The sequence below is a fragment of the Brachyistius frenatus genome, unplaced genomic scaffold, assembly GCF_029030835.1.
Source record: "Brachyistius frenatus isolate BFR_SWC_R1_liver_20210118 unplaced genomic scaffold, ASM2903083v1 Contig_138, whole genome shotgun sequence".
NCBI classification, from domain to species: Eukaryota; Metazoa; Chordata; class Actinopteri; family Embiotocidae; genus Brachyistius; species Brachyistius frenatus.
This window is the reverse complement of record NW_027210737.1, coordinates 74487-194401: the sequence shown is the minus strand read 5'-3', so window position 1 is coordinate 194401 and position 119915 is coordinate 74487. Positions and strand designations below refer to the sequence as shown.

Genomic DNA, 119915 nt, shown 5'->3' with positions numbered 1-119915 from the left:
GAGAGCGCGCATGGCGTTGTGTGGGCCAGCGGTTTGCTGCTAGCCTGGCTGCATCAAAGCTTGAGTTTTCTTCGTGGTGAATACAGTCTGGTAACTCAGCTTGTATTAGCGCTTGCACAGCCACTCCGAAGGGCGGACCAATCAGCGACCAGTATTGATGATTAACCATGTTTGTCCCGCCCCTCCTTTATTATGATTAGACAGCTGGCGACACTGACAAGTGCAGCGTTAATATTTTTCAACTCTTGTTTACCAGTAAAAAACGCTGAGCATTCAGGGTTCAGCCCAGAATAAACGCTCAGCACCTCGTCAAGCTGCTGGCATTCATTAAAACAATTTTTTAAATATGCTGTACTCAGGAAAAAAAACGTTTTGGTGGGCAAAGGTCGTAGGTAGTTGCAGCGGTGGCAGAGTGTGGGCTGGTTTCGGTGCATGCTGATTGATTTAAATTAACTCGAGGTGTACGCCAAGTAGGATGGAAAGACGGCAAACGATTATCTGTGAAGGATGTCCAGACCCATATGCACGGACTGAAATTGAGTCTGGTTCGCACCAGGCTAGTTTGCTGCATAAGCAATGGACAATGAACACAGGTATATTTTATTGATGGCAATTTGAATGCAGAGAATGCGCCACCACCCCCCACCCAAAGAAAAAATACATATCTGCAGCCATATGTGAAATTTGTTGCGTTCAAATGGAACTTGTGAGCTCGTTGTTCAAGTGGTTGCCATGATAACACAGTTGCTAGGCAACGGCAACATGGACAGTGCCAGCAGCCACAGCCAATGGTTTTCGTTAGAGTTCCTGAACCCATGCATTGATTTCAACTACAAATTAATGTCTGTTTTTAACGCCTTAAAACATGCCCCCCATCTTTAAATAAATGATAAAAATCAAACCATTGTAATGACCATTTATTTTTGGGGTTTCAATGTAACATTTGGTCTATAGCTGAATGCAAAAGCAAATGTTTAAAAATTGAATACAAACCAAACACTTTTCACTGGTTTCTGGTCTTTGGACTGAAACCTGGCACAGCTGAGTTTAAAGTGAGTGTCATTTCAATGAACTATGACACAGTTATAGACAATTATGTCACCCACATTTTCCTTCAGATCAGTTTTTCCCTGGGGATTTTCAGGGTCTTCCCTCATCCTCAGATTTAATTTCTCTACCATCCTTTTTAAACCTCAGCTTGTCCTTCCCAGTCACTGTGCAATTTTCCAGGGTTTTGTTTTCCAGTCATTGAGATGTTATACCACTACTGATTCAGTCTCCTCGCCTGCCAGTGTGCCACATGTTGTCATTGGCCTGCTTGCTTCTTCCGACCGCCGGCTCCTGACACCACAGTCCTTCATTAAACCTCCGACTCCAGACCTTCAGTCAACATCTCACAGAACCACAAATAACCAGACCGCATAGAAGAGGCAATTTCACCTTTTTTTCCCTTTTCTTCCTAGGATTAAGGTGTATGGCACCTAATTAATAGAACTAATTGCAATAGAACAAGCAGAAAATGTACTCAAATAGCTTGGAAAAGCAAAAGGAGCATCAGACGCTGACAGAGGAGACAGACTGACAGGCTAAATATAAGACTTTGGATGAAATGGAGACTTGTGGTGAGGCGCTTGCTGGTCCTGAAGGGGCTAAATAAAGCTGGAAAACAAAGTATGGGAAGTGAAGCAGAGCAGGTTGTTAACAGATGAACTTCCATTTTTGCCGTCCTCGGTCGTGAAGCAGACGCGAATCTATAAGAGAGCCAAATCACCAAATGGTTTTTGATTTAGAATACTGACGCAGTATCTGTTCTTCTTTTAAAACACATTTGAGAAATAAAGGTTTTTCATCTGTATCACCTCTCCCACCTTTAACATTAGAATACTGTGTTACTAATAATAATAATAATCAAATACAAACAGTGGCCATTCTGCTGCATAATGCTTTAATTATCTGACATCAAGGATATCATATGACAAATATGATTTTTACTCTTGCTTTTTGTTGTAATGGTTGTTTTCGCTGTGCAAACAATTCTTAGATAAAAGCAGGTGGAATCTTTTCTTCCCACTGAATTTATCTGACAAGTATTAACCTGTTAGTTTCCAGATATATTTTGCATTCTGTGTGGCTCACCATTGAACCATTTTGATGATACTTGTGTCTATATCCTGGTTTCTTTGGGGTTTTTTCTCCATACTCTGCCTTCCTCAGAATTTTCTCTTTTCCTTTCCATTTTATTCTATTGAGAGTGTCAGAGATGAAAATAGGGGATACACCTAGGTTGTATCTGTTGTGCTTGAAAATTGGAAAAGACATTTCAAACTTTATAAAAAAAAAAGGTGAATAAGGACATTCTGAGAAGAGAAATTAGAGTAACACACCAGCCATGCCAGTGGCAACCGATCCAAACGGCATCTACATCGGACATTTCACTGTATTAGCAGCTCGCTAACGAATGCAGGAAAGCTATAAGAAGTACAGTGTAGTCACCACATGATAGACGTCAACACTTAGGAGAGACAAGAGAGTCAGAGAACAGCCACAGAACTGCTGATCTGTACAAGTGGAGTCTGTGTGGAACATTCCAGCTCTTTTTTTCTTTTTTTTTTGGCTGAACAGTGTTGAGTTGCTGAACTTCCATCTCCAGCATCACTATCTTCTCACCGTTCATCATATTACACCTTCTTCATTGTCTTGATCCTCAAGAGACAAGTCGTTCACTTTTTCTTGCCATGCGTGGAAGTAAAAAAGTTCTGGTCATTAAATAGAGTTCAATAATCAAAGACCGAGTCTTATCATTTCTATGAAATGTACAGGCTGTTAATTTTGTAATCTAATTTTTTTTTTTTTCCAGTTGTTGTTGTAAAGACCCAAATAAAATTTTTTTAGATATGTACTATTATAAGTGAAAGAACCTGAGAAAGGTAATTGTCTTAATAACTGAGATTTATAAAATACTAAAACATAAACTGATTGTTGGTGGATTATTTACAGGATGATTAAGCAGTGTCACAGGGGCCAGTAATTATAAGGTTGGTGGTTAAATCCCAGGTTTCTCCTGCCCACATGTCAAAGTGAGCTTGGACATTTCTGTTTGTGTAAAGAACAAACTAATGAGATACACAGCATGTTCAGCAGTAAGATATAAAGCTGTTGATTGGAGCACCTCTTTAACTTTGTTCTCTGTCTCTAGTCTTTAAGCTAAGATAGACCAACCATGTCCAACAGCTCTTTACGTATTCCTAAAATGTATTCGTGTTTTTTAAACACTCTTAAATACCTCTGGACAGGAGCAACCAAGCACCTACTGTTGTGAAAAAACAAGGATATTGTTGACTTTTTCAACATATTTGGTCAAGCAGACACATGATCCTTTTAATACCAGAAATAAAGAAATAAAGTTTATATTTTTCACCACCACAAAAAAACTATGAATAGATGTAAAATCCTTCTGTGGAAAAATAGAAACAGCTTTGGCTTCAAAACCTAGAATTGCCCCTTCAGCAGAAATAACTTCTTGTAGGTGTTTTGAGTAATTGTTCACAAGTCTCTGACATCAGCTTTCTGAAACTTTTGAAACTTCTTTGATTCAAAATTACTTTATGAGCAACAGTGTTTTCTGGCATGCACTGCTTGTTTTTAAACCCCCCCCCCCTCCACAGCATTGCAATGGGATTCAAATCTGTTCTTTTTTTTTTCCCTTGAGTAGGCCATAGCCTTCTCTTTCTTCTTTTGAAACTATTCCTCAGTAGATGTGTGAGTGTGCTTTGGATTATTATCAAATGCATGTAATCGCTCTGTGATGGTAAACACTTTGGGCCTTATTTTTGTACCCAGCAGTGCAGATCCAGCAGCTCTGACATTTTCATGCAGCAAAAGGGGCTTTTTTTCTGTGCTTGCATCAAATTGCAATTTCTGTGGATCTCACTGGGGTTAAATGAACCATCACTGAGTTCGGCCCACAACACTTCAGGAAGGATCAACAGCAGTCCCGGCGTCCCAGAACTTCTCCTGTCATTACTCACGCCACCACCAGCTTTACAAGTTTTCTATCATTACATACTTGTGGCTTTGAGCAAAGATGACATTGCCAAAGTTCATACCTGCTACCCATGACCACTAATAGCATTCCTTCTCCACCAAATCCAGGACAACACTGTGTACAATATGTAGGCAAAAGTCACATTGGCAAAGTTATCTTTGCTCACATGCTATACAGTGCATCCAGAAACTATTCACAGCGCTTCACTTTTTCCACATTTTGTTGTTACAGCCTTATTCCAAAATGGATTAAATTAATTTTTTTTTCCCTCAAAATTCTACACACAATACCCCATAATGATAGTGTGAAAAAAGTTTTTGGGAAATTTTTGCAAATCTATTAAAAATAAAAAATGAAAAAATCACATGTACATAAGTATTCACAGCCTTTACCATGACACTCAAAATTGAGCTCAGGTGCATCCTGTTTCCACTGATCATCCTTGAGATGTTTCTACAACTTGATTGGAGTCCACCTGGTAAATTCCGTTGATTGTACATGATTTGGAAAGACACACCCCGTCTATATAAGGTCCCACAGTTGACATGTCAGAGCACAAACCAAGAAATGTCTGTAGACCTCCGAGACAGGATTGTATCGAGGTACAGATCTGGGATAGGGTACAGAAACATTTCTGCAGCATTGAAGGTCCCAATGAGCACAGTGGCCTCCATCATCCGTAAATGGAAGAAGTTTGGAACCACCAGGACTCTTCCTAGAGTCGGCCGCCCGGCCAAACTGAGCGATCGGGGGAGAAGGGCCTCAGTCAGGGAGGTGACCAAGAACCCGATGGTCACTCTGACAGAGCTCCAACGTTGCTCTGTGAAGAGAGGAGAACCTTCCAGAAGGACAACCATCTCTGCAGCACTCCACCAAGCAGGCCTGTATGGTAGAGTAGCCAGATGGAAGCCACTCCTCAGTAAAAGGCTCATGACAGCCCACCTGGAGTTTACCAAAAGGCACCTGAAGGAGTCTCAGACCACGAGAAACTAAATTATCTGGTCTGATGAAACAAATATTGAACTCTGTGGCCTGAATGCCAAGGGTCATGTCTGGAGGAAACCAGGCACCGCTCATCACCTGGCTAATACCATCCCTACAGTGAAGCATGGTGGTGGCAGCATCATGCTGTGGGGATGTTTTAATCCATTTTGGAATAAGGCTGTAACATAACAAAATGTGGAAAAAGTGAAGTGCTGTGAATACTTTCCAGATGCACTGTACATGACCATCAATATTAATAACAATTATTAATATTATTGGTATGAGAAGGAACTGATGGACTGAAGAAAACAAATGTGTTCCAACTACTTTCAAAATTCACACACACACACGCTCACTCACACACACACTCACAGCAGATGTAATATGGATTACATTTCTGAAACTTTTTCTTTTGTGACACACGTATGAAATTATCAATTTATGTTAATAATTATGCATAACTCTTAAACACGTCAGGAGTTGGCAAAGAAAAGCCCCAACAATATCTTGCTTCCGACAGCAGGGGGCAGCGTATGACTGCTGTTTCGGTCGGCCTGCCCGCTTAGAAGCATTTCTGTGTTAGACTTTAACATGCATGTTTTATATTCTGAAACAAAGTGCCATTTGTCCAATGTGTATGAAAATGGTGGCAATATATTCAGTGCCTTTGTAATAGAAAGATTTAAAGTCCCTGCACATTTATTTTGTGGGAACAATGACCAAATCAGCTTTGTGTGCATGTTGTCACAAACTGGCTTAACACTTGCGACAAAGAGGAGGCGAGACAAGACAGGTTGAAATGCCAATGTTCAGATTTATTGTAAAATCAACAAATTATAACCATAAAAGAAACATGAGGTGTGAAGATGAGTAGCATCAGTGGTGAATGCAATGCATGGATGGGTGAGAGATGGGTGAGAAATGGGTGCAAGTGTTAAAAGTAAAATCCCCCAAACCAAACTAGGAGATGTGGCGCCTCGGAGACAGAGACAATTGAAACCAGGCTGGTATTTGTAGCACTGACACATCACCTTAACGACCCTACCTGACTCAAGCTCAAGCAGGAAGAGGCCACTTGAGCCACAGCAAACAGAAAGGGAACAGAACAATGTTTGTGTTAATCTTCCTGTAATTTTTTTTTTTTTTTTTTTTTTTTTTTTAATGCATTTGTGGATGCAGGTCAAACCTCTACCATGCAAACAAGAAACCGGATGTAAACATGGTTCCGGAGCGCCGCCGCTTTCTCTGCACCCGAGCTCATTGAAGATGGACTGAGGTGAAGTAGAAAACTGTCCTGTGGTCTGATGAATACAAATTTGAGATTCTTTTTGAAAATCGGGGACGCATCATCCTCCAGGTTAAAGAGGAGAGGGACCATCCAGCTTGTTATCAGCGCTCAGTTAAAAAGCCAGCATCTGTGATGGTACAGGGATCCATTAGTGCACATGGCATGGGTAGCGTGAACATCTGGAAGGAAGCATTAATGTTGAATGATATATTCAGGTTTTGGAGCAACATATGCTGCCATCCAGACAACGTCTCTTTCAGGGAAGGTCTTGTTTATTTCAGCAGAACAACGTCCAACTACATTCTGCACGTATTCCAACAGCATGTCTCCATAGTAGAAGAGTCCGCTGATAAACTGACCTCCTGCAGTCCAGACCTGTCAATCATTGAAAACATCTGGAGCATCAGGACATGAAAAATACAACAAAGGAGACCCTGAACTGTTGAGCAGCTGAAATCCTATATCAAGTAAGAATGGGACCACATTTCACTTTCAAAACTCAAGCCGGTCTCCTGAGTTCCCAAATGTTCACAGGGTGTTGTTCTAAGAAGAGCTGATGAAACACAGTGGTAGACATGACTGTGTCCCAACTATGCACAAAAGTACATTGAAAATCCAATGATGGATAGGAAAAACCAAACCCAATGCTAGTCACAATGTTTTAATTAAAATATTATTAACTGGGACATTTCTCTGCCTCATTATTTGCTGTTGTGTTTGCAGAAAAACGGTTTATCTGTTGCTTCAGCATCAACCCATCCATGCCTGTAACATCTGCAGCACAAAAGCCTGCAGTCCTGTGAACACCAGAAATGCGGCCATTTTTCTGAGGATAGATAGAGTTTTATTTCATAGGAAATGATTAATTTACCCAGATTGGTGTCATTTATTTTCAGTCAAAGCCAGTTGCTGCTACATTCGGCTGCCTCTGACACAGACCTGGTGGTTTCCGTAGAACCCGCTCTCAATCATCCCATCTTTTTAAGGAGCACCACAAACTCTCTACAGCCCACCTCCACTGTTCACAGCAGCCACGCAAGTCAGTTACACCTGCACACCATGTAAATGTAAGCAAGCATATATGTGATCTATTTCCAGTGTTGGGAAATAACCAGTTACATGTGACTAGACCTCTTGACTGGAAATATATATATATATCTACATATACACACACTATGACATATCTATAGAATGTTATTGTTATCTACAATACATAAATAATAAATGCATTAAGTAAAAAATAAATAAAATGATAAAATTCCTGACAATAGAAATGGGCAGACAGCATCACCTTCTGGTGGGAGATTGGTTGTGAATGCTACAAGATACAAAAGCACCCTCTGAATATGTTTATTTAATGTTTTGTTAAATTTCTTTGTCATGGAAATTTGCAGTAAAGAAGGTAAGTCTGGATATTCCTCATTTTGATGAAAAGAAATAATAGCTCTGGTAATATATCTTGAAAATCCTCAAAGATGCAACTTTAAAATCTGTGTTTAAAAACAAACCATTAAACAAAACAAAAAACGCAGTATTCATATTCTAAACCACATCTATATACTGAATGGTCAATATATCCCCAAGATACAAGCGGAAAAAAGAGGACACTCGGTTGTATTGATGTTGTACTTCCCCAGCGGTTCAAGAGAAGATTTTCTCGGGTGAATTAGTGATATCACGATGACAATAATCACTTGCGCTGGTGCACTATGACTGGCAGCCAGCAGCCATTCCCCTCTTTTACCACTAGATGTCAGTTAGAGACTAGAAACCAAAATGTAGGTGAGTTTGGTGTTTGATTTGCTGATGGAAATAATACTTGTATAAAATGTTTTTTTAGGCATGAGAAGTAAAGTTAATATACTTCCAAAAAGGTGTTAAAAGTGTTTTCTTAATTTTTAGTATTTCATAAGTATGAAAACACAATCTGCATCAACCCAGTATTGGCTGTGAACACCCTTATTGTTATCTTTTTCATTGTCTTCATATAATCCCAGACTGACTCTAGTATGTTGAAATGAGTGGGCGCCACGCCATCTGCTGCCGGACTTCCTGTTCCTCTTGTTGAAGACAGTTCTTTATGACCCCTAGCTGAATGTTTGGGCTCATTTTTCTGCTGTAGAATGAATTTGAGATGATGGAAGATGTGATCTAAAACTTTTTCACAGCACAGAATAAGCAGATAAAAATTTTGGATATATTTACATTGTAGAATTAAACTGAAAGTGCGCTGCACTCTATTGACAATATATTAACCATGTTCATGAGGTGGAATGTCATAATGCATTTCAGACCATTGTGTTGAGCCAAGGTTGTGTTGGTGTACAGCAAATAGCTTACCTAAGTAAAGAAGAACAGCAGACCATCATTACTTTAATGATGAACATACATCTCAGCCAGTCCAGAAAATTCCAAGAACTTTGAAGGTTTCTTTAAGTGCAGTTGCTAAAGTCGCCCCATGAACCATCATCTGTTTTTCAACAGGTCAATGAGCCAATACACACCTCTAGGAAGAAGACATGACTCCACAATCCCACAACCTAAACACAACTGAGATGGTTTGGGATGAGGTGGACCGCAGAATGAAGGAAAGCAGCCAACCAGTGCGCAGCATACATGGGAACTCCTTCAACATGGCTGGAAAAGCTCCAGGTGACGAGTTCATGAAGCTGGAAGAAAGAATGAAGAGTGTTGCAAAGATGTTGTCAAAACAAAAGATGGCTCCGCTGAAGAATTTCAAATTTAAAACAGATTTCGGTTTAGTTATGTTTAATAGATTTAATTCTATTGATTTTTGTGTTTTTTCTATGCCGACATGTCGAAATGTCTATTGGTCAGCAGAGAAGTGTTCTTAACATGGATTAAACTAATTCAGGCTGCTGCTCTTCCATTTTACTGGTCGTAATCTGGTTCCAAGGAAAATGTATTTATGAATATTCACCACAAAAGCTCAATATTTACTCTTTGTAAAGCATTAGACCCCCATTAGCTTAACAGGGGTCTAATACTTTACAAAGTGCTTTCCAAATTGTCTTTACTGTCTGAAACCAATCTTTCAGCCATGTTCTCTATATGCAGTGAGTCATCAGGCTTCTTCTTGTTTGTAAGAGACTGTCTGATAAGGCAGTCAGAAATAATTCATGGTGTCCTGCCACTTTTTCTGTTCAAATATTTTTCAGTGAGAAACACTCAGGCTCTATAGAGTCCCTGTTTCACTATGCAATGTGAATCCCTTTTTTTTTCCGCTTGGTGCTAACATGTTGAATATTCTTAAATTATTTTGTGTTTAATCAATTTACCAAATGGCAGGATTTCAGTATATATAAAACTCAACACATTGCACAGAGAGTGGGAGGAACTGTGAGGTCATAGAGATTATGATAATTGGAGGCTAGTTTTCAAACCCAGGGGCCCAAGCATCTTAATTCAACAATGGGTTTATTTAGTTTGATCAGATCAGTGCAATCTAAACGGACAGTAAGTATTCAGTATTTATTTACTGTGGACTGATTTGCAATATAGCTACAAATAGCAGCAGACCCATGTGTATATATACCACGCATATATACCCACGCAGTCTAATAAAGAAGAATTTACAACTTTTAACAACTGACCACCATGGTCAATGTAAACTTGTGCTCTGCCCCACTTCTCATAGTACAAGCCACACAGAAAGTTTCTCATACTTCATTTTTCATTCATCTTCATTTATCATGATCAACAAGAGATACGTAACTGTACAGTTCCAGGGTGACAATCAACGTTATCTTTTTCACTACAATGTTCACATATGTTAACCATCATAAATATATTTTTTTCAAACTGTCACGAAAGCCCATTGTGGTTGTTCAGCTTTGAGAATGAAAATAATCCATCTGACCGCTGTAATTCTCGTCTCCAGTGAATCCTAAGAAAAGGGCCTCCACCCTGTAGGGTTAAATAAAGACGTTCCTCTACGCTCTGACACTCTGCTGCAGTCAGAACACCCTGCAGGCTCAGGTCGGGTTCACTTTGTGCTCTTCCATTTCTTTTATGTGTCCAAATGAAAAGAGGGCATTATGCTGGGCTTTTGCATTACCAAAATATAATAGGAAAATTCCTTTTGCTGTGAATGAAGAGATCATCCCGAGTCTGTTTATCCCTCATGTCTGGTAGTTTCACCTCAGGTGAGGACTGTGTGGAGCCAGTGTCAGAGGACAGGAAATGTCTGCAGAGCTCTGAGAGCTACACACACATCGCCAGAGGGAAAGAAGCCGGTCACAGGAAGACAACAAATCTGAGGACTGTTTTCTTTTGTTGCATGACTGTCCACTTCAAACACGCACCATATTCTTATAGCCGTCAATATGAAATTCATACATCTGCTCTGAAAACTACAAAATGCATGAACATGAGGTAAAGTTATTTTGCTTCAAGTTAATGGAACTTTTGAAATTAAATATTTGTTAAGTCGTCATGTTTTTTCTTACTTTCTCAAGGTCTAAAATCATATTACTACTGCAGAATAATGCTGATTGATACAATCATGCGTACAAAATAATATAAAATCAAATAAGCATTTTGAGCTGTCATATCAAAAAACAAATTCTATAAACAATGGCTCAGCTGCATCAACTGGCTCAGTAAGACCTAGTGTACCAGTAGCTAGCACAATACCAGAACCAAGGGACGGGCTCATCTAAATGGAATGCAGTTATTTTTAAAGATAAAAGTTGCGCCAGTACTTTTCCTTCTCTGATGTGCCAATTGTCTGATGACTAAAAAAGGGACTTGCTGACCATAATGGGGCCAAATAACTAATGATTCTCATCACTGTCCCCAATGTTTTAAACTCCACTCAAAACACAAGACTGAAAAGAAACTAGCAAAACAAAGTAGTACCAGTAACTGGGCAGACATTTTGACTGAAGTGTTAGATCAACAGAGGGTCTGACCCACAAACTGATGAGGAACACTATTACAGAAGCAAATCAACTATTTCTGGAATATGATTATAGCAGTGGAGGTAGAGAATTGCATTTGAGTTATTGTTTATATCTCTTGATAATCTCACAATAATAAACAACACAGGTAAAGCAGTGCTATTAATTTTGTTTTTACCTGCTGTGGATACACTTCTGTCTTTTTGCGAACCTTCTTGTCCAAGTCTTTGGCCTCCAGGATTACAGATAAAAACACAAACCAAGTGCTGCTCGGTTCAACATTGTGTGTTGTTTGAGAAATTGCCGGTGCTTGTTGCTACAACAGTGTTTGCTAATAAACTACTTGGTAGCCTGCAAGCACTGATGCCCAAAGTGAGAAGAAGTAACACTCCATTTGTTCGCCTCCAATGGGTCTTCACTTTAACAGTCCAAAAGTCTCCCTGCTCTGGTGTGACCAAGTGATGTCACCCTTTGCTGTTTTGATAGGTTTGGTCTGACTTTTTGTCTGTCACCATCTTGGTTTTTGAAGCCAGAAGTGACCATATTATGATGGTCTGAGGAGGAGCAAATGGTGGATCTGACTGAGAATCAGAGCTTGTTCTACCTGCAACAGGTACTGTATGTCAATCAAACACAATGCTATCATGCACCCCGAACATATCTCTCTTTAAAACCTAATATCTAATTAATTTGAGAGCTTCTCTCTCAAGCTCAATTTTGTATTATTCACAGTAGTATTTATTTTCATTATTTCCAACTCTTTACAACCAAGTGTGCAGTTATCTTCATTTGTATCATTGAAACTCAGGTTTGTCTGGATTGTTTTTCAAGAGTGAAAGAGAGTCTTAATGGAAGGTTGAAGAAAAAGGCTGTATGGTGGCATTTAAGCGTCAGGGATTTCCAGACATTTATCACGGTCTGAGTTACCTCTGTGAAAAAAACACCTTCACCTTTCATGTCAACCGTATCAAATTCCACATGTGTGTTTTGAATTCAAAGTGCGTGATTTATTATCAAAGAGGCATCACAATCCAACCAAGACAGAGGTGCATCAGGGAAGATGTGAGTTTGATTAAGATGAAAAAAGGAAACCTGAGCTCCCAGCATGCAATGCAGCAAGCAGGATCACCACTGTGATCAAGGATACCTGCTGTGGTGGCAACAGGACTGAGATCCTACGGTGTCCCAATGTAATTGGTAAACAGCACAATAGAAACAGAGCAGTTCAACCACTTTAATTCACTGCTGCTGGCTCTTCCTGCATTCATTATTGAATAAATCAAGCTAATACTTAAATGTTGAACAGAATAAGCAACAACAAAAAATGTTGCTCCTCTTACAGCTGTATGAGTAGTGGGGCAAAAGTGTAAACGTGCTGCGATGGTGGAGCTGGAGGAAAAAGTATGGACTGTCTAAAATAATATTGTTATTCTCTGGGGAGCAGGAATATCTTGACAATCTCACCATTAGATTTCAGTCTGTTTCTGCAGCTGCTGTTTCGCCTGTTACACACGTCTGATGTAACCACAGAACCATAGATAAAACATGCCAGCATAGATTATTTGAATTAAACTCTTATTTATCTATCTCCTTATTGTTTGATTGAAACTGTTAATTGGCCAATATATCCAGAGTGAAAACAGCTGGAAAACAGGTGGTGAGATAAAATGGCCTCTAACATATGAATGGTACACTCCACTGTAATTAAGATAGGAAGGGGGTTGAAAGTAGCACTCAAACTTCAAATTTTACTTATTTGTAGCATATAAATTGCCAAGAATATTTAGAGCTGCATGTGTACAATATAGACAGTACCAACTTTTTCACAGAGGACTGTGCTAAGAAGCAGGTTCAACATACACAGTTTCTGTTGTCTAGCTTAACTTAACCTAAAAAAGTAGTGTGCAGCATCTGACCAAATGAAAACATGGACAACAGCAGCAGAGTAACATATTTTTCAAATGAGGAGCAAATTATAATGTTCGACAAATATGAATAAATGAATCACATAATCCAGACTAATTTACTTAGACGTATTAGATATTTTTTTTGCAAGTTTTCATTTGACTTGGTGTAGTCGTGCAAAACAATCGAAAACTAAAAAGTAGGCTATCGGAGAAAAATAAGTGGTTGGAAAAAAAATAAACAACTCAAAAGATAAATGGTACACAAATAAAATGCCACTTCCAAAATAGAGTATGTAGCCTACTATAGTGAAAAAGTATACAATATAAGCAGCATTATGTGATGAGTTCACAGATGTGCTAACTCAGATGATAAAGTTTAATATGATGTGTATTCTTATGGCATGTTGTGTGACAGTTTTAGTGTTATTGTTTCAGCTGCAGCACCGGAAGTGTTCGGAGCAGGTTAGGTCTTCAGCAGAAGTTGTCATGGCGATGTATCACAGTACAAAGTGACCCATCTTCGAAAAAGGGAAATTTCAGAGTTTGACCTGAAGTTCCCTCGATAACAACAAATCCTGTTCAGTGACGGCCTCTCGGTCACTGAAGTCAGATTCTGCAGCTTGAAGATCAAGAATCGATTTCTCTGCTTTTCAGAGTTATACGAGTTATGCTGAAACAGTAGGCTGCTCATGGAGTTTAATTTGTGTTTGACTTGTAAAAGAACCACACGTCTGGAGTCATGCTTGTTGATTAACATTTAAGCATTATGCAGGTTCACTCAATGATATTTGTAAATGATAAGATGGTGAATAGGTTAAAAAAAGTTAAAAAAAAAAAAAAAAAAGGTGATTCTAGAGTCATAGGACACATGACAGACTTCACATGCGTCCCAATCAATCATAGCGTACCGTTTTTCAGGTCTTGTGGAATGTGATCAGGAAAGAGGTGTGAAGGATCAAGTACCACCAGCAAGAATGGAAACAACCAATGGTCTCCAAAGTTGTGAATGACACTACAGCTGTATCTGTCTTGTGTTTAGAAAATCCTAAAAAAGAACAAGCGACTGTGGACCTGCCATGGACTGCAGCAAGAGGACAGCACAGGCAGTCAGTCCTTCAGCCTGTCTTTACCTTTGACATGTCCTGTGTCTTTGGGCTCCCATTGGTCCAGGTCATGCACATATTGCAGAAGCCGTCATACAATGAGTGAGCATACAAAAAACATGTCCGACCTGCTAGTCATGTTATCAGGACATCTAAAGTACGGCTCAGTATCACTCAAAAATGTGTAATCCCGGTACAAATACCTTGACTTCCGGACGGGCAGACAGACGGACGGACGGACGGACGGACAGACAGGCAGACAGACAGGCAGACAGACAGACAGACAGACGGATAGATAATACTTTATTAATCCCACAGTGGGGAAATGTAGTCGTCACAGTAGCATAGAAACACAATTAGAAAAAAATTACAAATAGGTAAACAATAAAAATAAGATAGATAAAAAGAAAAAAAAAAACCAGTTCCTGAACAATAGTTTACTATACTATTTAACAGTAGTATCTTCTTAAAGTCCTCTTAATATGCATACATAACATGCCCTCAAAATCCCTTATGAATAAATACAAATGATAAACTCTACACTTACTGTGCCCATTAGGTCACAGTAAGTGCCCTAAGAGTAAGATATTAGAAGTAGGTTAACAGCAACACTTTTTAAAGTTTTAAATAGTTTATATCCATTTTACGTACCAACACATCCTCAATGAATTATTAAATGCTTTAAAGAATACTTTGAGGATGTGACTAGTCGAGTTGGTCTCATGAAGATAACGATTTGTTGGAAGAATTAAAAAACAGTTCACATCTGCTGAAGGTCAGGACCTCCTGTGCTCAACAGAAAACCACCAGGGTTGTTATTTATGCTTTCCTGAATGAGGCTGTGTGTCGGGCATCCTCCCAGGGGTCAGAGGTCAGGGCTTCTCCTAATGAGTCAGAGTCAGTGAAGGAGCAGAGAATCCAAGTTGGGTCTTAAATGGCTGCCAAGGGAGAAGCAGCGCTGCCAAACAGGAAGTGAAACAGCACAGTACCACAGATCTTGACGTAGGTGGTGTCGGTCTCATGCCAGAAGCCGCGCCAGCTCTCTGATTATTTGTTGTCCCCTGGAGACTTGACCTGATTCAAGGTCTTAGTGCCACTGCAGGAAAATCCTCAGTGAGATGAGATATGAGCTGCTTGGCACACTTCACCACATCAGACACGTTTAATGTGTTCTGTAACTTCTGATACCTCAGAGACAAGCAGTCATCACACAAACTGCCCCAATGTAAACTAAGTGAAAGATTAGATTATTAAAAGAACATTAATTTAAGACTAACTTAAAATTTTAAATTTGTATTAAAATGATAGTTGGTGGATTTGTTATCACATCATAAAACTACCTCTAACAAGTGGCAATGAGTTACTTATTTACAAATCTGGCAGGCGCAGAGCAACATTACCATTTATTTGGAGTCAAACACAGGTCCAATAAACTGTCTTCTTGTCGGTTTGCTTTGGACTTCTCTGACTCCTGAGAAAACTATTGTGCTCTCTTGCTGCTCTATCAGCCACTACGTTCACTAAGTCAGTCGTCTGTAACTGCTGTGGAGAAGGTAGTGTCGAGGGTTTGTTCAAGCTTTTTTTATCCACAATGCTTCCTGCTGCTGAAAGCGCTCAACCAGAAAAGTAACCAAAACAATGAGTTAAAAAAAGGCTAAGCAGTTCTGTAAATCTGAGAGTAACTGCAGTCTTGGGGGTATTTGTCTTTAGGTTTGCGGGTATAACTCAGCCCACTGTTAATCTGACATTATTGATTAGTGCAGCTCTGTTGACATCATTATTAATGAGCTGATTGGGCCCACAAATAGGAAACTATCTGTGTCATGCTAAAATAAAGGGACTATATTTGAGGCGGAAAACTGCCATTGGCTACCATTTGCTAAAATTAGCATCATAAGTTACCGGACTAAGACTTTACATTTCAATTTTGATCCACATACTGCACTGATGTCAGCTGATTACGCTGCAGCTGTAAAAGTGGTTCATCTAGTTAATCCGAGGACAGAGCGCTAAGAAATCCTCTTTGTGTCATTGTGCTTGACATCAGCTGGGCGAGTGAGAGCAGCTTTCATCTGGCATCTGCAAAAACATGTCATCAAAGCAGCCGTGGCCTTTTAGGGAGGTGGAGGCCGCTGATACTATATTGTGTTTGTGTGGGTGTCTGTACTTGAGCATAGACCTGCAGGACAAAGTGTTACATCATTTGGTGAATACAGGAGAGTGTACCCAGAGGTGGCACAAGAATGAATCCTAACCCACCATCGGGAGTTGTCATTGTTGTGTGTGTGCTGTTCATGCTGAGGGGACATGATGTAAATGTTTTAATTACACTGTGTAGACTTGGGTTGAGCAGTAATGGGCTGGCTGAGTCCCCAGGAAATGAATGTAAGTCAATATAATGTCCTCTGAAGTGTATGTGACATGCAGAAGTTGACAGGGCCACATTTACCTATTATGAGACTCCAGAAAAAGAACTTAATTGTTGGGCCCTCCTTATCGCACACATAAACCTCCCACACTCCTCATTAGGGTACCCGGTGTCCTCGGGCACTTTCAGACCAGACAGTTGTGGGTCCTACCTGACAGGCCTCCGACTACTGCACCATGAGAACTACGTAACCTGTAGGTGTTTTTTCTGTTTGCAGTCGCACCGCAAATAACAACATTGAAATGATTTAAGCTGGCTGGTGGTTGTTAACGTCTCTTCTGAACAACATACAACAACAACGGTCTATTTGTTCATGTTTTGTAAAAAAAAAAAATGTAAAGCCAACAATAAAGGTATATAGATAAATAGTTTATAAGCTATATAGTGTTGTGTTTAGGGTCAGTAACAAAATGTATTTTAGCAACCTAAAAAAGTCAACCCTAACAGATATCAAGATCTGTTTATGTGTACGCTAGTCGAGAATATGTTCAGTGATTTACCTCGTCAGACAGTCCTTAGCGATGGGGAACTGCATCGTTATATCTCTTTCTGTGAAGCCACCAGGCTTCCTTAATGAAAAACAGCAGTTTTACCTTGCAGAACAAGGGACTTGCTGGTCTACCACCGCCTAAATCGGTTTGTTTGCTAGTGTTGTGTGACTTTTGTGGCGCTTTAACACGTTAGTTTGGATCTGACCTGACATCAAAGTCACAATATCACGAACTAACCGAAGCAGTGGCAGACCTGCAACTCTCAGGTTCTGATAGGTGAAATGACTTTTTAATCAGGGGAGTCTGGTGGCTTTGAAGAGAACGACCTAATAACCTTTTTTGGTAAAGGGCTGTGTGACAGTGAGATGAAATGGTGAACCAATCACCATAAACTTGCATTACTGTACTTCCTCCCATGCTGGGAAAGAACCTACGCTGAAGTAGAACCGTGCTTAAAACTGAGAAACTTTCCTCCTGACTGAGAACGTCCTGTTATTCTGAGGCAGTTTGATTAGCCGGCTTCATTTAACCTCACCATACAGTAAACGTATGGTGAGCAGCAGGTTAGCAATTTTACATTAAAACCAAACTAATCAATGTCTTGTATCAATAAGCAAAAAGTGTGAAATGTGAAAGTGGTCACTGGCAGTGACTCACAAAGAATTATGACAAAATCTGGAATTAGCATTTTTGCACAATACACAGTTTGTGATCAGCTGGTGAACATGGTGGAGCATTTAGCTGCTAAAGAGACATATTCTTCACACAAGTTAGAGGAGACCAAACGGGGGTAAAGGAGGTAAGGACAAGTAACTGCTGCAACATCTTTTTCTTAAATAAACCTGAACGTGAACTTGTTTGTACAAGTTGTTCTTGCAGGCCTAACGTATTACTTTGATGGTCGGATTTTTGGAAGCCTGTTGCTGTTTTTAACAAAAACAAAATGGATTACATCTCCTAATAAGGTAATCATCAATGGTCAACATGTCAAAAACATTTATGATATCCTATCTTTAGCCCTGTTTTGCAGCGGTGACAGACTCTGTGCTGTCATTGCTATTAATAACAAGTAAGTCTTGTTGGCAAGTTTCCCTGCAGGGGTCATGTGACCTGCCAACAAGCTGCTGTTTTAAATCCAGTCACATTCTAACTTCTCCCAAGACATACTTACCACACACAGGCCATGCAGTAATAATATATTAAAGTCCCTCTGTAGATGTCTGACACACATTCTAACAACACCAGGACACTCACACTGAACACAGAGTTCATTAAAATATAACTGTTTATGGTGTAAACGGTGACATAACTGCCCTGCCGGCTGTAATAAAGTTCAGAGCATGTTTGAGCGGCTGTCAGTGTTAGAGGGCAGCGTTTTCATGAAAGCTGCTCACGCCCACTTTTCATGATATTTTGTATCTCTCTTATAGCCAAGTTGATTTTAAATAACAAACATCTTATAATGGTGTCTATGTTTGTTTTATTATCGTTGTTGTTTACATCTGAGCAGCATTAATGTGGTGATTTGTGTTGCTTATTTCAGATGACCGCTTCACTGAATAAGTTCTTTCCTGCCCACGTTTTCTGGAACATTCACTGAACCCATCCTCTGTTAAACTCAGTCGTCCTTCTGCCTTCACCAACCTGGTTGTTTCATGAGTTTTACAGACTTCATAGTGTAGTTGTAATACATTAATACTGCAGTATCAAGTAAAATTGTAGCTTTGTCCAAATGAATAGTTAATGATTTGAGAGTGATTTGATGAGAGTGATTTGATGAGTCATTTGATGAGTGATTTGATGAGAGTGATTTGATGAGTGATTTGATGAGTCATTTGATGAGACTGATTTGATGAGTGATTTGATGAGTGATTTGATGAGTCATTTGATGAGTGATTTGATGAGAGTGATTTGATGAGTGATTTGATGAGACTGATTTGATGAGTGATTTGATGAGACTGATTTGATGAGACTGATTTGATGAGAGTGATTTGATGAGTGATTTGATGAGTGATTTGATGAGTGATTTGATGAGACTGATTTGATGAGTGATTTGATGAGACTGATTTGATGAGACTGATTTGATGAGTGATTTGATGAGTCATTTGATGAGTGATTTGATGAGTGATTTGATGAGACTGATTTGATGAGTGATTTGATGAGTCATTTGATGAGTGATTTGACGAGTGATTTGATTAGAGTGATTTGATTAGAGTGATTTGATGAGAATGATTTGAAGAGTGATTTGATGAGAGTGATTTGATGAGAGTGATTTAATGAGCGATTTGATGAGAGTGATTTGATGAGACTGATTTGAGAGTGATTTTATGAGAGTGATTTTATGAGAGTGATTTGATGAGTGATTTGATGAGACTGATTTGATGAGTGATTTGATGAGTGATTTGATGAGTGATTTGATTAGAGTGATTTGATTAGAGTGATTTGATGAGAATGATTTGATGAGTGATTTGATGAGACTGATTTGATGAGAGTGATTTGATGAGTGATTTGATGAGACTGATTTGATGAGACTGATTTGATGAGTGATTTGATGAGTGATTTGATGAGTGATTTGATGAGTGATTTGATGAGTGATTTGATGAGTGATTTGATTAGAGTGATTTGATTAGAGTGATTTGATGAGAATGATTTGAAGAGTGATTTGATGAGAGTGATTTGATGAGAGTGATTTAATGAGCGATTTGATGAGAGTGATTTGATGAGTGATTTGATGAGTGATTTGATGAGACTGATTTGAGAGTGATTTTATGAGAGTGATTTCATGAGAGTGATTTGATGAGTGATTTGATGAGACTGATTTGATGAGTGATTTGATGAGACTGATTTGATGAGTGATTTGATGAGACTGATTTGATGAGTGATTTGATGAGTGATTTGATGAGACTGATTTGATGAGTGATTTGATGAGTGATTTGATGAGTGATTTGATTAGAGTGATTTGATTAGAGTGATTTGATGAGAATGATTTGATGAGAGTGATTTGATGAGTGATTTGATGAGAGTGATTTAATGAGCGATTTGATGAGAGTGATTTGATGAGAGTGATTTGATGAGTGATTTCATGAGAGTGATTTGATGAGAGTGATTTGATGAGTGATTTGATGAGTGATTTGATAACCCTAAACAGGGAGGTGTGACGATTGCTGCTCTGATTCTCTTAACGAGACCACATTTCCTCTGTTGTATTTGCATTAAGGAGGAAGCTGAAGCTAAAAAGATTGAAAGCAGGGATAAACTACTGGCTCTGAACAAAGTTTAAACATCCAGCTGCTAACATCTCTAAAGTTCACTAACGAGCACTTTGTATCTTTGTTTAAGTCAACAGTTCAATTCCTCAGCTCCTAGTATAATTATGTTGGTGTTATGGTACAAAACCTAAATATTGAAATTGCAATTTTACCTTACAGTATTATTATCTTGACAAAATCAGACATTTTAAGTCATGTGGACGAGAAAACATTTTGTGATTGTGATATAAAAAGATAATTAGTTCAACAATCTGCTCCTCTGGATCTCCGCAGAGAATGTTCAGTGTTTTGGTTCAGATTACCTCTAAGGCCGATACTGGCATCACATGTCAGTGCAGTAGCTGAAGGTTTACACACATCAGAGTGAAGCTGAACTCATCTCCCGCTGTCTGTTGCGTTCCAGCAGCCACATGCTCTCCTGCAGGCAGCGATCGGAGGGTCTGACCTGATTTACACTCCACTGGTGTCTTCTGCATGACCTTCACAGGCAGCTTCTGCTAACAGAGCGAGCCGTGCCGACTGCCATCACCACAGCCTGCTTGGGACCAGCAGGGGAGGCTGGTACGAGCTCAACCGTTCTGACAGCGGAGGATTTTTTAATTCTGCAGATCTCAGTGTTTCTTCTCACCTCCCTTAACCTTGTGCTACATTAACATGTTTGCTTCATGCTGACAACCTCTGTCTCTGGTTCCCTCTCCAGTGCAGACAAACACGCTGCAGTCTGCCTCTGGCAGTGGTATTTGGCTGCAGCTGTGCTTCAAACTGGATGGTTGTATAACAAACTCCCCCAGAGACTTTGTCTCGTTGTGTTGTGTCTGCTTTTGTCCCGGTTGAACAGGAAGGCAGCTGCTAATGCGATATTGAGACACATGTGGTAAACACAGGCTGAATAAACAGAAAGTAAAGATGTCAGCAGGCCAGTCATTGTTCTAAAAAAATAAAATCTATATAAAACGAATGAGACATGATGGAGATTTTCTGTTCAGTGTAGAATAACTAAGCAATTACATTGCCCTGAAATTCACTGTGAGTAATTACCATCTCCAGAGGATGTTTCCAAATAACTTCTCCTGTTGTGACACCATCCCGCTTGAAGGCCACAGTTTCACAATCACATGGCATTTTCATGAAAAGTTTCAGTTTATCACGCTGTTAGGCTGTAAATAGATGTCATCACAGTTTGGCTTAGCGTAGTGTGACTAAACCTGAATGACTAAAAGAGGAAATCCATATAATATTATAACGTGGACTTTCTCTTTAAATGTTCCCAAACATATTCAGAGCAGTTTCTTTAAACAGGTTTTGTGATGTTAATGTGACAGTATGTGAAGCTGTACCATCAGTTCCAGTCGGAAACACCCAGCTCAAACCTGTTGGTCCTCAGAGGAGCACAATGAAGACACAGATCAACTTGTTTCTGTTCCTCACAGCTCCACAGATATGTAAACTGTGGTGTAGAGCAACTTAAATTCTGTGGTCATATTATCTGTTCGATAAGCATTCTGACAGAATTGTGGGCGATATGAGTGAGTTTGGACATCTTATTACAGTATGAAAAGAATATTTGTTTGTTTTGCCCATACTCAGAGGATAACAAGATAACATGTGACATTGATATTATGCTACAGTTTTTCACATATATAAATGATTATAAATGCCAAGATGCTGCTGGTTGAACCAACTTCTATTCAGAAGAACTTTAAACCAAATGACAACCAATGCTTTATGTATTGTGACTAAAACATTGTAATTGTAAGCAATTTCTGAAGATACAGGTTATGTATGTATGTAAAAGGTGGAGGGATTGCAGTCTATGTGAACAAGAAGTGGTGCAATCCCGACCACGTGTGTGTGAAGGAACGTTTCTGTAGCCCGGACATTGAACTTCTAGCCGTGGGGATGCGTCCTTATTATTTGCCGAGGGAGTCCTCGTCCGCCATTGTTATCGCTGTGTATGTTCCTCCATCAGCTGACGTAGAGGCAGCAGTGGACACCATCCACTCCACTGTGTCTAAACTGCAGACTAAGCATCCCGGTGCATTTTTGTTAGTTACTGGAGACTTTAACCAGTCTGGATAAAGTACTGCCAACTTTGCACCAGTATGTTAACTGCCCCACCCGGAACAATAAAACTCTGGATCTACTGTATGCTAATGCCATGGATGCATACAGTACTACTGCCCTTCCCCCCCTCCCCACCTGGTAGGTCGGATCACAACCTGGTCCTGCTGACACCAAAGTATGTTCCTCTGGTACAGAGGCAGCCTGTAACCACCAGGACTGAGGAGGTGGACACAGGAGGCTAAAGACGCCCTGCAGGACTGCTTTGAGTCCACGGACTGGAATGTGCTGTGTGGACCACATGGGGAGGACATCAACAGCAGGACGGACTGTATCACAGAATACATCAAATTCTGTGAACACACCACCGTCCCATCCCGGACTGTACACTGCTTCCCCAACAACAAGCCGTGGATCACCAGGGACCTGAAGGTGCTTCTTAATCAGAAGAAAGCAGCTTTCAGGTCTGGGGACAGGGAGGAGCTCAGGAGAGTTCAGCACAACCTGAAGGAGAAGATGAGAGAGTGCAAGGACTCCTACAGGAGGAAGCTGGAGGCCAAACTCCAGCAGAACAACGTGAGGGAGGTGTGGACCAGTATGAAGGAGATTACTGGGTTCAAGGGGAGAGAGAGACAACCAGGGGGAACCTGGAGAAGAACAACCAGGGGGAACCTGGAGAGGAACAACCAGGGGGAACCTGGAGAGGAACAACCAGGGGGAATCTGGAGAAGAACAACCAGGGGGAACCTGGAGAGGAACAACCAGGCGGAAGCTGGAGAGGGCCAATGAGCTAAACTGTTTCTTCAACAGGTTTAGTTCACCACCCTCATCTGTCTCCTCCACACCTTACACCTCCCAAACACCTCTGCTGCCTTCCCCCCCCCTCCCCCCTCTGCCCCCTCCCCCCTTTGCCCCCCCTGGTGAGCTGCATAGAGCCCTCAACTCCAAAGGGCTCTTCCTCCATGGACACCTTGACCCCCCCACCCCCACCCCACCCCCCCCCCCCCCACACACACACACACACACACACCTCCTCCCTCTCTGTGACGACTGGCCAGGTTAGGAGACAGCTGGAGAGACTCCACCAGCACAAGGCTGCAGGACCTGACAGCATCAGCCCCGGGGTCCTGAAGACCTGCACCGTCCAGCTGGCTGAGGTCCTACAACACCTCTTCAACCTGAGCCTGAAGCAGGAGGAGGTCCCGGTGCTGTGGAAGACGTCCTGCCTGGTTCCAGTCCCTAAGAAGATGACTCCATCCGGCCTCAACGACTACCGTCCGGTTGCCCTCACATCTCATGTGATGAAGGTGCTGGAGAGGCTGGTCTTGGCCCACCTCAGGCCGCTGGTGAAATCTTCTCTGGACCCTCTGCAATTTGCGTACCAGCCTCATGTGGGAGTGGACGACGCCATCATCTACCTGCTGCAACGAGCTCAGTCTCACCTGGATGGAACCGGTGACTCTGTGAGAATCACTTTCTTTGATTTCTCCAGTACATTTAACACCATCCAACCACTGCTGCTGAGTGAGAAGCACTCGACTCGTCCACCGTCTCCTGGGTCACTGACTACCTGACAGGCAGACCACAGCTTGTCTGTCTGGGCAGTGTGCTGTCTGATATGGTGGTCAGTGGTACTGGAGCTCCTCAGGGAACTGTTCTGTCCCCCTTCCTGTTCACCTTCTACACCACTGACTTCCAGAACAACTCAGAGTCCTGCCATCTGCAGAAGTTCTCTGATGACTCTGCAGTGGTCGGGTGTATAAGGGATGGACGGGAGGATGAGTACAGGGCAGTAGTGGAGGACTTTGTGGAGTGGGCGGGAAGAAATCACCTGCTCCTGAACGTGGCCAAGACCAGAGAGGTGGTGGTCGACTTCAGGAGGAAGACGACGGCTCCACAACCGCTGAGAGTTCTGGGAGAGGAGGTGGACATGGTGGAGGAGAACAAGTACCTGGTGTCTCCATGACAACAGACTGAACTGGAAGACCAACATTAATGCTGTCTACAAGAAGGGGATGAGTCGACTCTTTTTCTTGAGGAAACTTCGATCCTTCAATGTGTGCAGCGAGATGTTGGAGATGTTCTACCATCTGTTGTGGCCAGTGAATTGTACTTCTAGTAGTCTGCTGGGGGAGCAGCATTGGAGCTGGAGACACCAACAGACTTAACAAACTGGTTAAGAAGGCCGGCTCCATCATTGCTTGCAAACTGGACAGCCTGGAAAAGGTGGTGGAGAGGAGGACGCTGAACAAACTATTGTCCATATTGGATAATCCTGACCACCCTCTCCACCACCTGCTGCAGGGACAGAGGAGGACGTTCTCCAAAAGACTCCTCCAGCTCCGCTGTCAGAAGGACATATACAGGAGATCATTCCTGATACAGGAGATCATTCCTGATACAGGAGATCATTCCAGATACAGGAGATCGTTCCTGATACAGGAGATCATTCCTGATACAGGAGATCATTCCTGATACAGGAGATCATTCCAGATACAGGAGATCGTTCCTGATACAGGAGATCGTTCCTGATACAGGAGATCATTCCAGATACAGGAGATCATTCCTGATACAGGAGATCATTCCTGATACAGGAGATCATTCCTGATACAGGAGATCATTCCAGATACAGGAGATCATTCCAGATACAGGAGATCATTCCTGATACAGGAGATCGTTCCAGATACAGGAGATCGTTCCTGATACAGGAGATCGTTCCTGATACAGGAGATCATTCCTGCCCACTGCCATACGACTGTACAATAACTCACCTCTGGCAAAATCCATCACACAACAATAACACCGTTGGTTGTCTGTTTTCTTGTTTGTTTAAATCTTTGCATTATTGTTTAGTTATTTTTAATTTAATTTAATTTAATTATTCTATTTTATTCTATTTTATTGTATATACTGTGCATTTTTATATTTAATATTTTACTGTTGTTTTATTGCTTTCCTGTACCTATAATGCTGCTGTAGCAAAAACATTTCCCCTTGTGGGATTAATAAAGTAACTACCTATCTATCTATCTATCTATCTATCTATCTATCTATCTATCTATCTATCTATCTATCTATCTATCTATCTATCTATCTATCTATCTATCTATCTATCTATCTATCTATCTATCTATCTATCTATCTATCTATCTATCTATCTATCTATCTATCTATCTATCTATCTATCTATCTATCTATCTATCTATGTTTGTTTTTAATACAGAAATAGGTTTTGGTTCATGATTATGACACTAAATTTCAAGAATGTCCTTGAAATGGTTGTGGTTTTGAGCAGGATAAAGCAGGACTTGAGATATTCACACAACTGAACGTGCTTCTGTTCCTCACTCCCCCACAGTTATCCAGGACTGTGTAACAACAGCTCTACTGGCCCAGCGACCCCGAGGCTTCATGCTGCTAACAGTTGCAGTGTGTTTGGTATCATTGTCATGTTGGAAAATTGATCTGCTGTCAAACTTGTCAAAACTGTGAGTCATCTTTTCATTCAGTCATTTAGGTACAAACTTGAAATCTTTTTTTCATCTATACAGTGGATCTCATCTCCTGTAAACCTTCTGTTGTCATGCAGCCACACATCAACACACTCCCAACTCCATGGATGCAGACACTGTTTTAATGCTGGCCAGGTCCACGCCAAACACACCAGAGGGACCCAAACAATCTTTATTTTGGTTTCTCATTTTGGTGCTGCCACTATCCACCGGACTTCTTTTCATGCTCTTCAATCTTTCATCTTGACATTTTTTTTGCCCTTTTGGAAGAAAAGGTTTTCTTCTCTGAGACGGTCCGTAGCGGTTGACTTCATGTCCCTCATAGTGTCTGAGCATCACTGATAGATACTGTAACTCGTATGTCAACTCAGAAGCACTAACAGTCTTTTCAATGCTACACTGCATAAATAGCAAATTGTACATTCTTCGAGGACGTCCACTGAATACGTTGTTATGTTAGTTTGGCTCTTTCTGGACTGTACACCCAAACCACTGCTGCAAAGTGTTTCATTGTATGTTTAGTTGCTGCTGATGCTCTCGTACTAAGTCTCACAGTCTGTCCCTCAGTTCTTACTTCTTCAGACAGTTCCTGACCACACGACACAACCGAGGACAAAATGGAGAAAACCATGATGCTCACGGGAACCCTGTTAATGCAGTTTGCCTTAATCGGTAACGACGTGTATGATCCTTTCTGTTGCACTCAATTTGTACTTGGAGGCCCATATTTTGTAAAAACAGCTTGTTTTTAATTATACATGAGATCAAATAACCTACACTTTCATTTTCATATAATACGCTGATGGCAGGATGATACTATTTTTAATTATTTAACATTTTAGTGATGTTTCACAGGACTGTGCCCAGTTGTATATCATAATTATCCAGCAGCATCAACACAGTTGAGTGTAACATGACCCCTGTGTCTCTGTGTAAAGAACAAGGACAGCATTTCAGTGTGTTTCCTCCAGACTGATTGGTTTCCTGTCTTTACAGCAGCCTTTCCTTTCATTCAAACTCTTTTATTGTTGGTGAGCAGCCAGGCCGTTATGTTCCTGTGTCCATCCGGTCAGCTCCTCTCGGACCAGCTGTGGAGACAAACAACAGGCCTTCTGCAGAAATTAAACTCAACAGATTAATAACAAGTAACTGAGGCCACATGGAGTTGTTTAGAAAGAGTGCAAAAGTGTGTATTCAATTTAAACTCCTCAAATCACTCAGTTTTTCTGCCCATTGAAACAGATCCTCAGACAAAATTTAGCGGACAGACAATGAGCTGCAGGAGGAGACAGTTTATTAAACTGTATAATAACTGGGCCACGATAAAAGATGTAGACACAAACACTAAACTACATCCACCATACCTTAGAGGGTCACCATGGTAACATTTGCTTATCAAAAAGGATTAAAGTTCAAAGGATAACCAAAGTTACTCCAGAACAGGGAAGAGAAACTTTTAACACGGAGCCTTTCCTCTAATACGGCAACGCATCACAATAATTACTTTTAGCCACACATTAGTATTCGTATTAGTATTATAATGCTACTGATATGTCAGAGCAATGTACTGCTAGATTAGAATCACAGCAGGAAACTTAAGAGTCTTTTCACTGAAAATTATTTTTAAAGGAATATACTTAACAAAAACATTCCAATTCTTGAACAACCTCCATATTCTGCAGACATTTCACCCATTGATCATGTTTGGATGCTCTGGACCGGCATATATGACAGCGTGTTTCAATTCCTGCTAATATCGCACAACGAAACAATGTAGACCGATACAAAGCAACAGGCCCAATCAAAGCACTCAGTAATAGATTCATGAGATTCCTGTGACAGACAAAACCTGTTTTCAGTCTTTCCACTAGCTGCACACACAGGTCGCTATTGAACACACAGATATGAGATTGAATGACTGAAACTTCTCAGTGTGTTTCCCAAAATTAGGAAATGTTGATTCTTTATTATCCAGAAATTATGTACAAATTTATCAAATACGTATTTGATGGTTTGACTTGAAGTTGGTCTTAAAATGACCATTTTCTGTTGTGTTTGGTATTTTTGTTGTTAAAGAGTGTCCAGGAGAAGTTGTGTAGTTTACCGACTCATTGCTGGTCATGTATTTATTATTTTTCAGATCTCACTTTGGCCTAATGATGGAGATACAGACACATGTTGTATTTATGGGTAAAAGTGACCTCTGAGGTCACCTTCTTCTCCGATTCAAAATATCAGCCCTGAACGAAAACAGACTTATGGAGAGAGACAAATGAATTGAAAATTATACTTCTGCTCAGAGCAAACGGTTGGCTCCCGCTGTGACTGTGACGTATCACGTGATCAGAAGTGGTAGGGCTCAGGTCCATCTGGATTCACTCAGGTACTGAATATACTGACCCGAGACCCAACCCGATCAGACAGTAGAATGTGGAGCCAGTCCTACCCAGGACCTGGGGGGGTTCTTCGTCTCAGGACCGAGTTGACCTGTGAAGTCCTTCAATGGCATCTCTCTCAGATGAAGACATGATCCCAGATCCCAGTCTTCATTAGAAATGTTGCTGACTCAGGTGTCATCCTGAGGTTTGGGCTGAACATGTCTGAGGGAGGAGCCACAGGCGACAGAGGTGATAGACCTGAAGAGAGGTCTGTCACAGGCTGGAGGGTTCAACTGTCATACTGGCTCTCATTTCAGCAGGACCTCCTCTCTCACACTCATTACACTCAGCTCCCAGGACAGAGTGCTCAGGGCCAGGGAGTAAAAATAACTCAGCCGTTGCATCTGTGAGCATGTGTTTGGGCAGAATATGTTCATCTGATTATTTCAGGGCTTTTGCATTCATTCTTTGAATAACTTGTAAGAGGATTTTCCCATCTCAAGTTGGGCATTTGATGTTGTAATACCAAGAAAACACGTTGTTTTACGTAACACGGGCACTAATCCTCTGCTGCCTGTTTCATCAGACATCACCTCAGAAATATCAGCCAGTCAGGAGACACAAGGCAGAGAAACAAGCAGGTTTTATTGCTGTGGCTAGACATGGCAGTTATGTCATTATGCCGTTTGTGGTGACGAGTGGAGTTGATTTAAGCACGCAAAGGTGATTTCACTTTGAGAACACTTGGCTGTAAAAACCTCCCTCAAACCCAGTTTCCCCTCAGCTGAGATATGATCCCTGTCATCACGATCATTCTGTCAATATGAGCAACAAAACACTAACAATTTAACTGTGACTTCAACTGAGTTAGCCTAATATATAACCACTACAGGGTCCAAAGCTTTATCAACACTGAAACCTTCTCCTCATAGTGAAAAGATGTGAGTCACACTGGACACAACACTCCTTCAACCAATGAACTAGATAACTTCTAGACATAAAACCAGAGTATATCTCTGACACATGTTGGACTCATACGTACATATTCTCTATAAATGATTCAGATTTAAGGTCTGATGTTGCCTAAAATCAAAATGTTGTCCTAGTTAAGCACTGACTCAGGGGAAACATTCATTATATCACAAAAGAATTGTCCGTAAGATGTTCAATCATTCAGTGCAGTTCAGAAAACAAAATAACATGTTGACATGGAACAGGAAGACTGTTATCACAGTTTAATGTTTGATGAGCACATCAGCAGATGTTTGTACTTTACAGTCACTGGAGAAAGTCTTGGAACATCCAGAGTTTGAAAAGCACACACCTTTCCACATAAAGGCCCATCAGGTCATGCTGCATGACAAAAAACAATTCAGAAGTCTTTGTAGACTTTGACAACACTGTGGTGAGACGTAGTTCAGGGTGAGGGTGAAAGATTGGACACAGACAAACACTCAACCTCCGCATGAACAAAACACATAACTATATATATACACTTATATTTATATAACATAACCAACCAACGGCAAAGCTTCAGAGTTTAGTTTTTTATAACTGACACTGTCTGTGATTTAAAAGACTTTCACTGGGGGATCGGTCTTTTAATTACAAATTGTTAATGAACTGACCCTGATCTCTGGCCCAGCTCACGAGATGATGGCTAACATTCGAAATTCAGGTTGTAGGTCATCGTTTATCACGACATTACTTACTGAGTACATGATAGAGTTTATCCTGGTTGAGGATTATTATGTTTGCGTGGATCATAAGTGAGTCGGTCTAATATGTATTCTTTTTAAAAAAAATAAGTAAAAGAAAAGTCAGAAAAGGGTTACACAATAAGGATCAGGCTGCTGTAGACTCCTCTGTGGTGGTTCGTGCAGTGTGACGGGTGTATCTGTGCTTCCCCATCTGGTGGTGCCCTCGGTGGCTTTGGCTCCTCATTATCTTTCCTTAACAGACAGTCAGAGACAGCAGGCCTCTCCACAAGTGTTTTAATTACCATATTCAGGCTACATATTAGTGTTCACATCGATGTCATTTTTCTGTAACATTCGAGGTGTGGAGCCTGTAGTTAATGGCGTGTTCATCAGAATGACAGAATTATGATGAAATTTAAAGAACAGGGATGAGAAAATGATTGGCTCAAAAGCACAGGCAGAGATATCATTGGGCAAATATGGTGACGACGGAATTATGAATGAGGGATTTGACAGCGTGGGAAACTCAATTCAATTCTATTCAATTCAATTTTATTTATATAGCGCCAAATCAGAAGTGACAGAGAAGATAGCAGGATTAATTCACAGAGGTGGAAATAAACCATGAAGCGAGGTTAGAGATCTTCCTTATGCACGTATAAACTTCATTTGACAACATATCAAATGATGAAACCATCTTTAAAATGTGTGTGGGTGGGGGGGGGGGGATTTACAGCTATATCAGTGTATTTAAGCACTTTAGAAAAACTAGGGGAATTCAGCTCTGAGCCTGTCAGTGTGTCAGTATTTGTTGCTGGTAGCTCCGCCCCTTCCCTCCACCCCCTCCAGTGCTAACAAAAGCAGCAGAGTCATTTTTTTCTCTATAGACTATATGAATAATTTCACTCTGCCTTAGTAGCTGCAGTATGACCGGCCGCGAGTTCAGAAATGTGTCAGCCACAGAGTGAAGTAAAAAGGCCATCTGTCCTAATTATCATGCCACACATCACTGTTGCTGAGCAGACTGGTGCTGGAGGACCAGCCAGTGGTACACGACAGGAACCACGCTGAAGATTAGAAAGCATTCGAAGCACAATGTCGTCTTCAACCTCTTATCTTTTGCTGAAATATTCAGGCCGGAGAAGGGACAGCGATAAATACAGATTATGTGAGGTTAGATGAAAACACATGAGGAGGATCTGCACCGTGGACAAAGATGGTGATGAATTCAGGCATGTGTGCAGAACATGGGGCCAAGTTATGTAACATTTTGGAAGGAGTGCAGATGCATTTACAGATGACAGCTGGAATTTTATTGGGCTTCTTCTAATTAGACTCTGCCTCAGTGACTGTGCTTTGAAATATAAGAGGTGGAGTGACATTCACCGAGCAGAGCAGTCAAATGAAAAAAGACAGCGTAGTGTGTCCACACCCAATGTATCAATGGAGGCTGTTCAACCTGGACTGCAAGATAACATGTTTGATTTCTTCAATAAGAAACAAACTAACAGTTACAGGATATTTACTCTATGATCTTCAAAATGCGTCCAGTGTTTTACAGCTCTGAAAGGCACTTCTACACACCTAAGATTGTAGTTTGACTCTTCTTGAGCAGACTGCTCCAGTTCTTTCAGGTCTAATGGGAAAAGGTTAAAATCTTTTCCCCCAGATGTTCAGCTGGACTAAAATCAGGAAACACAGCAGCTGCTTCAGGATGCTCCAATACTTTATTACCATCCATCTTTGGTGCTTTTAGGGTGTTTTCACACTTTAAACAAACCAAACTCAGCCCCCTGGCAGTCAGTGCTGCAATTGTTACGTGTTTGTTTTTCACAATGCAAGCCATGAGATATTTCTACAGCAAGCAGAGAAGGATAAAATACAATTACAAAAGGCAAAGCTAACCTGGAGCCCTTTGTGTTCACAGTACACAGGTGAACTGCAATGAGGACTGGAAAGTGATTTAAGAGTTTGGTTTGCTTCAGAGGGGTCAAAGTTCGGCTGGAGTGTTGACGTATGTGTAAAAAAGGCTGACTTATCAGTTTGTTTGTGAGGCTGAAAGGGTCACCGTGTGAAAACACCCCTAGATGTATGTTTTGAGTCATCATCCTGCTGGAGGAGCCCGGTCCTGTGACTCAGACCGGGCGCCTCTGATACGAGGCAGGATGTTTCACTCCAGAAGGCCTCACTGATAATCTGTTTTCATCACACAGAGTCAAGGCTGTACAGCAGCCCTCTAACACACCTTACAGCCAAGGAAGGACCCGAATGCATGGCAGGCTGGTTGAAGAAAACAAAGACTCACAATTACTCACTTTGTGCACACAACACAATGAAAAGGTTTACTGTCCTGGCGGATAAATACAGGAAAGGGGAAAAGTGCAAAGTCCATGCAGGAGATCAGAAACTCACAACATACACACTAAAAGCTCTAATCGGTCCTGATCCAAACACAAAGATTTACACGAAGTAAACTGCACTCATGCTCTTCTGTTTTTACACTCAAAGGTTCGGGGATTTCCTCCATGGAGTCAGTATCATTCAGAAAGGGACATGTAATAAGACCAAACACTTGGACCTTGATCTTGGAGGTCATCTGGTAGGAGTTCTTTTTCACTATTTGAACTTTCCATTTGTTCAATCTGCGCCAACTGTCGTCTTTGTCCATCGCGGTTGGCTTTGGTCCCGTGGACCTTAAACATCCTAATAATGAGCAGAGGGACGTCAGACTGTGTGGAGATGAGCTTGTAGCCTTGAACTTGACTGTGCATGGTGAATATTTTCTTCATTATCTCTTCAAACAACTCTTGTCTTTGCTGTCTCGTGTCCATGTTCAGAGTGGTCACACCACAATACAAACAGCACACTGAGAGTTCTTCTTCGTTTAAACAGGCGGAAATCTTGATTTGTAAAACTGAGGACGCCATTACCATCGCGTAAGGGTTGTCAATCCCTTTGTCCAGGCTCATTTAACATATCTTTGTAGAGTACACATTAATTAAGTGCTGTGCATGACAGAAGAACGTTTTTCAGGACCTGCTGCTCAGTTCTGTCTACAGAGTGTTTGTTAACTTAACGGGTGGAGAAGATGTGAGTTTCCGCTCCCAGCGCTCCTCTTTCACCTCACTGGATTAGGTTGTGTCTTCCACTGTCACATGATGTTTGGCTTCCTCAGAAAGGTTGAAACTCCACGAGAAAGTCATTCTTGATATTTATGTTCACTGTGTGTCTGTATCATCTGACTCACCAATGAGAGGCACTGAATAAAACTAAATAAACCACCTGATTGAATATAAGCGGAGCTCAGTTGGGAGTATTTTAAACGGCACACCATAAAATAGAAACTTGTTGATACACAAAAAATATGGTTTGACTTTGACAGTGTCTTTGACAAGCAGGACACGTGTAGGTAATTCTATGGAAGCTCACTCTGGCCAAGAAAATAAATAGAAGCAGATTCAGAGAAATAAAAATGGAAATGAAATGATATCCAGTCCCACCATTACAAAGCTAAGGAATGTTCTGCAGGAAACCTAAATCACAACCATATTCATGAACAATGGCTGTTAGTTGATTCGTCATAACAAGCCTCTGATGAGCAGATCAAATCATCTGAAAGCTGCTTCAATGGGAAGATGAAGCTCAGGGAAATCTGACCTTTTGTACAAAAGTGTTAACATGGTCAATGCCAATAATTTGCTTTGATTTGATTGCTTACATAAAAATAGTTTAGAATTGTAAATATTTCTTTCTCATTTTATACATCTAAACTGATGTTTTTAAACATTTCTAATTCTAAAACTTAGTTATTTACAGGCCTATGTGAAAATTAAATTAATTAGTCCTCTGACTTTTGGACCTCATTGTACGCTGACCCTATAATGAGAGAGTATTTTTGTTTAAAACTTTTAAAATGAGCTTCCATACATTTTAAAGTGTTACATAATTTCATATATTTCACTAGATACAAAGCAAACAAATAGATTTAGGTTTTTCCACTAAAGCATCTTCTTATAAAAGGGTTAAAATTGTATTTTTGTTTGTACATGTATACTTATTGATTTACTGTGTGGTGGGGCTCAATGTTAATTCCTTAAGTACAAGTACACTAGATACAGTATTTTTTTGAATTAATCTTTACTGTACACTGTGTACTGTATGTTTCACTCCAGGTACATACAGAGGCAGTTTCCACCTGTACTTTTTCTGGCCATTTGTTTTCAGATCAGGGCCAGGTCACATATGTCCGGATTGATGCAGCCAAATGGAAACAGCCTCACAGACGCTGCACCAACATGAACAAACAAAGCAGATCCAAACACAGTGTAGAGAGTTCATGAGAAGTGTGAGGCACGTTGCCCCTCAGAGTCTTTACAGACAGCTGTTGTCTCATTAATGGCTCATTAAAAAGACTTTAAAATTATTAATTACAGGGAGAATATTTTCGAAGTTTAAGGATTTAGGACTTGAATTTTGTAAATGTGGTGTGATTGCTGGCACACAGCTGACTCGTGACCTTTTTATTACATCACAGAACAAGGTGGTGTGTAACCCAGCTTCCTGACTGCTAGGACTGTCATAGATCTTCTCATGACTTCAGTTTCATGATGTCCTGACCTGAAAAATGAATCGTGAATTTCTGACTCTGACTTTAACGGAACGATTCTCCTTCCACAGCGTCTAAATCAGGAGACTGGAACAGATACAATTAACAGGCAGGACATTAGAGGTTTTTTGTAAAACCTCAGAATACCTTTGATTCAAGCTGAAAGAGATAATGGTTGGCTGTGTTTATGCAGAGATAAAAACAGCAACAGTGGAGGCTCACAAAGGTCAGGATTATGTAACCGGTCGGAGTGAAGGCTGCTCTGTGCTCTGCTCTGTTTGGAGTTATCAGCGTCACTTCATGATAGGGAGGGTCTGTGGATGAATTTGTAAACAAACAGTGCTGGGAGGAAGTCATGTTGCTACCACTGATAAGTAGTATATCTAGGTTTTAACTAATACTAATATACAGGCTATACAAGCCACAGGTAAATATGTTTCTAGCATTTTCTGTTGTTACAGACACTGTGAATGATTAAAGACAAGTGTTAATTTAAGAGTTATTATATGTGAATTTACAACAACCTGTACAGCTGTATGAAACTCTTGGTGCCCTTAACAGCTCTTTGAAAGAATGTTTCATTACTTCTGAAAAGTAATGAAATCAAAAGTAATTTTGTCATGTACACCTACAGCCTTCGGCCTGTCATAGAGTGAAGCAAAGAAAGCGTGGAAAAAAATAAACTATCGCTTGTTCAACAAAGATTAATCTGAAATGGCCACAAAAGATTTATTGCCCTCAATAATGTAATGTCTTTCTGTAATGTTTACTTCCTTCTTGAGTTATGTGATGTATCTGTATCTTTGCATGTAGAGGAGGGAAGTGGGATCAGATCACAAGTGGTCACTTGAGACACAGCTGAAGACGAGTGTGAGCACAGACATACTTTACGTTGTCCACCTGTGATGGATCCTCCATGATGTCCAGGTGGGAACAGGCCTGTTTCTCAATTACCAGGTCAGAGTGAGATCTCAAAAATTCCAGCAAAACATTGACCCTTTTTCTCCCACTTAATGAAACAATCCCTTTTAGATGAACAGCTTTTTTCATTCAACTACAACTCCACCAAATTAGATGCAACAGCAATGAAGCACAACAATTCTACATCCATTATGGTGATGGTGGTAGTCATCAGCCTCTTCAGTGAGTGGGCCACACACGGTAACCTTAAAAATGGCTCCGGTTGTCTTACAGCCAGACCTCGGTACAGGGACCAGGGCGGAAGGGGTTAACATTCATAGATATTATTACTCTAAGTTGACTTCCTGGATCGTATGTCATTTTCTTAGAGCCACTTCTGAATACTTCAGTCTTTGTATTTTTAGCCCTGGTAGCAGCTTCTTGGGATGCTAACTGTGTTAGCTGCTCGATTCACGACCTCAACATCCCAACAACCACTGCATGAATTACTGTTAACATCTGATTCATGCTCCTCAGAGATTGAACCCCACTGGCTCTGGGGATCCATTGATTTTGTCATTTCAACCACATTATTGTCGTTCACAGTGAACACAAAAAGGGAATTTAAGGGATTTGTCTGTTGTTTTCCACCTTTTACTAATGTCCAGATGTTGGCACATGAAATTTGAAACATTATCTCATTCAAGTTATATTTGAATAACTTCTTCTACTTCTGTATATGTATTGATAAGAAATGAAATACAATCATGTAAAGGTTTATAAGACAGTCAAAAACTCCTCAGTGGTTTGAAACACAGACTGGAAAGTTGTCAATGTGGCAACTGTCCTGTATTTGTTACAGTTAAGAAGTCAACATTAGAGATATGGCATTTACACTGCAAAGTAACTGCAGTGTGATGCCTCTAAAGCCTAAACACAGCTATCTGGAGTTAACTTGCAACCAATGGGCCAGATGACATCCTAAGTGGAGCTAAGCTTTTTTTGACTTGAGTGCTGCATTGTTTTTCTGAAGCCTTCTGCATTAACCTCCCTCTAATGAAGGAGAGGGCTGCAAGCTGAAGTCTTGTTTTTTAAGACTTTGGTCTTAAGGCTACAATATCAAATGAACACTAATATTTTTGCCATTTTTAGCAGCATCTTTAACAGTATCTGTTATAATAATGTAGTGTTTCTTGGGGGGGGCTCAATGATGGTTCAGGCACAAACAAAATAACAACAACATCCAAGGGAGAAATTTTGTTGCCTGTTGTACCTCCTTATTTCCTGTATGTTTCTTCACTTACTTCATCCAATAAAGACAAAACTGACTTAGAATATAATTTTAAAAAACATCATTGGGTCATCAAAATGAAAACACTTCACTCTCTGGGGAATAGGAATGTGCTGAGTAAACGTCTTCTGAAAATGAAAAGTTATCTTTAAATTAACTTTGGATGGACAGACCAATCAACCTTCTTTCCAGTATATCATTAGAAGACAACTGTTGTGCCTTCTGTTCACTTTTTGAGGTCTGGGTTGGATTGGAGATGAGGGTGGGGTCACGGTGGCAGACAGCCAGGCTCTTTTCAGGAAACCGAGGCAGGGAAGGAGTGGTTCCTCTTCCCTTATCAGCACATCCTGTCCTCTGTTCTCTAACTGCCCTGTTTACACCCTTCACAGCTTGTGCTGGCCGGAGATCTGATTAGCAATTCACAAAGTCGTTAATCAGCTCGAGCGAACCCCACAACACCCCTCCGACCCCACCCCCCTCCGCGACCCCCCTGCTTAATCTACACTCTTCAGTCTTTTTGAAATGGATGGTTGTACTGTGAAAGTCCATCTCCTCATCTGTAAGACAGACTGGACAAATGCATGTGTGGATACACATACAGGTGTCAGTCACTGGTGTCTCTAAACATGAGGAGGTTCGTAGTCTCACTGGACAATCCAGTGATTTGAGACCGCAGGTTTAGATAAAAGTCCTATTAGCCTGTTTGATACCTGATTCAGTCAGTTTTGTTCATACATTTGGAGTGACCCAAAACCAATAATTAAACTTCTGTTTGTCATTTTCCTGTTTACTATCAAACCCTGTAATATTCTCACAGCGCCAGGCTTCATATTGGATCATGTCCTGGCATTAAATGAAGGTTATGAATGTAAATATAGGCCCGACACCCTCATCCTGCCTCTGACCTCCAAGATGGTCTAAATAGGTTACACCTGTGGACTATGACTTTTCATCATATTACCAACAGGGTGTTACGTCTCAGCTGGTTCTTCACTAATCTGCTGTAAGTACGTTGCAGGATCAGCAGGGAACACATGCAGTTGCAGGAAGTCTGTTCTGGTGGGGATGTTTGGGAACAGTGAACCCCTGAAGCCCCTGCCACCACTGTGCTAAAACATATTGGTCACTCGCTCTCCAGCCGAGGGCCATGGGAACAGGGAGAGGCTTAACCTGGCACGCCACCCAGCTCTGTGTAATGGAAAATATACAGGGCCGCTGGGCAGGCAGCCACCCTGTTGAGGAAGGATGCTGCAGATGCAGGAAGGACAGCCGACCAACGGGGCTCTCAGTTCAGCCCTAACGAGAGTTTCTACTCTCCCATGTTTCATTTTACAGTTTCTACTCAACCTATATTGCACTATGCCAACGAAAAATATATTAATAAATTAACTCTTGATGTAGTTTTTATTGTGTGCAGTGCACCAACAATAGCAGGAACACTAAAAAGTGTCATAAATAACTCTCTTTTTGAGGTTGTTGGACTCCACTGAGCATGCTGGGAAGCCAGTCTGCCCACATATTTCAGAATCTCTGAAACAGCAACAGTGTGTGCCAGTTTCTCACCTTTATTATCCCTCAGCTGTAAATGTGCGTACCAACCTCCTGTCCCACCACGGACCTCAGTCAGGAGAACTCAGTGTGAAGAAACCGGACCACCGCGGCCCTCCATCATCTGCTCCCTCCATGTGTGTGTGTCTGTTGTTGCTCCACAGAGACCAGAACCAGCAGTCTGCCACAAAACATGTGAGAGCGACTGTTTTCTACATCATCACTGATACCAAACATTCACAATTTCAGCAGTTTAATGTGTCATGGTCTGCGGTAACCATGGATACCTGATTCAACAATAAATCATTCAGATGGTCTTGTATTCAGTATGTGTTGTGCAGAGCCTGTGCTGCAGAAATAACAAAATAAAATGCAGCTCATGAACAACTTATACTGACACAGAAGTGGATGACATGCATCGAAATGTTTGTGTTTAGACAGAGATTTGCTGCTTTTAAAATAGTGTCTTTTTCATTTTTAACGCCCTTTACAAACAATATTTTCTACCATGTCAACACCATTGTAGGTTCAATATTACCAATAGTGTTGCCAGGTGTACAATATGTATTTATATTCATATGATAATTCAACCTTTGTGAGATGCATGATCAGTATTTCTACCACTTTGACAAGTCATACTTTTAAAGTACTATTTTTCCATCATGGTGAAAGACACTGGTGGTGCAGATTTGGAACCACATATTTTCTATACATTAGTTAATTATTAATGAATGAATGAATTTTTAGTCTTGGTTTTATAATGTAACCTATATACTTACGTCATCAAAGTAATGTGACATATTACATTTTAACAATACTACTTATTACATTCTAACAAATGCCTTAAACTGGACAATAAAGCTGAAAGGTCCTAAAATGATAAATATAAAGTCAGCAGTGTGAACCTCTCAACAGTACTCAACACTGATTACTGTCAAACCTTAATTTAAAGTTATTCAATATAACTCTTCACAGTTAAAGATTGGAATGTTCAGATGTTAAAGTACAACCACCAAAACAAAACACAAGTGCGTAGATGAGGACAGAAAACGCTTCCCAGAACTTGACTCTTTGCTCTGTGGTTTCCACACTGCTTCCTGAATGCCTCTTTTTAAATCTGCAGCACGGGGATCCCACAGTGCACGGTGCTCCCCCCTTCCTGTTCTCCCTGTACACCTCAGACTTCAGCCACAACGCTGACTGCTGCCACATCCAGATGTTCTCTGATGATACAGCCATCGTTGGACAGGTATCAGAAGGGAACGATCTGAAGTACAAGGAGGTCATCGCTGACTGGTCGGCCAACACGAGTGTCCTCTTCAAGAAGGGCCAGAGTCGACTCCATCTGCTGAGAAGACTGAGGTCCTTCGGAGGCTGCAGGACTCTGCTGAGGACGTTCTACGACTCTGTTGTGGCATCGTCCATCTTCTATGCAGCGGCCTGCCGGAGCTGTGCAGGGACAGAGAGGGACAGGAGGAGAATAAACAAGCTGGTCAAAAGGACCAGCTCTGTCCTGGACAGTCCTCTGGACTCCATAGAGGAGGTGGGTGAGAGGAGGATGTTTCCCAAGCTGACATGGATCATGGACAACACCTCTCACCCTCCATGAGACTGTAGGAGCTTTAAGCAGCTCCTTCAGTTCAGACCGCTGCACCCCCAGAGCAGGAAAGAGCACTGCTGCAGGTCGTTTGTCCCGACAACAGTCAGACTGTTCAACACCACAATAAAATAATGTGGCACTGGTCATCTTATTCCACAGCACCTGTCACTTTACATTCATCATTCCAAACTGTATTTATTTATATTTATTTTATTTGTTTTTGTGTATTTAGTCTGTGTGTGTGTGTGTGTGTGTGTATTTTTATTCATTGCTCTTATTTTATTTTTTTTCTAAAATAATAATTTTTGATCTACCTTATTTCCTATAGCTCATAAGTATTTTGTAAATTTGTTCATATTGTGTGCACTTTTTTGTCTTCTCTATGCTGCTGTGACGAGTAAATTTCCCCACTGCGGGATTAATAAAGTCAAATCTAAATCTAAATCTAAATCTAAATCCCTCTTCAGCATGGCCGCCTGGTTTCTTAGAGCGGTGCAGAAGGATTTGATTGGCAGTCGAGAGGCGGTGCAACTTCAAAGCAGAAAACGAGGCTCAGGATCTGAGTGCCAAATGAATGGACCCTTCAGACGTAGACAGAAGAGACTCAAAGCAACAGAAGGAATGTTATAGTTTCCACATATTGAGATGTAAACCCTTGGGAATCACCAACATTTTCATAAGTAACTTTAATTTAATAACAGTTTTTCTCAGTAACTGTATCTGATTACCTTTATTTAGTTTTTTGGTCATGTGTCTCCATGACATGTAACTAGTTTTGAGCATCAAAGTTTATTGTTGACTTTTGGGAAGAGCATATGTGACATAATAATACGCTTAGAGGCCTACGTACAAGCTTTTTGGAGCCCCGATCTGTGAACAGTTAGTCAGTTACACACCGAGTGAAGAAGAAACCTGGAGCGAGACTGAAGTCACTGTCCTTTTGTAGCTTTATTCCAAGTGAACATAGGAATCGAATACATAAATATGAACACAGTGAAATCTGGAAACAGTTTTCAAGACACCAACCACTTCATTAGGTACACCCATCCAACTGATCATGAGAGCAAATGTCTAATCAGCCAATCCTGGGGTGAAAACTTTGAGCTCTTATTTTGGCAGGACGATCTACTGAAGTTGAAACCAATCATCAGATGGGGGAAAAGGACATCGAATGTAACGTGATTGTTGCTGCTGGATGAGCTGGTTTGAACCTGCTGATCTACTGGGATTATCATGCACCACCTTCTGTCGGGTTAACAGAGAATAGTCTGAAAAAATACTTCTAATGAGCCGTATCTCAACAAGGCAAAAGGGCCTTGTTGATGTCAGATGTCAGAGGAGAATGGCCAGCCTGGTTCAGGCTGATAGAAAGGAAACAGAAACACAAGTAACCAATCAGTACAGCCGAAGTGTGCAGACGAGCATCTCTCTATCACTGTGAAGCAGGCGGCCTACAACAGCAGGAGATGACACACGGTGGCACAGGAAACTCAGGCTACAGTGGGCACACCAAGCAAAACACATGTACAAACATGGACTGGCACATTCACATGGTCAGAATAGAATAATCTGGTGGGAGGGGGGGGGGGGTTTCGCAGGCTCTGGGCCCCTTAAAACCAACTGAGCATCATTTAAAAGCTCCTCTCATCTCAGACTGACAATGAGTTCACTGTACTGCCACCAGATCTCAGCCCAGTGAAGGTTCCGCTGTCACGCCAACATGGATCTACATGCCTGGAGAAGGTTTCTGGGAGCTGGTTGAATGTATTTCATGAAGACTTAAAGGGAAACGTTGACATTTTTCAACCTGGGCTCTGTTTACCCATCATTTGGGTCGAAGTGATTCCTGGGAGCCAGTTTTTAAATTGGTCCAGTGTTCAAAAAGAGCTATTCAGGCGAAATCCGTAAAATGAACTACAATGTAAGACTTTGGTCAGTTGGACTTTGTCAATAGACGTCCATTCAACACGCTTCTTATCGAGAGAGAATTCAGTGACATCGGAGACCGTCAGTGGCCAAAAAATATAAACTTTTAGTGGACGTACTTTGATGAGGAGAAACTGCCTCCAAGTATTACATTGCTGTCCGTTTTGTGGCTTCAAGCTTAAGCACGCTTGCTAAACACTAAACCACTTACAACATTTGTTTGTCCCCATTACGTTCAAAATAATAAAACAGAGTCCAGGTTGAAAAATGCCAAAGACTCCCTTTAAGGCACTTCTGTAGGTAAAGGGGGGTTAAAACCGCCACATGCAAAGTGGACTTAAAGAAGCGTGTGTATGTGCATCTACACACACACCACACTTAAAGTTTGTCTTTCCACAGTTGTGAGGAAACTCATTGATATAATGCAGTCCCAAACCTTAACCGTAACCATAACAACTGTGTAGCCCAAACCTGACCTAAACAGAAAACAGAAAAGTCTTAACCCCAATTTGCACTTTAAAGTTGTGAGGACCAGCAGAAATGTTCTCACGAGTGTTTGTCCTCAAGTGTTTTTTTTTAAACCAAAATCAGTCTGCACAACTATAGAAAGACATACACATACATATACACACACACACACACACACACACACACACACACACACACACACACACACACACACACACACACACACACACACACACACACACACACACACACACTTGGTTTCTTCTTGTGAGGCCAAAGTTCCCGTCTTTCAGAGTCCATGTAAAGGTCAGGAACAGGACCATTAAAGTGCATTCAGATTCTGGCTAAGATAATGTCTCTGAGAACGGACGCTGGACGGGCAGCCGAGGAACGTTCCTGCTGAGCCAACGGGGCCTGTCAATCATCAGGATTACACCAGACACATCTACAGGGTGATGACATCACAGAGCCAATACTCTCACCTTCCACAGCCACGTGGAGACGACCTGGACCGATGCCAGAACCCACTTCACTGATAAACTGTTGTTTTCTTTTCTGGTGTATCCACTTCCCCTGAATTTGGCCTCATATGCTGACGCCAAGCAGCCTTTCATCACAGTTAATAATGTGTCACAAGTCAGGAATGAATAAGAACTCAGAGTACAACTGAGGAAGAATGGATGATCTAAATCTGGCTGACAAAAAACTATCATGAAATTAAATTGACAGACAAATTAGAGATTTCTAGCTACCAAGAACTATTAGTGAGCTCATGTTACGCATTAAGGAGACTATTGTTAGATAAAGAGCAGGGTCAGTGAACCAATGTTAGCGCACCAGATAATGTTACAGAAACTAAGTTGTATCTGAGTCAAACAACTTTAAAATCCTTCCCAGCAATAAAAGTGTTCTAAAGTCGGAGATCAACCTCAACACTGTTTTGGTATCGACCAACATTTAGCTCACCAGTTAGCCTTGTTAGATGTTCTTACGTTGTTTGTCATTTACTGAGCAGCATTGACAGAGATATTCGTTAATATACTGGTCAATATTTTGAGCCCTTTTTCTCTGATTGATTGAATTATTGATTGAAACAAAGGAGCCGATCAGGTTTGGAGAAACCAGCAGCCTCGTAGTCACAACACTGGTGTCGCAGTCTGGTCTTTGTGGCTGCTGTTAGAGAACAAACTGTTTCCCTCGTTCTTTTTGTTAATATATAATAAGTATGTAGATGAACATTTTCTGTGTGCATCAACATAAGGCCACGGGAAGGAAGGAAGGAAGGAAAACCCTCCAACAAAGGGGCTCTGTAGCCATTTTGAAAAGTGAATCCTGTATTTAGTGAGTCAATGTTGATCTTCATGTAAACTTCTGGAGCTTTGGTAGAATAAAAATATAAAGATTGATTGTTGTCGAACAAATGCAGCACATATTTCAACAAATAACAGAAGAATGAGCGGTCATTGTCTGTCTCTGAGAGTTCAGCGTGAACTTCATAGCTTATAATACTGTACTTCCTTCAGAAGGACCTGCTGCTGGTTGTTGGTATCCTCGCCCAAAGGAAAGAAATCGGTCCCACTGTCCTCTGGGAGCCAAACACCGGCTGACCTGAACAAACAGTTCCACTGGAGGGATCCAACCCAGCCAAAGGGCCGCCGACAGGACGGGATCATTGTGTCTCTGTCACAGCAAACACAATGAACCAGCAGACTGCACGCAGTTCACAGTGTTTCTCACGTAGCTCTGGATCCGCCTCATATTTGATACTCTCCACTGTTCATCTCTTCTTCTTTTGTTGCCGCAGCATCTTCCTCCTCTTCATAATCATGGCGTGCAGCTTCTCCAGGCCCTCCTGCAGCCCCTCACCGATGATGGCGCAGGCCGGCTGAAGGTGCCAGGCGGTGGCGGCGCTGAGCTCACCCAGAGCCAGCATGCTCTCCATCTCAGCCAGACTCAGGGAATTCCTCAGGTCCTGTTTGTTAGCCACCACCAGGACCGGCACGCCCTGGTTCTCTCCCAGCCGTGTGATCTTATGCAGCTCTGTCTTGGCCTCCTCAATCCGCTCGGCATCCACCGAGTCCACCACGAACACGATGCCGTCAGCGCAGCGGGTGTACGAGCGCCACAGAGGCCGCAGCTTCTCCTGACCCCCGACATCCCAGAAGTGGAAGGACGCCGTCCTCTGGCTCGCTCCGAGGGAAACTTTGATCTTCTCCGTGTTGAAGCCCTTCGTTGGGACAGTGTTCACAAACTCATTGAAGCGCAGGCGATACAGTACGGTGGTCTTGCCAGCACAGTCCAGTCCCAGAATGACAATGTGAAGAGCCTGGAAGGATGGCAGGCAGGGGAGGAGGGAGCGATGATCCGACAATCGGTTCCCCATCTTGGCATACAGAGCAGGGAAGCTTGTCACCAAATATTCCCAGAGCTGATTTTGTTCTCAGAGGACTGCAGCAGGAGCTGGGTGGAGGGGGAAAACACAGGATGCATAATGAGTCAAAGCACACAAACACACAGTAGTCCATTGCTTTACAAAAGCCCAACAAGTGAATAAATCCCATCGCTCCATTCAGACTACACATCCTCCCATTAACCTGGCTCTCAGAGACAAATGAGAAATAAAACAGCAGGGTGGATAGCAGCTCATTAGCACATGTAGCACCACGGCAGGAAACAGGGTTTTTATATGCCAATTTTCATTCAGTTTGTGAATCAGTCAGCAGCAGGATGAAGGATGAAGGGTTTGAATTTCACCAAAATCCAGATTCAACTGATCATCCAGCCTTCATAGCCAGCAGCAGATCAAAGCAGGGCTATTTAAACAACTGAGCAGCAACATGCACATATAGCTTTTACAAGAAAAAAAAAAAAAAAAAAAAAAAGGTGTTGCTCGGCAACATGGACTGACTTCCCATGCTGAGAGAGCGATGTTAAAAACCTGTCAATTAAAAAATCTTGCGCTTCAGCAAACAAACACAATTCACCCAACATCATTCAGACTGTAACACATCACAGGGATGTTCTGATGAATTCGGCTCACATGTAGTCACCATTCAGCGATTCATCTGCAATAAAATCGCGTCTTTTCTACTTGGTTTCCAGCGGCCGCTCCCGCCCTGCTCACTGCGTGGAGGTGAAGGGAAAGCGTGACAGGTGATGTGTCAGACACAGTGGACATTTCATTGAAATTCACTGCTGCTGTATGCAGTATGACCTGGATTGCGTCCAACGAACATTTCGGGGTCCGTCTCTCCTCTGATCAGACACACTGATCAGGAGGAATCTGGCTCGACACCTGAGGAAACTGACCGCCGAGTCAATTTGCGAATTTTGTTGTATGGAGTCTGGCGTGTTCCCTCGGTCCTGTTAGACCACAACCGGCTCGACTTGAGTTTAAGATGCCAACAAGTGTTGGAAAATCTAAGTTTCGTCTTCATTGTACCTCGTGCAGCTGACAGTCAGGCCAAGCAAATATACATATGCAGAAACATAACGTTGACGGTACATGATCGCGCACAGGAAAGATTACTGTATTAGTTTCATTTACGGGAAATTCATTTTAGCTCTTTGACGTCAAATGTTATTTCTACAGCACTATGTATCCTACATTCAAGAGCACCAATCACAGTAGCAGTGTATGAACTTACCTTCACAAACAACGGTAATCCATTACAGACTGACAGGAGGTCCACAGGTTCAACATTGTCGGATGACGTTCAGCTCACAGCCTCGGAGTCACTGAAACACCCACGGAGAGGACTCCCTCTCCACACCGCAGCGGAGCCACGCCACGAAGAAGAAACAACACCACTTCCGCCAGAGCCTTTCAAAATAAAACCCCGCTGGGCCATCAAGCAACCGGTTTTCACAACAAAATAAAAGTAGCCTGTACACTCAACTACCACTCTTACTGTATTATGTTACATATTGAGTAAATTTTGACTTGTTTTGGTCGATTGGGTTTCATCAACATTTTCCCCAAAAGAGACCAAGGCCATGGTTTTGATGGCCTACAATTCATCACTTATGTGGTAAATCTGGAACATATATGAAGATACAATAGTATTTTGATGAGAAATTTTTTCGGACGCATGCTGCCTAACTTGATGCAGTTCCATTAGACTTTCTATCTATCTATCTATCTATCTATCTATCTATCTATCTATCTATCTATCTATCTATCTATCTATCTATCTATCTATCTATCTATCTATCTATCTATCTATCTATCTATCTATCTATCTATCTATCTATCTATCTATCTATCTATCTATCTATCTATCTATCTATCTATCTATCTATCTATCTATCTATCTATCTATCTGTCTGTCTGTCTGTCTGTCTGTCTGTCTGTCTGTCTGTCTGTCTGTCTGTCTGTCTGTCTGTCTGTCTGTCTGTCTGTCTGTCTGTCTGTCTATCTATATACATGAAACTGGACCTGTACCTAAAAAGTCCTAAAACATTCATTTAAAGTAGGCTGTGTAAACCTAACAGCAGTACTTGGCACTGATTACTGACATCTTTTATCAAAAGTTTTTCAGTATAACTTGAATTAATATTTGAATATTTTAATTTTAAATCACAACCACCAGAACAAATAATGTGTGTAGTAGGTGTGTAGATCACAACTAACTGCAGTAAAAGAAGAATGTCACCATAACCTCAAACCAAATCTAAATGCAGGTCATTTTACTGCTGAATGATGATAAAACTATCAGTCGGGCCGGGTACTGTTCACAATGTCTTCATACTGGTTCTGGAATGACTCTTTATAAATCATTTTTATTTTATCCAACGACATCACCAGCCAGCTTCCTATAGTTGCTTAGGGCAATACAATTTGATAGGCAGACAAGAGGCAGTGCAAATTCAAACAAGTGACCCAATTAAAAACAAATCATGAGCACATACTGCCAAATGAATGGAGCCAACATACAAGCCTTTTATAATGGATGTAATCCCTTTGTAATTATCAACATTTTGAAGTGTAACTGTATTCATATATGTTGTGTCCCACATTTGTATCACAATGAAGACACCTAGTGGTGAAAACATTTACTGCTTTAGTGCTCTAATATTAAGGTAGGTAGGTAGGTAGGTAGGTAGGTATATACTTTATTAATCCCCGAGGGGAAATTTTTTCACCACAGCAGCATACATACAGGAGCAATAATAGAAACAATAGAATAAAATAATAATAGAATAGAATAATATAATAGAAAAGCAATAAAATAAAAAACATAAATATAAAATATAAAATGCACAGTACATACAGTATATATACAGTACATTAAATATCTATATATATTATACATACAACAAACCATATATATATATATACATATATATATATATATATATATATATATATATATATATATATATATATATATATATATATATATATATATATATATATATACATACGGTATATCTATATATATATATAATATACATATAATATACAAGCAACCAAGAAACACAGTCAACAGTGTTTTTGTACTGTGATGGACTTTGCCAGAGGTGAGTTATTGTAAAGTCTTATGGCAGTGGGCAGGAATGATCTCCTGTATCTGGAATGATCTCCTGTATCAGGAATGATCTCCTGTATCTGGAATGATCTCCTGTATCAGGAATGATCTCCTGTATCAGGAATGATCTCCTGTATCAGGAATGATCTCCTGTATCTAGAATGATCTCCTGTATCTGGAATGATCTCCTGTATCAGGAATGATCTCCTGTATCTGGAATGATCTCCTGTATCTGGAATGATCTCCTGTATCTGGAATGATCTCCTGTATCTAGAATGATCTCCTGTATCAGGAATGATCTCCTGTATCTGGAATGATCTCCTGTATCAGGAATGATCTCCTGTATCTGTCCTTGTGACAGCGGAGCTGGAGGAATCTTTTAGAGAAAGTGCTCCGCTGTCCCTGCAGCAGGTGGTTGAGAGGGTGGACAGGATTATCCAAGATGGACAATAGTTTGATCAGCGTCCTCCTCTCCACCACCTTTTCCAGACTATTAAATATGAATATTAATCTGTGGACATCTCTATTCTACTGAGAGCACTCTTGTAGTTGTGTTTCATTTTTCATCTTTGTTGGCCTTTAAAAATCTAAATTGTTTTACAAAATAAGAAAGAAATCCTGAATGAAAAAGTTCCACTTTCCTTTACTTCAGCATTTAATTGTTAGCTATATGCTAAGCTTAATTTTTTTTAAAAAATCCTTAGAAATCAGATTCAGAAAGTTGTATTGATCCCCATGAGGAAAGTGTCTTTTGATACAACAACCCGTGAGTAACATCCCTTTTTTTTTTTTACAAAGAAAGAAGCTACACAATAAAGGTGCAATATTTCTAACAGCAAACAAAAGACCAGCTGTTCCCAAACTTTGTCATTTGACAGCCAAAAGACCAAAAAATACCCTGATCTAAACAGAACATATATTTCCAATAATGTTTCATATTAAGATTAACACAGTCAAACAGCATTTGAGAAACAAAACAAATTTTAAAAAATTGAGGGAGGTTATTTGATGTGGAGTTGAAAGCTGTTCAACGAGTGTCGACTGTCACCGCTTCTTTACCAGAAGAGTTCTGGTTGTCAAACCGGTTCTGTTCTGGAATCATGGAACTCAGTGACACTTTGCAAACCAGCCCACAGTGACGAGATATTTGTAGCAGGACCATTGGGTCACCATAAAAATGGAGTTTTTTTTTTTTTTTTTATTATTATTTGTTTACTTTTGGTCAAGGAAAAACAAGGTTTTAGCATCACATTGCAAATATTTTCTTTATTCCAACAAAATGACACGAGCCAATCATAGACACTGTAGACATAGACAGTAGGTGTGAGTGGTGTGTAATACATTTCTATTCATAGAGCTTTTCCATTGATTTCCCCTTTTAAATAAGACAGACTAACTGATGACATCATCATGCTTCAGGTTCTAATTTAGTTTTAAAAACATAAGTTCAGCAGAATGGACTCATCCTGTGTTGGCATGCTTCTGTGCTACTTGTGTGGTTATAGAACTACTCAGGAAAGAAATCCATCAAAAACAGTATCTATTTCTTTTCCCAGGATAAAGTTTCAGTATGAGAATCATATAATCTAAACATTGAGAGACTTCATCCCCCTGGTGACTGAGTCCCGGTGAGTGGGGTTCCAGGCCAGGAACCAGCCGGTGAAGGTGGGGGGCTCGTGACCTTGTTTCACCACCACCATGGGAGTCAGCTTGTCCCGGCCGCTGGGGTCAGTCTCTATGTACTGTTTGGCTGCAGAGTAGACAGACAGAAACCACGTTCACGTGTTAGCAGCGCCCTCATGTGGTGGTAAGAGGCGGTGACTGCTCACACTGTTGTCCTACAGACCAGAGGGGTGAACTACGAAGCAGGTTTAACATACCCAGGCTTTCTTTGTCTGAGCTGCTCAGCAGAGCGGAAACTCTGTCCGAGATAATCTGTACTACGACGGTGGTTATCAGCTTTCTCTGTTAACTCAAGGTTTTTGTTTTAGGCTCTGAGTGCGTTCACTTAAAAGAGGAGGTGTTTGCAGCGGCATATTTTATAAACGAGCAACAAACTATAATCTTATTTTATTCTGAAATCTAATTTTACTGCTCACCAACTATTAAGTGTCCATTATACAGTTAGTAGTGAATGGGTCAACAAAGAGGTTATATTTAAAATAAAAGCTTGTTGTGTCCACAGCCTTTTTATCAGTTATCAGACATGTTGGAATTAAACTGAAACACCATTTGGATTCTATCATGAAAGTGTTGTCAATGTTCATTTCACAGACTCTGTATCTGATTAACTTGTATCTCTAACAGAAGTACAATTGACCAAAAACTTTTGACCAAAGTAAAACATCCCAAAGCCCACCGGATTTTACAGATTCAGTCCTCTCCACCTCGTTGGCATCCTGTCCGATCCAGACAAACACCTGAAGAAGAACACTGTGTGTGAGTGGTTGTTCACTTTGTGTAAAGTTGTCTAACATGTCCCACAGCTGTGTACCTGATCCCACACATCCAGCAGCATCACATCGTCTTCAGCCAGGTCGTCCTGTGTGAACTCTCCTGGAACTTCTTCAATCTGCACACAGCATGAACTCCACTCAGACAGTTCAGGGATCAGTGCACAGTAACATGTGTCAAAGGTTGAAGGAAGATTGCTCTGGAAGCCCAGTATTCATGTTTGAATGAAGTTCGGACCGGTGACTAGGCCATGCAGTGATGACAAGTTAATACGACTTCAGCATTTCCATTCAAAACACAAAGTGTCTCTCAGACTGGAGTCACACGAGCAATATAACAGTCACTGAAGTGCTGCGGCAGTAATGGCAACTACCTGCCATTTACACAGGTGAGCTATCAAAATAGTGCATGCCAGTGGAAGTATAATTTAGATGAGACATCTAATTAATTGAGCTTCATTAAGTACATGAAGTTTATTAATGTATCAATGTACCAAATTTTCTAAATTCCCATTACTACATGGTGCAATTAGAAACAGCAAACTAGCAGCAGAGGATATCCCCCCAAAAAGGAACTTGCTTAAATAAAAAGATGAAAACAAGTTCATGAGGAGATAATAACATGGGTCAAATACTTACTATGAACCTGCCAGTCTTGTTGGAACATCCAAACAGTCGAGGAGGTTGAGTCAGGGTCCGACTCTCCAACCTCTCTGATGTCTGGTACACCATCTTCCCCCCCAACGCAGCCCAGAAGTCAGCTGCAACACAAAACACAAACTGACACTTTAGAGGCGTACCCGCACTGAAGTTTCCTCTGCAGCAGTATAGCTGCGTATTTAAAGAGCACCTCCAAAGAAATACATGTTTTTAACCTTGTTAACATTTTCATGTGTTTTTTAGGAGCTGGAAGACATGTCATGAGTGAAATTAGCAGTCCGTGCAGTGGCTGAGCAGTAACAGTGGGATGGGTGGACACAGAGCTGGGGACTATTTGGATATTCATACAACTGTGTGTGAAGGTGTAAAGTTACACCTAAGCCATTTTAAGGCATTAGTGTTGATTATTTTCTCAAAACCATTTTAAATATGTAATCTGCATGAACACAGATGAGTTTTAGGGGTTTAATCAATGCCAGGAGAGACTTCGCTTCACCGTGGTCAGCCATTTACAGCAAAAAATTAGAACATGCTGGAGGTAAATAAAATAAATACTCATGAAAAGTCAAAATTATGAGACTCAGTCTGGTCCGAATGCTGACTTTGACTTTACAATAGAAAAGGGTTCCGTTTGGCTGGAGATTTGGTGTTTCAGCCATAAAATCCCGAAAAGAAATACCAAAGAATATGTATGCATGCTGTGTGTGTACACAGAGTACATGCAAATACCTTAACGTGTGTAAATCTATGTGGGTACTGTAGGTATATACTGTACGTATGTATTGAAGGATATCAGACATGGATCAGGACCTGGTTCTTGTCCTTCAGCGATGTGTTTGCTGCTGCAGTTTAACTCTTTGCTCATGTACTCTGCTCCTTTCTCCTCTTCTTCACTGGCCCCTTTACCCATCCACAGAAAGCCCCGCCCATCAGCCGTATTCAGGAGGAAAGCGTCATTGGAGTTTAGACTGGCAGTCTGGGCATCGACCTGAAAAATACATGAACTTCAGCATCTTTACAGAAATACAGACGAAATGGACATCATTGTCATATTTTTTGTGTAAATACAGGAAGATGCTTACCTCAGCAATCCTTGTGATGGTGCCCAGATTCCGTCTAACCTGGAAAAGTCGTGTTGGAGGTGGAGGAGCGTGGCCTCCGAGGCGGGATGTACCACTCTTATATATGATGAGGGGTTTAGATTTAAAGAGACTCAGCAGATGTGGGGGTTCTTTGCCCTGACACACTCTGACCTGAAACCACAGGAGACAAACCAAAATAAGGACATCTCCCTACTAACATGATAGTAAGTCTAATACCGTATGTTGTGCCTCTACCAGTCGTCTCTTTGGAATTATAAAAAGCTCTACCTGCGATTTGAGCAGTTTTGAGATATTGAGCTTCAAAGATTTTGCTTTCCAATTAGCAAAACTGAAATGTGGAAGAAGTGTCTTTCATACATTTAAATGAGACACACCCAAAATGTGACGTAAAGATAAAAAAAAATCAAAACCTATCATTTTTGTTCTGGTTTTTAGGAACAGGTCAAATGCAGATAAAACCTTCTAATCCTATAAACTTGGAAGTATCACCAGATCAATGACTGTGAAGGAACACAAATTGAATTCCAAAAATGTCTGCACAACTCAGCATTTTTTTTTAACAGTTTGATCATCAGACTGCTCGACTTACAGTTGTTCTTTACCTGTCAGACTTCTTATTGGTGATGTGCTGCACCAACCGGCCAGCCTGGTCTTTATTGCTTGTTGTTCTCTATGCTGTTCTTTTCTCTCTCTGGTTCCCCACCAAATGCTTGCTCGTGGGATTTTCTGAATTGTGGTGTTTGTTTATATTCATGATGTAAGGTCTACACATTCCTATGTAAAGTGCTCTGATATGACTTATGTTGTAATTTGGTGGTAAATAAATAAAACTGAATTAAATTGATGTTCATGCAATTTTCCCAGTGAACTCAAAGCTATTATTACTATGATACTAAAACTATGATTACACCAAAGTTGTGATAAACTAACATTTTTCTTGAAAGACTTCTCTCTAAATGCTATGAAGTTCACTAAACACGTCATAAGTGTGAAACACAAAACTGATTACTGTCAGTAGATAGACATTGAGATTTATGAGGGATTTCAGGCATCCAGTGAATGTGCTGTTCATTTTCACTTCATACTGGTTGTACCTGAACTGCAGTCCCTCCCAGTGAGCGGTCCAGCTCCACCGTCAGGAATGCCGAGGCTGTGAGCTCATCCACAGAGCAGCTGGCTCCCTGCCTGCAGGCGACAGTAACAACCACCCGCACGGAGTTGGTTAAAAGGATGATAACAACAAACCGAAAAGCTGCACTAGTGAATATTTTGTTATATTTTCAATGGGTTAAATGAATGTGTGTAATTGAGAGACAAACTAACAGGGAAGAATTTCTATTACTTGACAGATTATTCTGACAGATTGTAAAAACTATTTTTGGCACTTTTTACTTTTTTTGGGTAGATGCAGTCGACCTAGACGGGAAATGTCATTGAGATATTTGGCTATCGAAGGTGGCCCCGTATTTTACGTTTTAAATTATCATTTGATTTGTTGTAATAAAAGTTATATATTGGTCGACCTTATTGACTGACATGAGAACAGAAAGAAAATCCTGTATTTTAAATGAAACATTCAAACATAACAGCTGATAATTCAAATGTTGGAACAATATGAAAATGTGACCAGCATCAATCAGGAAGCTCAGTGAAGAGCGATACAGAGTATCACAGAGGAAGTCACAGCTCATTGTTAAATATGCAAACACAGTGAACACAGTCATACCAGGTGTAGATAATCTGTCTCTTCCCGTAGGTGTAGAGGATGATGTAACAGTCTCCACCGTAGAACTGACCGTAGGTCTTTGGGTCCACAGGCACTCTGCCACTGCTCTCCACCCTCCAGATCTGTCACAAACAGAAGAACATGTCGGGTTCAGACACTACATAAACACAAATAAGCTGTTTAGTTTGTTGCTTGAGTAAACAAAGTTGCTTTCTAACATTTATTGTCCTATTAATCAAAAAACAGTCTTCAGGCACTCTGAGATATTATCAAAGACAAAATGTCTATATCATCATAGATTATATTCCTAGTGATGATCACAATAGCCAAAGGTAAAACACAAGAGTTTTGATAGGTCTTTGCTTTACAGGTCCACAAATTCTTGGCATAAAGAATTTAATTATATAACTTTTTAGGAAAATTAACCCTAAACCTGTCTTTCCAACCAAAAACCACCAATAATAGAGAAAACATAAGCAGCAGTTTTGAGAGTGTGCACATTCATGCAGCAGCTACTTGTAAATGTTCTGTAAATACACCATAACTGTCACTGTTCATGGTTGTTTAGTTGTGTCTTTTTGCTGTATCAGTTTTTTCCAGTTCATTTTAGTCTGTTCTCATTGTTGAGTTATGTCAGTGTCTTTTCCTCATCGTTTGCTCCTCTCTGTCTAAAGTCTTTCATGTTCACTTCCTGTTTTATTTGAATAAAACTCACTTTCTTGCGTCACTTCTGTTGTCTTAACTTCCTATCCTCTCGTCTGTCCACCTGTGTCTGACTGTCTTCCCCGTCCTGATTGTTTCCAGCTGCGTTCAACGATCCCCTGACCTCCAGTGTATAAAGTCTGTGTGCTCCCTGCATCCTTCGTTAGATCGTCATTGTTGTGTGACCACGGTGTCTGAGTTCGTCTAACCAGTTGTCTCCCTGCGATCCTTAAGTTTTGGTGTCTGGACCCTTGTATCCCCCCTGGACTCTGCTTCTGTCTTTCCCACCAGTACCTCAGCTTGAGCTCCATACTTACTGGACCTTTTGGACCCTGGATTATGTTTATTGCGAGCATATGTTCTTTTTCCCTTTTCATGGATTTAGCTTTTGTTTTTGTATTCTATCATTAAAGGAGTTTATCTCACAAAAACACATGTTTTGGTCATGCAATTAAGTCCATACTCTGACGACGTTACAATAACGCCTGAAGTGAATCCAACTGAAGAGCAACACTTTTATTGGAAGTTGGTACTGAGAAATACATGATTCTACCTCAAGTATTTATTCAGCATGGCATCTTGAAGTGTAACTATGTCTGAAAGACTACAGTACAGTTTTATATAGACACGACATGCAGTGTTCAGTCACCTGTGTGTCTCCACTCCCATCATCCACCATGTTGTACTGAGCCGCCATGTGGTGGGACTGATGGAGTTTGGAGGCATCAAACTCCACCTGCTGGATCCTGGCGATCCTCTCGGTGACGAACACCTTCCCAAATCCTTCGCTCTGCTCTCTGTCCTTCCAGTCCATGAAGAACTGCTTGAACATGGGGGTCTCTCCTCCTTCTGGCAGCACCTGGATCTGCAGGATCAGCCGCAACGCAATTAACACTTAAATTATTTCCATTTTTATAGAATGCTAAATTGTCTATATTTATTCAGCGCCTTTTTACCTTTCACACACACACACACACACACACACACACACACACACACACACACACACACACACACACACACACACACACACACACACACACACACACACACACACACACACACACACACACACACATGGTGACAGAGCTGCCATTTAGTACATTACATAATAGTGCACTTACATTTAGTACACTACATGTTAGTACACTTCCCTGGTGCGTGAATTACGACAGGATAGTTTGGTCTCACATTGCACACAGTCGTTGTGCGCTTACCAAAACTGATGACCATAATTTTGAATTGATATCTGCTGGCTTTGTTTGCTCATTTGTAGGTGTAGTGAGGTGTTTGCAGCAACAGCTCCAGATTCCTTCGCCGCCATGGTGAGAAGTGTTCACAGTTTGATACTCAACTTCTTGACAGTTACATGTACACCATCTGAATACTCATAGTGAAATATTCACATATACTTTACAGTGTGGAAAAAAAGTTTAAGTCTGAAAGTTGAGAGACAGCTGGTATTTTTCCTCAGAAGGCAGGAGGAGGCAGGGATTGAACCTCCAACCGTTTGGTGGACAACCCGCTGGACCATCTGAGCCACAGCTGCCAGAGGGCACCACTTTGCAAGAGTTAAGTAATCATAAAAAAATCCTATTAAAAGCATTTGACAAGAGTTTTTAGGATTTATCCCTGAAACCGAAAGTGAAGGTAAACCTGTGTGTTTGCTGGGTAGCCCATCTGTTTGATGAAGCCCTCAGCTGTTTTCATGGCTTCCTTTCTTTCACTGGGGTTGGCTTTATGCCCTGTAGGAGATAAATGAGATGAGCTTAATGTTGATTCCCCTCTGCCTGCCGAACAGACACAATAAGCCTTTGAAAGTAGATGCTGAACCTCTGATTACCTTTCCACACAAATATCATCTTGTTTTTGCCATGATCCATGATGAAGCATTCATCTGACAGAAGGTCTCTCTGGAGGAATGGGTTTTCCTCCTTCACAACGGCCACTGTCATAGATCCCGAAGCATCAGATACCTGGTGAAATAAAACACACAAATCAGCTGTTAGCTCTCCCACAGAGAACAAATAGACCTCATTCAAGAACCATAAGAAGTATTGGAAAAACGTTTCGTTTTAAGTAAAGCCCCATTCCCCAAAAAGTTGGGACTCTGTGTAAAATGTAAATAAAAACTGAATGCAAAAGCTTTGCAAACCCATATTTAATTGCAGATAGACTAAAGACAACATATCAAACTGAGAAATGTTATTGTTTTACAAAAAATATCTTCTCATTTTGTATTTGATGGCAGCAACACTTCAAAAAAGTTGGGACAGGGGCATGTTTACCACTGTGTTGCATCATTTCTTCTTTAAACAACACCAGGAGACCAGTTTCTGGAGTTTTGAAAGTGAAATGTTGTCCCATTCTTGCCTGATGTCAAATTTCAGCTGCTCAAAAGTTCATTAATGGTTCCTTCCAGATGTGCAAGATACCCATTTCATATGCACTAATCCACGATTTCCAAAAAGAAGCTCAAATATTGATTCGTCAGACCACAGGACAGTTGTCCACTTCACCTCAGTCCATCTTCAATGATCTCGGTCCAGAGAAGGCGGCGGTGTTTCTGATCATGTTTCTATCTGGTTTCTTCTTTGGAGAGTTTTAACCTGCATTTGTGGACGCAGCGATGAACTGTGTTCACAGACGATGGTTTTCAGAATAGTGAAAATAACAAATTTGTATCGTTGAAAAAAAGCAGCTCGACAGAGCTGATATTTTAAGAGCCAGAAAGCTCAGGATGGAGGACGTTTCTGTGGCTTCACCACTACCTAGCTGTGTGTGTCACCATTCAGAGTTTAAAGAAGCTTAAAGAAAGTGAGGATGTTTTGGTCAGTCCTCACTTTCTCACACTTTCAGATGGCTGTTTGAGGGTTAGACTTTGTTTTAGTGTTTAGATTATGGCAGCAGTCAGGGTTACACAACAGACCATAAATTAAAGTGGATATAGTTTCCTGGGCTAAAAAGTGAAGCCAATGTGGGAGTGCTTTTAAGTGCAATACCAACGAGGGCCACTAGGGTGGGCTTCAGAGAGAATCTAACTCCTTAAGTCAGTTCATTTTTTTGCACAAGTCATTATCGTGTAATTCGCAAAATCTTCTCCTGATCAGTGTGGTGTTCTAAAAAGAATTCCATTATTAAACAAATGTTTGGCCTCCAACAGCAGTATATTTGAGGACTTGTCTGGTTTGACTGACAAAAAAAGCAAGATGGCAACGGCAGAAATACTAAACTCGAGCCTTCACACAACAGTTTTACAAACCAAAAGCTGACGCCACGGTTGGTTGCTGCTTGAGTTAGAAGCTGGTTGTGCTGGTCAAGGTTCGGGTAACGGTTTAGGGAATGTGTGTGTGTGTGTGTGTGTGTGTGTGTGTGTGTGTGTGTGTGTGTGTGTGTGTGTGTGTGTGTGTGTGTGTGTGTGTGTGTGTGTGTGTGTGTGTGTGTGTGTGTGTGTGTGTGTGTGTGTGTGTGTGTGTGTGTGAGAGAGAATATTGTACCATGTATAGTTTGGCCATTTTTCTGTTGGACATGTCTGCCTTCGTATCATCATCCTCATCTCCCTCCTGTAGCTCTGGCTTGACTCCAAGAACCTGTTTGTGAAAAATTCCAAGTCATTCATACATCTTGTTAATTCTGGTTTTACCAGTTGAACCACTACTGCACAGAAAAACACTGCAGCTTCCACTTCAATAAAGTATAAGAAGAGATATACGATGAGCATGTGTGATTATGAAAATATTTCCTAGCCTTTCTTTGGTCTGTATGGTCAACTAAGGTTTGTCAGTTATTTAAGGATAAATGAATTAACAACCATGACAAGTGCTCACCTACTGTAAATGGTAAAGCACAGACAGCTTCTTTTTTTTTTTACATTTCTGTCATGTTAATTAGTGAGTAAGACATCTTCATAACTAACAAGTGTGGCATGCAACACAGTGTTTATATTGCTCGCTGTTCAACCTGTCAAATTACACAAAAAATACCTTCCCCATTTAAACAGACAGGTTTTATGTTTAAAAGGTTGACTATTATTGCATTCACCATATTCTAAATCATTTGACCAAACAAAAATCTCAACTGAAGGTTTCCTTTCTACATTGTTGTAGATAAACGTCCGTGTTGCATCGTCTTCTGCAGTGGATTTACCAAAGCTAGTATACCTCGACTTCTTTTCTCAAACTAAACTCAATGTGATCAGAAAGACTGTGAAAGCTCTTCCAAACAACTTCTCTTGTCTTTTGGTCCAGATCCAGGCTGTGTGTTTTCTGTCAGACATACTGTGTAGGACTAACATCAGTTAAGTTGAACGGCTCCTTTCCTTCTTCTACGACCACCAGCTCAGCTCGGGCGTTCCTCTCGTTGTCACGGATACCTCGGGCCACCTGTGCTGCCTTCAGTCGTTCAAACTTGTTACACTTGGACCCACACCACTGGTAGATCTTCTGCAGACAGATGGACACAGGCAGACAGGAAACCACCGTCAACATGATCCGGTTTGGTCGCGCTCTCCCTGCAGATGTACTATTTACATGTAAGTGTTTGTCCTTACATCTCCGAGGTCGACGATGAAGCAGTCTCCACTGTTGAAGCTGGACCAGGTGAGGGGGACCTGGGTGGCTCTCACGACACGCCGACCCTTGATGTGAAGGAGCCTTTGTGCTGAAATGTCATTGGTGACCACATGGTGGAAACCAGAGGCCACACCTCCTGTCTGAAGGCAGAGAAAACATCATGCTGTCATGTATCTTCCATCCCGCTGTTTACTTTACTCTGACTTCTCCTTCTGTCACATGAGTCACTGTTCCCTTTGGCCAAGTATATTTCGACAGCAGAAGTTATGGAAAATCAGCTGTTTCACTCGTGATTCAAACTTTAGTTCAAGAACCTTACAGCTTCAACTCTGATGTCATGTATTTGAGCTGAACATATTTCAGATTGTGTGCTGATCAATAACATGCATTTGCTAAAAATGTGCAAAACAAACTTCAGAGTCTGAAGTAGTGCACGTCTGTGTGGTTGTGTTTAGACTCAGAGGTACTTAAAGGCTAACATGCTCACAATGACAATGCTAACATGCTCATGCTCAGGAGTTACTGTTATTTACAGTCTTACTTTAGCATGCTAAACATTTGCTAATTAACACTTAAGTGTAAACACAGCTGTGGCCGAGTTTTTTGATTTACACTTAACTAAAGACAAAAAGTCAGCAGATCACCCAAGTTTACTCTGAGAGGGTCGTGAATGTCTCTGTGAGGGCTCAAAATAATGATCCCTGACCTTCCTCTTGCAACACCATTTGGCACAAGTGATGTATATATTCAAATCTGAGGGAGGGATTGGTACATCTCTGCTTCTATAGAGGATAACCTTTCAGATTTAAGACTAAACTGTTTTTTCATACTCCAGATAGAAGATGCCATATAATTTATTAAGCACAGTCCTCTTGAGGATTAACCAAAACTGATTATCATATGTAGCTTCACAGCTTTTCCACCAGTGTCCCTCTCAGGACAAAAATGAAGGCTTGAAGATGAAACAGTTTACACTTTTGTAATATTGAGTGTGATAAAAAAAAAATTGCAGCCTCTCCGGGCTTTAGAATAATCATCCTGTAAGTAGATTTGATCCGCACCTTGTAAGTGATCCCTCCCTTGAAGTAGCTGCTGAAGGCCGTTGACTCGAATCCCTGCAGCTCTCGGTACTGGACCGGCTTTCCTCCCAGGTGGTCGTCTAGCTGCACAGTGAAGATGGCTGCAGCAGTGCTCTCATCCTGGCTGCAGTCCTTTCCTTTAAAGAATGAAAATGACAGGTGTACATTTCTGCTGCATTTAAATGGGAATGTTTTTCCTAAAGGCAACAACAAAAGAAAACCTGTGTGTTCTCTCTGCAGTGTCAGACCAAATGCTTTATACGCTGGCTTTGGTGGTGGGTACAGGTGAACTTTGATTATTGTTTGTAGAAATTGGAAAACTGAAAAAAAAAAAAAAAGTCTAATGAGGTTTTGGTACATAGTGTGTTTTTCCTGTCTGCTCGTCCCTACGGTAAGGTGTACCCACGTATGGACTACAGAATAGAAATAGTCCAATCAGCACCTTCAATGCTCACTGTTATTATATTCATTCGTTTAATCCGTTCACTAATACAAATGTAACATAAACCAGTTTTGGGAGAAGTTAAATGCTGAAACTGTTTCTTGACAAAAAACAGCTGATCCTGTTGCTCAGGTTCTAGTTTTGGTCTCTACATACAGTCGAAGCAGAGGCTCGGCACAGTTTACTTGTATGGATGACTTATTGGATTTCACATGTTCCAGGTGATGCATAAACACACCAAATCTTTTGTTTGAAAGATAGGATATATTTTTAGTTGTTTTCAGTTTAGATCAGGGGTGTCAAACATACGGCCCGGCCGGATCCGGCCCGCCAGGGGGTCCAGCTCGGCCTGCCAGATGACTTTGCTAAGTGTGAAAATTACGGAAAGACATAAATTGCATTTCTATGAGAATATGGAGGTTTATGAGTACAAACGTTTTGTTATTTTTGTTTTAATCGATCCAGTAATTGCTTCAAAAACAGCGTAAATGCGACGTCTGCTCCGGAGGAAGAAGCGCTCGGTGCCACAGGCAGCCGCGCTCGCTGCTCGCTTTGTGACGCGTTTGACGTCAAACGCGTCACAAAGCGAGGGAATCTGCAGAGGAGAGCCGGGGCAGATAAACAGTGGGCTGATGTCTGAGTTTTTGCTCTTTATGTTTCTAGTTTATTGTAGAAAGACCTTAAAACAAGGTTTATTATCCAGAAACCTTCACCAATGATTTAAACAAAGAGAAATATTGTCGTTATGTATGCTTTGATTTTACTGGTCTAGCCCACTTGAGATCAAAGTGGGCAGTATGTGGCCCCTTAACTAAAATGAGTTTGACACCCCTGGTTTAGATTGAAATGATTTGTATAATTGTAAATCTTTTACTTTTTTTTTTTAAGTCTTCAGTGCAACGACACTGATGGCTGGTGACAGTAGTGTCAGCAGGGAGCTGGGCTTTCTCACAGTCACTCTGCATCTACACAAACTACATGAAGTGTTGGTGTTTTTTCCCCTTGTGGTAAAGTGTAACAGGAAGAGGGCTTGTGAGATATTCATTTGCATGGATGATGGTAAATGATTTATGCTGGTGGGTTTTCAGAGAGACGATAAATGCAAGTAAACATCCTCCCACACTTTGATAACATGGGGAGAGGTTCAGTGAAGCAGGAAGATCTGCACATGTAACCTCACATACCACACATTAGTCATTTTGTGTAAATTGTATGTTTACACTGTTGGCTCAGTAGGAGCACACACATGTGTGTGTGTGTGTGTGTGTGTGTGTGTGTGTGTGTGTGTGTGTGTGTGTGTGTGTGTGTGTGTGTGTGTGTGTGTGTGTGTGTGTGTGTGTGTGTGTGTGTGTGTGTGTGTGTGTGTGTGTGTGTGTGTGTGTGTGTGTGCTGTGTCCTGCTGAAAGGATTTTTATATCAACTGCTGCCACAGTAAGAAGAGCCAGCCAGGTGGACACTTTTCACTTTACACTTTAACAATTTGTGCCAGTGAAATCTGTGACCCATCAGATTCTGTGTCCTGCTCTGATAGTCTTACCCTAACCTTCGGGTTCATCACTGCAAGTGACACTTTTCTAAGTACACATATGGCCCAGTATTAATATTAAACTGTTGATCATGCATCAAATCAAATGCATTGAAAACAATGAAATCGTGCATCATAAAAGTAATTTTCATTTTTGTGAACAACGAACAGGAGGCCGATAAACAATATTTAACTCTAGTTTGCATTTTTTTTTTTTTTATGCCGACAGCTGCAGCTTTAAAGTGATTATAAGCCAACAATAATTATTTCTCCATTATTTCCCAACACACCTCTTCAGTATTTTCTCAAACATGCAGTGCACTCACATTTCATTTCCGGAACACTATAGGTCTCATAAAAGTGCTTTTCTCTCTACAGCTCTGAGAAACACAGATCAGTGCACACACACACCAGTCATTTAAAATTAATAACTACTTCCTCTTCACTTGAAGCAAATCAGCCCTTCAATCTGCCAAACACAAATGATGATCACAGTTAAAGACAGACTAACTCTCAGTGTAGAAAAGCTTGATGCTTCATGTCACTGTTTATATTAACGTTAAAGTTCAGAGCTACTGAAGAACTGCCTGTCAGCTCGCGCTCAGAAAACAAATGAATTAACAAATCAAACCTTTGGAATGGATTAATCATAAATATAGAAAACCTGAACACCCTCAAACATGCACTGATATTCTCAGTCATGTATAACCACACCTAAAGTTAAAGGGTTGATTCACCCAAATGGAGCAAGATATTTTTTCATGCAGATAGTTTTGATTTGATTTTCTGACAGTCAAATATTTGTCCTTTTACATTTACATTGATCACATCATTAAACAAAATGTAATCACTATTCATATCATTTCTTTGGTAGAAAAGATTGTTAAATACTCCAAACACAATACAATATAATACAGTTTCACTGTCAGTTTAAACTGAAATTAATTTTGCAATCGCTTTTGCTTTAGTAGTTTCAACTTGTTATGTAAACAGGTGTTGCTTTTTAGAAATGTTACTTTTAAACAAAGTGAACTATTTGAAACTATTTGCTTTGCTACAAATCACAACAGGTAAATAAAAGATAATTTACTTACTCTATTGTTTTTATTTATTTATTTGTAATTTGGGTGGAGTGACCAAAAATGAATGTCATTTTATTTGACTGACAGTTTTTTGTTTTACTTTTAATATAATATTCAACAAGCAAAAACCTGCATGTCTATAAAATACTTTCTCTTAAAACAGAGCTGAAAATTATTATTGAAAAAAAGCTGGAACTGTTTTGTTTTATGCCAAACATACCACGAGCTAATGAAGTCGTTTAGATAGACATCATGTCAAACTTAGCATCAGTAAAGTGTTTTTTTACTTCATTACTTGTTCTGAGTCATGCGTTTGTCTCTGACTCCTTGTCACATGAATTTCAACATGGAGAAAGATAAACCATCCACACTGCTAATGGGCCCTCCTTCATTACCACTGAGCCATGTTGTTAACCATGTACACAATGGAAAATAACCATTCAAACTGGCTTCCCCAGAGTTCCTTGTATGCATTTTCAAATATAAAATACCATGTATATCATGGCTTGGCTGAATACTTGATGGTTATTATTTATTGAGAGTTATGCATCGATATTCCCAGTCTGTCAAGCCAATCAACATTTCCAATTGAATATTTAAACAGTTGCCAGGTTTTGCCTATTTCTGCATTATTTTTTTTTCCATCCATTAGCTAAATGCAACAAATTCCCTTCTCTTTCCTGTGTGTTTGTGTCATGACCATGTTACAAAATGGGCTAACAACAGTCTGAGGGTGACAGAAATGATCCTGTAGATTCCCACAATGGAAAGAATTAACAGATTAAGAGTTGAAACTTCTATTCACAACCAAGAACAGCAAACAAGGTAGATCTGAAATGATGCATTTTATCTCTCAGCTGAATTTCAGTGTCAGGGTCCGCAGTGAAAAGATAATTCTAGAGTGTCCAGGTGAATCCTGCCATTATTTGCATAAAACAATCTTCAACCACATGGAAATCAAGTTTTTTGAGTCTGCACCCCCTTCAGTAGCTTTCAAAGTGGTTATTTGTGCCTGGCAGAAAATCAATAGAAGTGAGTTTCACATCCCTCAGTGCCATTAGTGGGTCTTTATCACGAGACCAAAACCTGCCTGGGTGATTTGGAGTCAAAAAATAGTCCTTCTCCGAGCACAATGTGGTCAAATCTGACCACACACACATGAAACACTCATCATTCAGTGTGACTTTTAATGGTTTTCATTATTTTTTGGTGTAAAATGTGAATTAACGTGCATATCACAGAAAGAAAGCACTCTGGCTGAGAAGCTGCAGGTCTGTCGGTTTTCTTCAGTGTCTGCACATCCATGGATCCATCTACTGCACACAGGCTTCTCCTAACAGCTCATTTAGTAACTTTAAATGGTAACATTTTGATAAGCTTCGCTCTCCTGACAGCTTTACGTTTTTTCTTCCGAAGGTTTTGTCTCCACCATCTGAGGTTGACTTCCTGTTAAAAGAGACTGTTTCCTTCCAGCTGCTGTTCATGTAGAAATTGTTGAATGGCTGTGTTCCTCTCTGTAATGTTGTACAGTTTTGCTGTAAGGACTTTACTGTTTGTTTGTTTATGTAAAATTATGAAAACAGTATTTATTTATTATCAACAAAAATAGTGCTTCATACTAAAAGGGTAATATATTCCAACTCTAACAACGTATGCATGTAATGGAAAGAGTCAAGGATTTATTCACATTTTGGCTTCGTTACCTTCCTCTAAGTTTCCACCACTGACAGGAACACAGTGTGTGCACAATTTTAACAAACACATCAGAGGCAAGACAGTTACTATATTAATATTCACACAGTATAAGCAGCTGGTAGGAGAGTTGTTAATCTGTTGTCGTGTCACTCTGACTGACTGCAAGCCACAATGACTGATTAAGTGGTCAGACTGGAAAAGCTGATATGAAGCCTCGTGAGTTGACATAACTACCACTGTTGAAATTGAAATCTAAACACAGATAATACCTTCAATCATTAAGATATGACAGCATGGAGACGATCTCTTCTCAGTAACTTTATCAGTCTTCAGCTCTTTCTTGATAATGCCAAAGGAAGTTCCTGACTGATTAGAATCTGATTTATTGATATGATTTGATATTCATCCATCACCCTGAAGGACCACTCTGCACTGTAGTTCTTCTCAGTACTCTAAATATAATTACATCCAAATATAACCTATTTCTTTTACGTTGAGGTAGAGGGGAGAAAGCACTCGCCCAGTGAAGAGGGAACCGACCTTTGCTCACTTACCCAGCCAGTAGTGCAGGTGGTAAAAGGAGCTGTCTTTCTGTTTGGCAGTGAAGAGAATCACATAAGCATCTCCGGTGTAAAAGTTCCCATGTAAGATCTCAGGCACGGGGACCAGCTCCATATTCTCAATCCTCCAAATCTGCAGGCCGCCTGTCTGACCAGCTTTGGTGAACTCTTTGTGCTGAAGGACCATGTTGCTGCTGCTGAGAGGCTGAGGGCTGAGTGAGGATCCTAGTAAGGTGAGAGGAGGGTGGGATGGTGAGGAGCAGGAACACACTGCTACTCTGTTCCTCAACACTGGCTGACTGAGTGTGCACCAATTTCCAGTTAATGCTTACTCCAGCCTTTAAACACACACATGGGTGTGTCCACACGCTGCCAAGACACACAAGCATCCTCATAAATACACACATGAATCAAGCTACTCAGTGCACATGCACATATACACCCATTTTGTTTGTTTGTTTGTTTGTTTGTTTTTTGATAACCAAAGAAATGAACTAAATCAAAGCTGGCAGTAAAAACTAAACAATGAGCTAAAAGTGTCTAAAATGGACACAGACATCTCTTTAATTTCGGTGCGTTACATAATTGTAATACTGACCACTGGGGGAAGACTAACTGACAGCAGAATTTCAGCTGTGTTGTGGGGGGGAAAAAAATTATACTCACCTATATATTTATACTCAAGTTTTGATTGAATATTAATTTTGAATGGTCAGTCAATAGGAGCATTGATTTTGTGTAATTCACAGTACAAAGTTCTGGATTATGTGCCAGGCATGATTCAGTCATGGGGCAGCAGGAAATCTAACTGCATGTTACCCATAAATTGCACAGGGGTCACACTGACTGATCAGAGCCATTGTGTCACCACACAGGAAGCAGCAGCTGGTGGGCAGAAGCGTGCATTCTGGATTATGGTGAATACGACTCATTAAAGACATTTGTGATTCATGAAAGACGTGTCATAGTGCATGTGTCTCATGATAGACTTGTGATGGTATGTGCCTTCCTGGGAGAAGTCCACACCAGAACAACGGGCCCCAAGCGGTCTATAAGGCAGTGCTCAACAGTTCCACCTCGGCTGCTCTCATGAGAACACTTGCTTTATTGATACCTTTGATTTTTAATAAACCTACATTGCATCAGACAACAAAGACTCTGTGATTGATTAAGAAGACTGTGATTGGTGTGAAGGGACCAATTCATTTAAAGCTCTACCCCACAGTGCTGACCTTAAACTGTAAATATGGACAACACACAGTACAGTAAAGCCAGAATATCTCTGTCGCCCCCTGGTGGCCATTCTCAAATCAAAGAACACCGCATGTATACAGTATTTGTATGTTTTCCATCATATTAATGATAGTTTTGTGTTCATTTTTCTGTGTATTTTTAATTAATAATCTGATACCATAATAAAGGGTATATGTGGTTGTGACTGACAGCTGTGGTTGAAGGAGGCATTAACTCAACATCACACCTCAATCTTCCTGTCACTAATCTGTAGACTCTTGTCAAGTATTTTCATTTGTTTTGCACGGTGAGTGGAAGTGGCAGCACATCTTCCATATATTCTGCAGCAGTAATAGCTGTGGAGTCTGTAGAATAACCTGTAGAATTACATCTTTAAATTAGTAAGAGCTTCTTAATTTCCTGTTTACTGTAACTTTAGCATCAAATGCCTAATTAACCCACAAATAATATTTTAATAATGTATTTCCTTTTATTTCACATTATTTCCTGTTACCCTGTTGTCTTTTGCTGTTATTAGCAGCTAAGTAATTGTTTTTGTCCAAAAAGAAACACAACAACACTGAAATACAAACATGATATAGATTACATTACATTTCATTTAGCTGACGCTTTTATCCAAAGCGACTTACAATAAGATAGATGTTTTCATGTCAGTAAAGACAGCCGCTACACAACATGAAGACTGGGAACTTTCCTTCCTCACCACAAACAATCATCGGTTTTGGTGAACCTACTACTTTTAGCCCTGAAAATAAAACCTTTAAACAACATGGTCTTTTTATATGGCTATGAACTACTGGCCTGGTAGCGCTCACAACTTCCGTTTTCTGCTGTGAACACAGTCTCTGTACTCAACCCGCATTAGCGTTTGCACAGCCACTCTGAAGGGCGGCCCAATCAGCGACCAGGTTTGGTGGTTAACGGCGTTTCCTTCACTGTGATTGGATGGCTGGTGACAGTGACGAGGGCAACTCTGTCACCGGGAAGAAACGCTGAACGCTCAGCACCTCGTCACGCTGCTGGTTCATGAAAATCAACTTCAAAAACACGCTGTGATCAGGAAAGAAAACTTTGGTTGAAGTAGTGTGTCAGCTGAGCTGATTGGTTTAAATGAAATGAAATGACTCATTGTTTCCTTATCATCCCTGCACTGCTACACTGCTGGTACTGTACTGGTCAGGCTCAGTGTCCTGTTGGATACCATTAATAAGGTTCGGACCCACTCCGCCTGCTCTGACCCAGAAACATGAAATCCAGGCAGACAATTCTTGAAGATGCCAAATAACTAACATGTGATGCTGCCTGCCAATAACAAGTATGTGTCATGTGCATGGCTGTGCAAACTGGCCTCAATCATTCACAGGTGTTCTTTCAACCTTCTCCCCTCTTCTTTGATGCAGGCCGGCCCATACAAGCTACTTTATCTTTTGGTGCAGAGAAAGTTCTGATTCCCAGTGGTACTCCTGTGGGTTCACTGGTCAGAACCAGCTTCTATGTCTTGTGTAAATTGGCATTCACCTTTTGAACCAACATTACTCCTTCACCAGGTGCTTGTTTGGCTATACTAACTCATCTGCTGAATTCAACATCTTTATGAATAAGGGACTCCCTGATGGAAGCAACTGAAGGACCCTTACATATGTTGATGACATACTGATGCAAAGTCATGTGCTTGGGCTCTTGTGCTTATGGCTGCTGGACCAAAGATCTTTATTCTTGGGAATCTTTATTCTCTTTGGTTGGAACATATATTGTACACCATGTTGTGTTTTTAATCTCTTAGAATTTGAAAATAAATTCTCTAGTGGTATTATAGAAGGGTAAACCCTGTTTCTTGACTCTGTCCGCTTCCATGGTTTCTGGAATGACGTACAATGACGTGTCAGTGTCGGAGTGCCAGTCGCCTTTTTACTCAAGTTTATGAATATTAAACGTGTTGCTTTGCCCAATTCACCCACCAAGTTTGAAGCAAATGGGACGGTTGTCAGAACGGTTGTTGAGATATACAAGAGACAAACAATCAGAAACACGTACATACAGCGATTGCTTGAAATCTATTTAGTAAAAGATGACAGGCCTTGGTGTAACTGAGTCCTGGAGACCTTTTTCACAGCAGACATTTTGACTTCATTGTAGGGAGAACACAGACCCTGTACACACTGGCTGTCAAGATCCTATCTACTCAGTCCTGGAATGATTGGACCACAACGGGTCAGCTGAGCACACAGGTGTGAATGCACCCAGGACGCAAGGAGATCTGATCTGCTCAGACCACTTCCAGCATGTTTCCACATTCTTTTAGCAGTATGTACGCAGTGCATCCTGGGCCGCATTGAGAGACAGTCTACTCAGCTGAAGTCCTCTGAATAAGTAATAAAATACATGCAGGTCTTGATGCAACATTCCTGTGTTCATATCTGACCTGCTGCTTCCACATGTTACCTTCAGGTTACTGCAGGAAGAAGCAAAATCCTCTGAGAATGTCCTCCTACCGTCTTCATCCAGTTATAAAGTGTCCCAGCCGCTGCATTTCCTTTTCTTTCTGCTAGTTTCCTTCACATTCTGCAGCTCAGCTTGTGACTCTGTGGTCACGTAATGATGGCAGCAAAGATGGAGACAGACGAACCTGCACTGGACCCACGTGTACACAGACTGACATCCAACAGCTCAATGATAACAGCCTTCCTGCTTTCTACACAGCCTTCAGACAAAAGACAGAAGTTAGAAAAGTTTCTGTCCTGCAGTGTTTACTGGAAATAAGAGACAATCAAAATGTGGGACATCGTCTTCATACGTGGGACAAGACATGAAAATGCTGTGCAGTCCACATAAAGTGGGACACCTTGTCCCACAGGTGGAAGAGGGAAGGAAGAGGGAGGGACTGAGACAGACAGAGGGACAGAAAGAGGTGTTTTAACAAACTCTGAAACCAGGAAAAGATGTGAAAGTCACAAAGGTCTGGTGGACAAAGAGACACTGGACTGCATCTGAATCCTTATTATGGACACTAATAACAGGCCGAGAATGTGTTCATCTGCTGAGTTACAACTGTTCCTGTTAATCAGTGGACATTTTGTCTCACCTGGGCCCGTTGCATTTATTACGGCTGCTCCAGTATCTGGAGACGTCCCACTGTTGTCTTGTGCTGTTGTCCATCATCTTCAGCAGCATTGAACTGGAGATCCTGCGGTAGAAGGCAGCACGTCGTACCTGCAGTTTGTTCAGTGTCCACAAACTGCAGCTCTCTTTTCTTAGATGCAACTTTCTGCTGCGTGTTTGGTTGCGTTGCTCTTCATGCTGTCTTCACCATGAACCTGCTGTTGGGAGATGTTGTTCAGACCAGTTGGAAATGTTTCCTGACACTTCTGAAGCTCAACTTCTACTGTTCTGCTGTGACAGAGGAGAACCTGATGATGTCATAGAGGAGAACCTGATGATGTCACAGAGGAGAACCTGATGATGTCTCAAGAGAATCTGATGATGTCACAGGAGAACCTGATGATGTCACAGAAGAGAATATGATGATGTCTCAAGAGAATCTTATGATGTCACAGGAGAACCTGATGATGTCACAGATGAGAACTTGATGATGTCATAGAGGAGAACCTGATGATGTCACAGAGGAGAATCTGATGATGTCACAGAGGAGAACCTGATGATGTCTCAAGAGAATCTGATGATGTCACAGGAGAACCTGATGATGTCACAGAGGAGAACCTGATGATGTCACAGAGGAGAACCTGATGATGTCTCAAGAGAACCTGATGATGTCACAGGAGAACCTGATGATGTCACAGGAGAACCTGATGATGTCACAGATGAGAACTTGATGATGTCATAGAGGAGAACCTGATGATGTCACAGAAGACAATCTTTTGCTGGGCTAACAGAACAGAAGTACAGGGTATATTTGAGTGTGTGGACACTAATAAGAACCGGACTAGTGAAGAGAATCTGATGATGTTACAGAAGACAATCTGACACACTGGACGACGTAGGACTGAACTTCCTCCAGTAGATGGCAATAATCCAACATCGAGATGCAAGCGGCACCTAATCTGCCGGAAACCAGAAGAAGAAGGAGAAACGGAAGAAGACAAAAAGAGGAGGAAGGTCGATGAGGAAAGAAGAGACGATCAGCCATCTTCGTGAGGTCAAAATCAGCTGTGCGGGGGTAATATTTGTATTATTCTTCAGAAATCTTCACGTACGGCTGCGTTTACTGACGTCGGTTACAGCTGCTCCTCGCTGACTTCATACGGAACTCTCACTGCAGCAAAACGCTGTGACAACAAGTCTATTCCGGTTCCCAGACTTCTTTAAAGGCGTCAGTCGACAGTTGATTTAAATTCAGTCGTGACGAGGTGGAGACAGAAACAGCTTCACTGGCGGGATGGAAGGAGTCGCAATATTTCCGCCAACTTTTTTCCACCTGAACGTTACACACCTTACTGTACATATATATATATATGTCTACAGTACTGTGGAGTAAAATCAACAGTAACAGAGGAAGTAGTCAAAAAATACCATCAAGTGACTGCAATAAAGACACAACAACAAAATGATCCGAAACAAAGCACAATACATCAAATAATTAATTGTTAGACTGCAGCCAATTATTTTATTATTATCCCATTACTTTACATGAGAAAAATGATGGTAAATGTTATTGTCTAAATCATGTAGAAAGCAAAACTAATGATATCAAAGTAATAGAAATGGAAAAGTTAAGTTTATAATAATATCAATGTTAATAAGTTAAGTTTAAAATAATAATGGAATAAAGTTTTGGTTCAAAATAAGTGAGAAGTGAGTTTTAAATTTGAGTGTTTTTAAATAGTCGCTGTTTGAAGCGTCTGGGTTGATTAGTGATCAGTGGGAGCATCTGTGGAGGGTGTGAAAGTTCTCCTGACACTGATTAAACTCCTCAAAATGATCTCTCTTAATCCAAATTATTGATTTTGAACTTTTTCCAATAAACAAATCCCTTCATGCCTTAAAAAGTTTTGTAAGAACTTTTCTTCAGCCTGCAGTTCTTCTGAGTTTTTATCAGGTGACTGTTAGTCAAATTTTGGGTTTTCAAAGGAATCGGAATCATGCAAACGTTTTATTTTCTGCTAAATTTTAAATTATATTGAGACATGTAGAATGGAGTGACTGGGATGAAGCCTGCTGGCGGGTTGGGCGGTTCAGAGGGTGAAGAAGGGTGTTTTTGTTTTATTTAATTCAGCAGGTAACCAATAGGGAGTCTGTACACGATCACTCTGTTTCCTGTTTCAGAATATGCACCTGCCGTTTGTTGTTCTGTAAACAGACACAGTAAACATAACTCCTCTGGAACTACGTTTCCTGAACTTGCTCTTCATTTCTTCTCTTCTCAGATGCCCAGACACTGCTCAGCGGGCGGCTGCAAATCCCGGGACAACCATGAGACTCGTAACGCCGGTGTCACCTTCCACAAGTGAGAATTCAGCAGATTTTTTACATCTCGGTTTTACAAACTTGTAGATTTCTCTGACATGTCTGTTGTTTTCACAACATTACGGTGACCACAGTGCTTCCTTCAATCCAACTGTAACTTAATAACTTTGCCACTAATAGTACATTGATCCTGTTGGAAGCAGGGATGAGCTGCTTGTCTGAACAAATACACCTGCTGACAACTCCAAACCTGCTTTATTTGATATAAGTCATTCACGTACAGACGGATAAAGAGCACTGAGGTGTTGGAAACAGTTACCCTGGAGCTACCTCCTCAGCAAGTAGCAGCATAAACAAGTTGAAGTGAAAGATGAACAGATTACAAGACATGTTCAACATCCTCAACAATATCTCTCGTAGCCATATTTGATTTTTCTGTTTTCAGTTAAAAGAGTGATATTGAGCGCAGACAACACTGGAATGTATTTAATGCCTGATGTTTGTAGTTTTTTTTCAGTGTTCTTAAATATCTATTTATTTAAGTCCATCTTTAGTATTGAATTGAACCGTGTGACAACATTATTGGGACACACTGTTTGAAAGGGAGGCGGAGCTTCAGTTTTCAGGCTCCTCCCCTGTGGAACCAACCAGCTCCCAGTTTGTGTTGGAGGGGCAGAAACCCTCTCTAGCTTTAAGATTAGACTCAAAACCTTCCTTTTTGATCAAGTTTATAGTTGGAGATGCTCAGGTGGAACTGAACCATCCCATAGTTATGCTGTTATAGACCTAGCTTACCACTTTATTCCCAAAAAACAAGGATGTTTTATATTGTGGTTGTTGTTATTTTGTTTTGATTTGTGTTGATTTGAGATTGTAAAGTGTTTTAAGACCATGTTTCACAGTGATTTTACATAAACTGAAACTGTAATGTAATGGCATGGCCAGGTTACCAAAAGGAGCAAACCGGAGAAACCTGTGGATCACCAACTCCCACCGCACAGACTCCTGGGATCCTCAGACCGACTTCGTCTACTTTTGTTCCAAACACTTCACACTGGAGAGCTTTGAACTGACCGGATGCAGGTCTGCACACTCGCACAATACACATTATAGTTCAATCCTCTATTTTTGACTACTGGTGCTAAATATGAGTATAGTGCTGACACTGTTTAGAAAGCAGCCTTAAATGTTTTTTTATTTTCATTCCCAGTGGGATCAGAAGACTAAAGGAAGATGCGTTTCCGACAGTATTTAATTTCTCATCAGCAACAAAATGTAAAACAGCAGAAAAAGCAGAGAAACAAGAAGATGTTCCTGACAGGTAAACAGAACACAGTCCATCTGGTGATTTCTCATGAGCACGTTCTGATTGTTGCTGAGACACAAATTCCTCATTTTATTTTCTACATTTGTAACAAAAAAGATGTGTCGTAGAGAAGACATGGTAGACATCACAGTCTCTCGTCAGGTGCTTTATTTTCCTTTAAGAGTAAAGAGCATCTGCTAAACAACAGACCAAATCTAATTTTATTTTTAGGATTATAGTACTGCAGTGTTATTTGTAAATTCAGATGCATCTAATGATGTAATAATGAATACGTTTTGTATCGTACTTTACAGGGAGAGGAAAGAGAGTTTACTGCCATTCGGCTCTGTGAGGTTCAGCTGACCCACATATGTGCTTTTAACTAAACATTAACATCCTGCTGATGTTTGCAGGTGTAACACTCGCCAAGTTCACTGTCTTAGTTTATCATGTTACAGGGTCCAGCAGAGCAAGTTTCAGATGATGTCATCATTTTCACTATTTGTGATGATGACATGCATTATGATTCGCTGAAATACACATCTGGAAGATGTGTGCTTAGCTAAAAAAAAAAGGTCACGCAAGAACCAAAGAAGGCTGCGAAAAGAAAGAGGGCCTTTCCACTTCTGTGGAAGTACCAACATGTCTGAGTAAAAACAGCCGCTGCTGTATGATTTGTAGTTTGCACTGTTGTTCCAAAAAGTAATCATCCGCCTAAAACTGCTGCCATGCAGGAGTGTGCACAGTCAGTTAAAGCTGTATCAGTAGGGTTATATAGCGACAGCTGCTTTTCTCTGGATCAAACATGTTCGAATCAGGGTCACACATCATATCAGTCTCCATTTATTCCTCTTTTCAGTCTCATTTCTAACGAGGATTAACAACAATCATGCACCTACTGTTTGGTTCACACACACACACACACGCATGGACGCAGGTTAGCTGCCAGAAACATGCAACACAGGCAGTGTGTGCCGGGCGAACACACCTTAGGTTGTTGGTTTTCACTGATACATTTTTCAAACCAAAGGTAAACTGACCCACAGAGTACAAAACGGTACGAACAGGTGGCAGACATTGAACACACATGATGGACACGCAGCATCAGCTGTGGGTGAAGGTCCGCTGATTTGTCGTCCATCTGTATGTTGTACTTTGTGAAAGAAAAACTCATCTGTGACTTTATTTTTTTTATGAAGGACGAGCTCAGACGAACAGGAGAGAACTCAACAGGAGACCAACCGAGACCAAACTGCTGAAGACACCAGAGGTCAGAGGTCAGCGGCAGCAGCCGAGGAAACGAATGAAAACACGGTTGGATCTTCTCCGAAGCCGTCAGTGACGGAGCAGCACTCAGAACAAGAACACAGTCCTTCAGCTGCAGAGCCTCTTCCGGTCTCCCCGTCTCGCTACATGAGGCGTCTGCCCCCTCCGCTCGGCTCCTACCTGCTCAAGGAGCACAGCTACGCTCAGCACTGCCCCCTGCTGTGGAGGAGACGCTATGACCAGGCTGTTGACTCCTTAGAAAAGGCCTTACGACAACTGCACGCAGCCCGACGGAGGGAGAACCGCCTGCGCAGCACCGTGCTGAGGCTCCGAGACAAGCGGCTGAAGCACACGCTGCTGGTGTCTCAGGACGGCGGGACAACAGGGGGGACCCCAGCGGGAGAGAGGAGACAGGGCAGAGGAGGGTCTGACCCCGAGGACGCCGAGACCGTGGCTCAGTCTGAGAATGCAGGGCTGTTTGAGGACAGATGTGCGGATCAGATGGAGCTGGGCTGCAGTTTTCTTCCACACTCCAGCAGCTGGTCTGAGGAGGAGAACGGATTCTGCTTCTACTGCGGGCGAGGGCCGCGGCGGAGCGGCAGGCAGGCAGCAGGTCGAGTTTCAAAGACTCAGAGGGACGTTCAGCCCTCAGAGCATCACGACTCCCTGAAGATTCAGACGAGGGTTCGGACCAGTGCTGAAAAGGCCAACGACTTACAGAGAGTCCGACTGGAAAGACCACCTGAGAAACATGTAGAAACCAACGACACAGACGGAACAAATCTCCGAGTCCTGCTCCAACATCCCAGCGTTCAGCACGTGATCCCTGCTGCGGCCTCTCAGCCTGAAACTCTGCCGTTTGTGGTCCCTCAGCAGAAGCTGCTGCTCTCTGACGGGTGTGAACGGGAGCGTGAAGGTCCGGAGCAGCGCCGGGACCTGCAGCAGCAGCTCTTCTGGATACAGGACGGCGCGGAGGGGCAGGTCATCCTGGTACCCGTCCCTGCTGAGGACGGATTACAGAGCTGTTTGAAGATGGAGGGGGGCTGTGATGAAGGACAAACCATCCTGATGTCACAACTGGATCTTCAAGGTGGTGTGGGACACATGACGGAGAACGGTGGACGTCTCGCCAGAACTGAAGCAGCCTGTGATGAAGAACATATTCACCATCATTCTGTTCTCAACAGCACATCAGGAGAAATGAGAGAAGACGTGAGGGAGAAACTTAAAGAACATCTGGAGGGATTTCACCTGCAGCTCAGGACTGAGTTTACAAACTGAATGAACATTTTAACTGCAGTTTATAAATAGAAACAGTTTGACTGATTGAACTAAATGTGTATTTCTTGGCCTCTGGAATTTATGACACCACTTCAGAATCCACACAGGAAGCATGGGCTCTGTTATGTGATGTTCTGTCATCCTTCTGTGTCACAGCGCTCCATCACTGTACAAAAACTACGACAAACACACCAGCCAGTCCTGACGTGCTCCGTTATCACCATGAACTGACTCACTGCCGTTTAATTTGACCCCATCCATCATACCGTCCTGCTGCCTGAAATGTGCACTCGAACTACAATTTCCTCCTGAAATCAACCTCAATAAACGTGCTGTTTGCTCCTGTTTGGTTATTACAAACCACAGTGACCTCCTGCTTTGGGAAATTCCTGGACCTGTTTAAAAAAGGACACGATATATTTCTGAGTTGTTTTTTAAAGATTTCTCCTTCATGGATGAATTTGTTGGTATCCTTTCATGAAAAGAAGAAAAAAGAAAGAATAATTTTAAACTGATCAAGCGATCACTCCAGCAGCCTTTACCTTTAACAGCTGTTTTAGAGTCATCTTTGTAGAAGAAGAAAGAATTGATCGTTTTTCCCTCTTAGACCAACGGCTGCAGGTTCGACTGGAGACAACTGACTTTCATTTCAGCACTTTTCAGGAGGAATGAAGGATTTTTTGTTTTAATTGTGCCAACAAATGAATCCAATGAAGCCAGTGTTGACACATATTGACACATTGTTTATTTTAGTCATTTCATGGAATTTGTAGACAATTAGAGACCTCTACAATAACTGTAGAATTAACCTTTAATTTTTAAACCACAAAACATTACAGATTTTACTGGTTGAACTCTAACTCTAATAACACAGGATATTGTTCCATGAAGTCATATCTGCACTCACGGTCTGTTTTTGCAGTAATTAATAGAAAATGCATTTACTAAGTAAACAAATTAGATTTGATAATAAGATAAGATTTCTGTTTGGTAACTGAAAATCTTTTTGATACTTTTATACTATATGTCCAGTCCAGGTCGAAGTGCAGAAAGTTGGACCCTCCGACACAGGTTGAGTTTATTATCGATTAAATAAAGTATGAATAGATTTGAGCAGTTGACACATGACAGTGGATGAGGCTCTCCCAGCATGCATTGCTCTGAAGATGTTTTCCGGGTAAGTGTGTTTTCTCTTCCACAGTGCCGTGTACGTATGGGTGTGGCTAAAGTGCTGATTGGCTGTATTTCTACGAGCGTTAGAGTTCAAACCTCACCTGAACAGTGGGTCTATTGTCTTCAGTCCACCGAGTTGTGCAGGTGTGGGTGAGACACCGCATGTTTTCATTCTCTTATTTGGCCCAGATATTTATCCTGGAGTGCTTTATGTCATTCTGCCGGGGTTTTTTTAAGTGATTTGTGTCGCTGTTAAATATGCCAGCACTGAAGCACACCGGAAACACAGCCCAGTTATCTACACCAGGACATGCGTGAAAAATGACTGAGTCGATGTAGAGTTGTGTCTGAAGGGTCACTAGTCAATCACAGCTGCGACACCGAAAGATGGCCCTTTAATTTGTTGTGAAAGTTTCAGAGACATAAAAACCTCATTTTGTACGTTTTTATGAGGCTTTTATGGCGCTACCATCACGGGAGTGTTTGCTGCCCGGTTCGGCGTGTTAAAGTGTGTGTGTGCGTGCATGTGTTAATGCAAAGCATCTGGGAGTCACTAACACGAGGAAGGTCGATGGTGTCATGCTGAAACAATTCACTGTGGCTTCTTTGATTGGGTGTGACAGGAATCCTTCCCACTCAAACTCCGGGACCTGGATGAGAAGGAGCGCTGGGTGTGGACCTCTATTGAAATCACTGAAATCCAATACTGTGCCACACCCTTCACATTGAGCCCACCAGCTCCTCTCTACTGTATCTGTCGACCGATCCATTCCAGGCTAGGACAGATCAGTCAGTGAAAACACCCTCCGTTAGTCCCGGCCCAGAATCTGCTGGAATTCTGCTGATTCATCTCCAGTTTTTTTTCTTTCCATAAATTCTTGTCATTAAAAGTTCAGCCTGCCGCTCACCCTCCCTCACAGGCTGACTGAAGTCAGGGAGAAAAGCAGATCAGATAGAAAGAATGTGGTCGTGCCTGTTTCCTTCCTCCTCCCTGTCCCTCTCTGCTTTCTATTATTTAAAAACGTCTCCAATAACAGAGCAGAAGGGATTCCTTCAAAACTGAAGTCTCTCGTGAAACCTGACAGACTTCCATAAAAGCTGCAAAATCCGAGGAGGGTTGGTGTCAGACTAACGTTTACTGCTGAGGTTCACAGTGACGTGACGGGGTGGAAGAAAAGCAGGATACCAGCCCAAACTTGCAGGCAGTTATTGCGTAAAACAACAGCGTCCAACTCCACTAAAGGTTTCCAGATGTGGAGCGAGCTGAATGAATGTTGAGCTGCTCCTCACAGAAATATGGAAGCACATCAGTAAATACAGTATAAGCACCATATGATACAAGAGGACATTATGAGGAGGTGTATGGAAGCTGTAAACTGTAATTGTGGCAGGTTTGAGGCGTTGCGTCAGTCTGCTCCTTCTTCCTGGCTGCTCTCCTGCTGAGGGAGGATCCAGGAATGCTGCCAGCTGGTGACAGAGACGCAGCTCCGCTCAGTCCACAGAAAGACAGACACAGGAAGACAACTCTACAGTCGACATGGCTCAGGTAAGAAATGAGAACGAAAACCACTCTTTTACTGTCGGAATGTAAAACCTGAGGTAGGTGGGACACTTCTTGGTAACATCGGCTTTTGTCCTTGTTTTCGTCGGGAGAAGAATCTTGTCCTCGGTTTTCTGCTGGCTTGAATTTTCCTCTGTAGCCTCACACACCCTCTGAAGACGCGCCATGACGCGCCAGGTGATAAAACCTCGGACCTCTTGGTCCGGATGGTCCGAGTAAAAACTTAGCATGTGTTTTTCAAAGCGCTCGGACTGAGTTCAGACTCTCACATTAACTCCCTTGAACTTATTTTGGTGAGAAACTCTCCAGACGTGTGCGGCCAGCGGCCCCTCCCTGTGAAGGCGCGCTTCAGTAGCAGTCCGACCTGAGAGCTGCCGCGCGCACCCGGCGGGGTTCGAGTGGGCACGGGGGCCCAACCATCCACCCGGGGCCTATAGTGGGGTCTCCGTTGGCAGCCCACACTGGTGGCCCGAATGTGGATCATCTGTGGGTAATTTGGCCCCCCAAGGCCCCTCAGAGCCCAGCCCTGCTCCTATGTTGGCTACTTGTGAACTACCTCACATAAAATGTCATGTCAGGAATGTGTAATTCATGGTTTTCATTTCAAAGTCATTTTGGTTTCGTTTCAGGAAGTCATTCCACACAGTTTTGAAACCAAGCTTTTACATATTAGTACGGATTTCTCGTTTCAATTTGAAATTGAGCTTATATTAATTGCTGCACTGAAAAACCTCAAACTTTTTTTTTTCCACTGTCGAATCTCGGCATACTATAATAATAACGATAAACTTCAACAAAACTGGATAATTACGCAGCAACTTGTACTCAAAAGCTCAAGTAAGACCAGTAGTCTCAGATAATGAAAACATAACTTTAAATACACAGCTTCTTGCTGGAACTTAGATTAACGTCCAGCACATGAATATAAGCTGAGATAAATGATGGATATCTTACATTAACAACTAAACATCTTCTGAAAGTGTTTTCAGGTGCAACATGATCCACTTCTATTATTTCTTCAATTTTACACAACTCATCATGAAGAAATTAGCCTGTATGTACAATAGTCATCTATTATTATGGCTTGTTGTCAATTTTTAAAGGATACAGTGAATTTTTACACTTTTGACTGAGTACTCATAACAACTCCGATGCTTCACTCATCTATGAGAGTATAACAGTCAGAGTACATACAATAAGTACAATAAATAATTTGTGTAACTGAAATAATGAATACTCAATCCAGGCGAGTTCAGCCAGTGATCCAGTGTGTGTTGTATAGAAGGTGATAAAATGCAGTATCACTTCCCCTTTGTTTCAGGACATTTCTCATTGTCCTAAAGGTTCGTTGGTAATAATAAGTTGGTAGTTTATCATGTGAATCTGGAGTGCAAAGTGTGGCAGCTTCAACCTCTGCTGGAGACTTCATCTGGCCTCCATCCAACACACAGACCTTCCTCACAGGACGAGCTCAAATTTAACAATACTCAACAATCAGTTACATCCTGAAGCTTAAAATGAATGATTCAAGACAGTCAAGGGCAGAAACTTTGAGCAAACAAACAATGCTCCACCGTGACCTGAAGTCGAGGAGAAGCTTCTAGAACTCGCTGACTGTTTAATATTTCCAAATTTTATCATGAAGCCATAAATCAAACCAAACCCCTAAACTTTCTCTCACCTCGCTGATCAACAGTGAGCTGGTTTGGGTGCGGTAACGGGTACTTTAATAAAATCATAAAATGTTAAAAGTACAAAAGTGACTATTTTAAAAGGTACCGTCTGGATAATGTCACTCTGTGGAGGAGTTTGAATTCAGGTGAAGAGGGCTTGCAGCAGCTTGTGGTACATCAGTCAGACAGGGTGTGGTTTCCACAGGGCTGCTGGCCCACATGCACTGAATAACCAGCAGGACTGGAGCGTGTTCGACTGATGGCCAACAGGCAGACATTTAACTGTTCTCATCAAAGTTAGCATCAAATGACTGCCTGTGAATTTGAGCCTTTTAGTCTTTTAGCTCAGCTTTGGTCTTATAGCACATGTAGTTCAGTCTCACAACTCTTCTTTAAAACTTTATTGAACCAAGTAAATTCCACTGAGATTAGCAACTTTCTTCACAAAGACCTGGTCAGTATTATCAGTGTCTTTCCAGCAGCAGCAGGCTTGGGAACATAGTGGAGCATTTAGCAGCGAAAGAGCCAGGCATTTCCCTCAGGAGGTGGTGGAGACCAAAACAAGAGCTAAAAGAGAGGAAATACTGGACTAATCAGATGGACACAAACACTAAACCCAATGAAAGATTCCGTTTTTCTGTGCTGCAACAGTTATCAGTGAAAATGGAGTCGTATTTCTGCTTTATATGCCCTTCCCTAGTTTGCTAACATGTTCATTACGACAACTTTATAAGGTGCTGATGTGTTTAGAGGTTGTAGCATTGAGATCAAACAGTGGTTGATGGTATGCTACTCCTGGTTTAGTGGCGTAAGCCTAATTCTAAAATAGTATCAGTGGCACTGCTTGTGTATGTCGCTCGTATACCATCAATGCATTCCACCTTTTCAATGGCAGGCATCACTTGGTGGGCCAGTCTGGCAGCTGATCAGACTGTCTTCCAACTCCATTTTATTTATAGGCCTATAGCGTCAAATTATAAGTCATCTGAGGGCACTTTACATAGTAGAATATAATATAGAGAAACCCAAGGATGCTCCTCTGAGCACCACTTGGCGACAGTGGTGAGGAAAACCTGCCTTTTAACGGGAAGAAACCGCAGACAGAACCAGTTTTCGAGGAGGGCGGCCATCTGCCGTGACTGTTTGAGACGAGAGGAGAGCAGAGGGAGAAAAGAGCAGCTTTGAGAAACAACACTGGGCAGGTTGGTGGGGCCAGAAACACTGAGGCTCCGAAGCCAGTGATACCGGCAGAAAGGCAGAGGGGAAACACAAACAGGGAGCGAGAGGACACGAAATAAATACCAGGATGTAGTGTAATATAATGTACATGCGTGAAGCGTGACGGAGAAAAGAAGGGAGGTGCTTGGTGCCTCGTGAAGTCCTTCAGCTGCTGACATTAAAGCCCGAGCAGGAGATGAATCATAAAATGACCTTCCTTTTTCTATTGTCTTCTTTCCTTTTTTATGTGTCCCAGTTCTCAGACCTGGAGAAAGCCATCAACACACTGGTCTCCCAGTTCCACGCTGCTTCAGCCAACAACGGTCCGATGCTGAAAACAGATGAATTCAAAGGTCTTCTGTCCTCCCAGCTGGCCAACGTGGTGCCGGTAAACTGCTTTCAGCCTTTCTCTCAGCCAGGCCTGTTGGTGACTGCTGCAGCTGGGTGTGGCAGCACACCTCACCTCAGCAAACAGAGGACAGTCAGCAAACACTCAGAGTCACACACACTATAAAGACTTAGACACACACATAAGAACTGGGCTCAGTCAACTGATCCATCATCTCAGCTTTAGATGAACTCACAACCAAGGTGGGCATTCATCAGGAAGTTTAACAGTAAAAATACATTTTGTGAACGTCAGCAAACGTTTAGCCTTAAAAGCTCTAATAATGGCGGCTTGTTAGGATTTAAAGTACGAACAACAAATAGAAACTGTTTATTTAGCTATATTTTGTTGACAATCTGACTGGAATATGTAAATGAAGAGGGTAAGAGGGGGATTAAGCTACAGAAGTCGTTAGAAGAAGAAGTTAATCTATGGATGTTTTGAATTGTAATCTATTTTAACCAAGACGACATAAAAATGATGCTCTTTAATGCAAACTTTTTAGACTGTTTGATTTTCAAAACAATTATTATCAAAGGTTGGAAATCTAATACTGGAAAAATCCTGCTTATTCATTTATTATTGTTCTACTGATAATACAGATCTATCTGAAAGCCTTCAGACCCATGAGTCTGTCGTGTGTAAACAGTTTCGCACAAACTGCATGGACACCTGCATGTCACCCCAGATGGCAAATAATCGAATGAAACAAATGAGGTCCTTTAATTTTATGCTCAAAATACAGAGGGAAAGTTTTAAAGTCATTCTTGAAACTCATTATGCGGGAAAATGTAAATGTCCGAACGCTACAGAGTTTGTTTCCCAACACAAAACCGGTGACGTTTCCAGATGAGGTGAACTAAAAAAAAACAAGCATCAAGTAGACCGCCTGTGTTTCTATTCACTGAACAGAGATTTACTTGCACTTCGGTTCACAGTTTGGAAGTAAATCTCTTCTACGTTCTGTTCAGCTACAGAATCACGCAGGATATTATTTGTATTGGATATTATATGTCAGTTTAGTAGGCGGCCCTTCAGTGTGGCCCAAGACACATTCATGTACACACTGCTAAAAGAGCTAGTCTGAGTGGATTTTGATGCGTCCTCAATGCATCTTGGGTGCATTCACCTGTATTTAGGACCACTTCAGTAGAACATCATATACAAGACTTCTCCAGCTCTGTACACCTGCAGGTGGATCCCACATTACAAGAAGAAGCAAAACTATATTCTAGATTTAATGTGCTAAAAAAAAGTATTGAGTCAAATGTTCAATATTCTCCAGTGAAGATTTGCTGATTGCCTTTGTTTGGTGCCCTTGTCATTTGATCATTTGATCATGTTACTGTGTGGAATGGGAATCTGAGTGCTTTGGGTTATTGGTGCTGTTGCCTCTGCAACAGTGAGGCATCGTGTTTTCAGGTTGTCTGTCTGTTTGTACGCTTGTCTGGCCTTTATTCAACACATTAGCTGAGGAACATTTCAATCTCCTTTTTTAAATTCTGATGATAACATTGTACTCAAGAAGTTAACAGCTGAGTTACATGAGGAACATGGTGACATCAATAAAAATCAGTCGGAGATGGAACCGTCACTGACAACGCCGAGGACTGACGGATTTATAGTTTAAATCTCAGGGACGTTTCACTGAACAGACTCAGAGGCTGTTTCCACCTTCCATCAACATGCCTCCGGGACAGATAGGATCTTTAGGCTGTCTGTTTCCAACTGGCCTTATCGTGCGTCTCCACATGCGTCCTAAGTGACCCCTTGAGATCGGATCTCACTCCCCTGATCTATGTGCAAAAGAACACGTAGGCTACATCACAAAAATATACAATTACATAAACACAAGAACAGGAACCAGAACATCAGAACCACAATAAATAAGGTCAGATTAATTCATTGTTTCAGCGCATCTCCACTGCTCTGATAAAATGAAACGATATAAACTCAAAGAAAAAAGATAATGAATGTGGACACAAACGTCCCAGACCACCTCTGAATGTGGTCTGAACAGATCTGATCTCATGTGTCCTGAGTGCGTTTCCATCGGGACTTTTGCTGAAGACGGGAGGCATGTTGATGGAAGGTGGAAGCAGAGTATCATTCTGTCCATCACACAACATCACACATCACACATACTGAATGTTCACACTTGAAGCTGTTCGGTACAGCTAACCTTTAATGTTTCTTCCATCCAGTCATGTCTACATGTGAAGTTGGGCTGGAGTTGGTCTTTCAGCTGTGTCTTTACTGATCTGACTTCATTTCAGTGATATCACCATGTTCCCAAATGTCAGTTATAACGTTAATGTGACTGTTGAGGGCAGATAATGTTAAAACTGACCTACCAAACCCATTTGGAATGAACTGGAATGAACCTCTCTTGTTGCGATAACGTTTGTGTCAGTCGGCAGCACCTTCACCTTCACACTGAAATAATCTCCCACATGTTATTTTGATGTCTAAACAGGGATCCAGCTCAGAGCAAGGAATGGGTGAGATTCTGCGGAAGATGGGAGTCGGTGACGGCGAGGGCATCTCTTTCAAGCATTTCTGGAACTTGATCCAGTCAGTAGCCACCTCGCAGCACAGCGTCCTCAGCGCCCAGACCTCCAAATGCAGCTGCATCCTCCTGTGAGGAGCAGACCCTCAGCCCTCATCAGCAAACTATGATTTTACACGGTGGAATATTACTAACAATATGCACATCACTCTCCTAATTACAAGTCAGACAGAATATAAAAATACAAAGTCACAGGAAGCCGTTTCCAAACATTACAGCTGAAACGTTACTCTTCTGATCTCCATCTCGTGTCGGTGTACGGCCCAGCTTCCTTTGCGCCAGTTCAAATTCAGACAAGTTCACTTTTAAATCCCCATGTTGTTTAAGTCTAAAGGTTACTACAGGTTCACACTACCATTGTATGTATCAAAGACAAAGTAATCCAGTCATTCTCCTTCTTAGTGCCAGACATCATCTCTGTAGCCATTCGGCGGCCATGAAGTAGTATTTTTTCATCATACTGCAAATGTGAATATTGGCTGCACATGTTTTGTGGGCGTGGTCATGTCTCACATGTTATCATTCATAGAGGTTGAACCGTCCTTCTATATTTTACTATTTGTTCATGATATGCAGCCTGATTTGGTTCTCTGGCTGCCAGATCCCAACATTGGAGGGGAACAAAAATCCTGCTTATGGTCATAAATCATAAATCTTTGAGTTACATCTGCTTCATAGAGTGATGGCTGTGTGGAGCAGGGGGCGATGGTGGGTGGGTTGCAGGAGAGACTGCATGTGTGTGATATTATCACTATTTGTTTCGTCCCCTTCTGTCGCTGCAGGTCTTAAGACTAGTTTGAAATTTACTGTTGCAAAAGCGTCTGGGCGTTATCACGCTCAGTCATTAACAGTGTCACTGTCCCACATTTGATCCATTTTTGTCATGTTAGTTTTCCATCTTTGCGGTTCATGGTGCCTTTAAGTGGATCACGATAATAGGAGGATGACTGGCCCTCTGTTGTTAATTACAGCTTCAGAAATAATGTTTAATCATTCAAACATGAGTGTTAGCAGATCATCTTTGGCCATTGAGGAAAACCACAAAATGTCATGGATACAGTTTATATACAGTTTTTATACAGTACTATAGTGTAGGGAATGTTTCATATCTAAAATATAATTTGAAAGCATCAGAACGAGAGCTCGGTCATCAGATGGAGCCGAGATAAGGTCTCTGTCCATCTAAAGTTGACTTCATCTGCATCAGGAACCAAACACAAGTGGATTCTTTCCAGATGTCAGTATGTTGACATCTCATCGTGTGTCTTTATAGTCTCTTATACTACTAATGTTTTACCCTCAGATCCTCCTTTTCTTTGTATTTATAGTTTCATTCTCTGTATTCTGATCTGTTCGACACCATAAGAAAAATTACCTAATAAACATATAAAGAACTTTCCAATAGTATACGTCTCACTGTTTCATCATTTAATAAGGAAAATAATTTCACAACAGTTAAAGTGGCTTATAGATGAAAATGTAATGCTTTTTCTTGCTTTAAAGTTAACATACAGAAAATTAACAATGTAAGAGAATAGATTTTCCAGTTTTCTATTGTTTTTTTATATAGAAACTCAAAAGCATTTACACAAACCTAATAATTCATTTTTGTTTTCGTGCTAAAGGCCTTGTGCTTCCACCAGCTCGGACCAGGTGGAAGTCCTGCACCACAGAGCACACATGAACAGATCTGTCCAAAAGTTGTCGGACCTATTCTATCAGTTGTCTAAAAGGCTTCACCAAAATGCCACATATAATGACAGACATTACAGCAACAGCACATGCTTACACATTATTTATAGTAGTTTTGGTGTTGTGTGCAGTGCAGCTGAGGAACTGCTAATTTATCAGGCAGAAGAGCTTCAGGTCATATCTCTGTCCACATGTCCTCAGATATGAATGTAAATGACAAAATAATGTTCATGATTATGCTGTTTAAAAAAATGTAGCTCAGCGTGCTCTCCTTCTGTGGTGACTGTGAATTATTATCATCTGTGGTTTAACTGAATATGAAGGTCACACAGAGATACTCACACATGTAAATGTTGTAAGTGAATATGAAGGTAACCGCTCCAGCAGACTGCTCCTCAACAGCACACATCAAGGAAACTGTTCCATGTTTTAAAAGACGTTCGCCCTGCTGACCCTCTCCATGTCCGTATCACCGCTGGTCTTTCCCAAGTCAAAGGTGACCTCCTGAGGTTTCTCTATGTTTAAGGAACATAAGTTCTCACTGCAACTACACAGACTGCACAACAGGAACGGTGGAAAAAGACAAAACATTCACACATGACATGAACACAGCACATGTTCCACACCCAGGGGAGTCCCCACCCTCACACGCCAGTGATATAGTGCTGCAATGGTGCACACTTTATCAAAGAAATCTTAATTAATCAAGTTCCCATGAACTCATGTCCACACAGAGGCATTTGCAGTTGCCTGGTTAGGATTGCAGTCGTTGTGTGACTGAATAGTTAAATATAATGTTGATCTAATATTTGTTTTTGTGTGTGATTGTATTTAGGCGCTGCATGATGCATACATGACTTTAGCTCCTGATCAGTTGAGTTGTTTTTCTTTCGGTCCTGTGTGTTTTTCAGTGATGCTCAGGTTTCTTTCTGCAGTCCAAAGCCGTGCAGATTATGTGAAGAGGAAACTCCTAAACTGTGAAATATTCAGTGTTCAGGTGACTCCTGTGAACGATGAAGGAGACACTACAGTGAAACAAGTTCTTTATTTAGTACTAAGAAGATATTGAGAGCTGCACTCCTGCACATGCTCTCTCTGCACTGAGGTTTGAGTAACTCACAATCGGTCCTCCAGTGCACAGAGAGAGAGAAACACAGTATGTGCTGGTAGATGTGGAGGAGTTTTAGCATCTTCACTGAGCTGTTGTGTTCCACCTCCTCGTGGGACTTCAGTTATTCACAGGCTCATCTGAAGCAGAAGGTCAAAGCATGCTTACATTTTTGTTTTATATACGATATTTTTATGTATCTAAGTGACAACAATGTTAAAAAGTCATCCTGACAATGTTAATAATAACAACAACAATAATAAAAAACTTTATTAGTATAGCACCATTCATACAAGACATGCAGCTCAAAGTGCTTCACAGCCAGAAAATGACATGCACAAATAAAGGAACATACACATCTATATATAGAAAAGAAATAGCATGCATTAGAACAGATCAAATTAAACTCAAATAAAGTTAAAATGTGAAATAAAGCAACATGCATCTTAAAGGCACCGTAGTTCAAGTGCAGGCAAGTGTTGATAAATGAAATGTATGTAGATCAGTTGCTGCACACAGAAGTGAGTGCCGCACTGAACTGACTAGTATGATGAAGACTGAGCAGCAGGATAACCTTTCTGTTCCTCACTGGAATACCTGATGCCATCACAGTATAAAGCCTGTTAGTGATGTCAGTGCCTCATACAGCTACCAAGAAACAGACAGCAGATACTCGTCTGGTGATACGCTCAATTACCATCAGCTGTGTGTCAGCAGCTTCATGTTTGACACTGTGAGGCACACAGCCTCTTACCACATGGCTGTTTTCAGGTCACTGCTAATCCTCTCCAAGCTTCTTTTCTCCTCATTAGCCATCTTACCCACTCCTTTCCCTGCTGCGTTCACAATGAAGCCTGTCTGAGACTAATAGAACTCCAGTTTCACACGCCGCAGTGTGGACCTGAACATGGTCCCGTACTGACGACAGAACTCGGATCTGTAACGTGTGACATGGCGAGAGAAACAGACACTTTGATCTGCAGAGACATGAAGCTGGATGGATAAACAGAGGTGAGCACCATCTCAACCAGCGCAATCCTCTGAGTGTCGTCGGTGTGGTTTGACCGACTCTGCAGCAGCTGGTTTGTGTGTGGAGGAGCGAGAGCCGGTGGAGCTGAACATCACATCCTCAGCAAAATACCAGGACAGAAACCAAGGAAAAGAACAAGATACCTAACACAAGGTACAGAGACTACACGATGTAAACACAGCTTTTAACGCTTCCACAAAACCAGCTACTCTCTTTACAAAACCTTTACTTTCTGTAGTACATATACTGAACTGATACCCCATGGTCGCTTTTTTATTGGGTAAAAAAAATGCAATCACACCCCATTTGTGTTTGAAATTTTACACGATACACAATGAATTTGTCAGGAGGACCAGTGTTGTGTCAGTGGGTTGAAGAGATGAAACAAATGCAAGTTTATTTATTGATCACATGCATTACTAATGTGTGCATAGCGAGAGTGTGGATGACCTTTTCTGTGCTTCTCAAATGAGAACTCCTGTCATTTCTTATTGCACTTCGATAAACTGGTGACCTTGTCAAAGGCATATTCCAGAATAGACCAGATCTGCACCAGAGGCGGACTCATCCGGATTTTCAAACCCGGATATGGGACAGGCTCCAAAAACTCTAAATCCTCCATTTCCTCTAATGCATTTGGACAGTACTGTTCATCTGCCCCTCCCCTGCACAGCATGCCAAGTTCACAACCTCAAATCACTGAACTGCTACCTGCACAACAATCTCTGTTTTCTTCTCCCAGATGTCTGAACTCTAGCCTCAGACTAAAAGCTAAACTTAGAATATCAAATCAAATCAGAGCTGTGATATTGGACAAACATTAGATGAGCCAGTCCTGCAGAACGGATCTCCAGCTGTCAACAGTTTGATTTCAGTCCGACTCTCTTTAAACTAACCACCTTCTGATTGGATAACACCTTTGCACACGCTTGACATTATCTGCCTCGGCTTCATTATGCTGTCACTTGTAATACTTTTCCAACAGTCTGAAAGAAGTTCCCACATAAACTGGGCTGAGCACCTTTTGGCTGCTTGTCATTCAGTCTCAGCCGGGTGGAGGTCAGGTGGTTGCGGAGTTAATCTGTATTAGAGTCCACACAGACCCGGGAGGAGCGCTGTGGGTTTTTATCTGTTCATAAGAAAGTCGATGCTCCAACTGAGAAACGACACGCACACACACACAGACACACACACACACACAGAGTCACCCCCCCCTCCTCCATGCTTCATGGTGGGAGCCACACATGCACGTCTCACAAAGGCTGGAAACAACAATCTCCACTCTGCATCAGGTGGACACGACAACAACCCTCCAAATCAAACTCCCTAATTTTCTGGAGGTTTCATCTCTGCATCCACCACAGATACAAACCCCTTCGTCTCTGAAGGTGTCTGAGCTTCACTACAAGAGATGTTGCAGACATCATTATGAAAGTTTCCAATGACCTTTGTTTTTACATGAATGGCCCTCTCTACATGGGTCGAACTCCCCCTCTGTGCCCGGACCGCCCGGACCACCTCTACCACCGGCCTGTGAAGGCTGCTGAGCCCAGGCTAATGTGCCTGGATCAGACTTTCCTTTGTCTTTTTACATACCGTGTCCATTTTACCGGCACCGTTCTGCCCCACCAGAACGGGGCAACACTTATTCATCTGACAACACAGCCCCTGCTGGAGCAATCTTGACTTTGCTCTCGTTAATGTACACAGCCGTGTGGTTTGGAATATACATTTTTAAATTGCTTTAATACATTGATGTCACACAAAATATCTTTACCTATGTGCTTCTGGAAATAAGTCATATACTTTAACACCACAGCTTTCACCTCGGCACCATCAGTGTATCTGCAGGGATGAAGGTAGAACGTGCTTCCTGTGTCTTCTCTGTAAAGACAGACTGCAGCATGAATGTTCTGTCAGCTTCAGAACACACCGGCTGTCAAAGAAAGAAATGTGTCAAAAAAAGAAATGTGTCATGGTTCTTTTCATTGGATTTAGGCAACAAACGCAGATTAGCAGTAACATTAAATCCAGAACAAACCCCAGCAACCTGACTGAAACGGACCCAAAACAGACTCACGGTGTTTTCTATGTTGACGTGCACATTATTGTTCTAACACTCTGTGCATGTTACATAACAGAATAATTTGATTTGATTTGTAAAATCAAATATCGAAAGTAGAATAATTTGTTTAACCTTGTATTAGACAGTGATATCAACTTTTTTGAGAAGGACATCACAGTTAACATCTTGTACTTTGAGCAGTACAACTGGACTGAACCATCACAACAACTGTTCATATGGATAAGAGGGAATGCAGAGATGTAGCGAGGAAATGTAAAACTAATCGCAAGGGAACGCAAGTAGTTAAAAAAGTCTGTCTCAGTCGGTGGAAGAACACCGAGTCAACCAGCAGCTGTGCACCAGCCTCTCTCTGTGGATCAGAGGAGGTGCAGCACTTTTTGGGGGGGAAATGTAGATGTAGTCCAGAAAAAAAAATCCCCCCTGGGCCACTGAGGGTCTTTTTGACATGAAATATGTGCATTCTGCAGTGAAGACGGACCTCTCAGCTCTTCTGTCCCTCGGGTTTCACAGGACAGTGCCAGCAGCAGCTTTGGCTTTTTTAATTAACTCAGAGGTTAGGCTTTGTATAAACACAGCTGAGCCGACAACAGTAACCACCGAGGAGCTCCGCCGGTAAGAGATACCTATTCAGCCAGCTACTTAGACTTAGACTTAGACTTTATTAATCCCACAGTGGGGAAATTTAGTCGAAACACAAAAAGGTGCACACAATAAGAAAAAAAACGGGGAAAAAAACTATGGTCATTCACTAATCACACTTTGAATAATGAGACATTGGTTTGTTCTGAACACTCACAGTCATCTAAACTTCATAAATCAAAATAATCTGAGTTTTGCAGCATTAAATTTCCCAGAGAAATATTGTAACTTTTAACCAGAAAGGTTAAGAGGTTAACATTTAAAATAAGTCCAGGTGCTGCCTGCCGCCTGCAGCTCTCTCCAGGATTACTCCTGCATCTGGACTGGTTTTTGAACAATTTCTTATTTAAATTTTTTAGATGCTTTATTGGAATTTTACAAACATTTAAGTACAAGAACAGCAAATATAACAGAACATAAGAAGAACAGTACAGTACGAGGGGGAATAAAAATCAAAATGTCTACAAAAATCTTTAACTTAGTGCAAGCTAATACAGTTTTAATTGCTTTTTGCTTTAGAGACAGTTGAACTGAGTGAATATATTACTTAACTGTTTGTTGAAGGTGAAGCTCAGCTTCTTACCTGTAAATTTACATTGATGGATATGAAATTTGGCCTTTATAATGATAAGATTTATCAAGTGCACATGTTGTTTTTCAGTTCATTCAGGAGACCAAACAAAACATTCTTCCAAAATGAAGCAAATCTTTCATCAATATTTTCAGTCATGAAGGTACACAGGTCCTGACAGAAATTCTTCACAAATGGGTCAAAATAAATCTCTGTTTATCTGATTGTCTCTGGACAGTCATCGCAAAAACTTTACATCAATATCTTGCTGAAATTTTTCCTTTTTATAGTTTTGGCTGGATAGAATTTATGAATGAGTTTAAAAGATCATTCTTTAACTTTATTATTAATTAAGTACTGATTTGGTAAAAGCCAGTTTTCTTTAACTTCACTCTTTGAACCATTTCTAAACTCGCCTCGCTGCATCGCATCATCAATGATGACACGGCCGACTGCTTCACCTGTACTGTATGACATCACATGACGTCATCCTACACAGCTTCAGTAAGCTACAGGCACATTCTATTTTTCAAATGACATTATTAAAAGCTCATTTCTTCATCATTGAAATGTGACACCTGTTGTGTTTTTGGATTCCCTCGTTCACCCAGAGGGGTCCTGAGAGCCAGGGCCGTTGAGTAGTATCAGTAGTAGTTTTTGTAGTAGTAGTAGTAGTAGTAGTAGTAGTAGTAGTAGTATTGGTAGTAGTAGTAATAGCAGTACTAGCAGTAGTATTACTAGTAGTACTAGTAGTAGTAGTACTAATAGTAGCAGTAGGAGTAGTAGTAGTATTGGTAGTAGTAGTAGCAGCTGCAGCAGTAGTAGTAGTAGTAGTAGTAGCAGCAGCTGCAGTAGTAGTGGTAGTAGTAGTAGTAATAATAGTAGTACTACTAGTAGTAGTAGTAAGTAGTAGTATTGGTACCACTACTGTGGTCCGTGGCTGTGCCGACAGGCTGTAATGTGCGCGGCCGCCCTGCAGGTGGAGGCTGCAGCCCTCTGGACCTTCAGCCGGGAGGAGGCTCCGCGGCTTTGTTGTTACAGTGCAAGCTGAACCACACTCAGCGTTTCTCCGCTCCGGGCCACGTTTTCCGTTTAGTTCACCGACAGAGACGGTTTGTCAGAAAACAGCAGCTTTTTGTTCCGGCGCTTTAAAGAGGATCGAAGCGGAAACGACGCGGTGAAGGAGAGCTCGTGCAGAAACGTAAGATCACTTTAACGGTCTGACGTGCCTACATCAGTCGGATGAGTGTTGTTGGACCTTCATATTTTCATAACCGGTGGCTCGGTTTAGTTTCACGGCGTAGTGTTGCACAATCAAGATAAAAAGGCTCAACCGCCATGAAGGTGAAGCAGCTGCTCCACATGAAACACAGCACGTCAGTCTGTGGCGTTCACGAGACACCGGGCTGCGTTACCGGACTGTGACGTGTTTAATGTTAGCAGCAGGAGGATCGGAGATGACCTTAAAGCCCACGTGTTTGATCAGCGTCACGGACTGTAGAGGTGTTTTCAACTCTGCTGCTGCCTGAGTCCGACACTCACACTGCTGAAGCCAGAAGTGGCATGTAAACAGTGACAACAAAGCTGAAGCTATCAGTGCAGTACAACACACACACACACACACACACACACACACACACACACACACACACACACACACACACACACACACACACACACACACACACACACTCACTAATTTAACCGTGCTCTCCATCCAGCTCTGCACACCTCTGTGTGCTCTGTGAGTGAGCAACAGGTGGCTTGAAGTCTTTGGACAAAGAACACTGCTTTAATGCCTAATTGTATGAACCACGAAACATGAGTAGACTTGCATGTGATCTGACTGACCAATGTGTGTGTGTGTGTGTGTGTGTGTGTGTGTGTGTGTGTGTGTGTGTGTGTGTGTGTGTGTGTGTGTGTGTGTGTGTGTGTGTGTGTGTGTGTGTGTGTGTGTCAGATGGTGATGGTGTGCAGCAGAGAGCAGAGGATGTGACTCCAGCGGTGACTCTCCTCCCTCCTAAACAGTCAGTGTGTTCGCCCTCTGACCTTCGATGTGACTGAGGTCAGACTCGCTCCTGTTGGAATGAACAACCCCGGCTTCCTGTCGCTCACCGTGGCCCTGCTGGGTTTTCTGAGCCCATGTCTGACCGCACTGACTCCCCGAGTCTCCTTCCCAATGGGTGAGTCCAAGCTTTAACCTGGAATTGTTTTCCTTTATTCTGTTGACGAACTTAAAAGATGTTAAAGTTATTAAGGTGGCAGATTCAGCTGTTGTTTACAGTGTAAACGTTTTATGAGGTAAACAAAGCAGCACTAAAAGGATGCATTAAAAAGGTCTCAGCTGGAGTGACTGTGTGGTGCAGTCAGTTTTTACTCCTTTATTCAGGAAGATTTCACAACTCTGGAACACAGGTGTCCCATATTGTATCAATCAGGATAATATTGTTGTAATTCCTGATATAATTAAAAATGAACTAAAACTACAACACTTCTATTCTGAAATCAGTAATAAAGTATTTTTCAGTGTTTGTCATATCATTTAGAAAAACGTTTATCCAGAAAAATCCTGAGATATTATGTTACTATTTTAGAGCCTTGTCGCACACCTCTCCTCTGGAAACAGTTCATAATCATCAGCAAAAAATAATCTTCACACTTCACACTCAACAAAGACCAGAGGCTGTGTGATGCCATAACCTACTAGACGATATCATGCATATATTTTACCAACAGTGTTTGGCTTTCAGTGATTTATTGAATAAAACCTTGATTCTTTGACATCTGAACCGAGAGTCCTGCGTGCAGCAGCAGATTCCATCCTGCTTTCATCAGGATGATTTTAATTAAGAGAAAATGTCTAAAGTCCTGTTGTCCTGATTCCTGTTGTTCTGAGTTTTGTACCCTCATGGTTGAAATGCACTTATTGTAAGTCGCTTTGGATAAAAGCATCAGCTAAATGAAATGTAATAATAATGTAATAAAGTGAGTGTGACTGCTGTTGAACAACAGGTAGTCCAGGGAGACATCTCACCCGCTTCAGCAGCCATGACGTCAACAACACCACCACTCTGCTGCTCAGTGCTGATGGAGACATGCTGTATGTGGGAGCCCGCGATGCTGTTTTAGCGCTGGATGTCAGCCACAAGGACACCATCATCCTGAGGAGTAAGGTGGGCGGGACAAGTGCTGCTGATGTACACACCAATGCTTTTCATACATTTTGAGTTTATGAAAGTTAAAGTAGCAAAACCTAATTTTTCCACACTGCTCTATACTTCATTTTGCAGGAATTTGCAGGTGCAACCTGTTATTAGCCTAAAATGTCTGAACATGTTCAGTGTGGACTGGAGGCTGTTTAAACAGGAGTGTGTTGCAGTGTAACACCTCCTGTTCACCACAGCCTGCTGCTGTCTACCTGCTCTTCTCTCATCACACTGACTTGTAGTCACAGACCGGCTCATTTGCCTTTAAATTAACATATGTCACTCACAGTGAGAGACAACAGTGATGAAAGTCCACTGATGGTACCATCATGTGAGGCAAGGCTCAAGTTGTCTTGAGAAACAGGAAGTGGTTAAAAACAGGAAAAGGTGTGCCAGACTTCTAACCATCATGTTTCATTCACTGCATTTAGACACAGTAGGATTAATAGAACCATCTCCACTGTTGTAGTTGAACCATATAAAAAAGAGGAAGGTGACTGTTGTAGTTGAACCATGTAAAAAAGAGGAAGGTGTTTGTCATGGGACCGTTTGACAGAACAGACACAACCTCAGGCTGTTACTCGCGTTTTTAGTGCACTGATTTACGAAATTAAAGAAAACATGTAACAAATCACTTCCCTCCCCTAATAAGAGTGGCAACAACTACACTCATGAGCAAACCAGAGTGTTGTGGCTTGTTCATCTGTCAAGTGCTACTAGTTGAAAATACTAAACACATTCCTCCTTGGCTGGGTACTGTCTACTGTCTACTGTGTACTGTGTACTTGTAAACATGTTTGTGCTGATGGTGAAGATAATGAAAGTATTTGTGATAATAAGAAATCAGTGAAAAAGACCTCAACAACATTTCTATTTCATGCAGAATAAAAACTGTTTGTAGCTTTTTGTCTGACAAACATCAAATACATTAACCTGCTGTGTTTTTGTGTGTTGGTTCTCTCCATCACACAACATGCAGCTGCTGTTTAATGGATGTGATCTCCTTCTCTTTCAGCTGGACTGGAGCCCGTCAGATAAAGACCTGGAGCAGTGCTCCATGAAGGGAAAGAAGATGGTGAGTAGATGATGTACACGGATGTACAAATACTGTGAACTAATTTAACGTCTTCACTCAGGATACGAACCAACAAGGCTGTCGGTAACAGAGCTCCTGTTTATCTTCCCTCAATGAGTAGAACAAACACAGTCAGGTTGAAGTATTGATTTATTGAAAGTGAACTCTCAGAGGGTGAAGCATGTCTCCATCTGTAGGTTTGATTGAAACATCTAACTCTGAGTCTTTGTGTGTCTTTCTCCAGGCTGACTGTCCCAATTTCATCCGTGTACTGCAGTTCTTGAACACCACCCACATCTACGCCTGTGGAACATTTGCCTTCAGTCCTCGTTGCACCTACATTGTACGTTTCTGTAGACTGGTTTGTCTGACAGTTTGATATTTTAACGGTTTACACAGAAAGGTGGCCTGATTTTATTTAGAAAGAGTAGAACTCCTCTTGATGAGGTTTTATTTTTCATTCTTATTTCAGTTAAATAGCAGCCTGAAGTTCTCCTCTTTTCTTTACAGAACTCAGAGACATTATCGATGAGCCTGAAGCCTGATGAAGGCAGAGGTCGCTGCCCCTATGACCCCTACCAACGCAACACTGCCATCATCGTAGGTGAGACCATGATGCCTCAGCTGCTGGAATCAAAACTGAGGAATGAAGCTGCTCCCAAGTGCACCAAACACAGTAGTAGTATTATTATTACCGGGCCAGCAAAAATAATGATGTGATGAAAACTGATATCATCAACACACCATCTGCTAAAGTGAGAGCACCTTCCTGATCACCTCCACGAGCTTCCATCAGTCGAAGGAAACAGGAAACACTTTCATTATTTCTCTGTAACTTTTGTGCTGAGAACATCAAGCAACAAATATTCCTCTTTGTACTCATTTAACCAATCAGCTGGCCACACAGTACACAGTAAACAGTACACAGTAGACAGTACACAGTGTAGTACACAGTAAACAGTACACAGTACACAGTAGACACTACACAGTGTACAGTACACAGTATAACCCAGCCAAGGAGGAATGTGTTTAGTATTTTCAACTAGTAGCACTTGACAGATGAACAAGCCACAACACTCTGATTTGCTCATGAGTGTAGTTGTTGCCACTCTTATTAGGGGAGGGAAGTGATTTGTATCAGAACACTTACCACAGTGTAAAAACCTTTATTGTACAACTCGTTTCCAAAAACAGTTGGGGCGCTGTGTCACACGTAAATAAAAGCAGAATCTTTACCAACTACTTTCAGTTTTGCAGATAGATTCTGCCCAACAGTCAGCTGTGTAATAAACTGAAGTGTATTTGTTATACTGTCAAAATCTGTCCAATTTAAATCGCCACGCCTATATAAATATTTCTCATATTGAATGTTGCCCTTCAGTATCATGTTATGATAAGGTGCTTGAATGTTTCTCAGACGGAGAGCTGTACACCGGGACGGTGGCGGACTACAGGGGGAACCGGCCGGTTATCTCCCGACACCTCAGTGAGGGCCGACGTGCCGACCTGAAGCTGGATGATACATTAGGCTGGCTGGAGGGTGAGTGGGTTGTCTCTCAGCATCAAACAGTTCAAAGCAATCAGCAGGTGGGAAAATAATTTGATTAACTATTAACTGTCTTCTCTGTTCTAGATGTACAGCGATCTTACGCAGATCTCCAGCTGTGTCGTACCTCATAGTTTAACAGCATTACTCTGCACATTAAAGTAATTTTTAATTACAAAAACAAGCAGACCCAAAACAATCATGCTGCTAATGTAAGAATGCAACTAATGAATAGTTTGACAGTCAAATATTAAAATGAAAAATTGACTGATGAAGTTATCGGACAGTTATTCAATGTCTCTTATTGAACTATCAGCATTTAAATTCAGCTTGAGGTTGTTTAAGGATACGGTGAATAATAATAAGGACAGCAATGTGATGAATACTTCATTTAAAAATATGTTGTTTAATGAACTCTCCCGCTGATACATAAGACAGATCAAATTTGAATCCCAGTTGTGCACCATTCCCGTTTGTATATTCCTCTCATTGGGATCTTACTCTTCTGTTTGCAGCTTTAATCAGGTTGTTTTCATATATGAGAATCTTTCAGACATTTTTCCACAAAGTTACATTCTTATCATCTTTTGTCTGTAGATCCAACCTTCATCAGCGCCAGCTTCATCCCAGATGAGGAGAAAATCTTCTTCTTCTTCAGTGAAGTGGGCAGAGAGTACGACTTCATCGACAAGTTTATTGTCTCTCGTGTTTCTCAGATCTGCATGGTGAGTGGAAAATAATGGGACTCATACAAGAACAACTCATACAAACACATTTGTTCCTGAGAGCATTCAATTGTAACTAAATTCACACATGGCCTGAAGTCCACTTTATGATGCCAGTAATGTCCAGGTTTCCTTCACACCGTCAAAAAGATGTTACATAATATGTTTTAGCATTGAAGTCATGGTTTCTGGTGGTTAGACTGGGCTGCGTTATAATCTGGAAGCCTTGTTTGCGTTAGCATTAGCACTCTGAAGGCGGCACGTTCAGAGCCCAGTGTCTGGATCAGCGCCATGATGTTGAAGTCTAGTGCTTTTAGTTGCAGTGATGGAGTTTGGGCTCATTTGGTGGTGAGTGCTGATTGGTTAAAGCTTATCCAATAGTTTCCAGTAGGATGCAACAACTGGAAACAATTGAGCGTAGTCAGATCCATGTATTCATGCAGGGAGTTTCAAGTATCCCTGACTGCAGTACACAGATCAGTCAAACATCTTACTCCACCCCTATCTGCAGTCTGCAGCCAGGGGCTTCTCAAGAGTTTGGGTCTGTTAACACCAGGCTAGTATGTTAATAGGAATTACAAAGTACAGAACCACCTCAGTGTGAAGTCCAGTACAGCATATCGTTTAATATTCACTTTTCCAACAATGTAAGTCATCTGTAAAGGACCATTATGAGCTTCATAAAGACATCATGACTGGAAAATAAATGTCTACAGTATTAAGATAAAAGTTGTTTACATGTGTAACAAGACTTTTTGTTCTGTATATATGCGAGGATATTAGATACAAGGCCGCTCGGTTATTTTATCTTGGCTGGGCAGCTTTTCTCAAAAAGTACTAAGTCAGTAATTAGTACAGACGGCAACATCACATCTGTCAGGCTGATAAACGGAGTCAGTACCGACCTCTGAATGGTGTGAGTGCTGTTCTTCTCTGTCTATTACCCAAGCTGTGGGGGGGTGGCAGAGGAGTCAGCAGCTGTCAATCACAGCTCCTCACCTGGACACAGCAAGGAAACAATCAGTTTATCAAAGCCGTGTGAAAGTTTTGCTCTGTCTGGCAGAGATCAGTGAGATGTGGAGAACTGAGCTTTGGTCCAGATGTGTTTGTACAGGATGTTTGTGTAAAAGCAGACAGCAGACCTCCAGTGGAAGATTGTACATGAAGCAATCACTGCAAACACATAGAGAGCTGACCTGCATCCAGACTTGGGGGAGGACGGTTTGTTCTCCTCTCAGACTGAGATCCTGCTACTTTTATTTGTTTCAGTGTCTTTGATCTTTTACAAAGTGGTGTCAGGGTATTTTTGTGTTGGTTTATATTTGGTCCTAATACTGTTCCCAAAAAGAAGACTGTACAGACACGTTTTATCTGGTTCTGCTGTTTCTGGCTGACATGAAGTAACCGGGCTCAGAGTGCTGGCGGTTTGGAGCCGGTACTGGTTCTGAAGGGACTGTTGAAGGCCGATTCAGGGTCTCCTCTCATCTTCTCTTGAGTAAAACAGGAACGTCTGTCACTGACGGTTACTGATGAAGTCACCATTGGTTAGCCAACGGGCCGTATCATTTCAAATTAAGAGCTTTCATTTCAAATTAAGAGCTTTCATTTCAAATGAAGAGCCCTACTTTCCTCCCATGTTTCAGAGTGATGTCGGAGGTCAGCGCACCCTGCAGCGACGCTGGACCACGTTTGCTAAAGCTCAGCTGCTGTGCCAGGCTGACAACCAGCTGCCATACAACGTGCTCCAGGACATAGACACCCTCCCACCAGCAGAGGGAGCTCCTGCAGACGACACTCTGTTTTATGGCATTTTCACCTCTCAGTGGTGAGAAATCATTGTTCCCTGATTTCCTGTTTTTCTGAGGGTGCTTTAAGTGTGTTTTCAGTGTTTTTCTCAATCAACATGTCGTTACAAGAAATACCGGATCTTGAATTGACTCATGTTTTTCAAACAATGGCACAAAAGCAAGACGGAAATTTTGTTAAACAAACATGTCAAGTCAAAAGCAATGTTAATATGCCACACTGAGTAGACAAACACGGAATTAAACCCTCTTTAAGAGGTCATTAGACCCATCCCATTAGACCCAGCTCTTTAAGACCCATCAGGTCAGTTCTGTTCAGGTGTTCCTCAGTTTTCTGAAATGTGTTCTCATTCCTCGTACTTCTGTCTTTCCTCACGTCTTTGTCTGACACTGAAGAAGTGAGGAAAGACAAATGCTACATCCTTTCATCTGAATCTTCTTCTGCAGCGACATCAGTTTGTAATGAATCAGTTTGTAAAGCTACTCCGACAACACTAAAACCCACATCAAAAACATCTATATCCATTGATATTCTGTGGTGTAATAATCCAGGTTTTGAGACTGTCTTATTTGCTGAAATCACAATGAAATCTGTTAAATTTTAACAGATTTCATCCTGATTATCAGAAAGTTTGAGGATTCAGAAACATTTAAAAAGTTGTGAAAGTGAAGACAAGTGAAAAATAAATATTTTCTGATCAAACTGATCAAATTTGTTGCATTTTTAGTTGTTTTATACAAAAGGTCAGATTTGATTGAGTTGTATCTTTCTATTAAAGCACACAGGGACTCAGTGACGGGTGGATCTGATCTGCTCATCAAAGGCTCGTTGCAGTAAAGTTCACCATTTATACAAATCAGTGTTCCTCAAGTTTCTCGTAGAAGAATGATTATTAATGTTCAGTGTGATAGTGGGGAAGTCAAAGTATCACAGCTCTAATGGTTATTGAAGTGAAACATGGGAGTGGGAATATTTAGGTTATTGCCTTCTGGAACAACTGGAGCTTCGGTGATGTTTCTTCTTCCCGCTCTGACTCCCTGCTGTCGCTCTCTTTAATCTATACCAGCATCTGAAATCCATGGTGTCTTCATGTTTGCGTTCCATAAACCAGGTCGGTGAACTCTGGACGGTCAGCAGTGTGTTCGTTCCGCCTCTCTGACATCAGATCAGTTTTTGCTGGAAACTACAAGGTTCTGAACCGAGACACGTTACAGTGGAGCGCACGGGTCCAAGAGAAGGTCGCAAATCCAGGAGAGGTAAATAAACACTTCTATTGATGAAATGGAAGGAAACCAGGCTGCTCACTGGGTCTTTGAAGGTAGAAAACTTCACAGCTCAGACTGTGAATCAGCCGGACGTGCATCCACATATACTGACTTTAAACTGAGTTTAATTCTAATTTGTCTGCGAAAGCGTCCGTTTCATCGTCCGGTCTTAATGCTCCTCAGCTGCAAGCATTCAGGCACTTATTTTAGTAAGAGTCTTTTAATGAAGTTGTGCATACAGCGTGTTTAATTTGTCAAACTCTTTGTGTGCTAGTGTGGCCTGCACAACGCGTCCGACAACGTCCTGCGCTTCGTCAAAGAGAACTTCCTGGCAGACGACAGCGTGCGGCCGGTTGGAAGAAGTCTGACGATGGTGTCTGCTGAGCAGAACTACAGCCATCTCACTGTGCAGAGAGTTCAGGCCACCAACAGCCGAACCTACACGGTGCTGTTTCTGCTCACAGGTGAGTCATGAGGTTCAGCAGTCCAACACTGTTTATTGTCTTTCAGCTCTGACAAACTTACAAAGCTTTATTTTTGGAGAACTCAGTGCTGGTGAGAAGCTCACAGCACCAGGTTTACATCCTCTCTGCACCTCCTCAGCAGCGTCTCTACTTCTGAAATGAGAACACTCAGGATCCCTCAGGAAAGGAATGATGGAAAACTAATATTAACATGTGTTTGGCTGTTAAAAAGTAACTAAAATATCTACTTCCTATTCTGAACACAATATCTCAGGAATACCTTGAAGGTATCACTTTAATGACAGCACAAACACTCATTTAGACTCAAGGGTGAACTGATTTTGGGGGTCAAAGGTCAACAGCACCATGGTGCTGTGAGTCCCTGCTGAGGGAGTGAGCCGTGTCATCTCTGGTCTGTGCTTCTGATACAACCTCTCTGAGTTGTGTCCTGGTTCTTCTTACCCTCCATCTCTCTGATCAACTGCTAGGAGCTTTCATGCTTGTGTCACGTTCAAACCTGAGTCATTATATGCTGGATGAAGTAAATGGTCTGTACTTGTATGGCGCTTTATCACCTTTCAGTCTCAAAGCGCTTTAACATGGTTTTCCCATTCACACACTAATGAGCCAGATCACCATGCAAGGTGCTGCCATCAGGAGAACATTCACAAACCGATGGTTCACCATCAGGAGCAACTTAGGGTTCAGTGTCTTGCTCAAGGACACTTAGGCATGTGGACAGGAGGAGCTGGGGATCGAACCACCAACCTTCTGATTAGTGTGCAACCCACGCTACCAACTGAGCTACAGCCTCCTGTGGGTTGAAAGGGTTGGGCTGAATGAAACCTGCACTTCAAAAAATGAATGGCCATTTGTTCACACATGTAATTATAACTCATGTTTGATGTTTTGCTTTGTTGTTGTAGTAAAGGTGACGTGAAGTTCTGTTTCCTTTCACTGTTATGGACCGAACTTCATTGTGTTCTCTTGAGCTTTAGATTTTTTTTTTTGGATTTTATACACTTTATTAATCCCCGAGGGGAAATGTCTTCACTACAGCAGGGGGGCTCTCAGGGGGGAGCTGCTGCAGCAGGCTGCCACGACCGCGGCGCCAGGTAACCTGACCTGAAGGTGCATGTTTTTGGATGATGGGAGGAAGCCGGAGAACCCGGAGAGAACCCACGCAAGCACAGGGAGAACATGCAAACTCCTCATAGAAAGGCCCGGGACCGGATTCAAACCTGGAACCTTTTTGCTGTGAGGTGACAGTGCTAACCACTGCACCACCGTGCCGCCCAAAAAAAACAAGAATGCGTTTCCTTCCTCATAAAACTTTTGCGGAGCCGACTTCTTTTTGTTTACATTTTGCTGCATTTATTGCAAAGACGTACATCATGTTGCCAACATGCTTGTGTGCATGCATGATACAAGAACAATGAGCTGCTCATAAGAATATTGCTCCCTCCATAGATCACCCTGCTGATGCTAATGTATATGGTAGTGACGTGATGTTTGTTTTCCACTGTAGTAACATGAACTATCTTTTCTAACTATGTTTCAGAGACTGGTTACCTCCACAAAGTAGTGCTGCTGCAGAGCGGCGCACACATCATCGAGGAGGTTCAGGTTTTTGAGCAGCCTCAGCCTGTCAAGAGCATGAAGCTCTCCATATCCAAGGTATGAGGGACATTATATGAGACGAGATGCATATGTATATATTCTGTGTCATGCAAATGTTCATCTAAAACAATCCGTGTTGAAAATGAGAAATGTTATTGTTTTATGAAAATGATAGTGTGATTGTGAATTTGTTGCCAGCTTCACATTAAAAACAAGTTATAAAATAGCAAGCTGGATGGTCCCTCTCCTTTTCAGCTCAGAGAATACGGGATCCATGATTTCCATGATCCATCAGACCTCAGGATAGTTGTCCACTTCACCTCAGTCCATCTTCAATGATCTCGGTCCAGAGAAGGCGGCGGTGTTTCTGATCATGTTTCTATCTGGTTTCTTCTTTGGAGAGTTTTAACCTTCATTTGTGGACGCAGCGATGAACTGTGTTCACAGACGATGGTTTTCACAAGTGTTCCTGAGCCCATGCAGTGATTTCCACTCCAGAATAGTGTGTTTTTAATGCAGTGCTGCCTGAAGGCCTGAAGATCACCACCATCCAATATTGGTTTCCAGCCTTGTTCCTTGTGTTCAGAGATTTCTCCAGATTCTCTGAATCTTTTAATGATATTATGAACCGTAGACGATGAAATCCACTAATTCTTTGTAGTTTTACATTGAGGAACATTATTCTTAGATTGTTGAACTATTTTCCCACACAGTCTTTCAGAGTGGTGAACCTCTCCCCATCTTCACTGATGACAGACTCTGCCTCTCTGAAATCATCTTTTTATACTCAATCATGGTACTGATCTGTTGCCATGGTGACCTGATTAGTTGTCAGATGTTCCAGCAGGTGTTTTTTTTTTTTATCTTTACACAACTTTTCCAGTCTGTTGTTGACTTTGTCCCAACTTTTTTGAGACGTGTTGCTGCCATCCAATTCCAAATGAGCAGATTTTTTTTTTATAATAATATATATTTTCTTGGCTCTATGGAATCACTGTTTTTATAATACACTTAACATTTATTGAAAGCTAAAAGACTCCTCCGAGTCAATCACTTCACTTATTTTTCTTTCTGCCATTACACCAGACGTCAAAGTTTTTGTATCATGTATGTGGAGGTGGTGTGCAGCGTTACTCTTCACAGATAACTAATCGTATAATACTGTTGAGTACTGCAGAGAATTGATGCGTTGTAATCTTACTCTGTCCCACCACAGGGTATGATATTTGTTGGGACATCAGAGGGTGTGGTGAAGGTCCCAACAGCCAACTGTTCGTTCTACTGGACCTGTGCTCAGTGTGTTCTGGCCCGAGACCCCTTCTGTGGTTGGGACCCTGTCGGCAGGGCCTGTGTTGGGGTCTCTAACACCCACGCCACTCTGTGAGTACTACACGATTTTGTCATAATCATATATAAAATATGCCTTAGAAACAGTACTTCATTAAACTAATACGACATGTTTGTTGATCCAATATGCTGGTGAAATTTACTGAGACTGATTTGACTGAAGCTTTGATGTTTGCTTCTTTAGTAATCTGACTTGTTTTACAAGTTTACACTGAAACACAAACTTCAAACTGTGTTGAAACGTTAAAGAAATGTGCTTTCAACTGCCAGGTTTTAAAAAAAAATGAGAAGAAAGTAAACAGTTTGTATGTAGGACCAGGTTATATTTGTGTGTGAAGTTGTGAGTTTTTTCATGGTCTCCAGCCCCACATAGATCCATGTTGATGATGTAATGCACATTTGTGAATATTTTGAGTCAAATTTCTCTCCATAGAGTCCAGCTGTGTGTTTGGGGTTGCTGCTGTGGAATGTTTTTTGGAGTGATAATACACCTCCCTGCTGAGATGTTTTGGGCTCAGTTATGAGCTGTTTGGGACTCTCTGAAGGTTTGTGTGTAGGTGTCCCGGCCTAGAGAAGAGAAGGAAACAATAACACCAGTAGATGACATGGGAGTATTTTTTTCCCTCATCTGAAAGAGGATTGGTCAACAGAAGTAAATGTGTAAAAGTTGTTCCAGCCTTCTGTGCTCACTGTAGTTTTCCCTCCTCAGAAGACAGGACATCGACAGAGGTCAAGTTGAAGAGGCGTGCAACAGTGTTTTATTAACACACAAAACCAGATTTGGTCCAAACAAACTACCTGCAGGTAAGTGTAATTTATCTCAACTAATTAGCTTTGCTTTGCTTATGCTGGTTATCTACTCCATTATAAGAAGCAGGATTACAGGAATAATGTTTGTTCATGACCAAGTGTGTTCGCAACAATCGCACCGAGGCTCATATACTATTTTTTACGTCCCAGTGGTTTAACTATGTGCTTTGTTTTGCCACATCAGTGTAAATTGTCATAAACTGTCATAAACAGATTTTCTGTTCAGGACAATTGAAAAAATGAGAAATGTGAAGGAAAGATGTTTTTTGGAAGGAGACCGTGTCAAGACAAGTGAATAGGGAATTATTATAGTCTTAATGAAATGAATAAAACTATGAATAATCATCTCCATCTCAGCCTGCCCCGCCTGTTTTAAAAGGTTCTAACCAAGAACTAGATCCAAGGAACTGGTCTATACATAATTTTGTAAGCTGAGACTTTTCATGGACTCTGAGCTGAACATAAGAAGAAAAGTAGTCCACTTGCAGCCTTTTTCTTTATTAACCCTCGTGTTGTCCTCAGGTCAAAATGACCCGCAGCTCTGTTCAACCAAGTTCTATTTTATTTTCATATTTTTTGGGATCATTGGTGACAAGGAGGCTGTGAGGGTTTCTTTAAAGAATGATGACCAATGATCCCAAAAAATATAAAAATATAGAAATAAAATAGAACTTGGTTGAACACAGCTGCGGGTCATTTTGACCCACGGACAACACGAGGGTTAATGTGCTTTAGACATGCTGGAGTAGAGTTCACATTAATGCATTTCCCGATGGGGTAGCAGATTCTTTTGTAGGCTCAGGCTGCTGCTTGTAGTTCCATGATATGTGATGTCATGGTTAGAGGGGTACAGAAGGTCTTGTTGTATCAGGGCGTTGGTGAGCTGTAATCTGTATGTCAGCCTCATGTCCTGCAGGTGAGCTGGTGTCCGTGTCTCTGAATGAGGTGGTGCGGCTGAAGTGTCCTGCAGCATCCCAGCTGTCCCAGCAGCTGTGGGAGCGTCCCAACAGCCGGCTGTCCTCCGACCTCTACTTGCTACTGGAGGACGGCAGTCTGAGCTTCGTGGCCACCCCGGCCACGCTGGGCCACTACCTCTGCCTGTCCACTGAGAACGACTACCAGCAGACGATGGCTGTCTATCAGGTGAAACAGAAGAATACCCCCATGACTCCAACCGGCTACAGCCGGCTGGAGATACACCCCGTACCCACCACGCAGTCTCTGGACAGACCTGGACTCATCACCTCTGGTAGGACTTGGCCTAAAAGAACAGAGTCAAGACAAGGAGTGACTAAACCTACTCTGTCCAACAGGGACGCTCAGGGCACCACCAGACAACTGGGTAAGAACGTGACCCGGTGGACAAAAGAGTCTGGACAGACAGAGGCAGAAGTCCCGGAGGGGGATCCCCTGCTGGCGGCCCGAAGCCTCTGCTACCTGAAGGAACTGGTGGTTGTGTCGGTTCTGCTGGTGCTTTGTCTCAGTCTGCTCATCACCATGGTTCTGTATGTCATCAGACAGCACTGGCGCAGCAGAACAGCCCCCCAGGCAGGATCCCCAACCAGAGACTCTGACAGGATGACCCCGGTGGAGCATGAGGCCTTAAGGGGGAACGAGTTTTTGAGCAAACGCAACGGACAACCCCTGTGCAGCGGACATGCCAGTGGCTTTAACGGGGCACTCACGGGCTCTAATGGACATTTGCCCAACACCCCCATCTGAAAAGTCCCAGACATTTAAACTGTTACAGATGAGACCAAAGGTGAGGGTAGGCCATTTCAGGTACCAGTGTTACCATGGTGATGTCAGCCCGATGGGAGGTTGACAAGGTACCAACCCTGTGGACTCTGTTCTAGTACGACTTGTATGTAATAGGATGACAGACCATCTTCCTGTGGTGTTTGAATGAAGACACAGAACTGTTGAGGTGGCTCAAACACGATGTTCTGTGGTGTTTCCACTTTCTAGACTAAGACGGTAAAAAGGTAAATCCAGCGCAGCTGGGTCGTTAAATGTTTCATAGATTAGTCTTATGCAATGCCAATGACTGCCATGGTAACGCGTTTTTTTATGACAGCTACAGTATATTTTTAAACACAGAACACATAAACAAAAATGTTAGATTTAAATATTTACATTTCTGTGTTCATTGAACAGCAGTGATGTTGCATACGGACATGTCTGTGTCTGTAACTCCTCTGAAATATGTTTTTATTCAGCTCTGCCAAACACATTTTTGAGGAAACATAATAGATGCCCAGATTATGTTCAGACAAAAAGTTCTCCTCATACAGTCAATATGATGTTCACATATCACGGAGAAGATGTTGGTCGCGGGTCGGCGTGGTCAGGCCAGTTTATTTGTTTGTGAAATGGTATTACAGTACACACAAAATGTAAATGTGCCTTGGCTACGTTTTAGGTGATGTTTTAATGGAGCTGTTGGTTCTCTCTCACTGTGCATCATACACACTTGGCCATTTGAACGCATCAATAAACATGCATCTACATTTGTAATGATGAGACAGTTTGGTCACTCAGTATTTTTACAAGTTTACAATAAGCAGGTTCCTGGTTTCTTAAAGACCTTTTTAACATGGGCAGGTTCATAGACCGCAAAACCCCATGGACACAAATCCCATCCAAATTCCCACCTTTTTAATGGTTAGAAAAAGATCAGGGAGTATTCATCACATACAGATGTAGCATATAGCCTATAAAACTACATGGTTTTCACTTTCCAAAAACTCCTTGAAGAGAAAATAAATTTTGAAGTTGCATCAAATTGAATCATCGTCACACTGTGCATGTGACTGTGCGTCCATCTCCACACCCTCTAGTCTTAACTGAAGCACACATTAATGCGTTACTGCATAAATATGATATCAAAGTAAACAGAAGAATGTACCCTTTCTGATGATGCTCAGAAAAGTGCCTTCAACTAATCCAGTTTTAAATCACAGCTGACTTCTGCATCGTCTCCAACATAGAGCTGACATCCCAAAAAATATCACGGTGGAGCATGGCTTTTGCGGTCTCTTTCCATCAAGAGTACTAGCTTGCATGACCTGTGAGAGTGGATGGGGATTTTTAGCCTCAGTTCCTCAGCTCACCCCCCCTCCCTCCGTCAAGGAAACTTTGATCTGCCCCAAGTCAATGAAGGCAAGAAGACGAACCTGTTGTGCAGAGGTGAACAGTCACGAGGGGGGTCAGGATGCGTGGTACAGGAGTGGAGGCTTTGGTTGGGCTCACCAGTGTCCTCCTTCAGACTAGTGAGCCCAGCCTTTTACTGGACAATAATAAAGTAATAAAGAGACCGAGCTGTCCACAGACCCTCCTGTAGACGCAGCTGTTGTTCCTCCGTGGACAGACGAGCTCTTCTAAGTTGCAAAGGTTCCTGCACGGCAGTAGAGGGAGAAGGAGAAAATGAGCTGATGCGTGGACTCCCATAGGAGAGAGACGCCTGCAGGCCGTGGACGGGACAGCGACTTATCTCTCTCCCTCTCCCGAACCGGCGAGGAGTTCCAGCGGGGCGAGCTGATCTTTCAGCTGGTCCCAGAGCCCATAGATGAATGCGTCATACAACGAGGAAGAGTTCCAGTTACTGCCAGCGGATAGGATGCGGAACCCAATTGTATAATCCGCAACGCTCCTTCCCTGCTGGCGGAGGTTGAATAGAGGCCGGGCTCCCTGGTGTCCAGGGGGAGTTTGGTCGAAGATCTGACGGTGTCCCAGGCCTCGGCTCTGCCGTTGAGATCAGAGATGATATTGTAAATTTTCGACTTTCCAGTGTGGTCGGCAGATAGCCTGTCTGCACCGAGTGTCACTCAGCTTCAGTTTTCTTCTTTCTGGTGACGGTGACAAGCACAGCGTTGATATTTTTCAACTCTCGTTGACTAAAAATAGTCTCCGAACGTTCAGCGTTCAGCCCAGAATATAAACGCTCAGCACCTCGTCAAGCTGCTGACATTCTTTAAAACCATTTTTTTTTTTTTAAATGCTGTACTCAGTAAAAAACGCTTTGGTGGACACGGCAGGTAGTTGCGGCGGTGGCAGTGTTGGCTGCTTTCTGTGCATGCTGATTGGTTCAAATTAACCCGAGGTCTACTCCCAGTAAGATGGAACAACAGCAAATCGTTCCCTATAGAGAGCGGCCAGACCAATATTCACGCAGTGAAATTGGGTCGGGTTCAAAATAGAGACTGCATTGAGTGAGGAAAGGCTTGTAGTTTCCAGAGTCACCAGAGAAACGCTCGGGGCAAGCGAGGTGTGGAGCGGGGACAAGTCCTGGTGGAGGAGCTGGAGCTGGGCCAGCTGCCAAGACAGGAGCCGGGCCAGAGGATCAGCTGGAGGAGCAGGAGGAGCCAGGTGATTATCGATCTGCTGTAACTGTTCAGACAGAAGGGAAACTTGAGAGTTAATTTGAGCCTGAAAGTCATCATTTCAGAAAAAACCTTAACTTTGCTCACAAAAGCTCAAAAGTTCCTCTTGCGGAGACAACCTCTGGCCCTGCTTGACCTGGTTGGCTCGGAATGAGTCTGCTGAGTCCATTTCGTGGCCAGTTGGCACTGATATGAAGTCAGAGACTGGACCGGTTCCTGACAGGTGGTCAATTAATAGTGTCAGGTTACCAGTCCACAATCCAAAAAACAGGTAATCAGTCCAACACAGGCGACGGTATCAAGGAAATATGGAGGACAAAATCCAGAAAAACAGAAAGCACAGGTCGTACACTGGAACTCGGGGAATACAAGGAACGCTGGTACGAAGAGCTTGGTTCATTATGACGAACTGGTCCTGGAGGGAAGGAGACAAAGACTATATGCACACAAGAGGACGCAGACACAATAGCACACTATTCTGGAGTGGAAATCACTGCATGGGCTCAGGAACACTTGTGAAAACCATCGTCTGCGAACACAGTTCATCGCTGCGTCCACAAATGAAGGTTAAAACTCTCCAAAGAAGAAACCAGATAGAAACATGATCCAGAAACACCGCCGCCTTCTCTGGACCGAGATCATTGAAGATGGACTGAGGTGAAGTGGAGAACTGTCCTGTGGTCTGACAAATTTGGTAATTCTTCAGGTTAAAGACGAGAGCTTGAGATCCAGCTTCTTATCAGCACAGTTCAGAAGCCAGCATCCATGACCTTTTAGCGATGCATTAGTACCCATGTGTACTATTATTGCTATATGTACTATATTATTTTATGAAAAATGTGTTTATTTTCAAATTGATTGCAGCAACATGTTACAAAAAAGTTGGGACAGGGTCATGTTTACCACTGCTGCATCACTTCTTCTTTTAACAACACTCTGTAAACGTTTGAAAACTGAGGACACCAGTTGCTGGAGTTTTGAAAGTGAAATATTGTCCCATACCTGATATCAGCTGCTCAACAGTTCAAGGTTCACCCAGCTTGTTATCAGCGCTCAGTTCAAAAGCCAGCATCTGTGATGGTACAGGGATGCATTAGTGCACATGAGGGTACAGGGATGCATTAGTGCACATGACATGGGTAGCTTGAACATCTGGAAGGAAGCATTAATGCTGAATGATATATTCAGGTTTTGGAGCAACATATGCTGCCATCCAGACAACGTCTCTTTCAGGGAAGGTCTTGTTTATTTCAGCAGGACAACGTCCAACCACATTCTGCACGTATTCCAACAGCATGTCTCCATAGTAGAAGAGTCCGCTGATAAACTGACCTCCTGCAGTCCAGACCTGTCAATCATTGAAAACATCTGGAGCATCAGGACATGAAAAATACAACCAAGGAGACCCTGAACTGTTGAGCAGCTGAAATCCTATACCAGGCAAGAATGGGACCATATTTCACTTTCAAAACTCTAGAAACTGGTCTCCTCAGTTCCCAAACATTTACAGAGTGTTGTTAAAAGAAGAAGTGAACACAGTGGTGAACATGATCCTATCCCAAATATTTTTAGATGTGTTGCTGCCATCAAATTCAAAATAAGCAGATATTTTTCATAAAACAATACAATTTCTCACTTTCAATGACTTGTTGTCTTTGGTTTGTTTTTAATTAAATATGGGTTTACATGATTTGCAAATCAAATATTTTAAAAAGTGTCCCAACTTTTTGGGAAATGGGTTGGAAAAGGAAAGGGGAGTAAAGGCTCCTCATATGTACAAGAGGCCATGTGGCAGTTATTGTAATCATTAACTAAATGCAGAGCTCGTGTAAAGGTTTCAGCATTATCCGAGCAGAAATTTATCTTTACAGATAAATCAATGAGGATATGAAACAGTCAGTAACACAGGACATGATATCCAAAAATATCTTTCACATATGGGTGAATAATCTCTCAATTTTTGTGGTGTTGACCGCATGAAAACCCCTCACCCCTGTGGCCTATTTTGGAAGATGATATTGTTAACTGTCTACAGACTCCTACCAGCTGCAGCCTCTTTAAAGTGGCGTTCTGTGAAAAATATGCACTGCTAGTTCCATAACATGGCTCTGATCACAGCTGTCACAACAATACAGAAGATCTGCTGGCTGCTAGACAGCTCACTGAAATGACTCTGGCCTAAAAGAAAGGTCCATCATTAATGTCAGATTTACTCATTACGTGCAGGGTTGTCGCTGGTTTGGCACAAAAAGAGTCGCATTACATTAAATGGAGGTACATCGTGTGGAGGATGCAGATGTTAGGGCACATCCTGTCAGGTTGTAGGATTAGTTTGACACATGGAGGCTGAAACAGTTACTATGCCAAGCACCTCAGTACTGCTGAATACTGGTTTCACAACCTGCTGCTGCTGCATGTTTTTTGGAATAAACTAACATCAATAAAAATTACCATAACTGTTTGTTTTGGTTTTTTTTTGTTTTTTTACTATTATGTAGTCATCTTACAGTCATCTTCGTAGAGGATAAATTTAGCACACAAAACTTTAAGCGCGTTATTCTTTAGGAAAAAACAAGCTGATGCCTGAAGGAACTGGACTTCTTTGAACAGTATCAGTCTGGTTAAATCCACCTCAGCCATCCTGCAGCCTGGACTACTTGTGCTGTGGCTTCATAGCCATAGAAATCCCTTGTTGTCTTTTGGTGCCACCATGTGGCCTTCATCTATAGTTGGTGCTGGATTGGAGCCGCCGGAGGGACGCACAACTCAAAGGTAGTTGTAAAGTGGTCACTGCTGTGATTGTGATCTTTTATTGGATAGCTGGCCTCAGGTTTAACTGATGAAGACTCACAGGAGTGCAGCAGCAGCGGCATCGCAACCTCAGTTTCCTCTGACTTAATCCTACTATCTATCAGCCTACATATATTAACAATATACATTGTATTTCACTGAATGTACACATACACTAAGTGAACAACTTGTGGAACAATATGTAAAAACACAATTTACGATTTGGAATTTGCATAATTGTGACTTACAGCTAACTGTAGTTTATTTTGAGAGTTGAGAGGAAAGTGAGTACAGAGAGGAGAAAGATGCACAGCACTAAAAAAAACTAAACTGAAGTTAAAAAAAAGTCTGAGGTAGAAGCTCTGAAGCTGTTTCTGCTCTACTTTCAGGATGCTGATTTTACAACGTAACAATGTCTTTTAGGGCTTTCAGTGACATTTAGTGGCATTTAGAGAGAGAATTTGTCCCAAGAGAACTGTGTACTTCAGGTCCGATTTGATTCCACTCTACCCCACCAGTGACAGACAGGCTGTCTGAGGGCCGGGGACAAATAACATGAAACAGACCCAGGATCTTTAACAGGCCCCCATCAGCAGAGAAGAACAATGCATGTCAAGTAAAACCTTTTATTATAATAGAACCAAATCACATCATAAGACATCTCGGCACGTGGCATTGTAAGGTCCCAGGCAGGAAGTCAGGACACCTGAAACCAGAGGTCAGGATGAGTAACAAATTAAAACAGGAAATAAAAATACTGGAAAACGTGAACAAACAGAAAACATCCTAAAGTCAGGTGCAAGGTTTTACAGGCAAAATGTTGTAAACACACACAAAAGAATAACTAAGTTTTCCTTAAAGATTTTACTGCACGACAGGCCAGCTACAATCTGTCTAGCATATTGTTCATCAGGTGATCTAGCTTCATACAGGCCCCTAAAACCTGCTTAGATTCTGTATAATCTACAAACATTAGTACTATTACTTCCCATAATCCATGCAATTGTTTTAATTTTAAAAAGTCTTGCAACTCACTCCAAACTGGTGCCTCATGCTACGGCTGGGAAAATGTCTTCAGTGTGTGCACCACTGATGGAAACCAGCCTCTAACTTTGTCACTTCAGAGCATTGAAAGGTCTTCCAAGCTGTTAGATGAAATGGTACTGGCACCACCTTTTTCTGCACTCATACAGCTCCAGCTCACTTCATCACAACTTTTATCATGTTTTCTGGCTTTTGAGGGTAGTGGAGGAACTTTCCAGAGAACAAAACTACATTTTCCTCCACCTCACCGGCCCCCATCAGCATCCAAGTAGGGAGGAACACTGGCTTCACCCTGATTACCCAGAACTAAGACAGAGATTACAAACTGATTTTTCTCTTTTGTGCACACACTTTATGTTTAGGCTTAAATTGTATTGTTTTTAGGAGCTTATTACAATTGTGACACTTTTATTTTTTGCCATCATGACTTTATTTAAATATAGCCATTTACAGGCTACATAATGCTGGGTTATCTTTATTTTTATTTTTCTAATGAAAGCGTGATCTTATATAACGGGAGCTGAGCCTGCTCCTGGACTCCCTTCCTGTCTGCAGTCGTTCATGTGAACTGCACCAGATAGCAAGACCGCAAAAAGTCGCAGCACCAGTGTGCTGCAGTGAAATCCAGCACCTGAACACACCCTGCGGCAGACTGCAGCGCAGACACGCGCACTGACAGCGTCTCTGCAGCGTATCTTCACTGAACACATCCGAAAAAGGACGAGATCCAGTGACACGACTGAGGTAAGACCGTCTGTTCTCTGCATGAAGCCCCGCAGCGCTAACTAGCTGTGGGACAGGACGGAGCGCCTCATTTGGCATCAGAACTGTGGACACCGCTCAGAGGAAAGTAACATCCGTGATGAGGGGGATGTCCAAAAAAACAGTCCGGGTCTGGTTAAATGGTGCGGCGGCTGCGGTCCCATCAGCATCCCGCAGCATCCCGCAGAGCACCGGACGGTTTACTAACTCATCACAGAGCTCCGTGCTCAGTCTCAACTGCATGAAACACTGAGTAGCAATCCTCTACATGTCTCTATACAGCCAGCCTACCTTTAGATCACCGGCCTATCAAGAATCAGTGTGCCGATGCCCTCCGTCATTTTAAAGCTCGTCCGCACATCTGCAATATTCTCTCAGTCAGGACATGAATATTTATCCAAAAACCCACCGCATCGATGATGATGATGATTGAAGGCAGGACTCTGTTTCTCCTGAACAGCAGCAGAAGTTCTTTGCTTCACTGACTGCAGGCTGTTGTTGCATGATGGAAGTGAAAGTCAGTCTGCAGGCTGTGGCCTGGACAAAGACGCAGAGACATCTTCAGTCTATTCAGGGGACAGACTCACTCATCTCAGTCTTACAGCCAAAAGAAACAGATTAGAATCAGGATGCTGTCACATTTTACTTTTATATAATAAAACTCCCAACATAATTATACATTCATTAATCCTAAATAAATTAACAGTGATAGAGATTTTTACTTTTGCAGTTTGGCTTCCCAGCAGCAGTGGGCAGGATTTAATGGCATCTAGTGGTGAGATTATAGGTTGCAACGAACTCTCACCCTCTGCTTCATGCATGTTGTTTTATCACATCCTGCCTGATGTGATCTGCCGTACGCATTTTGCTATATTTCTTTACATGGGACTGCGACCATAAACCTGCTTGTAGGTTCAGGAGTCTCCAATCACCCATCTAGTTAAATAATCGAAGGTTCAGCCTGGCTAACTGCACCTAATATGTAGTAAGTAGGCCAGAAGGTTCCATCCATCGAGACCTCTTGTGGTCGTGGTAATTATGACGGGAGCAAAGGAGGAAGTCAGGTGAAGTAGTACAACCCTGTTTCCAAAAAAGTTGGTACACTGTGTAAAAAGTAAATAAAAATAATGCAGGTATTTGTCAATCATGTAATCTCATATTTATTAAAAAAAAAAAACAGACCAAAGACATGTCAAATGTTGAAACTGAGAAATGTTATTGTTTTATAAAAAATATATTCTTATTTTGAATTTGATGGCAGCAACACATCTCAAAAAAGTTGTGACAGGGTCATGTTCACCACTGTGTTGCATCACCTCTTCTTTTAACAACACTCTGTAAATGTTTAGGAACTCGAGTCGAGTCGAGTTTTGAAAGTGAAATGTGGTCCCATTCTTGCCTGGTATAGTATTCCAGCTGCTCAACAGTTCAGGGTCTCCTTGGTTGTATTTTTCATGTCCTGATGCTCCAGATGTTTTCAATGATTGACAGGTCTGGACTGCAGGAGGTCAGTTTATCAGCGGACTCTTCTACTATGGAGACGTGTTGCTGCCATCAAATTCAAAATAAGCAGATCTTTTTCATAAAACTATCAAATTTCTCAGTTTCAACATTTGATATGTTGTCTTTAGTGTATTTTCAATTAAATATGTGTTTACATGATTTGCAAATCATTTAATTCGGTTTATATTTACATTTTACACAGCGTCCCAACATTTTTACGATGAAACATTCACAACTGTTGAGGGTTCACAAACCTTCAGGGTTCACTGCATGTGGTCGATAATCGCTCTACGAGTCCATATATTTGGGACAGATCTGTGATGAGGACTGATATCAGTTCAATCAGTTGACACATTTCACAATGTATTTATTTTAATTTCTTCAAAAATCATTTAACCATCCACTTCTTTTGTTAGCTACTCTTTCCCTTTGGCTGAACCTTTTCTACTAACTGTTATTTGTCCTATGTTCTTTTGAAACCTGCCGTTTCTCCATCAGCATCAGGATGGCTCAAAATGAGAAAGACCCGATGCCGGCAGCAGAGACAGGGACCCTCTCTGCAGGACAACTGCAGTCCCACCTGAAGATGGAGCCCAAGACTCTGGGGGTGAGCAGAAAAGACAAAAAAGTTGGAAACCACACTTAAGGCAATAAGTCAGTGATCCAGACTCAGGTATTTGTGCATATATACAGTACATCCCATATAAAGTCACAGCTGCCTGTATCAGACATAACACACTGCATTATGTAAAAGAGTTCCCACATTGAAAATTAAAACAGCTGAGATGATTCCTTAAATGTAAATGAACATTTCAGTCTCATTATCCAATAAGGACCTCTGACTTTAGTGTTTGCCTTTTATAAATGCATGACATGCTGATTAATTCTTCTATCTATTCTTTAACACCCGACATCCAGGCGATCCAGATCGTCATCGGGGCTCTGATTCTCTGTCTCAGTGCTTCTGTGCTTCAGATCCATGAGGTCCACTTCACAGGAGACGTGGCCCTCTTCCTGATTGTTGTCATACAGGTCAGTAAGAGACTGAAGAGGAATTTCCAGAGTGTACTTTTAGATTTTCACAGCATCTTTTCATGTTTTCTTCTGTATATAATACTTGAATTTAAAAAAAAAAAAAGCATTAAGACCTTCCTGCCATTTCTTTTGAACACTGTGTCTGACTACGTTGTATTGTGATGCACCAGGTGACCTTGTCTGGTTCCGTGTTGGTCCACAGTGGGAGGAGACCTTCTCTGTTTTGGGTCAGTCTGAATGTAATCAGCAGTCCAGGAATTAGCATGCCTTGTTCATTTCTGCCAGCTCACACCACTGTGAAATTACATGCCTCAAAGTTGTTCATCTGTATGATTATAGTATCTGAAAAATGTCATTCTACAAATGTTGTTTTAAGCATTTTTTTTCTCTCAAGACGTAAAAATATTATATTTGCATTTTGTAAAGTTCTCCTCTTTATGCTCTTTTCCACTATTGGCCGTGCGGTCTACACTTGGTACAATATTTTAAGTATGTTTTTATTTTTCAATATTATTTGTATAGTGAATATAAGAGGTTGAAAATAATCCCCTCATGTTTTTAATTGGTAAATTCTATATACTCTTATGTTGTTTAAAGGCTTTTTCTCTATATTTGCCAAGTACATCCGTGAAATATGATACTTTAGATGATCAGCCCCCACATTTGGATGATCCACTGACGCATTAGTAATGTGATATAGCATCGTTCCTGATGTAGCTGCAGTTTATTTCTCTGCTTGGTTTGTGAGCATCACTGCTGTTGTTTCCAGGTGAAATGTGTCCTGGTGCTGCACCTCATTAGCGCTGCGTTTGCCACCGCTGCTCTGGGTCTGATGTCCAAACACCTCCCGTACCGCCAGGACTCTTACCACTGTGAACACTGCCGCCGACTGGAGCTGCACGCTGTGGTACTGACTTCAAAACCAACTGAGAGAATACCGAGTAATATGTAAACATTATTAGATGGAAGGTTTTAATTACTAGAAAACAGAATAGACATAAGCTACGACTCCAATATCACTTTTGCAGTAAAAACATCGTATTTTCTTGAGCTCTGTGTCACGCTGTGTTACAGCCTGGTTAAATCAGTTTGGGGCTAAAGCTGCTGAGATGGATTGTTTTAGTTTGAGAGAATTTAGTCTTGTCTGGTGCAAGACTGAAACAATGTTTGCAGGACAGAAATATATTTCTGACGAAAAGAAACCCTCTCAGGGTTTCATCAGAACATAAACATTTATCCACCGCCACAGTTAAAGGGTTAATATGAAAAGTTCAGTTGTCACACACTCTCGTTGCTCCTTTCTGTTTTTCTTATTGGAAGTGATAGAAAGGTGGATGATAAAGTTCCGAGAGTTCCTGCTGCACGTGAACAGAGCACAGAACAGTGACGTGCAGTGATCCCAAAAATTAACACGAACAAACGCCAATGCGTGCGTACAAGTGTTTACAAAAACACATTCTGATGTTGATGAAGCAGTGTAACCTGACGTTCTCCTGGTTGTTGCCTCATCCTGCTCCGTGCATGTCACTGTACTGCGCTCTGTTCCTGCAGCAGGAACAGTCTCACCCCCCCTACAGCATGTTGAGCCTTTAAAAGGCAAACTTGAATGTTCCTACCTGAATTATTATTGTTATAAAGGTAATAGTTTCCAACAGAGCCTATAGTTTCCAAAATGTCGATGACACCTGTGAATCATGTCAAGTTTGCAAATTAAAAGGCCTGGGGGTACACAGTAGGGACATTATAGGAAAAGCTTAAGATTTGGAAATGCATTGTCACGAACTACTAAAATTACTAACAGTCATATTGACAAAATTTAGTTCACAAACTATTTAGAATTCATATTCGACATGTTGAATGTGTGATAGACATAAAGAGAATATGGTTTGCAGGTGGACTTTAACAAACAATTTTTACATGGTACATCTTTCAGTACAGATTTTCTTTTTTAAATCAAGTCCTACCCGCCCATATTCATGGAGAATAATTGATATTCTTCATGCTTTGGAGGATTCAGGCTAGACACAGAGCCCTTTCTGACGTATAACTGCACATTTGCTTTAGTAGAAGACAAACTGTCGATTCATAGTTGACACCATGTTGTGAAAAAGCAGACTCCATGTTTCTTTTTCTTTACTGTCCACTGCAGCAACATTGTTTCAGGAAATGCACCGGGCTGATCGAGCAAAAGTGTAAAGTAAGTGACCGACTATTGTTCCAACAAATTCTTTGGTCAGACAGAAATGTGCTTTAGTAATAGAAAATGTATATTTTTTGTGGAATCATCAGTGTCACAGAAAGAAACCTTATTTTCTGATTTCTCTGTTTAGCTGTTGATTGACGGGATCCTGGGGACGCTGGTGATCTTCTTGGTGCTGGAGCTGCTGATCTGCATCACTGCCATGCTGTTCGGACTCAGTGTCTTAGCTGCTAGTGGAAACCAGGTGAGCTCTGACACCTCAAAGCTTCACCAGTGACCTCAGAAGCAGGAATACTCCAAAGCAAAGTCACACAGACTCAGTGTTGGTAAACTGTTGTTTATTGCTGAATATTTCTGAATATAATTAACACTCACTAGAAAACTACACTTTATTCATTATCGTGCTTCTTTTGAGGTATTTAAATCAATACAAATAACTAAGTAGTTCATTATCTTTCATCAAAAACAGCCCAGTATATTTTTAGTGCAGTCTGAGACCACAACCAGCTACGTTCCCAACAGTAAACATGTCCACCGAACATA

The 119915-nt window shown here is 41.6% G+C and overlaps 6 protein-coding genes across 9 annotated transcripts in view; 4 read left to right on the top strand and 2 right to left on the bottom strand.

The window, feature by feature from the left end:
• Nucleotides 1-40962: 40962 nt before the first annotated feature.
• Nucleotides 40963-46181, bottom strand: arl4ab (ADP-ribosylation factor-like 4ab). Its single transcript, XM_069715123.1, has 2 exons — nucleotides 46075-46181; nucleotides 40963-44887 (listed from the first exon to the last, which is right to left on the bottom strand). The coding sequence occupies exon 2, from the start codon at nucleotides 44808-44810 to the stop codon at nucleotides 44205-44207; it is 606 nt and encodes a 201-aa protein (XP_069571224.1). The 5' UTR covers nucleotides 44811-44887; nucleotides 46075-46181; the 3' UTR covers nucleotides 40963-44204.
• Nucleotides 46182-49207: 3026 nt separating this feature from the next.
• On the bottom strand, nucleotides 49208-65835 carry scin (scinderin). The gene is made up of 16 exons (XM_069715122.1): nucleotides 65551-65835; nucleotides 60235-60389; nucleotides 59152-59313; nucleotides 58895-59044; nucleotides 58100-58192; nucleotides 56446-56578; nucleotides 56259-56347; nucleotides 55252-55467; nucleotides 53901-54022; nucleotides 53269-53359; nucleotides 52154-52324; nucleotides 51882-52059; nucleotides 51051-51172; nucleotides 50453-50530; nucleotides 50318-50378; nucleotides 49208-49708 (listed from the first exon to the last, which is right to left on the bottom strand). The coding sequence occupies exons 1-16, from the start codon at nucleotides 65741-65743 to the stop codon at nucleotides 49545-49547; spliced, it is 2178 nt and encodes a 725-aa protein (XP_069571223.1). The 5' UTR covers nucleotides 65744-65835; the 3' UTR covers nucleotides 49208-49544.
• Nucleotides 65836-70912: 5077 nt separating this feature from the next.
• Nucleotides 70913-76982, top strand: thap7 (THAP domain containing 7). Its single transcript, XM_069715133.1, has 5 exons — nucleotides 70913-70984; nucleotides 72192-72271; nucleotides 73177-73314; nucleotides 73442-73552; nucleotides 74737-76982. Exons 1-5 carry the CDS (start codon nucleotides 70928-70930, stop codon nucleotides 76082-76084), a joined length of 1734 nt encoding a protein of 577 aa, XP_069571234.1. The 5' UTR covers nucleotides 70913-70927; the 3' UTR covers nucleotides 76085-76982.
• A 1734-nt stretch (nucleotides 76983-78716) lies between these two features.
• s100v2 (S100 calcium binding protein V2) lies at nucleotides 78717-86070 on the top strand. The gene is made up of 3 exons (XM_069715130.1): nucleotides 78717-78803; nucleotides 81966-82097; nucleotides 84574-86070. Exons 1-3 carry the CDS (start codon nucleotides 78795-78797, stop codon nucleotides 84739-84741), a joined length of 309 nt encoding a protein of 102 aa, XP_069571231.1. The 5' UTR covers nucleotides 78717-78794; the 3' UTR covers nucleotides 84742-86070.
• A 6736-nt stretch (nucleotides 86071-92806) lies between these two features.
• Nucleotides 92807-108173, top strand: sema4ab (sema domain, immunoglobulin domain (Ig), transmembrane domain (TM) and short cytoplasmic domain, (semaphorin) 4Ab). Of its 3 annotated transcripts, none has more exons than XM_069715094.1 (15): nucleotides 92807-92993; nucleotides 93753-93975; nucleotides 94805-94965; nucleotides 96014-96073; nucleotides 96318-96416; nucleotides 96584-96677; nucleotides 97491-97613; nucleotides 98217-98344; nucleotides 99988-100169; nucleotides 101262-101406; nucleotides 101690-101879; nucleotides 103441-103556; nucleotides 104716-104879; nucleotides 105559-105650; nucleotides 106558-108173. In XM_069715094.1, the coding sequence occupies exons 2-15, from the start codon at nucleotides 93879-93881 to the stop codon at nucleotides 107376-107378; spliced, it is 2472 nt and encodes an 823-aa protein (XP_069571195.1). In that variant the 5' UTR covers nucleotides 92807-92993; nucleotides 93753-93878; the 3' UTR covers nucleotides 107379-108173. The 3 variants fall into 3 exon arrangements, with proteins under 3 accessions (XP_069571195.1, XP_069571196.1, XP_069571194.1); XM_069715095.1 differs by having other exon boundaries at nucleotides 105556-105650; nucleotides 106573-108173; XM_069715093.1 differs by having other exon boundaries at nucleotides 105556-105650.
• A 6318-nt stretch (nucleotides 108174-114491) lies between these two features.
• LOC138630631 (membrane-spanning 4-domains subfamily A member 6B) overlaps nucleotides 114492-119915 on the top strand; it is a 9586-nt gene continuing 4162 nt past the window's right edge. Inside the window, exons 1-7 of one of the 2 annotated variants that reach the window (XM_069715096.1) lie at nucleotides 114492-114616; nucleotides 116636-116744; nucleotides 117056-117169; nucleotides 117343-117399; nucleotides 117942-118079; nucleotides 119322-119369; nucleotides 119503-119616. In XM_069715096.1, coding sequence (XP_069571197.1) covers nucleotides 116643-116744; nucleotides 117056-117169; nucleotides 117343-117399; nucleotides 117942-118079; nucleotides 119322-119369; nucleotides 119503-119616 — 573 coding nt within the window. In that variant the 5' untranslated portion in view covers nucleotides 114492-114616; nucleotides 116636-116642. The remainder of the gene's footprint in view (nucleotides 114617-116635; nucleotides 116745-117055; nucleotides 117170-117342; nucleotides 117400-117941; nucleotides 118080-119321; nucleotides 119370-119502; nucleotides 119617-119915) is intronic. The other variant, XM_069715097.1, reaches the window with a different exon arrangement.

What these genes read in the sequence shown, in the direction of transcription:
- arl4ab (XM_069715123.1), bottom strand. Translation starts at nt 44,810, where the DNA reads ATGGGGAACCGATTGTCGGATCATCGCTCCCTCCTCCCCTGCCTGCCA.
- scin (XM_069715122.1), bottom strand. Translation starts at nt 65,743, where the DNA reads ATGGTCCTTCAGCACAAAGAGTTCACCAAAGCTGGTCAGACAGGCGGC. An exon ending in CCACCTGCACTACTGGCTGG is followed by an intron (nt 60,390 to 65,550) that starts GTAAGTGAGCAA and finishes CATTCTTTAAAG; the next exon opens with GAAAGGACTGCAGCCAGGAT. An exon ending in TCATCGTCGACCTCGGAGAT is followed by an intron (nt 59,045 to 59,151) that starts GTAAGGACAAAC and finishes ATCTGTCTGCAG; the next exon opens with AAGATCTACCAGTGGTGTGG.
- thap7 (XM_069715133.1), top strand. Translation starts at nt 70,928, where the DNA reads ATGAGGAAAGAAGAGACGATCAGCCATCTTCGTGAGGTCAAAATCAGC. An exon ending in GCCGGTGTCACCTTCCACAA is followed by an intron (nt 72,272 to 73,176) that starts GTGAGAATTCAG and finishes TGGCATGGCCAG; the next exon opens with GTTACCAAAAGGAGCAAACC. An exon ending in CAAGAAGATGTTCCTGACAG is followed by an intron (nt 73,553 to 74,736) that starts GTAAACAGAACA and finishes TTTTTTATGAAG; the next exon opens with GACGAGCTCAGACGAACAGG.
- s100v2 (XM_069715130.1), top strand. An exon ending in AGCTGGCCAACGTGGTGCCG is followed by an intron (nt 82,098 to 84,573) that starts GTAAACTGCTTT and finishes ATGTCTAAACAG; the next exon opens with GGATCCAGCTCAGAGCAAGG.
- sema4ab (XM_069715093.1), top strand. Translation starts at nt 93,879, where the DNA reads ATGAACAACCCCGGCTTCCTGTCGCTCACCGTGGCCCTGCTGGGTTTT. An exon ending in GTGTTTCTCAGATCTGCATG is followed by an intron (nt 98,345 to 99,987) that starts GTGAGTGGAAAA and finishes CCCATGTTTCAG; the next exon opens with AGTGATGTCGGAGGTCAGCG. An exon ending in GGTGCTGTTTCTGCTCACAG is followed by an intron (nt 101,880 to 103,440) that starts GTGAGTCATGAG and finishes ACTATGTTTCAG; the next exon opens with AGACTGGTTACCTCCACAAA.